Source organism: Cydia fagiglandana, chromosome 1 (assembly GCF_963556715.1).
Source record: "Cydia fagiglandana chromosome 1, ilCydFagi1.1, whole genome shotgun sequence".
NCBI classification, from domain to species: Eukaryota; Metazoa; Arthropoda; class Insecta; order Lepidoptera; family Tortricidae; genus Cydia; species Cydia fagiglandana.
This window is the reverse complement of record NC_085932.1, coordinates 8,145,072-8,289,250: the sequence shown is the minus strand read 5'-3', so window position 1 is coordinate 8,289,250 and position 144,179 is coordinate 8,145,072. Positions and strand designations below refer to the sequence as shown.

The 144,179-nt window shown below is 36.8% G+C and overlaps 8 protein-coding genes across 8 annotated transcripts; 3 read left to right on the top strand and 5 right to left on the bottom strand.

Annotated features, from left to right (window-relative positions):
* The first annotated feature begins 5,052 nt into the window (after positions 1-5,052).
* LOC134680393 (U4/U6.U5 tri-snRNP-associated protein 1) lies at positions 5,053-25,681 on the top strand. Its single transcript, XM_063539519.1, has 16 exons — positions 5,053-5,305; positions 16,171-16,303; positions 16,823-16,995; positions 18,060-18,192; positions 18,382-18,487; positions 19,115-19,249; positions 19,731-19,844; positions 20,406-20,531; positions 20,712-20,789; positions 22,314-22,442; positions 22,726-22,813; positions 23,152-23,285; positions 23,657-23,815; positions 24,016-24,293; positions 24,772-25,003; positions 25,290-25,681. The coding sequence occupies exons 1-16, from the start codon at positions 5,167-5,169 to the stop codon at positions 25,413-25,415; spliced, it is 2,283 nt and encodes a 760-aa protein (XP_063395589.1). The 5' UTR covers positions 5,053-5,166; the 3' UTR covers positions 25,416-25,681.
* Positions 25,682-26,205: 524 nt separating this feature from the next.
* LOC134670524 (ubiquitin-like-conjugating enzyme ATG10) lies at positions 26,206-28,040 on the bottom strand. The gene is made up of 2 exons (XM_063528337.1): positions 27,619-28,040; positions 26,206-26,672 (listed from the first exon to the last, which is right to left on the bottom strand). Exons 1-2 carry the CDS (start codon positions 27,912-27,914, stop codon positions 26,468-26,470), a joined length of 501 nt encoding a protein of 166 aa, XP_063384407.1. The 5' UTR covers positions 27,915-28,040; the 3' UTR covers positions 26,206-26,467.
* A 3,462-nt stretch (positions 28,041-31,502) lies between these two features.
* On the top strand, positions 31,503-36,159 carry LOC134680387 (spermidine synthase). Its single transcript, XM_063539516.1, has 5 exons — positions 31,503-31,669; positions 31,826-32,044; positions 32,653-32,778; positions 33,919-34,217; positions 34,557-36,159. The coding sequence occupies exons 2-5, from the start codon at positions 31,841-31,843 to the stop codon at positions 34,789-34,791; spliced, it is 864 nt and encodes a 287-aa protein (XP_063395586.1). The 5' UTR covers positions 31,503-31,669; positions 31,826-31,840; the 3' UTR covers positions 34,792-36,159.
* Positions 36,160-39,125: 2,966 nt separating this feature from the next.
* LOC134680378 (interleukin-1 receptor-associated kinase 4-like) lies at positions 39,126-43,097 on the bottom strand. Its single transcript, XM_063539505.1, has 4 exons — positions 42,709-43,097; positions 41,861-42,027; positions 40,162-41,120; positions 39,126-39,731 (listed from the first exon to the last, which is right to left on the bottom strand). Exons 1-4 carry the CDS (start codon positions 42,870-42,872, stop codon positions 39,342-39,344), a joined length of 1,680 nt encoding a protein of 559 aa, XP_063395575.1. The 5' UTR covers positions 42,873-43,097; the 3' UTR covers positions 39,126-39,341.
* Positions 43,098-45,825: 2,728 nt separating this feature from the next.
* LOC134663461 (uncharacterized) lies at positions 45,826-52,951 on the bottom strand. Its single transcript, XM_063519836.1, has 2 exons — positions 52,681-52,951; positions 45,826-48,591 (listed from the first exon to the last, which is right to left on the bottom strand). The coding sequence occupies exons 1-2, from the start codon at positions 52,895-52,897 to the stop codon at positions 48,320-48,322; spliced, it is 489 nt and encodes a 162-aa protein (XP_063375906.1). The 5' UTR covers positions 52,898-52,951; the 3' UTR covers positions 45,826-48,319.
* Positions 52,952-65,086: 12,135 nt separating this feature from the next.
* Positions 65,087-70,208, bottom strand: LOC134670512 (protein apnoia). The gene is made up of 3 exons (XM_063528328.1): positions 69,723-70,208; positions 65,588-65,763; positions 65,087-65,251 (listed from the first exon to the last, which is right to left on the bottom strand). Exons 1-3 carry the CDS (start codon positions 69,826-69,828, stop codon positions 65,087-65,089), a joined length of 447 nt encoding a protein of 148 aa, XP_063384398.1. The 5' UTR covers positions 69,829-70,208.
* An 8,326-nt stretch (positions 70,209-78,534) lies between these two features.
* On the top strand, positions 78,535-82,744 carry LOC134663354 (uncharacterized). Its single transcript, XM_063519720.1, has 2 exons — positions 78,535-79,074; positions 82,071-82,744. The coding sequence occupies exons 1-2, from the start codon at positions 78,651-78,653 to the stop codon at positions 82,559-82,561; spliced, it is 915 nt and encodes a 304-aa protein (XP_063375790.1). The 5' UTR covers positions 78,535-78,650; the 3' UTR covers positions 82,562-82,744.
* Positions 82,745-89,144: 6,400 nt separating this feature from the next.
* Positions 89,145-108,414, bottom strand: LOC134680578 (acyl-CoA Delta-9 desaturase-like). Its single transcript, XM_063539688.1, has 7 exons — positions 108,290-108,414; positions 103,020-103,132; positions 100,825-100,987; positions 98,394-98,567; positions 97,143-97,328; positions 96,451-96,611; positions 89,145-89,396 (listed from the first exon to the last, which is right to left on the bottom strand). The coding sequence occupies exons 1-7, from the start codon at positions 108,412-108,414 to the stop codon at positions 89,179-89,181; spliced, it is 1,140 nt and encodes a 379-aa protein (XP_063395758.1). The 3' UTR covers positions 89,145-89,178.
* Positions 108,415-144,179: the final 35,765 nt, after the last annotated feature.

Below are 144,179 nucleotides of genomic sequence, written 5' to 3'. Positions count from 1 at the left end.
ATTTGATATTCCATTATATAATGATACTAACTTAGCATTTTATATACGTACTTAATGTACTTATAAATGTTCAAAAGAATAAGTGAGTCACCACAAGGGTGCTATACTGGTACTTAATTACATGAAAACTGGGTAAAAAAAAAAAAAGATGTGATAGGTCAGTCTACTCTTCAAGGAGCATATAACATCTGTTATAAGGAGTAATGTAATTCAAGTATGAGAAGATAAAAATAATAAAGTACTAGAGTAGTTTTTATTTATAAGTAGCAATTATTATCAAATTTGATAATAATTATCTATAATAGTAAAGTAAGCAGTTGCAGGAATATAACAAGGACAGGACCTTTCTTATTTCCAGAATCCCTCGGGATTAAGTAGACGAATATTTTAATTATTCTTTATATCACTATCACCACATAAGTTAATAAAATTAGGTACTTGTTGAAATGTCATAGAGAATCACTAAATTTCTTTAATGACTGTAAGCCATATACTTTGTTATAGGTTATAGCTATAAAATGCATTTAACCCTTTTAAACGCTTTACCTGGCTTTACTAACGAGAACGCGAGTCAATATAATGTACCTAAATAAACCTTACTTGAAAGTGTGAAGGTTACTTTGAGAGCTTAAGCCACAACATTCATGTGTTTACTGCGCTGTGAGCACTAGTTATGACGCTTTTTGGTGTTCTTAGCGTTCAAATGGTTAATGTAGAATTGCCACAGAACTTTATCAATGATATTTGCAGAGTCATTCTAATTAAACTCATGTTTAGCTATCATAACCTTAATTTTACTCATTAATTTGTATATATGTAGTAAGAGTAATTTCTCAGTGGTTTACTTTATCTGGTGCCTACTGGTAGACATAAGCCTTGAAACTTTATTGGTTCTGACCGCTAAAGAGGCTTAATTTCTGTAAACTATTCATAGACATTGCTTAATTCTGAATATTCAGTGTGTAAATTATAAGGAATAAGATACTTAATTCGAAACCCTAGCTCATCGCATAGGTGCTTTTAACCGATATACAAATTTATGTACTTATTTCGTGATTTTACATTATTTGCAATAACTGTGCGAAACCAGGGGGTCCCCGACCTTTTGCCGGGCGCCCGTGGCCCAAAGCCAACAGCGCAGAGGCCCTTTAAGAGGGACCTATTTCATCCAATGCTAGAATCAGCACTTTGTCGAATCTATTAGATAATTAGGTATACTTATCGTCCTTATGAACTAAGGATAATTGTACCTTGTTTATATTTCAATAATAGCAAGATTGTAAATGTTATTATATATTCTGAAATATAATATTACTGAATTTGGGCCAGTGTACTTTTGTATACTATATCTCTGGCCTACTATATAGGATAGTCTAATAACGTCCCGCCTCCTGGGAGGCAATATACAGAGTTCTTGCATATATATTCCCGATAGCGCTAAGTGGTGGGGACCTAGTTTACCGACACTTGACTACATGAAATTATTGTGTACATTTTTTTTTTACAGGTCTCGAGCGAGAAGGGTACCTATATATAGGTTGAGGTCCTTAACTTGTGGATTTGGTAGGAGCAAGACACAGACGGGGTGTAAATTAATTGATCCACCATGTTTCAAGAGATTCATGTGCATTGATGCCTTGGTTACACTGTATAGACAGACTATATAACTCTTTGGCAGAGTTTTGCCAACATATTATAATAAATGACTGCATTTGTTTGGGTGTACTTGTTCCACGACAAAGACATATTTATATCTATTACAATGTATTTTCGAAAAGTACTCGCGTTTCAAAATAGCTTCGCCTTTTCGCAAGGCCTGTTTCCCATTTTTATTGTGCAAAGCAAACCGTATCACAATGCTATAATTTTGTATAAATTGATAACTAGAGGGTCATGCCCTAGACGTGACCGCCGAAGTTATACTAGTTAGAACCGTTCGTGCAAACCATTAAGTCACTGTTTATTAAAAACCTTATGTCGTGGGTACATTACATTCCACGGTGGGTACATTTGTTAAACGTATAGTATCAAACTATGATGAATAATGATAAGTGAATTAAGTGATAACAATATTTGGTCCGTGCATAGAAGCGCGTGCCCTTGAGATTAGGGCATGGGTAGTTTAAAATAAACTTAATCTGTGCATAGGAGCACTTACGATCAAGGTGGTTCAAATCTTCAAGGGTCACAAGACAGACATAAAGGTGTATAATAAATCATTCATAAACGCCCCGTTAGGTCAGTTTTGTATATTTTTATTTCTAACATGCTTGTGCAGCACATGACAATTTTCCTATACCATGCCAGTCAGGAATATAACAATTAAATAGGTAACCTTGGTTATATCGTGTACCTCATAGGTAGGTACTCTTAAACATGTTAACTGAAAAACTAGTGCTCTCGAGGCAAATATAATTTATATTAATTTCTAGTCTGCCATAGCAGGCATAGACTTCAAAGATTTTTAGATATTCATAGGGCCGCTAAACGGAACCCTTTGTACACCTTGAGCAGACTCTTTGTGCTCTTGTAATTTTATTTTCACACCATGAGTGATATTAAACATAGCTTATTTCAGAATTGAACCGTAAGCTATGTCGTGTCGTGAGCTTAAGTGAGCCTGATTTAATTAGAGTCCACAGAGTAGTTATCTGGACCTTGGACGATTGACCACACCTTATTCTGATTATCAATATTGTGCCTGGGCTTGTGGTAGAATTTAGGTGACTAAATCTCTTAGTATTATCTATGCCACCCACATTATGAGGCTTAGCGTCTCCAGACCACAATTTTAAAAGTATTAGGGTGCAAAGATTTTTTCATCTTTAAAATAAAAATGAGTCGAGATAGGCCTGGAATCTTATGTTATTTTATACCTATTATATTATAATTTTAGAAATGTTCATTAATCCAATTTTGGGTTTAGCCAATAGGGTGTTCGGGACCCTTAAAAAAGATTGGTAAACAAAAATGAAAACTCGAATAACGAAGCCTTGCCTATTTCGACTGATTTTTACCCAGAACATTATTTTGTTAGAACCCTTTTACTTTCTCTAAGAGGAGGTATTTACATATTCATTTTTTTTTTTTTTTTTTTATATATATATATTTATAATTGTGGTCTAGCCTGTGTTATTACCATATCATTTAAATTTCTGACATGCCTTGCGCAGGCTTACATAGGTTGTAATATCATCATCAATAACTTGACATCAGTTTGTAAATGAATCAAAGATTCTTTGGCACACCTTACGCAGGTGGAAACATGGCAGCCTTGCGCAGGCTTAGATAGGTACACAACATATTGGTTTCATCACAAATAACTTGACGTTAGTTTGTGACTGAATAACAGATTCTCTTAGGCACACCTTACGCAGGTGGAACCATAACAGACATAGGCTTAAGAATATCATTCAAATGAAGTTTATGGGTAATATTCCCTTAGTTGCGAGTTCCTCGCTCGACAAGGGGAAAGGATTTACTTTAATAGGCACTTTTAGAAAGTGTCATTCACGGTGACGCGCAGATTTGCCATAACTAAACTTTAACTCTACAGTTAGCGAATATAATTTGACAATATGAATGAAGCAAACCATGCGTCTTCGTCAATGAATCAATCTAAAGATTCCCATATCGTTAATGCCCTTTCAAGTCACAGGCTTCCGATTTTATTTAAAACGTTTACAAGTGTAGGTACTATTTATGTAGGTAGGTAGGTAGGCTTAAAGATTGACCCTCTTGTATGTAGTTACATATAGAATAATGAAGTTATTCAAATCCAAAATAATACAAGCACATATAGCAACTACATGCAAGAGTTCTTTTCTTTAACCTTTTAAACCGTTAGTAAGTACCTGTTATTTATTTAAAAAGATACCTATCTACCTACATTTTAACCATTTTTTTTTTTTTTTTCAAAATCAAAGATCTAGTTGGAGAGATATAAGTTGGTAGATAAGGAGCGAAATACTTAAGGATTTCCATGACATTCTTGCGCAGAGCCATGCTAATCTCTCTCTTTGTCTAGTCAGATTTAAGTTTACGTACTGCCGAAGTACTCACTTTCCACAAAAATAAATGCAATGCTTGCGATGTAGGTTTGTTCGTTACCTTGTGTCCCTCAGAGCGGAAATAGAAGCCCCGCGAAGCGGGGCTTCGTCGACTCCCAAGCGGGTACACGTTATTTATCAGCAAGTTTATTACCAAAAAATTCATTTTGCAATATTATATTTAACCCGGAACGGGATAAAACGACAAGTTGCTGATGGATACTTGGATAGATAAAACCTACACGTCTATAAGCTTCTATCTGAATACTTAGTTCTACGTAACACGTATTAACTATCCGATCCTTTCGTATTCGAAAACACAAATCACTTAAAAACTGAAGGGTATGCCTCCACACATCACCATTTAAGTGTTATAATTTCAACCGTTACTATAGACACACAAAGATTTAAGTAAACTAATAAGACTCAGAAGAGACTTAATGTAGGTATAAAATTAATTAAATTCTAATGGTGACAAGTGCACGCTTTACCAGCTCGATGTGTTTTCTAACATTATGTGTTTTAGTATTTTCATTAGCATAGCCACGATGCGCGCAGGCAGCCTTTGAAAACTTACACATTATTCCGGATCGTTTTTATTTGCTAGATAGTTTAAAGGACACAAAATTTAAATATTTATTTCGAACGGCAAAAGCCGTTAGAAACTGTTTTTCAATATAGTCAGCTAAACTGGGGTACAAATTCAAAAACTCACCAGCAGTTTAGCTTCACGACCTTCCAGATGGAAAAACAGCAAGCCAATGAGTTGGAAATTTGTTTTTGCGACAACCGCCAAAAAGCAAACTGCTGTGTGGTGGGAGTGTGGGAGAGAGAGGGACGTATATGCTAGAAAAGGACAATACGACCGACAACAGGGTTGCCATTCTCTATATTATTATTAGGTTCCGAATAGCGGTACAGTTGTTTAATCTAGACATTAGTCTAGCAGTTTTTCAAAATCCGAGATGGCAACACTGCATTTTTTTAAATCAATATGGCGTCGTGGTATTTGACAAATAAAACGTGTTGTGTTTGAAGCTGTTTAAAGTGTTTAATTTATTTAGTGATATTATTAGAAAACATACATACATTTTGTATTTAAATCAAACACCTCAAAATGGGTTCCAAAAAACATAAGAAGGAGTCAAAAAAGAAGAAGCACAGGAGTCGGTCGCGGTCTCCTCTGGAAGGCGAAGAACGTGAACGGAAAAGGCACAGAAAACACAAGGATCGCAAAAAGGACCGGTCCCCAGACGGTTAGTATCACCTCCACTATTTTATATAATACGTCTTACGCCGTTGATCATCTCTGTTTTGGGAACATTTGTGATTGTGCAACCGTGTGCAACAAATTATTAGTTATCCTTGTAGTGACCCAGTGTAGAGATGATAATCGGCGAGACGGCTTTCCCGTTTGACTTTATAATGGCATTGTCTGCTCGTTATTTCAGACTCGGTGGCATTCGCGTCGGGCCCCTGCGCCCCGAGTGCCGGTGCCGGCAGGTGGGTACTGTAATATAGTTGCCTCTTCTCCAATGTTATTGAACCAGTAGTTTTTTTCTCTTTAAAACCACATACATAGTTCGTACTATATTAAACACTAAGTCAAATAAAACGAACACAATGAAAACGCAGCAGAGATAGTACTGAACAGAACCAGCGGGACAACAAATCAACAAATAAATAATAACAATAAATATTATGTGGCAATCTGAGATGATAAGATAAAGACAGTTTATTATTCAAGTAGGCATATTACAATGCAATTATGATGTATCAACCTAGGCCCACAGAAAGCTACATATGGCTTGGTAATAGATGAAAATACATATAATTGATAGATAAATACTTAAATACATTTAAAAGATCATACAGGTTTGGAGAATTTTTTGTGTTCAACACATAAATACATCCCTTTAATGGGATTGAAACTCAGGGTCTCTTTATACTGACTAGGCTACAACCAGCAGCAAAACAACAAAACCAGCCAATGCATTTTGTTCCTTTTGTGTAAGAACCTGTTCCCACTTGTTGGATGTCCCAGTGGCAGAACATTTTATAAGAAGTTCACACTTGCCTGATACCAATTTTATTTGCCACTGGTACATCTGATAAAAACCCGGACCCAATATCCAACAAGTCGAAACGGGCTCTAAGTTCACTTAACAGAGCCAGATAAAAACCATTTCCAATTAATCCAATTCTAAGTATACATTTATGTTAAGTACAGGAAATAAAATGCAGATATACAGTAATATATGTACATTAGTTTGCATAATTTTAGATAAGTTTGAAACTTCACTTTGTAAATATATTTCATAATATATAAAAAAAAGTGAAACTGACTTCAAGTCTACATCAGCAGTTCCATTTTATCAAATGACCTTTTTAATTGTAAATGCTTAGTTATATTAAATATATTACGTGTGTCTCACGGAAGTTTTGTTATTAAAATGCTTAGTTAGTTGATGAAAATACAAAAGTCACTGTATGTATGCTTACAAGATTTAAGAAGTTCCCTCAATCCAGACTAAACCTTGATAAAAATGTTCTTTATAAATCTTACTTGTCAAACAATGTAAGGCTAAGTAAACAGTAAGATTTATCCCATCAAAAACATAAATGTAAAAAAGGAGAGCCAAGTTCAATACAAAAATTATGCTTGGCTGTGGGGTTCGCCGCAAAAAGAATGGAGATTTAAATGAGTGCCAAGTTCTATGCAAAATCCAAATATGTATTTATAGGAACAAAATAACATTATAAACAAGTATTAAACTCTATTTCTTTGCTTTATTGGATACCTATAACAATTGCTGTTATTTAAAAAAAAATGCGAGATCTTAAAGCAGGTTAGATTTGACTTGGCCAGTTTTCATTACATCAGTCATTTTATAAAGTTATTCAACATATATATTTTGTAATTCTGATAAAAACTGGCCAAGCCAAATCTAACCTACTTTAAGATCTCACATTTTTTTTAAATAACAGCAATTGTTATAGGTATCCAATAAAGCAAAGAAATAGAGTTTAATACTTGTTTATAATGTTATTTTGTTCCTATAAATACATATTTGGATTTTGCATAGAACTTGGCACTCATTTAAATCTCCATTCTTTTTGCGGCGAACCCCACAGCCAAGCATAATTTTTGTATTGAACTTGGCTCTCCTTTTTTACATTTATGTTTTTGATGGGATATCAATACTTTTTGTAAAGAAAACTAGGCAGGTATTGAGATTTAATGTTTTTTCTTGTGTTTCCGCTGCATGTTTTTTACTTCTGTTCTTTGTATTAATTATGTGGTGCCGCGCGCCGCCAACGACACACCGTTGGCCGGTTGTTTAGCGCGTATTACAGGTTTTTTGTATGGGGACCCCCCCTATTTTTTTACTTTTTTTATTTTTAGATTTTTTCCTACGCTTACACACAATTACCGAGCTGGATTCCAAATTTCATCCTTCTAGGTCATCTGGAAGTAGGTTAGGTTTAGGTACTATATGTAAGTCACAATAAAAAAGAAATTTGTATGGGAACCCCCCCTATTTATTAACTTTTTTTTGTTTTTAGATTTTTTCCTACGCTTACACACAATAACCGAGCTGGATTCCAAATTTCATCCTTCTAGGTCATCTGGAAGTAGGTTAGGTTTAGGTACTTATATGTCAGTCACAATAAAAAATGGTTTTTTTGTATGGGGACCCCCCCTATTTTATAACTTTTTTTAATTTTTAGATTTTTTCCTACGCTTTCACACAATAACTGAGCTGGATTCCAAATTTCATCCTTCTAGGTCATCTGGAAGTAGGTTAGGTTTAGGTACTATAGGTATGTCAGTCAGTCTTAAAATTTACGACTTTTTGACCTTCATATCTTTATAACCGTTTGAGCTAGCTTCATGAAATTTGGGCTTCTAGATGTCCTTATGGATATAATTAAACACACGTAGTTTTATGTGTTTACGTTAAAGATGTTTTGAGTTATAGAAGGGTCAAAAGTGGCACCAAGTGGTTCGTGTAATATTACACTTGGCGCTGGCTAGCCAGTTCCTTTGCTTGAACTTGGCTTGACACGCTGCCGCGTGTCTAGATAAACATCTATGCATCGTTAAAGGGTTCCATTTGATCATCATTAGGGGTTGTGCACAAATCACGCGAGGTGTTTTCGGCTACTTTTTGACCCCCCTCCCCCTTGGTGATATTTGGTGAGGTTTTTGGCTACCCCCCCTCCCCCCACACAACCTCACGTGTATTTTTTTGAAATGTTTTCATTCAACCTAATTTTAAGATAAATAGTATTGCATATAGAAAATCTTGTTTATTTTTCTATTTTCGTTAAATAGACTGGCATTTTGAAGTGCAGAGTGAAGATTTATGTTTAACGAAACAGAGAAACAATATATCTACTCATGTGGTAGACTTTTTTTCTCAGTTTCGTTCACTGTAGAAAAATACACGTGAGGTTTCCTTATACCCCCCCTCCCCCAACGTGATCTATCGTGATTTTTTCGTGGCCCCCCCTCCCCCCATCGAGCCTCGCGTGATTTGTGCACAAGCCCTTAGCAGTTCCATTTCATTAAATGTCACTTTTTCTGAACATAAATACTTGCTTTATTGATGAAAACATAAAAATCGCTATATATATGCCTATAAGATTCGAAGAGTTCCCTGGATTCCTCATGGATCCCATCATCAAAAGTGGGATTTGGTAAAAACGGGACCAACTTGGAACAGAGAGGAATGACAGAGTTATGAGGTAACATACATACAAAAAAAGAATACGGTTGAATTGATAACCTCCTCCTTTTTTTTAAGTTGGTTAAAAATACAGACACTCTACCACTAACACTGAAAAGTCGAAATAATATTCCTGCATTTTATAACAGTTTTACAAAGATGTTATCAGTTACAAAGTAGGAAGACATAATTGTAGATATTGAGTACATTTTGATACAAGTTTTAGAAATTTAACATACCTAGCAATATATCATAGAATTCAGTTAATTCTTTATAACATAATTGGTTATATATTATTATATCATGCTGTTTATTAACAGAGAAAAGCAAACAGATTAAAACTCTTTGCTTTTCTCTGTTATTAGATCTAATTGTAAGTTTATTAAATTTTTAAATACAAAAATTTCGTGAGAGATTGACATATTAAATATATTAAAAACCGCCGGTCCGTTAACGCAAGCTCCTGATGGCACTACTCGGTACGGAGTGAAACATGTCATGTGTTTTTCGACTTAAAATACGTGAGTGACCCGTTTTTAATATATTAAATATTTTATCAAAATTATCATAACTAAAAAAGATCGACTTAATGAAACAGTTTGACATGCAATCATTTTTTGGTATTCAACTCTTCATAAGCAGTTCCATCTAAATTAATATAATATTTGATAATTCTTTCAATTTCTCCGGGATCCCATCAATAAACCCTGACTTTATGACGATGGGACCAACTAGAAAGCATGCCCTTTCAAACAAAAAAATAAATAAATACCCCTTTTGTGACTGAATGACAATATACATAGTTAAATAACTGTTACTAAATGATTAATTAATGCTATTAAATTATCTTTCAAAATAAAATAAAATAAAAGTCCTTCCTACTAGCTGAGCTGATGAAACAACTCCAAATTTGCATTAAATTATTGTACCTGCTTTGCATTTTTGATAATATTTTTTCACCACACCCTCTTGGAAAGGCACTACATTTTTTGATTCAGACCTCAAAAGGAAATAACGGAACCAAGCCTATGGAACTGACCGCGAGAGCTCGAATTTATGCCTACCAATCTCGTTTCACCAGGGCCACCGGCGGTACAAAAGCTAGTTGGTTGCCACACGCGCTCATGCACGCACGTCACAGCGCCAAAGAAATGTCTTCGTCACGAATTTGTAGTGTGGATAGATGCAGAAACAACAAAACAAATAAAAAGTATCGTTTTTTTCCTCTTTGGATGGATGAGGAAAAATAAATTAATTATAATTTGGTAATAAATTTGTGTTTTGTACAATAAAGAGTTTAAAATACATACATACATAAGTACACATTCTCAATATAGTCGACATTTCAATACCTACTGTTATTATTTTTACGATAGTTACAAGCTACGTAGGTACTATTAAATTGTTTAAAGATGTTTATCTATCAATGTTCTTTGGAATACCACCCATAATAGGCGTTTAAACATGTATTTGAAAGAAGCGTCGGCAACCCTAGCGTTGTGTCGGCGCGCGAGGTGCCGGGAGCGGCACGTTGAAAGAAACAGTAGGTATTTGCGTTTTCTTAGGCCCACTTGCACCATTCTACTAACCCGAGTTTAACCGGTTAAACCTGGAGTTACCATGGTTACCAGTACAATTTAACACTGAGTTAACGGTTTAACCGCATAACCCCGGGTTAGTGGGATGGTGCAAGTGGGCCTTAGAGAGATAAGTATCTGTTCGTAAGAACTATTATATAATCCGTGAACTTACCAAGATGGTAGACAGCAGTGATCAAAGCGATCGTCAATCTAAAACTATCTAAGTAGCCATACTGCCGTGTCCATGTTTTACCCCGTGTCCCGTGTCACGGTTTTGGACTATTCTCCTACCTACCTCAGAAAATTTATAAAGGCCTACATGCAGTTTAAAGGGGAATTTTTGAAGTAAAAACTTTAGCGGCGCTGTGCACTTTTTGTGATGGGGAAAAAATGTTAACCCTTTATAAGGCAGAGGCGATATATCGACCACATACGCTCAATCAGAAATTCAACCATACTGTTTTAATAATAGGGCTCAAAATCGTTTGCATTAATTGAATATTCAACTTGCTTTTAAAATAGATTTTTGAAATGTAGGCTTCTGATAGCTGCAACAAATTCTGCGATAGCACGTCCCTGTCAACGGGCCTTATAAAGGGTTAAACTCGCGACAGGTAAAAGATTCGTAAGACGTGACGTGACGTGTCCGTCACACGTGACCTGATCGAAAAACTGTTACAATGTCATTGAGTTTTTCTTTATTGATTTAAATGCCATCTAGTGAGTTTCCCTTTAACTGGTACTAATATAACTAGAGTACTAACAGTGATGTGCTTAGGGGTTTCAAGTAATGCGACGAAATAACGCTAGATGGCGTTAACCTCAATTATACATAGTGCTGCAGACATTTTGCACTAGATGGCGCTGTTATTAATAATTTGACGTAAGACGCTTCGTAAGAGACCTGATCGAAAAACTGTTACAATGTCATTGAGTTTTCACTTCTGCCGGCACTCCCGAAGTGCAACCCGTTGTTTTTTTTATGCCTCGTTTTGTTATAGTTATAATGATCTCTAAAGTGGCTCCTATTAAGAACTTTCAGGGTTACCTATGTATATCATGTTTTACAATAAGAACTAATTTTCAATTTCACAATTATTTAAGTACCCGTCCGTACGTCACGCGCGAATTTATCTCTATAAATATATGTATGTATATAATATGCACTGTAAAATAAAATAAAAACCAGCAAAGTGCGAGTCGGACTCGTGTTCCAAGGGTTTCGTACATTAAACAACCAATTTATTGAACTTAGTTCATCAAAATATCCAAGGATTTACCTGTAAGGAACACGAAATTGATTTGTTTATACAGTACTCGAATATTGACATTCTCTGTATAACTGAGCACTGGCTTAAAGATCATGAATTTATGTTTAATTTCAATAATCATAGTATAGTAAGTTCATTTTTTAGGAGATCTTGCAATCGCGGCGGGTCATTGATAATGGTAAAACATAATTTAAAAAGTAAGGAGCGTAAAGACATTGTTGACATGTCAGTGGAACGCCTTATAGAACTTTCTTGTGTTGAATTGGAACAATTTATAATTATATGCGTGTACAGGCCCCCATCGGCAGACTATAACTTATTCGAATCGGTCATAGATGAAGTACTTAGTAGTGTTTTTGGAAGTCATAAAAAAATAATTGTATGTGGTGATTTCAATATTAATTTGCTAGAAAATTCGCCATTATGTGGAAGGTTACTAAATACTTTTAAATCCTTCAATTTAGTCAATTTATTTTGTGAACCCACTCGAGTCACAGCAACCAGTGCTACATGTATAGATAACATCTTTAGTAATAATGACGCGATTAGTAAATCTGTTATTAACAACCTAAGTTCTGACCACTGTGGACTAAAAGCTTCTTTCAGCGGGAAAACTGAAGAAATTCCTCAAGATACTTTGTGCAGGCCGATTTCCGAAAGTCGCCTAGGTTTATTCAATCGTAATATTACTAAACAATTATGTTGTCTTTCATGTACCCAGGAAAACCCTGACTGTTTGAGTTCCGAGTTGTTTAATTGTATTAAAAAGGAATTTGATGCCTGTTTCATTCAGAAAAAGGTGCAAGGCAAGGCTAAGACTAAATTTAGCGACTGGGCTACACCGGATATTCACGAGAAAAGACGCCGGCTCTACGACTTATATGATTTAAAGGCAACTGATAAAAGCCCGGAATTTCTAGAGTACGTCAAAAATTATTCTAAATCTTTTAAAATGTTGTGTGTCGCCGCTAAAGCCGATTATTTGTCGAAAAAGATCCTAAATTCCAGCGATAAAGTCAAAACTGTATGGCAAGTTATCAGTAATGAAACTGGAAAACGTAAACTGAAGGATCCGCACTACAACCTACGAATTGCTGACACTTTAGTAAGTTCCGACCGTGAAGTAGCAGATCATTTTGAGCGGTTTTTCTCGAATATCCCGGTAGAAACAACAAGATCCCTTAATTCATCGCCAGACGTCGCTGAAGAAATTTTGAAGACAAATGTGGCAGAATGTACAGAAATCTTCAAATTTTCGTATGTCTCATCGAATATAGTTCTTAAGACTTTTAGGTCTTTAAATTTAAAGAAAACAGAAGATCTTTGGGGCCTGTCTGTCAAAGTATTAGATTCCATCATTGAGTCAATTACACCATACTTAGCTGAGATTTTCAACAGATGCATTGATGCTGGAATTTTTCCAGATATTATGAAACATAGCAAAATTATCCCTCTGTTTAAATCAGGAACGAGAACAGATCCCACGAACTTTAGACCGATTTCAATACTACCGGCATTAAGCAAAGTGTTCGAGAAACTTATTCTGAATCAACTATTGTCACATTTCAACAGAAACAAACTGCTTGATAGCAATCAATTTGGTTTCACCAAAGGTCGATCAACTACTGACGCCGGTGCGGTACTTCTAAAACACATCTTTGATGCTTGGGAAAAAGCTCAAGATGCTGTTGGAATTTTCTGTGATCTGTCAAAGGCATTTGATTGCGTTGATCACGAAAATTTAAAGAGAAAATTAAGCCGCTATGGGATAAAAGCTAGTGCCCTTGACCTGGTCTCATCGTACCTTTCGGATAGAACTCAGCGAGTAGTTATTAATGGAACTCAATCGGCGGGGTCCCCGGTAGCCCTCGGAGTGCCTCAAGGTTCAATTCTTGGTCCCTTCCTGTTTTTGGTATACATTAATGACTTACCAAAAGTTGTGCAAGATAGACATGATATAGTGTTATTTGCAGATGACACTTCCCTTATATTTAAAGTGGACAGAAAGGAAAATAGCTTCGAGAGCATTAATGACGCGCTATCTACCATTGTAAACTGGTTTACGGCAAACAATTTGCTTTTGAACGCCAAGAAAACCAAATGCATCAAGTTTACGCTACCTAACGTCAAGCAGGTAAATAACGGCAAGATTAAAATAAAAGGTGATACGCTGGAATTTGAGGACCGAACTGTTTTCCTGGGAGTCACTTTAGACTCCAAACTGCAATGGCATGCACATATAGGCACTCTAGCCGGAAAACTTAGTTCAGCAGCCTATGCAGTGAGGAGAATCAAACAGCTGACAAACGTAGAGACGGCCAGGCTGGTATACTATAGTTACTTCCATAGTGTTATGTCTTATGGAATTCTGTTGTGGGGAAAAGCGGCAGATATTCAGACAATATTTGTGCTGCAAAAACGAGCTGTACGTTCCATCTATGGACTGGGCGCTCGAGTATCCCTAAGAGAGAAATTCAAAGAAGTTAACATTCTTACCGTTGCATCTCAATACATACTAGAGAATATTATGTATGTTCGGAAAAACATCCACGAATTCAAGGTTAACAGTGATATCCATAACTATAACACTAGAAACAAACATAAACTTGCCGTGCCCGCCCACCGCCTCCGTAAGGTTAGTACGTCTTTCGTCGGGAACTGTACACGTTTTTATAACAAAGTCCCCACTGATGTAGTGAATTTACCACTTCACAAATTTAAGTCGCACATTAAGCACTCCTTGTTATGTAAGGCGTACTACACTGTAAATGATTTTATAAACGATAGAGATGCTTTTAAGCCGGTAGCTTGATTGGTTTCATTAGTATAATAAGAATTAAATAAATATTGTTTTTTTTTACACTGAATTAAATATGCTAGTGTCCAGTAGAATTGACACATGAGACAATGATGTTCTCGCTTGATTATATTGTTTAATTTAATTTTAGTTTTGGACACTTGGAGACCTTATACATCTCTAAGTACATATTTATTTATTTGATTTTTATTTTTGATTGTACATACTTACCTATATTTTTAATGTTTCTGACACTTAGAGACCTTTACATCTCTAAGTCAACTTAGGCTAGTAATTATGTGAAGCTATATTACTGTCTTTTTATGTAACATATGAGCACAAAATGCCGTGTCTTACAGCTACATGTTATTACTATTTTAATATTAATATAGGCCGGTAGCTTGAACATGTCATGCTCGCTTAAAAGTCTTTGCTTACGGTGGCGTTGTTGATCGGGTCGCCACTTTCCCGAATGAAGGTTGAGGGAGGCGATGGCTGAGATACGCGTCATACTCGTGAACGGGTGCTGTTTGTGGAGACTGGTCTGTTAAGCTAACACGAGCTATTATACTTAGTAACTTTTATTAATTAATTACAGTGAGACGCCTCATTCTGTTCTCGTATGTTTCTTTTCTTTTAATGAATGTATTAATTATACAGGATATTGACTCTTGGAGACCCTATACATCTCTAAGGATAACTTGATAAACTATATAATCTTATAGTTCTGACACCTAGAGACATTTACACCTCTAAATATTATAGATTTTTTGTGTGTGTTTTTTTATCTGTATTTTGTATGTAATTCGACATTAAGAGACCATATACATCTCTTAGTAATTGTAATACGTTAGATTGAATTGTTAGTTTTAATTTATAAAATTGTTGATGTTATTATTTTTGCTTTTATGTAAATTCAATGTTGACGTGTAAAAGTGCCCTTGTGGCCTATTTGCTGAATAAATGTTGATATTTGATATTTGATATTTAAGTACGACTCACGCTTGACTGCATATTTCTAATAAGTTTTCCTGTTATCTATAGGTAAAGAACTATATTGTGTATTTTTTTTCAAAATTTTTGACCCAGTGGTTTCGGAGATAAAGGGGAGGAATGGTCATTTTTGGCTCATTTCTTAAGTAACTTCTAACCTTCTTTTTTTAATTTTCTCATTTAACCCCCCAAGAGTGGCCCCCAGGTTTAAAATTAATTAATTTACGTTACATGTCCGTCATTGGGTCACTAATTTACATATGTGTACCAAATTTCAACTTAATTGGTCCAGTAGTTTCCGAGAAAATAGGCTGTGACAGACAGACAGACAGAAACACGAGTGATCCTATAAGGGTTTCGTTTTTTCCGTTTGAGGTACGGAACTCTAACAAGTAAATGTTACTGTGAAAATTATGTTTTAAACATAGTAAGATTAGAACATGAATAACAATGCTCAATGCAACGAAAACAAATAAATTTAAAATTAAACCAGACACCGATAGCTAAACATTAAATCATCACTACACCTTATAAAACAGAGTCCTCCGCCGCGTCTGTCTGTTTGTGTGTATTTTATGTGAGTGGACGCTCGAAATAGGGCTACCAGCCGGGCGTCCATGGTAAACCAAAATGTAATCTGCACTCAAATTTGTAATCTCGAGGCTACGCTGTATGCCCCGACCGTACACGTATACTTCAATATGTAGGTGAGGTGATTTACCTTAATACTGTGTTTATTTGTTGCAGTTGAGGAGGTGCCAGTGGATTCCCATTTAACAGACCGGTACGAGCCAGGCTTCGAGTCGTCGCCCAGCAGCAACGGCGAGCGCGAGCGTGAGCGCAGCTTGCGGAGGGAGCGCGTGCGTGATGAACCAGTCAGGTAGGCTGTAGTTTTAGGGATTAGATACCCGCCACATTTTTAGGGCCTATCGATCGGACCCGTGGCTCCCATGAGCCGTGGCAAAAGCCGGGACAACGAGAGGAAGAAGATGATCAAATAATTTAATGAAATGCGAGGGATACAGAGTATGTGTGTGCTTGCCCGTGACATGGGATGTTAGCAGACGGCAGCAACCGCCGGCGTAAAGACTATTTTAGAGTTTAGAGTTACTAATATTTGGTGAAATTGATGGACTACTGGGCTATTGGATAAGTAATGATTTAATGAAATATACTCACATGTTCTTCTTTTTATCTTGCTGGATCCACATCCACAGCAGTCGAGCAATCTCCCCGAGTCCATCTTAGCGTCGACATTCATACACATTTACATATTTTGCGTGGATAAAGTACGAGGTTCCTTAAGGCACTTATAAAGGCTAAACTCTTTAGAATTGCCTAAGACGGCACCGGGCCTCGGCCGTACGTTTGCGAGTATTAATATTCTCCTTTTTTGCAGCACGCGCGAAGTCAGTTACCCGCGAGATAGTTACTCGCGCGAGTCGTCACCTCGCGCAGGTGGGAGCGCGGCGGAGGGCGCCGGCGCTGGGGAGAGCCTTTCCATCGAGGACACGAACAGATTGCGAGCCAAGCTCGGGTTAAAGCCTCTAGAGGTTCAGGAGAAACCAGATGGTAAGCAGTAGCAAATCATAATATATTTTTCACCACACCAGCTCGGAAAGGCTTACTTTGCACTTCGAAAACTGATAGCAAAGTTGCATTTTATTCACATGTGAGACAAAGTAATCAAATGCAAATTTTGAGTTAGTTTCTTATGTTTGCTGGTAGAATTGACTTTTAAATGATGATTTTGGATGACGAATATTTAATAACATTGATTTGGATTTGATTTTATTTTGATACTTTACATTTAAAATTTGCTTCGGGTTGGTGTGGTGAAAAATTTTGTGTTTCACTCGGGGGCAAATTTTGTTTAACCCTCGTGCTTTGAAACCCTCGCAACGCTCAAGATTCCATTTTTCGAACCACTCGCTACGCTCGTGGTTCAATTTTCGAATCTTTCGCTTGCTCGGGTATCAATATTAGCACGAGCGGTTAAACAACAACTTTGCCCCCTTGTAAAACAAATAACTATTGTAAGTTGTAGTTTATTATTAAATCGCAAGTGTAGAAAGATGCACCGGCGCGGAAACAGTCTCTCCATTGAGAAATAGACCGAGACCCAAGACAGCTCAAGCTCGTTTTGGTAAATATTACGCCAGACGCCTGACCGAGTACCAGTACTTCTGCGAGTAACCGCTTAGCACTCTTTCGTTTGCACTTTCTTACCCCATTTTTTAGTGTCCCGGACAAAACTTTGTTCACGGAACACCTATGAGATCACTTCGGTCTTGTTAAATAGTATTCTATTTATATACAGTTTTCGATTTTACGAGTGAGTTGACGCCCTACCACATCAGCTAGTTAGTCAGACAAATAATGAATATTAGATACGATCATCGAATAACAAAAATTGTGATCCTTGTTGCTGGCAATTATAAAGTCACCATATACAACGAGAAGATATAGCAGATTTTTATGGAAGATTCTTAGTGCTTGAATGCCGTTTTATTAACACATTCACTGCCCCCGACGCACATGTGCGTCCACCGTTATACAAGTTTGTTCCTAGGCCTCGCCCCCTGGCAGTGAATGCGTTAATAGACCTATTAATTTGTGATGCTTCACTTCCACAGATGACGGCAAGTTCAAAGATGATTTGGGGGAGTTTTACCACAAGCCGGCCGCGAACCTCGCGCAGCAGCGACGCACCGAGAAAATACGCGAGCGGCTGGAGTTGCGCAAAGAAAAGAGACAAATGGAAATGAAGTAAGTGCAGTCAAACTTCACTTGTTTCGAAGGATCACGGTTTACCATCAGAATAATTATGGACTGGTTTTTACCGTTTATATATTTTTTACAACTGAAAGGTAAAAGGATGCTCTGCTTCAAGATATCAATAGTACTTATAATCCGCGGCCTGGGCACGACATACATATAATATTAATAATATTTCAGATTGCAAACAACTCTGCTGGCAGAAGGCTCCGACGAAGAAGACGCGTCGGCCTGGGTGAACAAGTCTCGCGACATTGAGAAACAGAAACAGGAGGCTGCTAAGAGGGTAATTAATGCTTTTGACTGTATAGTTAGATTTTTAAAGATGTCTGAATAGTAGGAAGTTATCAATGTATTATAAAAAAATCGGTATACCAGGGTTTCTCAAACTATTACTAATAGCCTTAAATACCCTTATTAAATCTGCCACACGACTCCAAACCTCATCCTCAAGAAATATATAGTGTAAGAAGCTTCTAAGCAACTGGAAAACATCATCATCATCATCTCAGCCATAAGACGTCCACTGCTGAACATAGGCCTCGCCCTTTTTTGGGGGGTGAATGCCATAATCGCCACGCTTGGCAGGCGGGTTGGCGATCGCAGTGGAGTACAGTCACCTGCAATAATATGTTACACAACAAAGACCGTAAAAATATCTGACACGATCTTATTTGTAGAGCTATAAGAGCGTGTCACATATTTTTGCGGCCTTCAAATAGTAACATATTATTGCAGGTGACTGTACACCGAATTTGAGGGACGCTGCTGCCCGTCCACCGGTGGTCTTGGACGTGGTTTAAGGACATACCCGGGTCCTGGACGTAGTTTAAGGACATACCCGGGTCCACTGGAAAACATATTCACTTGTAAAATCAAAAGATATATTTAAATAATTGTTTGTTGTCATCAGGCGGCCATGTTAGATGAGATGGACGCAGTATTCGGCGTGTCAGCCCTGGTCGAAGAGGAGGAGCGTGCCGACCGCTCCCTAGCCTACAGTGCCTCTGCGCTGACGGGCCTGCGGGTCGCACACGACCTCAACTCTGTAAGTACACATTTCGGTTCCATGGGTTCTGGAAACGGGACTCCTTAAGGCGATAAGGTTTTACTGTGGATAGGCAGTAACCTAGACAATTTGAAGACTGAATAATTCATTTTAACCTTTGAAAGAGGTGCTTCCCAATTTGTCGGGATATTTTACTATGCATGTTCCCCGATAAGTTGAAGACTACTGCCTGGGCCAATTATAAAAATCCTGTATAGGTTTAAAATGTATACTTGATGCTTGCTTGAAAAATGACGGTAAAGTGAAACCGCTGGTGAAGACTATACAATGGCATGTTTTGTGAATTCAGTCCTTTATATATTAGGGGTTGTGCACAACTCACGCGAGGTGTTTTCGGCTACTTTTTGATCGTGATTTTTTCGTGACCCCCCAACCCCTATCGAACCTCGCGCTTGTGCACAAGCCTTTATGAGGTTTTGTCAGTAGAATGAAGTGTAACTAACTTGTATTTATGAATCAGTTGGCAGACGAACGCGACACAGTGCTGACGCTGGCCGACAAGGACGTGCTCGCCGAGGACGCGGAGGACGTGCTCGTCAACGTCAACATCGTGGACGACGAGCGCTACAAGAAGGTATGATACATAACACGCACACTGCTGCTGCGGGCAGGACAGTGGGCGACAAATTGTTGCCGAAATATTTCCGCAACTATAGGTCATTATAGGTGGTATTCCACCGATCCAATTTCTTTGTCCAATGTCAGTGCGTCTCACTCTTATTAAAGCAAAATGAGACGCAACAATACACCTCGGACAAAGAAATTGGATAGGTGGAATACCACCCTATGCTACAGCACAGTGGTACTTAACTGGTGGTTCCTGGTAACATCTGAAGAGGTGCGCACATTTTTGTAAACAGAACAAGCCTTTGTTGATTTTATTCAATATTGTATTCACTTTAAAACAGTATAAGAACCAGTGCCGTATTATGATATTCATGATCATGGAATAGTTTTTAATCTTTACTTAGTATGTTCTGGCTGCTGCCTCAACTATCAACCTTGTTCAGCGTTAAGACGTTTCATGTCCCTGCTCACTGCCCTGCCCTCAACAACAAACTGTAAATAATGTTATATTTATATTTTATACTCACGCAAACATGTATATTTCAACATGATTAATTTCCGTTCTCAGAACATCGAGTCCCGCAAGAAGGCCAAGACCGGCTACCAGGCGTACGACGACGAGGCGGACCTGGAAGCCGCCGCCCTGGGCTATCAGAAACCCGTGCTCTCCAAATACGACGAGGAATTGGATAAGGTAACAAAGAAGAAAATTATGAATTCCCATATGTCCCCGCCGGGCACAAAGATAAGCGCTTCATCTTTTGACGACAATACACTTGCTAACATTGTAACTATTATTTGACAGTTGGCGGACCTTGTTTTTGAAATAAGGGTTATCAGTCGAGACAGTTAAGTGTGGATTATTATTTCATAGGAAGCAGCGGAGAAACGTCGCGGCTTCGTTCTCGGCGACCACGCGGGCATTGAAGCACAGCGCTTCCGAGACATGATGGTGAGTGCCTACTGCTTCTACTAAAGGTTCATTTTCATTAGTCGACTTACGGGGTTGGGGAGATTTCCTTAAAGCATGCCACAGAGCCCGCAATCGGGAAACTGTTTTCATTAATCAATAGGCCCGCAAGCGGGGTGCGGGAGTCCAAAGAGGGAGTTTCACTAGTCGTTTTACAGCCTACGAGGAGTCACCGCACACTATATAAGGACTATCGTTTATTATAAATACAACTTTACTTAGCCGTTTTTTCTGGTATTATGTTTTTATTAAAAAATTACACATATAGTTTAATTAGTGCTTTAATAATAAGTAACATTTCGTCCTGGGAGATCACGTAAAGCATATGGTTTGGAGAATATTTACCCAATCCTCCCGAGTAACTACAACGATTTCGGACAAATACTACAAGAAAATTTACGGTTTGCGAACAAGATAAGTATTACACAAAAAAAATCGTACTATGTAAACAGCAATTACATATGATTCGTAAAGCGAAACATCTGGGCATAGTCTAATCATTTCTTTTAGTTGGAAAAAAAGTTTTGGATCTGTGCTTGGTGGCCTTTTTGAAAATATGGCATGTTACTTACGACAACCCCGACTTTGGTATACAATATAACCATCATGGAGCGTTTCTATCGACCTGTTCTAGCCATGGTTCAACGCCATGAATGTCCGTTAGGCTTTGGATTTCGGTAGATTCTTTTAGCTGTTTCCGTCATTTCCCTGGCGTCAGAAATTGACGGGAATCCAAAATGTTGCATAAAAAGTCGTTTTCATGTAAAGATAAAATACACCACATTTATTCTGTGGATGTTCAATTGAGCAATCATGAAAAGGACACTTAGATGGCATATTTTGGCAGCATATTAACCTTTTGTTTCTTTAAATCGTACTAAGGAATCGGTGAAATAGTCTCAAATTAAGCTCGATAGGCTTGTCCGAATTACATTTGCTAGAAGGTATTAAAATCATCATAAAGTCCCTAAAATAAAATAAATGTAAAACATTCTTATATCAGATATGTCTTAAAAATACCCCCAGATTATACCTTAAGAACATAGTAATACAAAATAATACACACGTCAACAGTTAGACCAGGTTTTATCTGTATTTATAATAAACGATACAGTCCTTATAGACCAATGAAACTGAGCCTTGAGCTTCCATCGACCGTGTGCGAATGGCGCTAGCCCGGTGGCTGTGGAATACGACACATTTGATAGTCGACATATATGAGATACGTCGAATGATCATCGCCGCACCACAAGCATCGCTCATAGCCAATAAAATAGACAATGGCGCATTTACCCTGAATCAACTCTGGGTTGTTTCCTCAATATCGATATCGCTAGCTCTCTCTATTGCATAACTGTATCATTTAGATTGGCCATCATTGACTTAACATGTGTAACGGGCATAAATCATTACGAATTGTGCTGTGGTCGATATTTAAAATCATATTTGAGTTGAAAGTGTGGCTTGTTTACTTTAATTTTAAGTAACGCCTAATTATTATTCTAGCGGCAAGAACGGATGCGTGGGGGGCCAGACAAGAGGCTGGAGACGCTCAAACTGCCTGAACTCAAGCTCGCATCAGACTATCTCAGCGAGGCTGAGTTAAACGCCAAATTCAAGAAGACCAAGCGCAGGGTAAGTGCTTTTAGTAAAGTGGCTGTCGTCATTTTAGAAATACCCGATATTAGTGCAGGTACTCGGCAATAAAACAATAGTCACAAACACACAGTGTAATACTATACAGGCCTTTAGTTCTTATATTGATTGATATTTAATAAACTCCCTGAATTAAATAAGCATCTAATCTCATTAATCTAAGAAATATTTGTGTTAATCATTGAAACGTAAGGCCCGTCCTGAGATATACATCAATGGTATTAATATATTATAATAACTACTTATGTGTGTGTTTTGGCAGGGTAAGATACGCAAGAAGGCGAAGGAGGAGCCAATAGATGTCGATGATTATGACGCTGCCGCTGCACCTCTAGAAACCGACGACACAGGTAGACTCGCAACTTCTTTTAGTCATTGAGATATATTTTTTACTTTAACTAGACCTTCATTTTGAAAGTCAGCTAAACATCGATTGAGTTATTTAATACTGAAATAGGTTGAACGTTATTTTGAAATTATTCATATGTAGAAGACCTTTTAACCCTTTATCTTATCACATCAAGTCAAATGTTATGCAATTGAAACCTATCACTAAAGCTGTCTACTAAAGCTTTGTTTGTAGGTGATCTAGTAATCTTCTGTAAAGTTATTTTAACCGCATAGAATTATTATTAATATATTAACCTGGAGTCCTCGTATTTTTACAAATGTAATGTTATCCTCGCAGATGTAAAGGTGGAGCAGCTGAAGACTTCTCTGGTGATCGACGAGGAGGAGGTGGAAGTGGACTCAGAGTTGCAAACGGCGTTGGCCCGAGCGCGCCGCCTGCGGCAGGCCGAGCACACGCCCATCGTGCCGAAGGTCAGTTACAGCACAGATACTCAGAAATGGTACTCCACACCACTGTCGTGACAAAATGCGAGTGTGAAATTTGACGTTTCTGATGACACCGCTATACTTTGTTATCCCTAAATTTGTGCCGAGTTAGCTAGTCACTATAAAATGGACGGTTTTTTTTGTTATCTACACGAGATCTAGAAATAAATAGTCTAAAACTTAGTCAATCGATACTTACTTTGCCACAGTTAGTCGGATGCTTGCGTTAATCTATTGTATTAATAGTCGCAATTGTGTACAACTTTGTTTATTCTGCTCAGTGGACGTTAGTTCTCTATTATTCACTTTGTCCGTACATTATAAAATTTTATGTATATGGTCGTGTTTGTTCCAAGGTGGAGGAAATCCTGGAAAAAGTGAAAGAGGAGCCCGAAGGCGAGGAGCCGACCGACGGGGTGATGGTTCTGGACGCCTGCGCCGAGTTCTGCCGCACGCTAGGAGACATCCCCACCTACGGCCAGGCCGGCAATCGCGATCACACGCAGGAGATCATGGTAAAAACTATTAGCGAAATACGTTGCCATTTATAGATGAATTTGTAGTAGCTTTTAACAAAAGAGACAGCGTACTTCGATTCGTCCTCTGTCACGACTTTTGCCATTGTAGGTAAACAATAAACAATGGGCTATATCGTTTTATTTGTCATTTCCGAAACTCGTAGTCATTAGTCACGATCGATATTCAACACACACAGGACTTCGAGCGGGAAGAGGCGGACCCGGAGCCCTCGGGGGCGGAGGGGTCGGGCGCGTGGAGCCGCGTGGACCTGGCGGAGGAGGCGCCGGCCGACCTGCTGGCGGGCGGCGCCGCGCTGGCGGCCGAGCCCGCGCTGGGCCACGGCGTGGCGGGCGCGCTGCAGCTGGCGCTCAGCAAGGGCTACCTAGAGCGCGCCGGCCCGCAGCCCGCGCCGCGCGCCGCGCTCACCCACCTGCTGCAGGCCCGACACTACACCATCGAAGACAAGACGCAGGGGTAACTTTCATTCTCTTAGGCCCACTTAGATATAACCAGCAGTTAAACCGTTAACCAAGTGTCAAATTGTACCGGTAACCATGGTAACTCCGGGTTTAACCGGTTAACCCCGGGTTAGTGGAATGGTGCAAGTGGCGCTTAGGGATTCATTTGATAATGACAAAAAAAAAATCATCTGTTACCCCCGCAAACTGCCACGGTTACCGCTAGCAAAAGCATCTGAATAAATAAGTTGCGGGTTGAAACTTGGCTCTCATATTCCACCTATTTAAGCAGTGGTAGAATATGAAAAAAAAATCCAGATGCTAAGAAAGTAGCACTGACCTTATACTTTGAGCTACCGGAAGATAATAAAAAAACCTTAAAAGGCAATTTTTTTTCTGTTGGAGTAAATGTCGTAACATAAATTGCTTAGAACATTTAATTAAGTAACCAAGTGGGTCCTCGAAAGAGTTATTCACCAATAATTTGTCTGCAGCGACGACGATAAGCACGGGCGGCGCGAGCGCGGCGGCGGCGGCGGCGGGCCGCTCACCGAGTTCCGCGAGAAGTCGTCGTTCCGGCCGCGCATCAAGCTGGAGTACGCGGACGACGACGGCCGCCCGCTGGCCCCCAAGGAGGCCTTCCGCTACCTCTCGCACAAGTTCCACGGCAAGGGCCCCGGCAAGAACAAGCAGGAGAAGCGCATCAAGAAACAGCTGCAAGAGGGGGTCAGTATACAGCTTTTTAGGCCCTATTTCATCATTTAAAGTTTAAATGAATTAAATAAGGAATCGGCCAATAAAGACATTTTGTTAAAAGGCGTACCTGAATAAATTTTACATGTAGTTTGCTAACCTTTCTTGCTATTATAGTTGATCAGACCAATTTGTCATCCTTTTCTTTTGGGAACTAGTACTAGTGTAAGACAAATATAGTATGATTCTCTCCGTCTATGGTTGAAATGAGACAGTCCTTTGACAAACTATACATTACATTTTCTTTTTTAATTAACAGCTGATGAAGAAGATGAGCTCAACCGACACGCCGCTAGGCACGCTACAGATGCTTCAGGATAAGCAGAAGGAGACGAAATCGGCCTATGTGGTGCTGTCGGGTGCAAAGCGTGATCCACCACGCTAACTGTAATGTAGCAGCCATCGGTAAAAGTGGATATTAACCCTTTAAACATAGGCATTTAGACTAGGGCCTATCCATACTAATAACATGTCAAAATGTTCTTAATGTTTCTGGCATATCCAAAATAGCTCAAAGAATGGCATGTTGCTTGTAAAAAATAACAGAATAATTAATTCTGCATTCTAAACAGAATTTGTTTAACCACTTGTGCAAAATGATTACTGAAATGACATGAAATTCATTTACTGGAAATAAATTTGTTTAGACCACTTGTGTTTACTCTTAGTTTTAACCCATCCATACACAACTAAATATGGTACCATGTTACATGATATTAACCCGTTTGAAGTTAACCCTTTATAAGGCATAAGGGTGCCAGGAATTATGCAAAATTGAACCCTATTACTTTGAAATAAAGTGCAAAATCAGGTGGGAAATATATTCCCTCTGCCTTATAAAGCCTTAAAAGCGTTTTCCCTAGTTAAAACTAGGTTTACGTAACCACAGAATAAATAATAGTACTACCTTACAGCAAGGACACTTCCTACAAATCATGCTGTCCCTTTCTAATATATGGCACTATCCCTTTCGGCTATTTAGGGTTGTCAAAATTCAAGTGGTTATCTTATCTGTGGCTGTGCACGCAAAAGGAAGTCAAGTGGTGCCAACCCTAATAATTGCTCGGAGCAATGCTGAGCCAAACGGAGCCAAGTTCGACCGAAGTAAGGAGTGTCTCCCCACTGGTGTTGCCTTAGTTACTGTAGTTGGGGGTTTTCAGACAAAACTAGTAAAGTAATAAATAAAGATTATTGTATTGTAAAAATATTGGTTACAGCAGATAATATCTATAACTAAATAGTTTCGGCAAAGTGCCTTGGTGAAAATTATGATGGACAAAAATGGAAAATGTAGAGGAGGCCTATGTGAATGTGTCTAGGTCTACTGGACATGCTGATACATAAACAACCTAATTTAATCTTGCCTATAAATCACCAATCAACAGCATTAATAAAAAATAGCGTAAAATACATAATAAAACAGATTTAAAAAATAATTTAACTCAACCCATATTCTACTGGCAAGTCTAATTTTATCAGTACAGTTATTAATCCAAGAAATGTCACAATAATGTTCTTTGACTTGTTTTTGAACGCCAAAAGCAGTTCTTCAGTGTGACAAGGATGCACCATGAAATATGGACGGAAGAAAATTGGGTGCTCCTGTTGAGTTACAACAGAGTAGAAGTCCTTTTCACTGATACTGAAACAAAATTGAATAATCTTACAACAATGCTATAGGTACAGAAAACTAAACATGGTCATAGCTTCCTAAGGCCCAAGGTCCTACCTATGGTACTTATTCAGTCCAATGAAATTTAAATCATATTCGATTGGAACAGAGTTGCTTTTGCTTTATTTCATTCAGTGTTTGAACAACGCAAAATCAACTCTTTTTCCTACATTGTAGGTTCAAATTTCTGTGGCAAATTTTGCATTTTTCATTTGTATGGCTGGGCCTTAGGGGTCATCCATTAATTACGTCACACGAATTTCTAGGTATTTTGACCCCTCCCCCCTCCTTGTCACACTTGGTCACATTTGGCAAACCCCTCCCCCCTAGTGTGACGTCACATTTTTTCTACGCCAAATCGAATTAAGTACCTAAGTATTATTAATATTTTATCAAAATATTATTGATGATATAAATATTAGTAATTTTATAACCCAAAACAGCTTAGGAAAGAAAATTAAACGAATAAAAACGATTATCGTTTTAAAAACTTGTTATTTAAATGTACAGCGAATAAAATAATTTAAATAAATTTTCGGTTACTGATGAAGTTAAAGTGACGTCACAAAGTTTGTGTCTCCCCCCTCCCCCATGTCACAATATGTCACATTTTCTTGACCGCCTCCCTCCCCCTAAACGTGTGATGTAATCAATGGATGACCCCTTAGGAGGATAGCATTGTGTTTATGTTGCAGTGTATTTATGATTTCATTAACTTTTCTAATTAAAAAAAACTCGTCATACTTTTCTCATTCTGTTGCCATTATCAATAAACCTTGAGTAATGACAATGGCAAAAAGTTAACTTATAAAATAGGAACAATGATGCAAAAAGTATGTTACTTCTGGGGAAAAGTACTATTATAGTGGAGGGCATAGTGAATAAACAACCCAGACAAATCAAATGCAAATTTTACCTGATAAAAGACATTTGTCTAATATTCTCCAAAGTCAGGAGGGCTCCTGTCGAGTTCCACACATTAAAACTGAATGATGGTACGCCATAACTATGGTTGTAAAATATTACATATTCAGTTTTTAGAAGAGTAGAATCGCCTGTTCTTTCACAAAGTTTAAAGCTCTCTTTCTTGAGATATATCTTACTTTTATCTTCTTGTAGTTGCAACAATTGCCATCCGTCGTTTATCTTTTGTGATATCTTTAAAAATTGTTCAGCAGCATTGATAAAGTCTTCGTACGATATAGCGCTCATACTTTACAACTCATAATGAAAGTAATTACAATTAGTTTCTAAAAACTACAGTTATATTTTTGAATAATTATGCTATCGCTGTTGATCAAAACAATAAGTGTACGGACTGTCCTGTCGACGGTGTCCGGTGTCACTGTCACGGTCGGTGTGACTTGACATTGACGTAAAGGCGTATCCAGATTAGTACATTTTTCGCCAATCTGATTGAATTGCCCGATCGAATCAGGAGGTGTGGACGCGAATACCATTTTGGCTCGCCGATAATGACCGATATTAGTGATATTACCAATAAAATGAGGTGCAAACGCAAGAATACCAATTTGTGAGACCAGTATTTTCGTTCTGGGGCACTTTTTCAATTTAGAGGGCTCTAATATCACCATAAACCTGTAATTGGAGATTGACGCCAATTTCATATCTGATCAAATCAACCGATTTGATCAGTCCCGTCTGGATATCACTTAAAGCCCCCCATTCACACTCCTACCTTGTAGTCCGCCTCGCAGGACTACGGTGTAGGATATAGCTCACACACCCTCCTACGTTGTAGTACGCCTTGCAGGACTACGGAGCAAGAACATTTTCAAGAGTAAGTAGACCGACACTTGTGAGAAACGAAGCAGTACTGGGCCCAGTTTTATAAAGTTACAAGTTACAGGTTACAAGAGTACAGGCTACAGGCACCTGTAATGCACTGTGAACGGCTACAGGTGTTTTATAAATACACATAAATAATTACAGTTGTAAAGAACCACGGTCAATCTCGATTACATGTGAAATCTACAGGTGTGAAGAACATCATTATTTTAAAAAAAACGTATTTCATAGATACTCGGTTCTCTACTAAATTATGTGTTTTTGTTTGCTGTAAAATATTAATTACTGGAAAAATGGCCAGAAATGAAGGAAAAATCGAGTGGTTGAGAGCGGCGTTCCATGCCAAGGATATACTTTTTGGGCCGTTTTCAGATTCAGATTAAGTTAGATTTAATGAAATATTTACGTAATAAGTAAATAACATGTAAATAAGTAGGTACTCTTTCACATTCTTACATCAAAATGTATCGTTTCGGTAGCGGCTCAAAGATAAATACGGTGTGTATCGAAAATTATGAATAGTAGTACACTTTACCATAATGTGAATGCACTATACTTATATAAAGAGACGAATGCTAATAAATCAACGACAAATATCGGCAATAATCTCTTTCCATTTCCTAGTATAGTAGATAAAATAAAACGAATCGTCAATAAAATCAATATCAAACATATTGTCACTTTATTTCCTATTTACTATATATTTCAGATACATTAACAAAAACTGATAAGGTCAGTGCATGGAAAAGTATGCATGCCCTGGCACAATCGTTGGCGTTGGAGCTTAACAATAAAGAGTAAAGTTTAAAATCTCTCAGAAAACGAGTCTACAAGTAACTGCTGTTGTGCTGTTACAGGACTCAAGACGTATGTAAGTTTTTGTTACAAGTGTACCAATCTACACTTGTAATTTACAATTTTTTTATAAAACGCCTGTTCGATTATGAGTTTAAAACTATAAAACTCCCGTATTTTCGTCTATGGTTGAGCTACAGGCACTTGTACCTGTAACCTGTAAAATTGTAACACAGTACTTTTATAAAACGCAAATTGTAAAAAACGGAGCAAGTGTTGCCAGTAAACGCCTGTAAACTTGTAACTTGTAACTTTATAAAACTGGGCCCTGGTGATGGACGGCAAAACAGGGCTATAACCGCGAAAATAGAAGTTCGCAAATTGCGAGCATTTTTCTCTGTCACTCTAATTACGCCTTCATTGGAGTAAAAGAGAAAGATCCCCGCAAATTGCGAATTTCGGTTTTCGCGGTAGCCCCTCAGTACCGTCTGTGAGCTATTTCTTGCTCCGTAGTCCTGCAAGGCGTACTATTATACATACATCGTAGGAGGGTGTGTGAGCTATATCCTACGCCGTAGTCCTGCGAGGCGGGCTACAATGTAGGAGTGTGAATAGGGGGCTTAAGACAGCTAATTATAGGTTTGTGTTTAGACCAAGGCCTGTTCACTTCCTAAGAAAGTTATGTCCCCAAATAATTGCGCATGTGTGCGCCTTAAGCTTCTATGTGTGCGTTGGCCTCCGGGAAAAAGTTGCGAGTAATAAAAATAAAAACATTTTTCTACAGCAACATTGCTCCCAACTCTGATTTAAATTATCACGAATTTTATACAATATTAATCATAAAACGGGACTTAAAACGCTTAAAACTTAATTACATGCGATTAAGTTTTATAATGAATATTTGCTTCCAACTGTCTTTATCAATGTTCATTAAAATATATGGAGGGTAGGTACGTCTACCCACCATAATAAAAAATATATTTGTCAATGACTCTGTCCAACTGCTGTGGTTAAAGTTCATAACGAAAATTTTATTTATTAACTCTTTAAATAATACATACAACGTGTACCGCTACGTACCACTTAAGAATGTAAGTCTGTACCTACATGGATTACAGCAATGCACATAGAAAATGTGCTAAATGCGGAGCAACGGCTGTTGAAGCAGCCAGAGTGAAATTTACAACTTTAGTGGGTTCAGAAGGAACCGAGTCATAACGCATCTGGAAAGCGTATTAATTAACCGTGAAGAAATGTATGAATACAAGTTGGAAATCTGTGTAAAATGCCGTGTGTAAAGTGTAGTGTATCTGTGTGTAAAGTGTAATAGGTAGGCACGCCTAATGTTATTTGTATAAAAGGTACTGAAAACTTTGTGAATGCGCTTTATTAATGTCTATTTTTTTATTAAGTTGCCAGTTGCCAGTTTTCAGTGTATATTTTTATATGTAAAACATTTTTTAATAAATAATATATATAATGTTATAAATATAAACATGCCTTTTATTTAAATCAATTGATAATACCACAAACAAGGGGTAATATTTGCATCTTGCATATACATATTTCGTGATATGAAGATAACAAATATGTTTATCAACAGAATTACTACCTACCAATACCCGCCAGGTTAAACCAGTTGTCAACTTTAGTTCCATTGGTACACAAAGACGGCGCCACTAGTATAAACGTATAAACGGTTGGGGACATTTTTTTGTATGGAGTTACCGTTCTTCTCCTAGTGAGTATTATATTCTTTGGTTTAGACATCCCTTGAAAAAATATGATAACTATAGTTGGTCAAGCAGATCTTGTCAGTAGAAAAAGGCGGCAAATTTGAAAAATGTAGGCGCGAAGGGATATCGTCTCATAGAAAATTTGAATTTCGCGCCTTTTTCTACTGACAAGATTTGCTTGACCGTCTTTATATTTATTATGGTCACTTCAGTTGTCTTCATAACATTAATCTCTATTTTATTCTTAGATTCTTTTACAAAATTAAATTTTAATATATACAACGCATCTATATCTCCTAGTGAGTATTATATTCTTTGATCTATATATTTGCCCGCGTTTAAGAGGTTTTATTTGTATCTTAAATACTTTGGTAGGATCAGCTGACACTTGTTTGTCCTGTTTGTCACTTGTCAGTGTCACTTACTGTCAAACTCTAGTGGATGCAGTGGATGCGCACGACCCGATAAAAGTTCACGAAGTTACTCGTAGTTCTAGTTCGTAGTCTGGTAGTCTGATTGAACTTGCGGTGAAGTTACAACGCATTCTGACTCTTCAGGAGTTATTAAACAAATTAATTTTGTTCATATATTCAATTCTGTGCTCTGACTTAGTTCGCGCATCAGAAAGTAAGTCAAATTTTTGAAACTGTAATTAATTACCGTCTTGGTACATTTTGTCTGTAATAACTGAAAAATCTCGAGAAAATAAATATATTCTAATAAGAATTCCGTTTTTGTAATATTTGGGTTTTGAAGTTTTTATGAATTATTTGTTATTTCCAGAGACAATTTCTCGTAATGGACTCTCTTAAAAAGAACTGGTTTACTGAGGCATGCGAATTATGGCCGGGAGGCACGTTTTCGTTCGAAGTGAAGGAGGTTCTTTGTGATGAGAAATCTGAATACCAACATGTTCAAGTTTTTGATACTACTAGTTTAGGTAAAGTTTTGGTACTGGATGGGATAATACAGTGTACTGAGAAAGACGAATTTTCTTATCAGGTAAGTTTAACTGGGTTCACTTCAGTTAACTAAATTAAAAAAACCGAATTAGTGGAACTAAATCACTGCATGACAATGTTACAGTTCACAAACAAGCAGTGTGATTGGAAATTTATTTGCATTAAATAAGTACAAATGTGGTGGATTACAGTGTTCATTGTAACAAAACAAATGAAATAATTAGTAAAAAGCTGAATCACTCAAATTGTAACATACATATGATCACAAGCCCTGCGTACATTTAACCATGTTGCCAATTTATCTGACATAGTTTTATTAATTATGTTATTGTTCCGAAAGTGTATTTACAAAAGTTATATTGTTTAAATTTGTTTGTCACAACATGTTAGACAAAATATTTTTTTAACATTAATAGCCTGCCTACACTATTGCACTAAGAAACTGTGAAGATAGCTGTAAGATTTATTGAATAAATAAAAAAAATGTATGTATGAAAAATTACATTAGGTAAATATTTTTGGAGTATTATGAAAACTGCCTACCAATGACACATTTATAAATTTGTAAAAATGACTTTCTGTTGTAATTAAGCTAAATTGTGTGTAAATAATATTATGTCTGATTTATTTATTTGTTTTTTTTTATAGGAGATGATATCATTCCTGCCTTTATGTTGCCACAAAAATCCTGAAAAAGTACTAATTGTGGGCGGAGGTGATGGTGGAGTAGCTAGAGAAGTTGCCAAGCATCCCAAAGTTAAACAAATTGTTCAGGTAAGCTTTATATGTATATAAACACTTTAAAAAACATGTTCACAGTATTTGGTAAGTACTTGATTTTTGTTATACAGATGTATTATATTATATGTAGGTATATTATTTCGTTTTTCATAATCATGTGGCTAGATTAAAATAAACATAATAGGTTTTATTATGATGTAGTGTTAAAAATATAACAATTAAGATGACAATAATTATTTTATTCATTCATATTTGAGTAATAAAAGCAACATTGTGTAGTAATGACACTTATGCTATTAAACAATAAGTACAACGAGGCTTGTTTACGACATTAGTAATTGCAATAACTGCATATTAACCCTCAACACACATACTAACCAATATTATTTAAATACCAGTAGAATAGTCATTTAGATAAGGATTTGAAATAGTGATAATACCAACATTGTTAGTATAGATAAAGTATTAGTTTACTTAGGCTGATAGACAGTTAAATGTGTTGTTATCTGAACTTGGAATTGGGAAGGTCGGGTGGTTATCTCTCTTATCGTACCCCAGGCTGACCCGGCAACAGGATGTACCTATAAAGACAACTTGTTAAGTATGCTTACTTTGAAATAATAAATTCTCGATTTAGAATTTGAAACTTACCACTATAAGTATAGTGGTGTTTCAAATTTAAAACATTTTTTTAATGCGAAACACGCACTTGTGTATTTGTCTACTCATAAGTCATAATTCAAAGACTCACTATCACCTGAAAGGAAGAAGTAGGTAAAGCCGGATACTCATTAGCGAGCGTGGTTCGCAAACTTGCGAACCACGTACAAACTACGTTTTTTTGGTTACAGTACGTGCATCGGTTACGGTACGGCTCGCTAATGAGTATCCGGCTTAAGTGTAAGTTATCAAATCTTCTCAAGACATGTTTCTTGAATGATTTCAGCGCCATCTGCGTTAAGCTTTGCGCGTTTACCCTCATTTCGAAAATAGTCATGGTTGATGTTTTCTGTTGGTAACGCAATATCATAGTCGACGCAGATACGCAGAATGACCAAACGTGAACCTTATTGCGACTGAATAAAGTCTACCAACTATCAGTTAATTGCGTAGCTGATACTAAAACCTATGCATAGCTAGAAACTATATTGTAAGTAAAACTATTATTTCCAGGTGGAAATCGACGCAAAAGTAATAGAAGTATCAAAGAAACACCTCCCATTCATGGCCGTAGGCTTCGACAGTCCAAAGCTGACGCTGCACGTCGGCGACGGGTTCGAGTTCATGAAGCAGCATAGCGCAGAGTTCGACGTGATCATCACCGACAGCAGCGACCCCGTCGGCCCGGCCGTCAGTCTTTTTCAGGAGAATTACTTCAGCTTGATGAAGAGTGCCTTGAGGGAGGGCGGGATTGTGTGCTCGCAGGCGGGTACTATTTGGAATGATTTGGAACTTGTTAGGAGTACGCTAAGGTAAGGTTACTTCTTTCTACGAGCTTTATATTAAGATCATAGTACTTATTTAATAATAATGGCAACATATTTAAGACCTAAGATAAATAAAGCATGGCAACATCAAATGGGTAAGTACATAAAGTTCGCCAAATCAATTTTGTCAGTACCAGTATGATAAAAAATACTGTCCTCGTCCCTTTTGTGGGCCTAATTTTGTCTGCCTAAACACCATTTAAAAGGGACGTGACTCTTACCAAACTATACTTGGTATTATTTTAAAGCTCACACAAATCGCAAAGGCCTTAGATTAGACTGTTAATTGTAAAAACTATGTTTAACATATACTTTTTTTTACAGCCATTGCAGAAAACAGTTCCCCTCAGCGGCCTACGCCTACGCGTCAGTACCGACCTACCCGTCCGGCCAGATCGGGTTCGTAATCGGCTCTCTCACCCCCAACGCGCGCTTCGAAGTTCCCACCATTACCTTTACTAAAGAAGAGGAAGCCGCCATGAAACTGAGGTACTACAACTCAGAGGTGCACAAGGCTGCGTTCGTGCTGCCGACGTTTGTTAAATATCAGCTCGCGTAGGTACTTAACTCGGAACGGGTCTAGTTAACGGTACATTTAAGCATAGTAAAAGTGTAACTTCATTGTAAACATGTGACACTTCATAGTAAGTTATTTGTAATGATAGTGCTCTTAATGCGAAATACACACTGCATCGCATATATACTCAAAGTTAATGTAAGTCATGTGCATAGCCTTTAGTTTTCAAGCTAAGCCAGTTTGAAATTCTGTTGTGTATTGTATTAGAAACCGCAAACCGGAGGCGCCATAAAAGGTTCAGAAGGCTATTTAAAGTTTCTCTATTATAATCCTTATGGCCTTTTTTTACGTTGGGGAAATGCGTTTACACATGCCGCCTGGTCTGGGGCAACCAAAGGGGATGACGGACTAACCAGTGGAGGACTACCTTCTAAAACCACCAACGAGTGCCGACTCCGCCTTAGATGTATTCGAGCGCGTGATAATCCTTATGGCCCTAGGGAGTAGATACAGAATGAACAGTATAAACCAGCGGTATTTTTTACCTGCTAAATTAGCGCGTGGTGGCCTTTTTGGTCCAGTACCTACAGTTAAATATGTTCTTAATGCTTAGGGCTATAGAGATGATAAATAAATAGCATTCTGAACCTGGTTTTGCGCCGCCGGTTTGCGGTTTCTAATACAATAAATAGACAATGGAATCCCCAACTATATTTCAGCTTGAAACCTAAAGACCATAGTTTCGTAGCGTGTGCCGTGGGAAACAAGAATTTTATAAGTACCCACTCTACTAACTCTTAAGTATGAAATAACAAGTATTTTCTCTCGGGCATGAACAGTTTTATTAGAACAAAATCAAATGTGAAATACCCTAGTTTTTATACCTAACTATTTGGTAATAGTGAATGCAATAAGGAAAGGCATTTCATTCTGTTGTTGTTGTAGATGTTTTCACTGTTGGCTAATTGTTAATTTTTACTTATTTATTAAGACATTCAAATGTAATGTGTCTTCGTGCTCCATGCAAAACTTGGTTCATGGAGCACTTATTTTTATAGTAGGTAAACCTATCTAAAAATATATATATATTTTTATACAACTGTTCGAAATTGTTCCATATCTTTGAAATATATCGGTACGAAGTACCAATATACTTTAATAGGGCTAAGGTTATATTACAATTTAAGACTGAATGTTATAAGACCATACCTAAATATTTGTACGTTTGATATTTGCGAGAACGCTTCTGAAGCTTGTCTCATTTCCGACATTCCATGTTTTTAATGCATTTACACTATTGGGAAACATTTTCTCAAAATCTATAGAATACAATATTTTTATACATAATTTTGTATATTTATAAAACATTTATGTAAAAGTTACATCGATAACAATAAATTATATTTTTTATTGTGTATTTTTTCTCCATCAAACATGCCTAGGCTAGGCCAAAGGTGGTTAGTTCCCGATTCGCTAGGTTCCTGTTTGGCCGGTTTTACTTTAGTACGTTACTATCCGAAATAATCCGGTGAATCAGGAATTAACCCCTAAGGTGAATATGCTAGACTCCTGCCACACTAAATTTGCACAAGCTTGGCAGTATAAGAATGCATTTACAGGGTGATTCATGAGACGTGAGCAGGACTAATCGTGAGCACTCAGTAACTGATAATTGATCGATCACCGTCGTATTTAGGTGAAACAACCACACTTTTTCCTATTTTTTAACTTTTTGGCGAGGGCAAATTTAATTATCTACAATCATGGTCACCCTACAAGACCTAATTAATAAACGTAAAACCTCTTTAACCGTAATGACAGCATTATGATTACGAAGAAAATAAACTGTCAAACTTGAGTGAGATACGAGTTTTCAAAAGTAACCAGACCGTGATGACATTCAATTTGACACAGAATATCGGTAGTTTAGTATTCTAATTGTAGGGTGACCATGCATGTCGTAAATAAATTTATAACTTTTTTTTTCAACACGACTAGAAAATTAACGTTAACCTCGCTAATACTGATACGAAACAGTTGCTTATAATTTACAAAATGCGCAGTGTTAGTCCTGCTCACGTCTCCTGAATCACCCTGTATATCCCTAGGAGCTCCATACCATGACGTAGCATTTAGCATGAAAACTTAGCGTGTTCCGACTCTAGGTGGACTATAATTATAGTCAGTGTATTAAAATCAGTTAGTCTTTATGAACCTGGTGTTAGCGATTGAAAGACAGCCAGTTGAACAGTGTGTAATAAACATAATGAGTAGTAGGTTTAAATGGCTTATTTTAAAAGCAAGTACTTAGCTATATGACGCTGACTAGGTACAGTCTGTAAAAATATGTGTGTAGCCAACTTATTAAAAATATGTCCCATAGTTCTTAATTCGCTGACATAAAAGCTATGGGACATATTTTTGAGACATTTGTGCACCCATATTTTTACAGTTGACTGTACATATATAAAATTCAATACCTACTTGCTCCCAAGTCTCTAAATGACAAACCTATTTCTAGTTTCCACTTTTAATGCTTAAATAAAAAAGAATATTAGATATGTCACGTCAGTCAGTGTATGTCAGTGGAAGATTTTTCCAGTGCGAGCTTTTTTTTTCATATAGTTGTTACTAATATCGCGTTGTGCTGTGCACAGCCCATCGACACCCCATACTTTGATAAATTATGAAAGCCCTTGTTACCAACATTGAGGCATAGAAATAATCTTATCGAATTAAAATGACTGCTGTTGCATTTTGGTGGCACATACCATACTTGTTTTTAACATAGACGTATTATACTTACTTTTCTTTAGGTTGGTATGATTGGTAGTAAAACGTCAAACGTCATTTGAATTGTCGTGAACGTGGAAATACGTGGTTATTTTTTATTGTAATTGGTAAAATAACTTTAGCTGTTATTTAAATGGGGGCCAAATCTTTAAGGAAATGTGAAGTTTGTAGTGGGTGTGTAAGAAGACTAACTACTGACGCATTTTTGGCCAAATTTCCAACTTGATCCGAACAGGTCGGTAAACTGATGTTTGTATGCAATATTTTCATTTTTTACTTTGAGTCGTTAACAGTTACTAATTTAATTAGTTTTAGTCGTGTACAATCCATGATTAAAACGAAAATATTTTGTGAATAAAGTATTTTTAAGTAAAAAACTAAGTAACATATGACACGAATAGTGTACGACCAATTTTATCGATAATCTCTTTATTTCAGATGTCGATTATGGGCAAAGCTGAGGAAAAGGAAATGAGGATTTGGCGTATTTATTTACCTATTCAAAAGCTGAATGGAAACAAGTTCATTTGTGGAAATCATTCTCCATCCAGTGCCTTCAATAAAAAGGGACCAGATTAAAAAAGAATGCGCGCGAATTCAGCATATTGTAATATGCCTACTTGAATAATAAACTATGTTATTTTTATCATGTAAAATAAAATTGTTTATATATATATAATGTTCTTTTATTTTATTAATAGGTAGTACAGTAGGTAAATACAGCAGCACGTATCGCACATTTATCGATATCGATAAACAGTAGGTACTGGAAGTGTCGAGCCCTAGCGTTGTTTTTTTTTTGTGTTGGTAGTATTGTGTGGTTTTTCTTTTTTTAACAATTATGGCCTGGATGCGAGATCTTTAAGCCTGTATTTGGTGTGTTGGGATATGTACGTTCATAATTCGGTTCGAGGATTGTTCGAGAGTGCCGACTCTTAAAACGTAGTGATTATATGCTCTTTGGCTGTGCATACATTTTTAGTGAGTGATTGTAAACATTTTTAGAACTCCGTATGACATCAGAGCTACTATGCGTAAGTTATTTTTTTTTTCCATATAATAGGTAACCTTTTTAAAATTTTTGTTTATTTATTCTAATGTTACCGATAGCTTCGGTAACATTAGAATAAATAAACAAAAAAAACTACTTATACCTATCGTTGTTTGCTGCTGGCCGTTATTCAGTCCTCGCCTGCGCGGTACGGGGGCGACGGAGCGGGACGACTAAGTTAAGCGGTCGGTCTATAATATATTTGCGACGATGTAGGTGTAGGTATTGTATTCGCAGCGCAGGAAGGTCACCAACAAGGTATTCTGTCTGGTCTAGATCGCAAAATCGTTAGAAGAGCAAATCATACGACTGGAAGTTCAGCTGCAGTGGATGCTTCTTAAATTAAAGCCTTTGGGCACCATACTCGTAGTTAAGCAATATAAATAGTGGTAGCTGACAGCTACCTATTGCCTTAAAACATTTGCTGCACAAAGTATGAGTCAGCTCTGAGGTCGTCACTTTTTCTCAAGCACTTTTCAAATTTTTTGTTGAACTATAAGCAAGGGAAACTAAAAAGTAGGTATGAAAACTATTATTTTAACCCATAATTTATTTTATTAATTTAACAAACCTTATTAAAATAAAATAATCTGCAGTACCGTGTAGATTCATCTCTCTCTCATACACGTTACACTTATCTATATTGTAAATATTTTAACACTGACTATCAAGATAAAATTTTGACTTTAAATTCAGGTCTCTAGGTCCTAGGTTCTTAGTCCTTAACTCATCACAGATGTATATCACCTCAGTTGTCATTAAAGGCATTCAATATATTACATATAGCTTCACTTGTCGGCCGGTCATGCCTGTTATTCTCCAAACATTTCTTAACTAACATAAAGATCTCTCCGGCCTTTGTCCATTGAGTAGACTGGTCCAGAAATTCATAAATACTTTTCCCACAAGTCGTACCCTCATAAATGTAAGTCTTAATGTCTATTTTTGTATTGTCTGCTAAGACAAAAGGTTTGAGGCCGGTTAAGAGTTCTAGTAAGACGATCCCGTAGCTGAATATGTCTGATTTCGGAGTGACGGTGCCTTGCATCGCCTCGGGCGCCATGTAAACTTGTGTTCCAAATGTTGTCGGCATGATGAATGTTTCTTCGTATGATTTAGTGAGGCCGAAGTCACAGAGCTGTAACAAAACATTGACTAACATAAAAAAAGCATTTAATTGTTGGAGTATAGTCTTTTACGTCAGTTTCGTAGTGAGAAGGGTTATTTTAATACCTAGTAAAAATATTTTATCTGTAAATGTTAAGGTAAAGTTAGAAGAGTAAGTAAGAAAATATCTGTTACTGACCAATGGTATGATTAATTGATTATGAAATTAAAGAAAATGAAGGCCTTGGTACTTTTGTACGTAGTTGACTGTGCCAAAATTATATTTGTATTATTTTTTGCCTCGATTAGACTTTATTGTACTTACAGCATGAAAACATTTGTTTGGACCGAATTTAAACTGTTGTGACTAGTGAGTCTAAATCGTAAAATTATTCCACATTTGTTTGGAGTTTCGTCTACATATATATAAACGGGAAAAAGTTATGAAGTTTAACACAAACCTTGGGGACAAAGTCTTTTGTAAGCAAAATGTTTGCGCTTTTGACGTCACCGTGGACGAAGTTAATTCTGGAGACATTTTGTGCGCTGGGGTCTGTTGCTGACGGCACAGTGGGATGGTCTGTTCTGTTGCTGTGCAGGTAGCGGAGCCCCTCCGCCGTTCCCTGCATGATAGCTATCCTCTGCCTCTCATTTAACACTTTTTCAGCTATTTTTTCAATCAAAGATCCACCTTCAATGAATTCGCAAACAATACAAGGCACCGGACCATTTTTAGAAAATCCCAATATTGGAACTATATTTGTGTGGCGAAACTGCGATAGATACCGTACTTCGGTATTAAATGTTCTCATCACTTCTGCTTGATTGGGATGGTCGTGAGTTTTCTTGACGGCCAGCATGCCGTGTCTGGGGTGGGGAGCTTTGAATACAACCCCAAACCCACCAGATCCTATTTTACAAATATTAGAAAAATTATTTGTGGCAGTTTGTAATTCCTCATAATCAAAGTGAGTCAAGTCCGGGTCTTGGAGGATTGATGAATCTATTTTACTACTCAGAGTCAGACCTTCAGTTGTTTCATGAAATACAGGAATATTTGGCACAGAAGTCTGATATTGCTGATATTCAGATTGATAATCCAATTGATGACTGGAAGACTGGAAGTTAACTTGTTGAAGATAGGGTTGGTGATCATTTAATTGTTCACTAAACTGTTCATTGCTGGATTCTTGTTTATAGGAGTCATCGCTGCCAACAGACTTTGCTATTAGCTTAAAATTAGGCATGTTACATACTTGTTCAGTACTCTGTCCTTGTATGTCATTATTAGGTTCATTATTTACAGACTTCATTTGTGCAGTTGTGTCCCTGATTTCTGAGCTGCTCTCATTAAATAAAAGTGAGATGTTTTCAGTTACTGGAGCTCCAGGTCCTTGTGTTGGCCGCGGGGGATGAGGCTCTGGAAATGTTATGATCATTTTCGTTAAATCTACAAGGACCCTAAATGTTTGAATGATAAAAGAGCCTGCCGGCCTAGCCAAGGTCACAATCGCTATCGCTTCGACAACGAAAACCATTATGTCTCTCTATCACACTTCCATATTAGTGCGACAGTGACAGTTGCGTTTCGATCGCTACGGAGCGTAAGCGATCGGCATCTTGGCTACGCGGCCTGCACCTTTTTGATTTTTCTGGTTTAGTAATTTGAATTACCTATTATGTATTGTGCAATAAGAATGAAATAAATAAGTTATAGGACACATTTTGAAAATATCAATATTTTTGACTTTTTGAGTGATTATGTCCAAAACTAATCACTTAATAAAAAAATGGGTTATCAATCTCAATGTTATAAATTTTAAAGACCTATATAATGATGTGCCACATTGATTTAATTTAATTTTTTTTTCATTTTTAATACAGGATGCCCTTGAAAATATATTTTTATAAAATTCTAACTAATTTTGACTCCTAGCTAGACAGATGGACTAAAAGGTTCACAAGTTACAACTATAAAGGTTGCGTTTTTGCCATTTTAGTATGGAACCCTAAAAAAACAAAATGAACTTAAAAACACTTATTTTCTCATATGGTTTCTTTTGCCCCAAGCAAAATCAACTTTGTTTCTATTACTCCACCTGACCTTATTTCATTTTCTTGAACAATAAAGAAAAATATTATTTATTACACATTTAATACCTCCCAAAATGTCAGCTATTTCATCCGCAAGTCGCATCATCTCCACTTTCAATGCAATTTGTTGCACTGTCTTCAGTGTTGGCCTAATTTGGCCAGAGGTCCCCCATTCATCAAATAAAATTTTAGCACATTTTTCATTGATAACCCTGGAATGCTCCTCAATCAATCTGTAAAACAAAAAGCCACAGTCAGGAGGGGTAAAAACTGGTAAAAATCACTTTATGTAATAAACGAATGGCGCCTCACTAGTGGTCCACAACTCCACATTGTCCACAATCCACTTCATTGAATAAAAAAATGGTGACAGTGGTTTTAAACAGTTTGGTTAAGCTGATAAATTTTTAGCCTCTTGTTTAAAAACATTTTTATAATAGGACATGATTTTTATGCAGGTATCAAATACTTATTGGTATTTTTATCATACAAATTAACCTATACACAATTTTGGTATCTCAGTTGTATGTATATTTTATTTAGCTAATCTGATAAATCATTGTGCTTACCTAATTGCCATTGTAGAATATCAAAAATATATTGTAAATGCAATGTGATATTTTGACTTTTCGTTACCTATACTGGTAACAATCCTTGTATTTATGTGAGGATTTGATGATAACTCATATATGTTTCTGTATGCAATATGTAGGTACACCTATTGTAGTACCAGTAGATACAAATATTCTTCAGTCCGAAGGCTTAGTTGATTGACGTAAGGTTGTTCTCAAATAGAGATTTTGTTTTGTTACATGCATAAATATAAGCCATATGGCTTAACAAAAAGCTGTGCTATAATTCACTATTTTAGTAACAATTCTATTTTTAAATTCAATTTTCTGTTTGTGACTCACCTTATGTGCTCACTATTGTATTTACGATCGGAGTTTTCCTTCTGAGGGTCCATGGGTATAAAAGCCATGAATTTCTTCCAATCGTCTTCTACAATATGCAAAATTTGTATTATAGTATCGAGGGTGCCCTCTTTTAAGTTGCGAATTTCTGTATTTGACAACATGACCCTTAAAAAAAAACGACTTTATTTTTATTTTCAAATTTATCACACTCCCCTTTTCGAATTGCTAAACACAACTATACAGTAGTTTAACAACAGTAATTAAGAGGTTCGGAATCTAAGAAACGTTTATATTAAAAGATCTCAGGTAAACTGTAAAGATATAAAGGGGAAAAACCCATGTAAAATCTAGAAAAACTATAATCAGAACTCGACTTAAGTTGTGATTGATTTGTCAAATTTACCGAATTTGACGTATGCCATAGAGATCTATTTTTTTTTCATTGGAGCATTGGCAACATAGATAAAAGAATATATACAGATACCTTCCAAGCGAGCTGTCAGTGGGACCACTTTTTGTTTAGTGTACGATTAACAAAGCGACCCACTTTGCTGTAGCCATGTCGATAAAGTCATATCGATAAACTATCGACATTTCTTGCAATTCTAATTTTACTTCAAAGGTTTAACTATACCTAAAATGAACAAAAACGCTTTTTTTCTTTATTGTGGTTATCAGATCACAATTTTATAGTCACGCCCCAGGAGAGAACCAAGGGAAAGTTCAGATATTTAATTGAAATACATAAATACCTACTAAAATAGGTGGTCCGCAATAATCGAATTATTTTATTACATTATAATATATTCATTATCCATTAGCATTTCAATTATGTTTATGTTTGACGAAGATATTGAAGCTTCAATTAATCGCTATTTCGTTCCGCTGTGTAGCGTTTATCGATATATAACATGATTAAAATCGACTTTTCACATCCCTAAAAGAGCACACATATACATTTTTACGCACACATGCACAACCTGGGTCGCCCAAAAAGGGGACACTTGGATTTGAAGTCCATCTTGTCAACAGTATGGTTGTCCTTTTTTGACAAACGGCATTTTTAAAAGAGCAAGGAGAGAGAAATGATACTAGTTGCTGCGCCGTGAAAGAGAACAGACAGAGTAGGGGGCTTGATTGGCAAATTGGCAACATGCCATAGATAGTATATTTTCTATAGACTTGCATAAGCGTATAATCGCGTGCGCTTGTGAGGGAGATAGAACATGTGCAATGTGACATAATTAAGAACACGTTTTAATATTTCTGACAACATACCAAACATAACCTACGTAATTTGGTAGTGTTACTTGTTGCCCACCATCGGCGCACCGTGACCTTGGTGCGCTGCGTACATAGAGGTACAATAACATAGAGATGAAACGGGGGAGGGGGCAAATGACCGAACGAGATACACTTATAGAACTTTCAGTAGGAGTAGCAGAGAAAGCGGTACTGTTGCTTGTCCTTGTCACAGTCTCACTTTTTGTTTGTTCCCCACCATAAATTTAGTATGGGTTATGGTGGGCAACAAATAACCCGACCGAATTATGAAGATTGTTTTTGGTATATTGTCAGGAATGTTAAAACGTGTTTTTAATATTGTCGCATTGCGTATGTTTTGTCCCTCAAGGAGGCACGCGCACACCATGGTATAATAATATACTCCGCCTGGTACTCTTTTCCAGTCTTTTCGTGGTCACGTGACTGACACAAGCCTACGTCATCATGCGACAGCGCTATATATATGATATTATATGCGATAGCGCTATATATAGCGGCCATGTTATTGTGACGTAGGCTTGTGTCACTCTGGGAAGAGAAGACCATGTTTTATAATTAGACTATGGCGCACACCACTTCTAGGAGCTATTGCAGCTAGGATGCTACCTTGGCTGCGTAGTATCTTCAGTAGTTTGTGGCTGCCGATCCACACTCGTGCCTAATTGCAACGCGAAGCCGCGAACGCGAGAGTGGAGTCAATTTCGCAGATCAGCGAATTAAGTATTGCCACTTTTTAATTTCTACTTCTACTCTTTTTTGCAATACTGTACTCCTACGGCTGAAGGCGATGGCTGAGGATCTGCGTCATACCGTGAACCGGTGGTGTTTGTGGAGACACCGGTCTCTATCGTTACAAATTATTACCGGTCTCTATCGCTATAGAAGCTTTAGACTTCTATTTAAACCTAATGTTAGGCTTAATTTAGGATTAATCGAAAAAAAAATACAAGTCAATATTTTATAATTTTTTATAAATAACAATAAATTAAACTTATCTATGTACAATAAGATGTATCAACAAACAATTATAAATTTATAAACATTCATGGATAAGGAGTTTTTCGCCGTCATTGCTCGGAAATGATTGTATCGGATGTAAACTAGTCTGTTTAGTGAATGGTTAATTAGGGTGCCGTACCCAAAGGGTAAAACGGGACCCTATTACTAAGACTTCGCTGTCCGTCCGTCCGTCCGTCCGTCCGTCCGTCCGTCCGTCCGTCCGTCCGTCCGTCCGTCTGTCACCAGGCTGTATCTCACGAACCGTGATAGCTAGACAGTTGAAATTTTCACAGATGATGTATTTCTGTTGCCGCTATAACAACAAATACTAAAAACAGAATAAAATAAAGATTTAAATGGGGCTCCCATACAACAAACGTGATTTTTGACTAAAGTTAAGCAACGTCGGGAGGGGTCAGTACTTGGATGGGTGACCGTTTTTTTTGCTTTTTTTTGTTTTTTTTTTTTTGCATTATGGTACGGAACCCTTCGTGCGCGAGTCCGACTCGCACTTGCCCGGTTTTTTTTGCAATACTTACTCTGCAAAAAACAAGCATTTATGGGACGATACTCAAAACAGTCATATTAACGCCACAGAAGTTCTAGTGGCTGTAAATTTACCAATCTGTTAATGGTTAGGTATACTTAGGGTCGGTTGCACCAAACTGTTCGTATAGTTAAAGAGTTCGCTAAATATTTATGAAAAGCCCGCTCCACACTCGTGCGCGAATCGCGGCGCGAAGCCGCGAACGCGAGTCTGGAGTCGATTTCGCATATCAGCGAACTAGACTCCACACTCGCGTTCGCGGCTTCGCCCGCGATTCACGCGCATAGTCTGGAGGGCGCTTAAGGTTCATGGTAAAGCGCCGAGGCGCGCCGGCTGACGTTGGTCAGTCTGTCAAATGTGGTTGGTGCAACTGGCCCTTGTACTTACAAGGAAGACTCAAGTCTAATTGTATTCAAATTGTACTGTATAACACAATAAACATTTTTTCATTTTCATTTTTCATTAGGGTAGGGTAGGTAGGGTCATTGCGTCAGTTTACCGTCCAGTGCCTGTTTTTTTTTCCTCATCCTCTCACAGTAGACGTGAAAAACGCTATGAAGTCTCGGCCGAAAGCGCAATGGATGGACTTGTATTTTCTTCTGACTTTCCAGAGTCTTCAATAATGTCTTATTATTTAATACCTACTTAACAATAATTTGACATTGCCGATTCGGTAACGCATAGCTAGGTATCTTGTCTCTCTTGTGTAGTGTATTATAATACATATTATTAAGAGAACAGTTAACTTGAGTCTTGAGTATGAGTCGAGTACCTATTTATTTTACTAGAAAACGATTTTTGAATAATTTTTGTGTACCTATAAATTATCAGGATGTTTCGTATATTTACCAGGATTGCTATGCCTTTAAATTCGCTATGCTATGCAAGTCTCACTCTGGTAAAACAACAAAACTATATTTACACAATAGGGACTACTTACTAGTCAAATCAGTTTCTTCTGTCGAAACAATTTTGCTACTATGGAATTTATATGAAACACTAGCATTTGACGTCACAGTAAAATTACCTACTTAATTACTCTTTATATTAGTTTTATACGGGTTTTTAAATATAAAATGTGTCTAAAAATAACTGCTGTCTACGTTTCTCGATTCATCTTCTGGTGCTTTATTTTATGCATTGTGTAAAATAATTTATTTTAAATACAGTCAAATACTCTAGTGATCTCGGATATTTATTGTACTGAGCAAAGTGGAACGAAGACCAACCGCCACGCGATCTAATTTTCCTTTTACACGTAGGTACACCTACGTAAAAAAACTACCTATATATATACCTACTTATTACATTTTCATCTATTGTAGGTACTTACTTTGAATGCTGTTGAATGTTTGTTTGTTTGACAAAGCAAAGTACTGATAATAATTCCAATATTTTTTTGGAATAAATGTAGTAAAATTTAGGTCTTACATATATACCTAAGTAAATGTGATTTTTCCATTCTAGATTTTTTGTCTTGTCGTACTTTATTGCAACGTCTGTAATAAAGTAGTAATGGTCATTACTCAGCCTCATTTCTCGGGTCTAATGTGTTTCTTTATTTTTAGAAAGTTATAGGTTGCTGACGGCTGATACAGTAGGTAGATACATTCTCTGAGAAACAGTCTAGGTATATATAATTATATATATCAAGCTATTATAAATACTTACTTAGAAATAGTTACAAAGAATATATTATGGTATTTACATACCTAATTAATGAGATAATGACATAGTTAATTAAAGCCTTTGCATAATAAAGTGGCGGCGCAGCGGTAGGTTGGCACTTGGCACCCGGAGCGGTTTTCTGTTGAGCACACTAAATAAAGTAAAAAAATGCTAAACTTGCTCACGGGAATTTATGATAACATTCTCTGTTACATCATCGAAAATAGTTATTCTCTTGCACGCCACCACTGCTCCATAAATCGAGTTAAAAATGCCGACCGGTTAATATTGGGTTGATATTAAATACCACAAAAATAGGTGGGGTCATGTAAGATTTTAGTATTTACTTATACTTAGTGCTGGAAAAAGGTCATTATTACAAATAACGAATACCAAACATACTCGTACCCCGGTATTTTTGGAAATAAAAAATTGTCCTGACAATACATGCAATACAAGCCGACCTTGGACTTGCTTCATATCAAACTCTGTCAAACATATCAAACTATTCACATAGGTATCACAACCACTCGTGGATACACTTGAATATTTAAGTGCAGTCGGTTCCCCAACTTAAGGACCCAAGTTGCCATACTAATTATTGTTTAGAAAAGTGGATACTTATGTTAGGGAACCGACGCAGGTACCTACATCATTCACATTAGGCAGTACAAATTTCTCATAGCCCCGATGAGAAAATGAATTACGTACTCATGATACATGCTCATATAGAGATATGTATTCAATGTGTCATTATTTACTACCACATTTGTAGTACTTACTTACTTACTTACTTTGTTGGCGCGGTGACCCAAAATGAGTCTTGGCCTCCAACACAAGAGTACGCCACTTTGATCGGTCCAAAGCGGTATCCCGCCAGCGGTTTGTAGTACTTATATTCCTTTCATTTGCAAACCATTATCATCCAAATGTCTCTATTGGACTAATAAATTGCTTGACAAAAAACAATAACTGAAAGTTCTTGACTGTGGTTGAACTGAATACCTATAAGCCTATAATAAGGACATTATATCCTTGTCGTTCTACGCTTATCGCTTTTTTTCAACCGAAAACTAGCATTTTTAAAGTCACAAATTTGTTGATGGACACTCAATTTATATAAGCTCCGTATTCCTCCATTTGTCCATGGTAGCCGTAGTGGACATCTGCAATCTGCTCCTCCTTTCTTCCCTTGAAGGTGTTGTGGTTTCTAAACGCGTTGAAGAGGATTAGGGCCAAGGCCAGCTTGCCGACCATCATGGCCTTGAAGAGCATGAACTTGAGCATGCTGAGGAACATCGGCACGATGGTGGACTGGATGATAAACGGCATGATGAACATCGGCAAGATGCGCTCCATCAGCTTCTTCTGCTTGCCGCGACCTGGAAACATGCAAATTTAATAAAGAGTAAGGCATGCTATTAATAAATTCAAGCACTTATTGGTCCAGGGTGTATAATGTAGGCTGATTCGAGGTACCTATTTTTTCAAGCAGCATTAGAGTTGTAACAGAAAAGATCTTATTAATCGGGGGTCTAAAATAAAGTTTCCAAAATATTAAGCTTTAAGTACAGATTTATTCTCCAACTTGTTGACATACGTCGAATAACTAACATTTTAATAACGTTTTACATCTAGCAAGAAATTATTAAGATTAAGAGTTTTGTACTATAATAATGCACCGTGTAATAGTGGTCCGACGGCCTTTGACGCGTACCTCCCCTTGTTGAATGACTGTATAGACTGTGCTAATTGTATGAGTGTCATAATTATTAAAAAACAGTTGCAAACAAATGGAATGCACATTGCATTTCACTTTCTTCGCAGATGGTTGATCGATTTAATGAAGGCGGCATGCCCGGGCCGCGCCAGGCGGCTGCTCTGATTATTATACACGTCAACCTCGAAAGGTAATTTCTACTTTCTCGTGGCCAAATTTCGTGGCTGGTTTACAAAGGACGTTACTGTGAAAAAGTTGTACTTTCCACAATTCCAGTTTTAATGTTTACTTACTCTTCGAACATGATCTCCAAATATTTTTTCACCACACCAGCTCGGAAAGGCTTACTTTGCACTTCAAAAACTGATAGGTAGCAAAGTTGCATTTTATTGACATGTGAGGCAAAGTAATCAAATGCAAATTTTGAGGTGTTTTCTTATGTTTGCTGCTAGAATTGACTTGTAAATGATGATTTTGTATGATAAATATTTAATAACATTCATTTGGATTTGATTTGGTTTGATTTTGTTTGATATTTTACATTTAATATTTGCTTCTATTTGGTGTGGTGAAAAATTTTGTGTTTAATTCGGGGGCAAATTTTGTTTAACCCTCGTGCTTTGAAACCCTCGCAACGTTCTAGATTCCATTTTTCGAACCACTCGCTACGCTCGTGGTTCAATTTTGGAATCATTCGCTTGCTCGGGTCTCAATATTAACACGAGCAGTTAAACAACAACTTTGCCTCCTTGTAAAACAAATAATTAAGTATTGCTATCAGATGCGTTTTTTAGAGGAAAGTGTAATTTAGAGGAACTATTGCAGGTAGAAGCGACAAAGTGCATATATATTTGAAGTTATTAGTGTATTTCTGTTCTATGTATTCACATTTTTCACAACTGAGCGACCATCACTTAAGTTTTGTGTCGGTTAATATCATATTATGATATTAAGGGATCATCCATTAATTACGTCACACGAATTTCTAGGTTTTTGACCCCCCCCCCCCCCCTCCTTGTCACACTTGGTCACATTTTGCAAATCACCTGGTGTGACGTCACATTTTAGGCAATTTCTTTTTCAACGAGATCAGCAATACTAACTCGGCATTATTTTTTTAATAAAAAAATATTTTTGGTATAAAAGAAATATTAGTAATTTTATAACACAAAACCAATTAGGAACGACAATTACCTACTTCCAAAACCTCATTATTTAAACGTACAGCGAATAAATAATATAAATTAATTTTCGGTTACTGATGAATAGTGATGAAGTTAAAGTGACGTCACAATGTTTGTGACTTCACCTCCCCCATGTCACAACATGTCATTTTCTTGACCCCCTCCCACCCCCTAAACGTGTGACGTAATTAATGGATGACCCCTAACGGCAAAAATCGCTTAAACGTCTTGCACATAACATAACACTTAAAATTGTGGGTGTTGAAAAAAACGGTTAGCTCAGGTAAACTTTATTGCCGTCCATTGTCTTTGTGACGGCCGACATTTGCAAATTAAAATAAGTAATCCAAAATGCATCCTTACTGGTTATCTTTATAGGGAGGCGAAGCTTAGCCCAAACAAAAACAACTAATAAATTGTCCTTACTACCTATTGTTTGTCTCATGCATATAACGATTTATATAGGAAGATTTATTAGGCAAACAGTTAAAAATACACTACATAATCTAAACATAAAACTAATTAAAAACTAAACTTAAATATAAATATAAGCAAAATAATAAAGACAAAAAAAAGAATTAAACTAATTAACTAAAACTACCTAAAAACTAAACAACCTACAAATAAAAAATTGGCCCAAGGTCTGTGCCCCCGGTAGGGTGGCCATATTTGTCTTATTACCAGTTTTTACCCTTTTCATTATTAAGATAAAGAATCCTAAATGCATCGTAATTGGTTATCAACTTATCACTATGGGAGGCGGAGTTTAGCTCGCAAGGATCGAGGTAATATTATTCTGAAGTGGTTTACCGGGAATGTCGATTGTGCGATGTATTTATAAATCTAAAATAACTATTATAACAAAAAAATATTTTTGATACAAGCTTTTATCGCTCACTGTACTTTTTCAACAGGCAATTAGTAGGTACTCATTAAGACAATTCAAACAAACCCAAATACAATGAGTTGGCTTTGTTTTATCACAGAGTTCCTATGGCCACCTCCTGTCTCCATCATCAGATCAGCTCGATTGTACCGTAATATTGAATTGTCATCCAATTTACATACCCACCTACGCAAATTTATTTTTCAGCTTTATTGGAAACCGGGAAGTGGGTAAAATTTTACTTGCAAGATTTGATTACACACATAAACAGACAGATAACGCGGGACAGGTGAAACTAAATAAAAGCTTATAAATAATAAATGACTGTAGGGTGTAGGTAAGTCAATTATCATATTTAAGTACTTACTAGGTACGTACTTATGTATTTTATTCAAATGTACTTCCACTTCAAAAACTCGATTTTTAGGGTTCCGTAGCCAAATGGCAAAAAACGGAACCCTTATACATTCGTCATGTCTGTCTGTCTGTCCGTCCGTATGTCACAGCCACTTTTTTCCGAAACTATAAGAACTATACTGTTGAAACTTGGTAAGTAGATGTATTTTGTGAACCGCATTAAGATTTTCACACAATTTTTCGTCAAACCCATACGTGTGGGGTATCTATGGATAGGTCTTCAAAAATGATATTGAGGTTTCTAATATCATTTTTTTCTAAACTGAATAGTTTGCGCGAGAGACATTTCCAAAGTGGTAAAATGTGTCCCCCCCCCTGTAACTTCTAAAATAAGAAAATGATAAAACTAAAAAAAATATATGATGTACATTACCATGTAAACTTCCACCGAAAATTGGTTTGAACGAGATCTAGTTAGTAGTTTTTTTTTTAATCGTCATAAATATTAAACCGCAATTTTATTATGTTACTTGCTACTACGGAACCCTTCATGGGCGAGTCAGACTCGCACTTGGCCGCTTTTTAAATTTATTATTTTTACCTATATACCTACTTCTGATAATTATAAATAAATTCCAATATAGAATCAAGAATTCTTGAAACATTGTACCTAATAGAATTCTTGAAACATGGTAGGATACATATTTCTGCTTTCATTTATGTTTTAGAAACGGATTGTAGTTAATAAACTATGTGCAAAAGCTATTTTGGTTGGACTAGGCAGGTGCTCAGTTCACTATCCCTTTTCCTGCATCAATGTTAGTGAGGTGCGGCCTACTAACATTGATGCAGGAAAAGGGATAGTTAAGAATACCTAGCCACACCTAGGATAGCCAGTTGTTTTCCATTGTTGTAGGTAAATGTTGTAAATTTTAATCTAGTTTTATCTTAAATTTGACAAAGGATAACAAATGCATTGTAAAACAAATATTTTAGGTACAATTCAGTTGTATAATGTAATTATACCTATGTACATAAATATGTTAAGCGGGTTTTCTACGTAGGTATCTGGTGTCAAATAAGTTCGCACAATCCTCTCCTTCGCGAGATTTGTACCTATCTGCAGGTTAATAAAATACTTACTCCATGAAGGATTTGTAGACATCAAGTCAATAATTATTTAATAATTAATGACAACAACACTTGATTATCTTGTTTAGTTTTTTACTTTGAGTTTTAATTTTACCTACATGTGCATGTTACATTCAATATCTACACTTTTAATAACAAGAGATGAATTTGAATAATAGTTTTCAACACTCACCTTCCGGCATGCTCCTTTTAGTGTCAATTTTAAAGGAGACTATTGCATTCTCAGTCCTGTTTGTGGTTTCGAGGGTCGGTAAGTGCATGGTGACTCCATCAAAAAGTTCAATTTGTTTTTCGGCACGCACGGGCACATTCTGCGGCGAGGCACCGGCGGCGGCGCAGGCGCAGGCCGCCAGTAGCGCGAGGCAGAGCAGCATGCGCGGTGCGCCCATTCTGCCGGACACTTTGTCAGTGTACTGCCGCGCACACTCCCCCCTAACAGACCAACAGCTGCGAACAGTGCGAACTGGATTCAAACTGCGAGATCTCGATCTTGCCGTGCATGGAAAAATTTTGGAACGAGTTTGCATGACATAACATGCATATAACGGGTGATTTAGAAAATTGCTATCATGTCACGGTGATATAACTTCAATAAAGTCTGATGAATTATGCGCGTATCACACGCGTCTGTTTTTCACGCAAGTTATCAAGTTATCATAAATTAATTGAGTATTCACCTTACTTTTCCAAATACGTTTATGCTGATTTGTGATTTTCTCTCGATAGAAAATATAATCGATTAACTTTCATTTAGCTTTTTCTTTGATCCAAGCGCGTGATGAGTTTGTAGTAGGCAGGTACCTACTTATGTATTTAATCTTAAAATCTTATACTTTTAAACGAGAAATTCTTGTATATATTATTTATTTATTTTAAATATATTATAATTTCGGGAATCTCGGAAACGACTCCAAAGATTTCGATGAAATTTGCTATATTGGGGGTTTTCGGGGGCGAAAACGATCTAGCTCGAGTCTAGCTAGGTCTTATCTCTGGGAAAACGCGCATTTTTTATTTTTAAATGTTTTCCCAACAAAGCTCGGTTTTCCAGCTATTAAGGTATTAAGCATGTAAATGCATGTATATAGTGAAGTATTATACAGCAGTTGTCTAATACATAGGTATTGTTCAAATTATAATTAGGCATATGTAATCTATTTTGATTTGGATAGACAAAACTATTTAATTTTACTTCATCGATACAAATCGTCATTTTACTGATTGTGCCTATCGAACTTTACCAAGCTGAACAGAGATAAAGTTAGGCCAAGAAAAGTCTGCAGCGATTTTGATACCCCATGCAGTGCAAGTGTTATTTATACGTCATATTGTCATATAAGTTTGACGTCATTACGACGCTAAAATATTCAAACAACTTTCTCGATCCCAGGATTATTGCGATTGCAAAAGACCTTTTGCAGGGAATATATATATATATATATACGTACGGAACCTGGGCGGAACGGAACCGCTGGAACCAGTTAGAAATTGCGAATAAGCTTTATATCTCGCTCATCGACCTCAATAGCTTCGCTTACTTGCTTTTCACCTGTTTAGCTAAGTATAAACAATTACAGTTTTATCAGAGGCTAGTAAGTTAAACAGACCGACACTCTATATAGGTACAACACCACGTGCCACATCGGCATTGCATATTGGATTTTGTCCGTATGAAAACTGTCACCTTACCGCTATTGGATTTGCCTGAACGCTGGCATAGGCGCAAAAGTACCATGAAACCGTTTACGTTTCAAAGTTATTCTTAAAGTCAAGGTATACCAAATAACCAAAATGTAAATAAAGGTACCTATTACATATCTATTAAGCACTATCAACAACAATGACGAAACTGATGATTCTCACTATTGACTAGTCTCTGGTTTTATGTAAGGCGCTCGTAAAGGCATTAAAATTTTATGTTATAGAAACTTACCATTGAACACAGTCTCACATGACGGATTGTGACGGTAAGTATACAGATCATGAATGAAGCATACCTTACTATATCATCAGAAACTTAGCAGTCAAAAGTTGAGACATATATGTTATAATAATACCTAGGTTATCGAATGATAAAGCCTAGATTGTAAGTGCTTTATATAAAGTAGCAACCGTACAGAAATCATTACAATGTCATACTGACACAGTACCTACTCATAAATTTAATACTAGTTTTCGTTTTTTCGCTCAAAATATCGCAATATAAATAAGTAGGTATTTTTATTTTGGCTCCATTTTTTAAAAGGCCATCTCCTGTGCTGTACGAGTAGTATTGGATCTAAAAATAAACGAATGACTGACATGAAACAATGATTTACGCTACGTCTTACGTAGGCGAACAACGCGCGAACGCGGCGCGGCGCGGCACGGCGAAATCAATCCTTTGATGCCCATAGAAGTGTCCTACGTAAGCGATCTCGTTGCGAACGCGGTGCGGCGCGATTTGCACGCGAATGTCAGGCGGCGCGGCGCGGCGCGGCGCGGCGGCGGCCGCTTTCGCCGCGCCGCGCCGCGCCGCGTTCGCGCGTTGTTCGCCTACGTAAGACGTAGCGTTATTTTTAGATACCTACTACGAAATCAATTGAGTCTCGACAGACGGCGCAAAATCGTGTCCAGTACGGTTACCATCAGTTTGTCACTAACATAAACGCCGTCGAGAACGTAATTTACTTTCTATGCATCCCGTTTGCACTAATATGCGAGTGCGAGCGAGATGTATAGAAAGTAAATTACGTTCTCGACGGCGTTTATGTCAGTGACAAACTGATGGTAACCGTACTTATCTGACATCTGTATGACATACGCAAGTTATGGTACCGATAGATTGAATTCCTTTCTTTTCACAGAAGTTACTTACATAATTTCCTAAATAGTTTTCGTCAAATTCCTAGTAAGTAGATACCTACATATACTCAGATACAATATAGAGTTTTTGGAATAATTTGCCACGTAAACTAACAATTCCGATGGGATTTCAGGTAATTTGGAGCCTGGCCGATCGTCAAGGACATTGTGGCGAACGAGACAAGGCAGGAGGCCGATTCGAGTATAAATCTTATGATTTTGTTATTGTTATGATATGTACCTTGACACGCTTGTATTACATAACAATTAGCGCGAGCGTTCGTATCATATCAAAAAAAAATCATAACAGATTTTCAGAGCGCCCCACACTACACAAATTCGCCCTGAGTAAGTACGGATGATTATTTCTTAGCGATAAATATGTAATGTGGTGTTTAACAAAATTTAAAGTACCTTATACGTTTAAGTAGGTACAGTACCTACTTATGTGTAACTTCCGCTCGAGATATCGTTTGCGTAAACCCGTTAAACTGCCAAACGTTCGTTCGTGTTCCGCCTTTACCGCATAGTAGGTACTCTCGTAATTTCAGCCCTCAATTCACCTCTTTGGGAAGTGAATTCAGAAATAAAATGTCATTTTCCGGGTTATAAACTAGAGCTAATTTTATCCAAAAGTCGTGCCTATTGAAAATAAAACCAATTTCACGGCACTGACCGGTCGGTGATGGAACAGAGAGTAGGTACATAAATCTATGCGTTACATAATGAAGCTGTGTATCATTATAACAGTCACTACAGACCTTACAATTATACGGCCACCCTGCCGTTACTATGACTGATTTTCGCAACTCACACACATTTACAAAACGAGGGCTGAATCGTGAACGGGTCAAACCCTTGTTAAATCCGATAAGTGAGTATATAATAGAGCTAAATAAGTATCAGGTGAACTTTTCGGCTTGGGCTGGTGGTGTGAAAACAGTACAATCAGATATGAGCTCATTTATGTGTAGCCGCGCGAAGTCAGTGTGATTTGGAATCAAATCTCAGCGACGCGGCGGCCGTGCATTCTTTGGTCCATGACGCTGACGTGTTTTCTGCACCGAAATAAAAAATAAACACGCATTCGCGGCATTCTGGCTGTGAAAGTTACGGCAAGTGGAGTGCTCGAATGCGTTTTGATCTTGATAATGATCTTGTTAATGAAAAGTCTACTATTATGTTCAGACTAAGTCAGAACAAATATGTTTTCGCGTCGCTGACGCTGTATGACGAAAGTGAAAAATTCTTTAATTTCATAAAGTTCCTGTACTAATATTATAAAATGTAGCGATGAAAGTAATTTAGGTACAAGAAATTAATTTTAAAAATAAACTTAACTACCAGAGTGTAGGTACTGAATTGCAACAAAAATTACAAAATGTTATATACCTACCTACTGAAATACCTATTAAAAAAATCTTAATTTGTTAGTAGCTACTCTTAAAGTTTGTGTTTATATCAAATACATACAGTATACATACCTATTTTCTACGTACAAAGTACAAACACGCTGTAAGTACATTCTTTTTGTATAATAGTTTGATATGATGATGATCATTATATATCATTATATAATACAAATCTTGCGTGCTAGGGAGGTTGGTAACAATTTGTATTAGAATGAAGTATCTACCTAGCTTTCACCGTCTTATCAATGAGTTATTAACGAGCAATGCTTATATAAATATAGCGGAAGCAGTTATAAAGTTGACCCAAAATTTTTTTATTAAGCTATGAGCTTCATCACATATGTTCCTTGAGTAATTCTAAGCATTTCAAGCCTGGGAGGCAATAAGAAATGTGTGTCTACTCGGATTTGTAATGGATTCAAACTTTCAACCCCTTTTTAACCCTGTTAGGGGATGAATTTTACAAAACGCTGAAATTACTTTTCCTGTCTTTTAATAATATCCCCAAATACAAAGATTCAAGTCCCGCGTTCGAAAATTTTTTTGATATCCATACAAACTTTCAACTCCTTTTTCACCACCTTAGGGGATGAATTTTCAAAAACGCTGAAATTAGTTTTCTTGTATTTTAATAATATATCGTTTTACGAAGTTTCAAATTCCTAGCTTAAAATAAAACTTGAACCCCATACAAACTTTCATCCCCTTTTTAACCCTTAGGGGTTGAATTTCTCAAAATCGCTTCTTATCTCTTGTACACTTTATAAATGTAATCTAGTGTGCAAATTTCAACTTTCTATCTTTTGTAGTTTCGGCTCCGCGTAGCAAAAATCTCCAACCAAATTTTTCACCTTTTTACGTTTTTCTTGTAAAATTACTATGAAATTGAAAAAACAAATATCAGCAATGAATTCTACGTCTTTGGTTTATACGAAAATGATACCAAACTTGCCCTAGTACCCACCAGGATCAGAGTAGATTTTCTTTAAAGATGACGGATGGCGGCCGTCTTTGTACCCCACCCTCCCCCCCACTTCAGGCTAGAAATGCTTAGAATTACTCAAATATCAGATGTGATGAAGCTCATAGCTTAATAAAAATTTTTTGGGTCATGTATGGCAGCGTTACATAACTGACTCCAGTAATATTATTATATATTTCGGGGAAGTCGGAAACGGCTCTAGAACGATTGCTATGAAATTAGCTATACCTACTGGACGGATTTCAGGGGCGAAAAATCGATCTAGCTAGGTTTTATCTCTGGGAAAGACCGCACTATTTTGATTTTTTATATATTTTCCAAGCAAAGCTCGGTCTCCTAGGTAGGTAGGTACCTGCTATACACTTACTAAACGACTTTAAAGTATAATTCACATTTTTACCTGGTACGTTTGACGTACTGAGCTTGGTCAGGTATTTTCAATGTACAGCGGACTGCACGATTACATAGACACAAATGGATTGGATTTCACTATTAAGACGAAAGTGGAGGACCCATGCGAAACAGCCTTTTCATACAAACGTAGTCGTCATTCTCCTCGCTGGATATTAACATCATTGAAAATATTTTTACACAATTTGTTGTAAGTATAGGTATCAATCGCAGTTATGCCCCTACGTTTTTTTTCATATTTTTAAGAGTTAGGAGCATTTAATTTTGTATGAAATCTGTTTTTTGCTCCATATTTTTACCATAATGAAAAAATCTAAAAAAGTCAAACGTATGGGCATTATATAGTTATGGTTAATATACATCCAATGATGTAAAAATATTTTCCATAATGTCAATATCCAGATAGGAAAATGGGGACTACGTTTGTATGGAGAAACAGCCGTCCCCTTTCTTCTTAATACACTCCTTACGCCTCGGCTAGTCTGTGGCCATGAGTAAGCCCATTCATAATAAAAAAAAAAAATAGATTTCATTCGCAAAGTGTTCATATACTTTTGCAGAAGGGTGGTTGTACAATTGTACATAGTAAAAAGTTTATATCTCGGAGTTTTATAATAGGTAGAACCCCGTATACGGTACATAATACGGGTAACAGCCCGATTCGAACATTATGATGCGTCAAATATTACGTCTAGATACGATATGGGTTAGATATGTCAGTGTCAAAAGTGACATGCTCTGAAAGTGGATTATTGTTTTTTATCTATGAAGCGGGCTGAAAGTGATACGTTTCGGCCCTAGGGAGTTACTTTTCAAGTACGTTTTTTTCATGTTTTTACGATAAGCAACGAACATTTGGGTCTGAATGGATTTGTTGTACCTACAGTTTCAATGTGTAATTTTACTCCCGATTCCACAAATAACGATCCCTTTACCTAAAGGGTTAATTGAAAGTACTTAGGTACATGTTTGTGTAAAATACACATAAATTTTACTTGTCTTGTTTTCGAAAATAAAGTAGGTAGGAGTGTTTAATTCAAGAGAAAGGCACCAATTTTGATTCGAGACTACTTCGTTCGCTTCGTTCCAGCGCCAAAATATCTTGTCGCAATTGGGTGCATAAGATCATCCCTTGGTTAACAATCCACTGCAATCCAATCCACTTTCGATAGGTTAATAGGTAGGTACATAGTTAATAGTTTTATAGGCAAAAAAAAGCATTTGCACATAATTCTTGTATTAAAGCCCTAAACAATGGAGAAACCGATATCTTAAGAACCATTGTTCTTATTGATATCAGATTTCACTATTACTGGATGCTGATGTCTATTTAATTTCACTTGTAAATTACACAAAACATCACTGTATTTATGATGATTTGCATCATCTCTTGCTATCAATTCATGTGTGGGGTAGGTAATTACTTCAGGCCCTCGATTTATTGCGCATCGGCCGCCCTATTTCGTGTATTTCGTGCAATAATATCTCCACTACTAGACATTTAAATTCTACGAATAGAATTGAAAACGAATGGCCAATACCACTAGATTCCCGATTTCTATCGCTAGTAATTAAAATAATTTTTAAGAAAAAAAAACCGACTTCCATGGGGGCCGATGAAAGATTATTGTATAGATGGTACACTATGTAGAAAAGGAGGTAAAACCACCCACTTTTTTACTAGCATTTCGCTTCGGATGGGCCAACGCCGGCCACTCCAAGGGACGCAGCCATGCACTATCACTTGCTCCCTCTAACGCATAAATGCGTCCCTTGGAGTGGCCGGCGTTGGCCCATCGTCAAGAGGAGCCATGAGGGTCGTAGTTTTAGCCTAACCTAACCCACTCCTCAGATAGCAGTTCGGTTCTGTGCGGATCGCAGTTCGAACCTAATCAAACCCACTTTTCAAGTAGCATTTCGTTTCTGTAAGGCTCGCAGTTCTAACCTAACCTAATCCTTGTTCGGTTCTGTGAGGATCGCAGTTCAAACCTAACCTAACCCACTTAATGGCGCATGCCGTGCGGTGTACGGGGGTTTAAGCGGGAGGGGCTAGTAAGATTGGCATCATCGTACTTTATACCTACATTAATTTTATGGTAGGTAATCATAGTTGTTTATTTTGTAAGGTATCATAGTGGTTTTCTGGGTCAAGGTCCGGGTCCGAGTCCGGATCCGAGTCCGTGTCCGAGTCCGGGTCCGAGTCCGGGTCCGAGTCCGGGTCAGAGTCCGGGTCCGTGTCCGGGTCCGGGTCCGAGTCCGGATCCGAGTCCGGGTCCGAGTCCGGTTCCGAGTCCGGGTCCGAATCCGGAGCCCAGTCCAGGTCCGGGTCCGAATCCGGAGCCCAGTCCAGGTCCGGGTCCGAACCGGATCCGGGTCCGAACCGAATCCGGGTATGAGTCCGAGTCCCAGTCCAAGTCAAAATCGAAATTCGTAATCACCAAACGTGTACCATGCGTCATTGAAGAGTTCTGTTCTGGTCATCATCAGCAGTTCCACTTCATCAAATGCGACAGTTTTTAATGTAAATGCTTGATTTTATGATGAAAATACAAAAAAATCTATACGTATGCCTTTAATATTTGAGGAGTCGATTCCTTATGGATCCCATCATCAGAACTCGAGCTTGACAAAAATGTGGCTTAAAAACTTAACTTGCTTAACGAACATAACGAAAAGGAAAAATCGCCAAACGTGAACTATGCGTTGTTTAAGAGTTCTGTTCTGATCATCATCAGCAGTTCCACTTCATCAAATGCAACAGTTTTTAATGAAAATGCTTGATTTTCTGATGTAAATACAAAAATCTCTATACGCATGCCTTTAAGATTTGAGGAGTTCCCTTGATTCCTCATGGATCCCATCATCAGAACTCGAGCTTGACAAAAATGTGGCTTAAAAACTTAACTTGCTTAACAAACATAACGACGAGGACAAATCGCCAACCGTGAACTATGCGTCGTTGAAGAGTTCTGTTCTGATCATCATCAGCAGTTCCACTTCATCAAATGCAACAGTTTTTAATGAAAATGCTTGATTTTCTGACGTAAATACAAAAATCTCTATACGCATGCCTTTAAGATTTGAGGAGTTCCCTTGATTCCTCATGGATCCCATCATCAGAACTCGAGCTTGACAAAAATGTGGCTTAAAAATTTAACTTGCTTAACAAACATAACGAAGAGGACAAATCGCCAACTGTGAACTATGCGTCGTTGAAGAGTTCCGTTCTGATCATCATCAGCAGTTCCACTTCATCAAATGTCACTTTTTTGGATGTATATGCTTGATTCGTTGATAAAAAACCAAAAATCACTATGTGTATGCCTTTAAGATTTCAGGAGTTCCCTCGATTCCTCATGGATCCCATCATCAGAACTGGATTTTGACAAAAACGGGACCAATCTGTATGCATATACATTCAATCAAAAAAAGAATTTTCAAAATCGGTCCAGTAATGACGGAGTTATGGAGTAACAAACATAAAAAAAAATAAAAAAAATAAAAAAAAACATACAACCGAATTGATAACCTCCTTCTTTGAGATTTGGAAGTCGGTTAAAAATAGCATTTCGCGTTTTTTCACCGATTTTCGAGTTTCGAAATCGAGGAATCGAAACTCATAAATCGCCCCGCCGTCTTAAAAAGGAAATTAATGAGATTCGAAAAATTATGGTTGACCGAATCTCGACCTCAAACGAATAGTGAGGGGATATCCTGATGAGGATCTACTTTGATTTGATATTAAGAGTTGCGAGTCAAAATAAACACAATTGATAGATAGGATAGATGTTATCTACGTCCTTCACACCTACGTATCCGGCTAATATCAGAACTATACATATACACGATGATTTTTAATTGGTGATCAGGTGTAGATAAATATTAATATCTACCCCAAATTATACTTATTAGGCTAGGTCTCACGCAATTATCTCATTGTTTAATTAATTAAAAATGCATATGACAATGTTGTCATTGTTGTGGTACTCAATAAGTTTTTCCTTGTTTTAGAGGTATATAACTAAATAATTCAGTAGCGTTGCTACAATGCAGAAAGCCTATGTACATAGGCTTACATACTCGTAGTCTCACCGCATCAAATAGATAAATAAGTACCTTTATAATACCTGCAAAATATTGATTTGATTTCATTTATCTTTATACTTAGAAACGTATTGTTTACTGAATTCACGGTTGGTCTTCCATTATCTATGTACTCTATGTATGGATGACCGCTGTGCGTTCTCTACTAACTAATAACTTCTCGCAATATTTATTGTGATAGGTACATTTTTTATATAAGTAATTTATGAATATACGTAATTTATGGCTCGTGCTATTTTATGTAGAAACCGATTTTCGCGATAACCGTATTTTTCTGACTTATGACTTTGAATAAATCCAGACTCGAGATTTTCAGTATTTTCACTGACTCCTTGACTATTTGGCATGTACGTCTCTACATATATTTAATATTTATAAAAGTTTGTAGCTTATTATCTCTCATTCCGACGTGAAACCGACGAAATGACGAAAACGAGGATAATTAATGTAATATAGTTAGCTCGGGGACATATTGGTAAATGTTTGCCGAGCTGCTTCCTGAATCCTGAACAAAATTAAATGTTATGAAATAATTCCCTTCCGCTTTGGGCCAGAGTAGTGTTGGGACCATCGCAATCCCACGCGCAGGTATTTGAGAGGAGGGTTTTTCGCAGTGAGACGTATGTACGTAGGTGCAGACAGGCTAGATCCTTTCCTTCCTTTCCTTTATTTAATTCGTTACTTAATAAGTTAAGCTTTCATAATCACTACACCTTAAAAAAAAAGTCCCCCCGTCCCCCGCCGTGTCTGTCTGTTTGTGTGTATGTATGTTCGCGACAAACTCAAAAACTACTGAACGGATGCGTTTTTCACCTATCAATAGAGTGATTCTTGAGGAAGGTTTAGGTGTATAATTTCTTAAGGTTTTGTATAACACGTGCGAAGCCGGGACGGGTCGCTAGTGTTTTTTATATAGTTAAAATAAAAAATAAATTAAAAACAATAAAAACATGATAAATAAAACTTAGACGAGTGACTCCGGCAGAGGGAAAGGGCCTAAAGTTAGGCGAGATTATTAGCATACTATTATGAATATTTTTTTATAAATAAACAAACATTTTTGATAAAAAATTTTATTGCGGAGTGAACTTTTCTATAAACAGTTATCCAATACTCATTGAAACTACCTACTCCAAAGAACTTCTCTGAGGTTGTATTGTTCCTATGGAAATATTTGGTCTTCAACATCATATTACATATAAGTCAGTGCTCCAACATCAGATTAGCACCATAATCAGGTTCCTCTACTCCTGGGTTAGGTAACTACCTATTAAAAACTTGAATTGCGCATTAAAAGATTTCTCGAGAATAAACCCAAACTAATAGCACGCGAGATGAAGCTGTTCCGCGCAGTAAAAACTGCTAATGGCACTATCAACCAAGAGTTTTCTCCGCATAACTTCCGACTTGATAAAAAATACTGAGTGCCGGAAAAGCCGGGCAGCTTGAGGATGTTGATGTTAATTTTTGTATTTCTCCGGAACTACGAGTGCAATGTCGCGCTCGAACCATTAAAATGCCATATCAAGTCACTAGCGACCCGCCCCGCCTTTGCACGGGTTAACAAATTATACACCTAAACCTTCCTCAAGAATCACTCTATTGATAGGTGAAAACTGCATGGAAATCCGTTCAGTAGTGTTTGAGTTTATCGTGAACAAATAGACAGAGGCGGCGGGGGACTTTGTTTTATAAGGTGTAGTGATAATTTTCAATTATTACCTTTGATATGTTACGAGCAGAAAGTTTAGGGTCGCTTTGGTCGCAATCTCATTTGCAATAATTTCAATTATTATTACAAGGCCTTGCCGCCACAATGACAATAAATTCCAAACCAAATGTTTCAATAAGACAGGACTGCATGAGACCTATATAGGCAGACGTTACCAAATAAACCAACATGTTTTATTATATGTTTTTATTCATTTATAATAAACTTATTCTAACTAGGTGTAATCAACATTCTTTCGTCGTCTATCTGCCACAAAACGAGTTCGTGAGAGACAGACGAAACTAATATACATATCAGCTGAATATTCTGAATGCAGGTACAAATAAATAAATAAAATAAATTAAATAACTATTCTAACAAATGCAAAGACTGAAAAAGGTAGATAGAACTTATAACTATTGAGGTATGTTTTTATATTTGAATAACATGATTGAGTACCAAATTTTCAATCTGTTTAATTCTACAGATTTTGTTGATAAAAAAGAAGATCGTTTTATCAGTTCTTACTAGGAATTCTAATTTAATTAAAAGATAAATAAATCCTCTTTACAGTCTAAAGAGAATTTCCAGTTACATTAATTATGTCTTCCAGTTAGATTTCTGAGTATTAGTTTTCAAATCAAATTAATATCATTCTCTTTAAGTCGCCTTTTTGTAGATGCTACGGCTAATTGGTACAGATACTTATTAATAAAATATCTACCTAACAATTTAATTTATTTTTAGCCCTGTCTCTAGCTGAAATTTCGGAAATACTCGTTAAGTGTTCGAATATGCGTCAAAAGAAAGTACTCATTGTTTTTCTTTTCATAGGACCTTGCGAAGAATGTCCAGCGAGCTGCATAGTTGCAAAATATAAATTGAATTCTTTCATAAGTGGCAATGCAATTTTAGAGGTTGTGTACCTACCTATGTGTATATTTTTATTAGTGTGGCGGGTTATATTATATTAGGGTCGGTTGCACCAAACTGTTCGTATCGTTAAAGAGTTCGCTAAATTTTTATCTATGGAAAGTTTCATATTAAAGCGCCGGGGCTCGCCGGCTGACGTTGATCAGTCTCAAATGTGGTTGGTGTAACTGGCCCTTAGTATTTAGTCGGAGATGGTAGCGTCGTTGTCGGACCGGGCCCAGGGCGAGAGCAGAGGCCCGGGCGCGGGCCAGGGCGCGGCCACGGGCGCGGGGAGCAGCTCGGCGCGCGGGTGCAGGTGCACCAGCGGGGACGCTGGCGCCGCCGCCAGGAACAAACGCGATACGGCCTGAAGTCAGTAACCATCATTAGTGGCATGGCATAGGTAAATCGAGTTTATATCTCGGGCGTGTGGTTTTTAATATGGAGTTGTGCGTTTGAGCGCTTTTGTGAGTTGAAGTTTGTGCCGAAAACTCCTTTCGACGGGCTGAACTTATGCCGAATAATGGACGAGTAACGAGCGGAGCTATCATAACTATTTGTAGCAATTATGATTACGATCGTGTAACTTTCGGGCTAAATAACGCCTCAGCAGTACGTGACGTGGATATAAGCGTGAAATGTTTAAAATGTGGAACCGGCTTAAGCAGATTATGCATCATCATAATCGAAATTTTGATCATACCTGACTGACGGAGACAATGAGCAGCATAACGCCGATGGCCAAGTTCTTGACGGAGATGACAGCGAGCGCCATCAGCAGCGTGGAGATGACACCCAGCGTGAACATCACCGGCAAGAAGATGAACGAGAGCCGCTTCAGCGCGTTGTGGCCGAATGTACGGCCTACGCTCTCCTCTGCTGTAAACACATGAGTAGGTACAGTCGCCATCAGATATATCGGAGCGGCCGAGTTGTTCACAATATCTGAACACGAACTCTAACGCCTTGACAATAGAGGCGTGTTCAGATATTTGTGAGCGCCTTGACCGCTCCGATATATCTGATGGCGACTGTACCTACATGATCTCTAATTTCTAGTTATAAAAACAAAATAAATAAGCTCAAATAAATTATCCTCGCCATGGCGATGACGTTCTAAGAAAGTCACATTAAAACAACAAAATGCTATTTCTGCGTTTGAAATATTTCGACTTGAATAGGCAATTAGATGCAGAGAGTACGTATAGGTCGTCTACCAGAAAGCGCGCTTCTCCTAAATGTCAGAACGTCATAAAAAGCTATACCTAATCTAAGACCATTATAACCATATTACTGTGATCGTTGTATTTGTATATACATATAGAGGCATCCTCTATATTAAGGCCGGGGGCGAGAAAAGGCAGAATCAAGGACAATAATTGCGACGAACTTAATAAAGGACGCATTTTAATGCATACCTTTTATGGCTCTTCTACACGATGGGCCAGCGCCGGCCACTCCAAGGGACGCAGCCATGCGGTAGAATGAGATAGCAATATCACTTGCTCCCTCTAACGCATAAATGCGTCCCTTGGAGTGGCCGGCGTTGGCCCATCGTGTAGAAGAGCCATTACCCAAAAGCATGTGAGTGGCTATGTCCATCAACATGCGAAAACAAAGATAGACACACCCATTATAATCCTATTAGTTTCCGTAAAAAAATATTTTTGCTGTATTAGGGTTTAAATTTCTGAATGTTTCTTTCGATTTCTAACGAGCTCAGAATCGACATGATTGCATTGTTAGGGTTCCGTACCCAAAGGGTAGGTAAAGACGGGACCCTATTACTAAGACTTCGCTGTCCGTCCGTCTGTCCGTTTTTTGCGTAATGGTACGGAACCCTTCGTGCGCGAGATCGACTCGCACTTGGCCGATATTTTTACAGACTTTTTATAGGTACTTATTTGCTTTCGTTTGTTCGTCATCAGTTTTCATTGTCAATAATATCTTTGGGTATTAGACTTGGCAACCAGTAAATACTAGTAAATAGGTAAATACCTATCAAGTATCAAATATGTATAAAAAAAAGATACACGTGTATTACATAGGTACTTAAACTTGTAATTAAGTGCTGAGTCTTAGCAATTCGTCTTTAAGTATGAAGTATAGGTAGGTACATACATACATATTTACTAATAAAATACCTATAAAACGGGGTCGGCGTGATAATCCGCCGTAATGAACAAGCCGAAAAAGAAAAAGCCGGCTAATTTGAAAATGTTGGCGTGAAGGATAAATATCCCATACTTGAATTCCGCGTCCTTTTCTAGTGCCAGAGTTGGCTTGTGAAAGTATATTTTCCTACATACCCGATCGTGTAATAGTAGTTTATGTGACTGCTACATAATGAGAGGCATTAAAATACGAGTGTGGGTTTAAGAAACGAACGTTAGTGAGTTTCTTAATAGGATCACACGAGTGTTTTAATGCCTAATTATGTACAGTTACATACACTACTTTATCTAAACACATACTTAAAACTAACTAAAAGATAAACTGGCCGCCTAGCCAAGGTTACAATCGCTATCGCTTCGACAACGAAAAGCATTATGTATCTCTATCACTCTTCCCCATTAGTGTGACAGTGACAGTTGCGTTTCGATCGCTACGGAGCGTTAGCGATTGGCATCTTGGCTACGCGGCCAGTACGTCAAATGGTGGTGAATGAAAACTTTTTTCACGCATGTCACACAACCTTAGTTTTTTTAAATTTTAGACAAAAGAATGAAGTCCCTATTCTCATGTCACTCGAGATCAAATGTCGTGCGGTTTATATTTAAAAAACATACTAAATTGACGTTTCGTATCGATAACTGTTTTAATATCTATGGATACTAGAATAGAGACCTACTTGAGTTTTGACTGCTGTTCCAAATTTAAACTCATAACCTACAAAAATCTATAACGTTATGTACATTAAAGTACAAATTTTCCTACTACCACAGATAAGAAAGTTCTCATAGTAAAATTGATTGTAATAAAGCTTGTCATTTCCTACGGTTTCTGAACGTATTATAGAGCACTAATGACATGTGTGTAGATAATTAGTACATTATTGTCGAGGCTCGGAAGTAGCTACTTGCAGGCTGAGGATTCGTTTTAAACGGACGACCTTGGGAGTCCGTTTAATTGAATCCGAAGCCAGCAAGTAGCCTTCCAGCCGAGTCATATATAGTGCTTTTCTCAAAAATGGTGCAACTTGCAAGACATATAAATATTATAGAAATATTTTACAAAAGCAACGTTCTTACGTATATATTTTCACAGAAAAAAGCCCTTGCCGCCTTTTTATTTTTTTAATAAAAAAATAGAAGTGTATTTTTCTGCCGAAAATGCGCCAACCTATTTGAGACACCTAAATAGTCGCGGTACTAATCATCTGTTTGGCTGTTTAATGGGCCTGTGCCTTCATTTGATATGGCCATTTCAACTTTTAAAAAGTTTGGAACTCGACAAATAATGGAATTTGTATGCAACATTGCAGTCCCAAAATCGAGACTGCAATGTTTTTAACTTTTTAATTTTTGACTGACCATAAACTACGCGCTTCGCGACCTATTTTTTAGACGGCAAAGTCGACTTTGCCGTCCATTTTTGAGAAAAGTAATTTATTCAATATAGGTATGTATTTATATCGGAGAATACGTAAATCTATCTTGTAAATTTTTTAATATTTTTACCAGTTGTATTGAAGAATGTTGTTAGCAGTAGCGGGGCAATACTTATTGGAAAACCCGGAGTTAATAATTTCTTAACCACAGTTCCATACGGGACAAATTGTCACAAGGTACTTACCTACTCCATTGTTTGCATTCCTCATTTGACTGTAAAAGTATGAGAATTCTTAAGTTCTCTCACATAATAGTAGTAATAAAGGAACATTAAGACACTCAGTATCTACGTATAAGTCAGGTGGTCATGCGAACATTCATTGCATGTTTCTAACTAACAATTTTCCCATATGCTCAATGTATGACATTGTATAGTATTGTAGCTCATTCAAAGTAAAATTAAGCAGATTACTTGGTTGGTACTCGCAATCAAAGAACGTAACTTATGATTACTGTAAGTTAAAACAAGGCTTTCTGTTAAGAGACAACAGCTATTAAGTGTGTGCTCTATGTATAAATACATATTAATTAGTACGTAATCTTTTTAATTACTGGCCACACTGTGCGAATATCACTTCAGAATACCTCATTTTCACGCTCGTTAAAGTCTTTCTAGCCAAGTGTGATATCTTCGTTACCTTGTAAAATTAATTATCTATGCGACATACGAGTATACCTAGAGTCAAGTTAATATGGTTCCTTGGTTTCCTAAATTAAGAAAAATTACGCTGGATTAAACAGATTATTTTAGATTAGTCTACATTGTCGAAACTAGAGCCGTTAATTAGAGCGCCATTTCAAATTAAATAAATAAGTTTAAATTTTCGACATAGTCACGTAATGTTGCTAATTATCGCACTAGTAAGGACTTTTTGTAGACCTATTTATTTTTGTTCAATATGCTGGCAAACTTAGTAAGGTAGAAGTACTAGTGCTCGACGCTGCACTAGTATTCGACATGGGCACTTTATGTGAAAGTAATATAGGTTAAATTTGAACGGCGTAGATTTTTCTGTATTCAAATTTAATCCTTGTCACTTTGACATAATCATAATGTGCCCATGTCGAATACTAGTGCAGCGTCGAGCACTAGTACTTCTACCTTACCCAATGAATAAGGAAAATCTTATACTTACACACATACAATTATATTAAAAACTGATAAAGTACCTACCTACAAACATTTTAAGAAACGTAGAGTTTGTAAGTAGAATATAATGTATTTACCACTGCTCAAAATTTCCGTCAAGTTTGAAGCATCTTCCTCACATTGCACTAAGCCTACGAATACAGCCACGTAGGCTAGGGACAACACGGTGAATTTGTTACACATATCGGCCACCCACAACACTTCTGCACTGCAATTAAAAGAAAGGACGATCGCCAGTCGGTCGCTAAACTATGACTGATTGTAATTTGACATGCACCCAGGATATAAAGTGTCCTGCGAAGACAATGGTCGGCGAGACCAAAGTCACGATGGGTAAAGAAAGTACAGCGCGTGACTGTTGAAATTGTCCCCGATCCCCGGCCCTGATCGACTAATGTTGAATCATTAACGGGCCCAGTGCTCCCCATGGACATATTGGACATCGACAACGACTTCTGATCCTTATCGGCATAATTGAAAGTGAGAAACACGGACGCGTGAGCCCATGTCATTATCGCCGCGTCTACTTACATATTCATAAACGAGCTCAATAATTAAATTATTCCGTTTGGATTGAGCGGTTGGCTCTTTTTCTTTTGATCTGGCTTTAGGCTTTACAAAGTTGTATAAATGCTAATTTATAAAACCTTGAAACCTTTAATTGTATGATTCCGTTTTACTAATTGGATCGATCGACCTTTTGGTGGAAATCAAATAGATCCAGTTTACTGATCGGTAAAGACCGATTCTTCAACTAATTTCATACACCTGGTTGGGTCGCGTCCATAGCAAGAGCTTTCCTTTCAATGTGAAATTGGCTGTTATTCACGACGAACACTTTGGCTACCAGCGGATCTAAATTAATCTGATTGACGTTCAATTTCCGACTAAGCAGAATTCACAGAATTACTCTAGTACTACTACTACTACTACTAATTTGATAAAAAGTAATTGTTCATTAGGTTGCTTATTAGGATTTAACACTGCGTTTAAGTTAAATAAGGTTTAAATTATCTTAAATTAACACTTCTCTTTGGCAGATAATTGTCACTTGTCAAAGAAAATAGGAATTCCAAACTGTCTCGGCGCCGGCGCATGCCCAAGCTGGAGAGCAGCGGCTGTAGAATGACTGATCTTGAAGAAATCCTAATGTAAACTTGTAAGTGTTCCTACGGATAGGTACCTACTGTTCTTATCGCCATCCGCATATTGTCTTCTTAATTACAAAACTTACGTTAGTAACATCGCATCTCTCTCTCTTTGGTCGGTCCCTCATGTCTGAGGATCGTGGTCAGTATCAGCGTTGCATCTGGAGCGGATGATCTGTCTCCACCGGTTTCTGTCCAACGCGTCTCTGACGACCGTGTAGAAAGCAGAGGATGACGAGTCTTTAACTTGATCGGTCCATCTTATTGGTGAACGACCGCGTGATCTCCTGCCTTCGGTGTGTCCAATCACTATCAGTTTTTCCAAACTTTCGTCACCTCTGCGCACTGTGTGTCCGAAATATGATAGTATACGCTGTTGGCATATGGTGGATAGTAACATCGCATAACGGGTACCTATGTCAGATAGGCTTGATAGGGTAGCCATATTTTGGGAATTTCATTATTTGTTTTATCAAAAATATATATAACGATATTTAACGACAAGGCCCCTTCTATTGACAATGCTAAAAGTTAAAACTCTCAGCGCCACGTGCGCCGCCGGCGGCCCAAACATTTTCAAGTAGTTAGTAGGTACAGTACTACTACAATGCTTTTTGTGTAACTTTACGGGCCAGTATGAGCTTTCATGAGTTTTAACGGAGTTTACCAGCAGGACATATGGGCGGCCGGTCGGACAAAGTGTAAACTTCACTGAAAGGCAATGTGGTACGCAATGATCCTACAAAAATCGAATTATGTGTCATATTTTTCATCTTGCTACTCTTTATATCGTATAGGTGCCTATCGGGGTTTTCGGGGATGAAAAATCGATCTAGCTAGGTCTTATCTCTGGGGAAACGCGCATTTTTGAGTTTTTATATGTTTTCCGAGCAAAGCTCGATCGCCCAGGTACTTTTGATAGTAAGTTTGTTTTGTCCTGGTTGTAGGTAGTAGGTAGTAGGTAGAAATATATTGATTCACAGCCATTTGTCTTCATAAAGCACGTGCCTTGTAAAACCTTGCCGTTGGCGGAAAAATCGACAATATTAATGAGCCATACTTAATATCCGAAGATTGATTGATAAGAATGATAACCATTGTTTGCATCGGGGCGTAAATGGTTTTGCTCCAGTAGTCTCTAATTTGTGGGAGATTTCCACATTTCTTCTTTGGTACACACGGTAAAATACAATGAAATCCGTCAGGAATTTGAATACCCAGTTGCATGTCACGCACGAATGTCATAAAGCACTTTTAGTTAACGACCGCTATTACTGTTCACATAAAATACGTTATTTTATGTTTATAATGAGGCAAGCAAACAGAATTTTCTACTAATTGTCGTTAGTTGGTGCTAGATTTTCTTTAGAAATCAAATCCACGATCTTAGTAAAGTTTTCGGCTTTGTAATTAGCAATTTTCGACTGTAAAAGAAATTAAGTTACGTCATGATCTGTCATAACCAGGATAGAAAGGAAGGATAAAAAAAAAGCTTTAGTTTAGACCGCATTGTGATGGCGTCACCTACTTTGTTTGCACTCATTTGTAAATGATACTTAAACGGTTTAATTCTGACAATACCTACATGAAGATTAGAAAAAGAAATTATTCATCGAGATTACATTTAAATTATTAGTTATGTTACAAGTACAGTCGCAATCAGATATATGGGAACGTCCGAGGTGCTCAAAATTATCTAATCAGGCATCCTATCGCCTTGATAATAGAGGCGTGTAAATTTATGATTAATTTTATAATTATGAAATATCTGATATTTGGGCCCGATATTTGAAACCTTGGCCGCTCCGATTTATCTGATGGCGATTGTACATATGCTCAATTCTTACGGATTATTCTACTGGCAGTCAAATGTTTACAATTTACATAAGTAAGTTTTTATTTAATTTAAAATAAGTGTTTGTATTTGAATAAGGGGTATGGACTAAAATTAACTTGGGGGTAACGGCTCCAAATTAACCGTCTGACTTTCCTACTATTTTAATTTGATCAGGTTCCTCAATACCGCCATCGGAAATAGCTTAGGTATTTCCAATTAATTTTATTTTCTAGTGATCCCAAATAATTAAACAAATAACTACGGACGGAGAGAGCCACTCGTCCAATTCTCAGAGTTGTAATTAGTACCCAAATCTACCAATTGCCATTTCATTTGAATTAAGAGCAGGGCTCGAAATCGGTTGTTTTGTTAAACCCCGATATAAGCCAATATTTTTAATTATTTATGCTTATACGTAAGACTAAATCTTGGGTAGGTAACAACTTCGTATTATTAGAGTGTCCCCTTGAAAAATCAAATAAGGAAAAACCTGTTCCGAGCCTTGATTAAGAGTCAGACGAGCCCGCAGCCAATTTTTTATAAAATAAGTAGCTAGTGATACCATATTTTCAGAATAACTGAAGTTATAACGTTTAAACCTGTGCGATATATTATATCTTCCGTCGCAAGTTACGCACGGCGCGCCAAATCTTTTATTCCTTTCCAATTACCTGGCGCGTAACCCCTTTTAATTATTTAGCACGTTTTGATTTAGGTAGTCAGCAAATTAATATTAATTAAGTACTTTGGATCTTCGTAAAGTAACACTCGGCTCAATAAAATATTAATGGATTTCAATGGTTCCCGCACTTTTCTACTGTAAATAAAATATGCCTAAACAAAATAGTTTTCATTTCTCAAGCTCTGAATGTGATTTATTGTTGATTTAATTTATGAAGCGGGTTAAGAAATAGCAATGATAATTCCGTTCACTTTTTTTTTATCAAAAATATGTATTCAAAAATCAAAATATATTTATTTCCTTAAAAACTTTTCACAATATGACAATAAGGTAGAGACTTCCTATTAGGTAAAGAAATACCTGTATCAGGAAATTCCGCTCCTCTATAACAATTCGTCTAGTAATCTAAGGTCTAATTTCCAGTTGTCATTTAATTTCCAGTCTAAAATTTTAATTCGGACGGACTCTGAATTAATAACGTTCCTTTTGCCTTTTGTTTAGTGACAGTTATCTTAAGAAACAGTAGCCTTGCCACGACTGCCTTATCACTCTTATCAGTGTCTCGCTCGCACTAGTCTACTATGCCACGAACATTTGGAGCCACCCCCGCGTAACTCAAAATCTATTAAACATAAACATAATGATAAAAAAAATTAAACGATAAATATTCGCGCCAAAAAGCAGCCGCCCTTCTTGTGACCTTGTGTCGTCAACGTCATATTATCAGTGCAATAACAGATGAACAACAGTAACAAAGACACGTCAAATGTGAAGTGCAAATTGAACACTTGTTTCTGATATAGTAAACGTCACTCATGAGAACAAAATGGCATTCGGCGTTTTGAAGTATTATGTATGACACTCCACGTAAGCTACAATAAAATTACCATTATAAAAGAGACCCTAACTTAAATAGATCGAAGATCGATATTTGAATATTTAATAGCAACTAAAAACAAGTCTCGATATTCGTGACACCTACGGTCTACTTATGCATTATACTGACCAGTACAGGGATGATCCCCGGTGACATATAGTTATTACGAACCTGGGAAATAGGTTTAACTGGGCCTTAGCTTACTGTCAACTACAAAACGTTTTGTGTACATCATTTCAGGTAAACGGAATGTTAACTGTGTATTGTATGCACCACTAATCACCTTGTTTTGTTTAAGTGTACCGGCAGATTTTATCAAACATCAAACATCAACATTTATTCAGCAAATAGGCCACAAGGGCACTTTTATACGTCAACATTGAATTTACATAAAAGCAAAAATAATAACATCAACTATTTTATAAAATAAAACTAACAATTCAATCTAACGTATTACAATTACTAAGAGATGTATATGGTCTCTTAATGTCGAATTACATACAAAATACAGATAAAAAAACACACGAAAGAAAATCTATAATATTTAGAGGTGTAAATGCCTCTAGGTGTCAGAACTATAAGATTATATAGTTTATCAAGTTATCCTTAGAGATGTATAGGGTCTCCAAGAGTCAATATCCTGTATAATTAATACATTCATTAAGAGAAAAGAAACATACGAGAACAGAATGAGGCGTCTCACTGTAATTAATAAAAATTAAGTTACTAAGTATAATAGCTCGTGTTAGCTTAAACAGACCAGTCTCCACAATTTATTTTACTGTACCTATGTTTAAATACCCTCCATGTTATTAATTCTTTCGCTTATTTCATGCAAAATAAATGTAGTTGTGTAGTTTTAAGTTCTCAAATATAAGTGAATTGTCAAATTTTTAGTGAGAATAAACCTAGGCACATAAAATTACGGTCTAGTGCAAAATTTATCAATCAATCAAATGCCCTAACGTGTAAATAAACAATACACGGTGTAACATGAGTAAACCGAATAATTTTAACAGCGTATTCCTGATCATATTTAGAGACAAAAATGTCCTATAGACTTTTTTGATATTCGCCTAGTTAGAGATATTACTAATGTAAAAAAAAATAAGTTTTTATTGTTACATAGTGGAAAAGGCCTTTTTGATGGTGATGTTGCTGCTATGGGACGTAGTCTAAATATCCTTATTGATAGATGTCAAAAAGTGACAAGTAACACTTTGCAAAAAGTAAGATTAACGAAAAAAAAAATGTAAAAATCAATTTTAAGTGACTAGTTTACCAATAACATTTATTTTTTATGTACAAATACACAGAGATGCGAAAAATACTTTATAAAAAGTATTTAAATACAAAATACAAATACTTTCTTGATAATACTATTTCAAATGCAAAATACAAAATAGTTTTTGAAATTGTATTTAAATACAAAATACGAAATAGGTATTTTCAAAATACTTTTTTAAAATACAAATACTTTTCGATAAAAGGTACTCTGAGTCGTGAATACCTAGTCTGAATTAAAAAGTATTACTCGGAATTTCCGAGTTGAAAAGACTCTCTTTATTCTTTGAAATCAATCCTCTATCTAAAGTGCAAATTTCTAGTTGTTTGCTCATATTAACCGGTAGGATGTAGGTATGGATGATGGTTTTTATCGGCCAACTTTTAAAGCATTAATTTGTAATGTTTCACAGCTAGTATAATGCCTCTCGTTAGTGTGATGAAAACGTCACGTTTGTGTTTCACCAGGGCAGAAAAGTTTGTTCTCATCTCGTGCCTTGAAACTCTCCCAACACTCAAGATTCCACTTTTTTAACCACTCGCTACGCTTGTGGTCATGTGCGACGTTACTAAACAGATTCAACAGTTCCATGTTAAAAAAATGAGAGAGTTGCCAGGATTGTAACATCAGAAGAGATAGTAACTCCTACCTACCTACTATAAAGTATTTTGTATTTTGAAAATAGAAAATAGGTCCCAAAAACTATTTCAAATAAAATACAAAATAGTTTTCTTCAAAAGGTATTTAAATACAAAATACAAAATAGGTATTTTGCATTTTGTATTTGCATTTTAAATACAAGTATTTCAAATAAGTCACATCTCTGCAAATACATTCAAAAAATTGAAAAAAAAAACAAAACAAAACAAAAAATTTTATTGCGAAATTGACTTAAACTCATATTACATTTTTTACTTCTTTTGACCTCAGAAATGCGTGGTTAGAATTATTCGGTTTCCTCATATTACACCGTGTATACCTACTTCAGTGCCATTAGAAGTGATGATTTGATTGAAGCTTGTTTTATCCTTTAATAAAACATATGAAGTGAATTGAAGTGTCGCATCGTCTTGTCGCATAATTAGACCCGAGTAATGAAGTCGCCGCACGTAGCGGTGGCAGAGAAATCCGAGCAGTGCGTAGGCGCCGGCGCGCGACGGCAGTCCGTCCGTGACCGTCGGCCGCCGTATGCTAATGCGCTCGCTTTTGGCAAAATAGGCCATTTCCTGCTATGCCGCAAATGCCGGATCGTGACTTGTCAGACATCAAGACTTGTCAGACTACAGAAGTGTAGTCCCCATTTTCCTCTCTGAATAACATTTGTAAACATTATCTCCTTTGGATTTCACGGGCCTATATCCCGGTCTTTTGAATGCGTGGGGATATAGATCCAACACGTAGACCGTAGAGGCCCCATGGAGAGCTTTAATGTCATGTAGAGCGCCGGTTGGAACCCGTTCAGAGGCGCAACAGTAGACACCCCATAATCCGGCCGCAGCAGGCATTGGGACTGTAGAAAAAGTACAGTAGGTACCTATAACGTAACGGTCTTTGGATTGAAGTTTGGGTGGATAATGAGACTGGGTTATTGCAAAGACATCTGGGCACCTGCCATTAACAATGACACGTGAATGACATGACACATAAACATTATTATTAACATTATAGAAAATATTTTCACATAAGTAATTTGAAGTCTAAGCACAAATATGCACCTCCGCATGATTTTGTTTTTGTTTGTTTAATTATTCGTATTAGGTATAAGAATTAGGAGCTTCCAAATATATGCTCGCAAGTTTTTCTGCTCCTTACACTCACATTTAATAATTAAAAAATCGAATAAAGCTAATAACGAACCGGCGAAGTATATATTTATAATATACATAAAATTGTGGTGTGGTATGTTTTTTTCACCAACACTGACTGATGCAGACAATGTACAAGATTCACAATGACGCAAAATTTTAGTTTTACATTTCTACAACACATGCCACACCACAACAAATGCCATAAAAAACGTGGGTACAGTCTGCAATAAGAGTGTATGTACGGTTTACTAATGTTTCGACGAAAATTATTTAGCAAATTCTTAACTCCCCGAAATACGTATCCCATAATTTTATTTGGTCAAATTATTATGTCCCAACTCAACGTTTCGCATTGATATAATTTCCCAACTAATGATTTGATAAATTATTGATAGACAAATTATTATCTGGGATTTTTTAAGATGTCAATTATGTTTTCGTCAAATTTATTGATTGGTATACCTTGATTTGATTATATATATAACCATAATAACCAACCTATCTCTGGGAGCAGTTTCGTTTTTAGGGTCATCAAAAAAAAATACCCTAACCTACCTATCTTTGGGAGCAGTTTCGTTCTTAGGGTCATAAAAAAATAACCCTAACCTACCTATCTCTGGGAGCAGTTTCGTTTTTAGGGTCATCAAAAAAAATAACCCTAACCTACCTAAGATCTCTGGGACCAGTTTCGTTTTTAGTGTCAAAAAAATATAACCCTAACCCACCTTTCTCTGGGAGCAGTATTGTTTTTAATCATTATTCACCACATAAAATTTGACAATATGTTACCTACTTGCCTTAGCAAACCGACCTTCGGCGCTTCATGCCGCTGCAAACGAACCGAATCAATATTTTTTTATAATATTACTCTCAAAGATAATCGAAGCCCATATGCATATAGATAAACAGTTAAACTACGCTGCCCGAGGTCTTTAGGATGGATGTCTTTGTGTATTTACTAACCGAACTAAAGTAAGTACCAAGTCGGCAATAGGGTAGTTTATCCTGCGTTTGTTGCCTACAACGTCTACAAACACTGTCATTATGACGAGTTAGAGGCTTTCTGTTCACCTTGTTGATGTGTTTTGAGCTCATGACGATAGATTACCATCTAGCCTTATAGTTACATACATAGACGGTAGTAGCCGTCCCTAATACCTACATACAAATAAAATATAAAATAGAGGACACAACAAGGACAGAGTCAAGTTAAAATCTTAAATTAGATATATCTGCGAAAGTGTTTCTGAACAGGTGCATACTGCTCGATACATAACAGAATGTCAGTGGCCCGACGGGCGAAAAGTCCCTTCCAAGTGGTGTGAGTAGTACGAGCGACCGAGTTATCTTGCGGTTCAGTCCACGGCGATGCGCGCTTTCGTTGCCATTCTCACACTCGGCTTGTGGGCGGTGTGCGCTCGCGCGCTCGGCGTGCCGCCCGAAGTGCTCGCCGCGCTGCGTATCGAAGGCACGCCGGTCGGGAAACTAGTGACATGCGGCCAGGCACTCGGCCCCGCGAAATGCTTGAGCGCACTGAGCGCCTGGCGCGCTTCAAACGCCGCCGAACACCTACTCAACAACAAGGAACAAACATTCAACCTAACAGAGGACGTCGAGAGGTTTCCATGGCAGAAATTCGCTAATACCTCTGATGACCAGATTTATTCAGAACTGTGTGATGGCGCGGAAAAGTTGCTTCAATTTAGATCGCTGAAGTTAAACGTAGGTTCTGGGTACTCGTTACAGCTGAACTCTAGGGAAAACGGGGCACTCAATGTGGATGTCTATTCAGGTAAGCATTACCTACTTATATCATACCTATTCATTTTTCAGTTAAGTACCTATAACATACGTGATATATATACAATAGTTAACAGAAAAATACGACTACCTAACAATTATTACCTAATTCAGATGACTAGCTCATTCTAACCTACGTATTCTATAAAACTTAAACGCGTAAAGTGATTATTAGTTGAAATAAAAAACCGTATACCATATTACAACAAACATTTGCAAAAAACATATTTATTCAGATTAGTGTGCTCTCAGACATTTACAACGATTTTAATGGTATGATTAAAAAGCTTATATTAAAGGATAACATTATAACGTTCACTACTACTGTAAACTTGAATTATTGAATTATTCTTTTTAATAATTATTATTTGTAATTCAAATTATTTAGCTGCAATTTCATCCAATCACACTTGACGCGCTTATTAATGCATGCGGCGAGTACTTACCTAAACTACTCGTACGCTCTTTAATAATTCAGTTGCAATTTCGAAATCGGGTTCAAAATCTTTCACTGTAATGGAAAGCGAACCTCGATTCTATTTATACCACATAAGTTTACTTTCCATTTAATCAATGCAGTTTTGACCATGGTTTATAAATAAAATATGTTGTTTATGTTAAATCGTGACTTTCTGTTTTTTATATATTTAATTACCATGTATTTATTCTGTTTGAGCTATAATCGGAAACGATTACTTAAAAATTATCTTAAGCCATGAATAATCACGCCGCTTTCGAAAATGTATTACATAAGGTAAGGTAAGGTGGGTTCAGACTATAATTAGTTTATTTTGCTCGAGGCAAGACAAAATTTTATGAGGATTCCATACAAGTGTCTGTCTTGCCCCGGTGATAGTCTTACCTCACCTTACCTTACTTAGGCCCACTTGCACCATCCCACTAACCCGGGGTTAAGCGGCTTAACCGTCAACCCAGTGTCAAACTGTACTGGTAACCATGGTTTAAACGGCTAACCCCGGGTTAGTGGAATGGTGCAAGTGGGCCTTACAGTACAATGTCACTAATCCGGTACTAATGCTGGCACAACAGACCCGGATTACTGGAGAATTCGTATTACTGGAAGGTAGAGCAAATTTTAATATTATTTTGACGTGTTTTTTAGTATGTCGTTGAAATATATTTAACTAAAATACTAAATTAATATAAAATTCTACTGTTATCTGGAACTTGGCCATTTATAAAGAGATTGAAGTGTGATAATGTAAGCGGCACATAATAAATTAGGACATAGAATGATCATTAGTACCCCAATTTTCGTGCCGTATTACTGGGTAGGTATACCGGACCATAGAAGTGCCGGATTATCGAGATTTCACTGTAATTAAAGTGGTTCATTGACTAACCTATATGCATTTGAATGTCAGTTTATGGTATTCCAATTTGTCACAAGATTAAAGTGACCGTATAATAACTATTAATAATACAATGTGATACGGACAGGATATCTATATGTACGCGATTGTACGTGCTATGATCAACTTTCACTGTAGCAGTAGCTCAGAAATCACAAACAACTCTGGTCTTTATACAATTATCGAGTAGAATTATAATATGGAACACCAGCCTGCGTATTATGGATAGCTCTATCCATCTTTATCCACGTGACAAAATAACTGTCCCTTTTTAACACCGTGGGATAGAAAGCGACGGACACCGTTTTATCACGCTGTCACGTAGACAAGGATGACCATCATATCCGTACTGATCTTTTTTTACGATTTCAGAGTTTCTCTCAAAACGTCATAACAAAAGTTGCTCACAGTAATGAGTAGTCGTGTATTTGTATCTTGTCTCTTGCACCAAATCATTTGTCACTGTTAAAACGTTCTTTAAATTTATTAGCATGGGAAATTTCATATTTTACAGCTGTTTGACGTTAACTAATCAGTCTCTTAAATGGGGTTGGTGCAACTGGGCCTTAGTGCCCCACCACGCATAATAACTGTAATAACATCCGAGAACTCATTCGATAGTTTATATCGTATTCTCGCACAATAAGTAAATTCCAAATGTAATACTTTACAACACAATGAGTGGCGATAAATTTAATTACGACTGAAGAGAGTGTTTTAAATCGACACGAGTTGCGTATTACCTATTCGCACATGTATCGTATAACGTTTTACAGTACATATGGCCCTTAAAATTTGAATATATAATAGTAGGTAGGCATCATATGATGCTACTTTACCGTACTAGTGCGTTAATCGGCACATTACGTGACGAAGTCGAAAATTTTAAGGCCACATGTACTGTAAAACGTTGTATGATAGATAAATGTGCGAATAGAGGTAATTATCCCTTCGATCGTGTCGTGTTTCAAATTTATCGCCACTCGTTGCGAATTTACTATTTTTCGCAGTTGTATCGTAATGTACTATTTTTAATGTCTGTTACGGCTTTAATGCATGACGGCAGTGTAGCCACGTGCTTGTCTTTTTAATCAAATAGAACCATCGGACGGAATCTTCTCATAAAAACATTTTTACTCCTTATTTTAAAATTAAGCTTTCTATTTTATTTCAGACATTTAAGCGCGCAAACTTTAAAAGATATTATTTAGTAATTCAATGAACATTTTGAATATTTATGGAGGTATTTACCTAATGCTAATGCTAACTCTTGTTATACTTACTTAGTTCATATTTTCCTCGTGGATCATGTTTTCAAATTCCACCTTTTGAACATATTTTGTTAGCTAAATTATAAGCACGAGTAACTTATACCCTTAGCTTATACACAAGGAGGATCATATTAATCCTTGCACGGCAGTGTCTCTGCTAAGTTAAATACCTTCCTTTTCTCAAAGATAATCGAAGTATGTATAACTAATTTTAGTATTAGGTACTTATGTTTTTAACTAATGTAATGGTTGCAACGAATAAATATGATTTAATTATTTATTTAATAATACTTAGTTGTAGAAGACATTCGAAAAGGTACATGATATGATATGTTCGTGTTTAGTTTCAGACAATGACGTTGAGTCTGCGCGTAGCTCGATGAAGAAATTGAGAAGCCGGTTCTACTCGATAGTTCCGCTGCTTCTCATACCGGGACTCATCATGTCGGCCATCTTGCCGTTCGTGTTGCCAGCGCTCAAGATGATGGTCATGGGCACGGTCATGCTCAACAACATGGCGCTCAGCAGCGCCATCTTCACGCTGCTCCGGAACAACGCCTTCAACGACAACTATTATCACCACAAGAAAATCATCTACACCAATGACGGCTACAAAAACAAACATTATGAACACGATGAAACGCAAAACTATGAGACTGTAGACAACTTTGAAGAAATAAACAACGGAGAAAACTATAATATTGTCGAAGAGCCGAATCACAAGTGGATGGATGAATTTTTGGGCAATGAAAATAAATTTGTTCACATTCACGGATATAAGAATAGGAGGATTGGCAATAAAAAACGGAAGAGGAATCGTCGTCATAGAAATTAGATATTTAATTGTATTCAGAATACTCAGTGCTTTAATTTAAACTATTTTGTAAGAACATTACAGTCTTGTCTTGTCTAATTGTCTCAGATTGTAAAAATATCGACAGACAAAAAAATGTAACGTTTAAAACAGCTGCTCGAATTTAGTGTAGGTAGGTATATTATATTACATTGTAAATGGATACTATTTATTTTTAGTAATGTAAGAGAAAATAAGATAAGTTTGCCTCGGTTAAATGATCTCTGCTCTGAGAAATAACCCGGTGTAACATAAACACAAAAAATGAAATCTGAAAGAAATAGCCACGAAGGTCTCTGTGCGTCGGATAGGTTTCATCACTTTGGAGGCTTTGACATTTCTAGTAGTTGGGGTTCTGGGAGACTTCCCTATGTGGTAGACGCGTTGGTTCTACATAGGGTAAAAGCACCAGTAGTCAGCCTTATAACGAAATTTCTATGTTCAAGATCGTATAATTTGCACACTTATGGACAAATAGGTATTATCAATGTTTATTCTGTTCAAGAATTTAATAAAGTTTAATTTTTGTAAAGAATAAAACTTAATTGAATTCAACTTTTGGAAATATTTAATTACTTAAATATAATAAAAGGGCATTTTTGCCAGTAATCAGCCACCTGTATACCAGTACACAGCCTTTAGGTACCCAGTGCTCAGCCATCCCATTCTAATGGCTGATTAGTGGGTTCGAATAGAGTGAGCTTATTGTCCAGTGGTCAGCCACAGGCTGACTACTGGGTATTTAATATATGTCAATCAAATAAATTCATAATAACGTATTTTTTTAAAGCAGCTTGATTTAACGATTTACACTTCATTTTAAAATAATAACAAATCCTAAATCCTATGGTCAGCCTCCCCCGGCTGACTTCTGGGTTTACGACCTATTTAAAATTACTGCTTCAAACCCAGTAGTCAGCCAGGGGAGGCTGACTATTGGATTTTGTACAAAAAAGTAGTTTCCAATAGTCAGCCGCCATATAAATTAGGGCTCCTGATATCCGTGATACACGCCGATCCGTAGCTACGGGTTCTTAAGCCCGGCGGTACTAAGATCACGAATTTCACGAACACGGCAAGGTACGTACCTCGTACCTGCGTTCGCGTCCGGATTCACGTGACACGCCGTGACACGCCATGATACGTAGCCCGTACCTGCGTGAGCTTCGGGCTCGGTTCCGTTGAATACTTATCGCACGTCTCGTAGGTTCGACACGCCCGGGAGAAAAATAAATAAGGACTAAGTATGTATTATTGAATTGAGTTACCACTTAGTATATAATATATCTATTTTAAAGTTGAGCAAATTATTTTAATAAACCTTTTGTACCCCATACAGTGTTGTTGTATTATTTTAGCAACCCTTTTATTAAAGTAGCTATTCATTGTAATTAATGCTTGGTTCTTTTAATTTATTACTGATTAATATTTAAAAGGCCGTACTATTGGAAATAAATTTTATTTCAAAAGTAATGAAACGGAATTAGAGCTATGAATAAAAAACTCACGATACATTTTTATTCGTAGCTCTTAGAGACCGCATCGTATCTATCTTCACTCAACGTCGCGGGCGGACCGAACCGGCGTGTTCTTATGATACGTGAAGCCGTGATCACGCCTACACGGATCTACACGGATTCACGTACCCTAATTTCACGTAACCGAATGTCACGTGCGGAACGGACCAGAAAACCGTTGCCGTGATTCACGAAACCGGGCGCACGGCTACGGGTTCACGAATCACGGACACGACCGCGAGCCCTAATATAAATGTTACTTCCACATGGATTAACATAAATATTTTACGTTTTTCAGATAGTTTAGGTATTAATTAGGTGAAGCATTCCATATTCTTTTAAAAATAAATCACAATTCGGCTGCTATCGTCTTATCAAAATACCATGTGACATTCCTAAAAAAATGGTGCATATCTCTTAACCTTTCATGTCAGAAGACACCACCACTTTGAAATTTTTTTGTGGATCATCGTAGAGTATTCGTTTAAACATTAAGGTATTTTTCAATGAATAGCTTATCAATCTATAATATTACCTAGTTTTCACATGAAAATTAGAAAATCTTTATTATTTACAGCCAAAAATAGGCAAGAAAGGCTGACTACTGGTGCATGGCTGAGCACTGGTGCCTTTACCCTACTCGTTTTTTATAAGGGTTTGAGACACGGCGACCGCAAAACTACTTTTTCTCTGGTATTTAGTTTGAAGTTGAAGTAAGCATCGATATGGCAGGCATGCCAAAGGTATCAGTAAACAGTATGTTATGTAGCCATAGGTAGTTGAGCCCCATCAGCGTTGTATACTTTTTTGTGATACGGTTACTTGCCTTCATACTTAATGATACCTAAACTACATCAATGTTTGATTTTAAACCGAATCTTAAGAATTGCCATTTACTTACAAAAAAGAAAATAAAGTCTTCTAAAATCGTCAGTTTTAAAATTATTTCAAATTTCTTCGATTAACCAACATTAATATGGTAGCGCAACCATATTAAGGCGTCTAGTTTAGAACCCTTTAGCGCCACTTGCACTATTCCACTAACCCGGGGTCATGGTTACCAGTACAATTTGACACTGGGTTTACGGTTAAACCGGTTAACCCCGGGTTAGTGGGATGGTGCAAGTGACGCTTAGAGACATCGAAGTGGCTAACAACACTTCGTAAAAGACGATCTAGCAAAAATAGTAGTTTATGTGACTGTACATAATGAAGGGCATTAAACACAAGTGTGGGTTTAAAAAAGCGGCCAAGTGCGAGTCGGACTCGCCCCTGAAGGGTTCCGTAACAGCAAGTAACATAATAAAATTGCGGTTTACGATTTATGACGTATTAAAAAAAACTACTTACTAGATCTCGTTCAAACCAATTTTCGGTGGAAGTTTGCATGGTAATGTAGATCATATATTTTTTTTAGTTTTATCATTCTCTTAGAAGATACAGGGGGGACACACATTTTACCACTTTGGAAATGTCTCTCGCGCAAACTATTCAGTTTAGAAAAAAATGATATTAGAAACCTGAATATCATTTTTGAAGACCTATCCCACACGTATGGGTTTAATGAAAAAAAATTTTTTGAGTTTCAGTTCTAAGTATGGGGGACCCCCAAAATTTATCGTTTTTTTTCTATTTTTGTGTAAAAATCTTAATGCGGTTCGCAAAATACATCTACTTACCAAGTTTCAACAGTATAGTTCTTATAGTTTCGGAAAAAAGTGGCTGTGACATACACGGACAGACAGACAGACGGACAGACATGACGAATCTATAAGGGTTCCGTTTTTTGCCATTTGGCTACGGAACCCTAAAAACGAACGAAGTGAGTTTCTTAAAAGGATCATACGACTGTCCCACGTCCCTTGTGGCACTTGCATGAAACTCAGCCCGGGCGTGAAGGCGTGATGCATAACACGACTCAATAAGGATACAATTTCCCAGAGGATGCTGATTTCAGAGGATAGAACTCATGCTATTATACCTATAAGTATATAACCGTATAGCACAAACTCCATACTTGAATATTTTACAATGTGGGTTATAGTCCCTTAAATGTAGTATGCAGCCTACATAAGCAAACGCTGACAGTTGAATTGGTTTATGACTTCCCTTGACTTCCAATTTTTACTTGGCCAATGTCTCCTAGGTCTCGTACAGAGTCGTACGGCAATAAAACATATCTCGCCAAAATCAACAAACTTCCCGCAACACAATTCGGAAACTATGTACCAACACGTCCTAGCAAACATATACCTACTTATATTGTTCTTGGCAAAGCTGTTTAAAGCTGAAAAGATCCTAAATTAACAAGAACATTTAAAAATGCGTAATCTAGAATAGTTTAATCTCAATGGATAATCCAACATTGCTATTCGAAACCGCTAAGGCGCCAACATTTCCAGATAAAAAGTGGCTATTAAGTAAAAACTAGCCGCGTTCGGGTGCTTTTTAGGTAAATTCCATCGTAAAGGAAATTTCTACGCATTGTCAGAAAGAGTTTAACCTTTTGGATGCCAAAGACCGATATACCCGCACCGTAGGTCCAACGCCAAACACCGATTAATCCGTCACAGGCCACAGAGCAACACAGACCTACGTGCATATGCATAAAGTTCAATTTCAGTTTTGACATTTCTGTGACGTGGTGTCCGAGTGACAGCTTTTGTGTTTGACACGGCGTCGAAAAGGTTAAGTAAGATCCTAATAGAAAAAAAACGATTAGCCTAATTAATATAGTTTTAAAGATCCGAAAAACGTCTAGTGTTGCCCAAGTATGTGTAGCTGATCGCAAATAAATGGACAAGCATATAAGTAAAACATTCGTTAATTAAGGACCAGGTAATTAACCTTTTAACCGCCGTAGACTTACAAAATCGGGCTCATTTCGCCGCGGTCTGATAAATACAGTACTTCGTTCGTGTAACTTCGTACCGCCGACGACACGAGCACGCTCGATGTAAAATTCTATGGCGGTTAAAAGGTTAACAAAAACAAGTTGCTTTTATTTTCTTTAATTCTTTAATTTTTCAACTGGCTAAGAACACTCACTATGAATACGACTAATCGTTTATACTTACCAAATATATTAAATTAATAATGAGCAAGTCTTCTTGTATTTACATTATTAAAAAAAAACTATAACAATGCAAAACACAAAAGAAGTCGTTTCGCCTTAAGTTACGATTAAATTACTAATTATTAGTGAAATGGCCCTGTGAAATAAGTAGGTTACGAATCGCACATCAAGATAATTCCCTCAAATTAAAAAAGAGTTGGGCTACATCCATCTAGGTAAGTACTTGTTATAAATACTACTTACACTTTAAAATTACCTATTATAACTTATCCTTATACATGTAACCATTACACAAATAAAAAATAAATATGAGACTGATTGATAAGTTAATAAAGACTCCTATAAATCAATGTATTGTTCAAAAATGTTTTCATGTAAAAGCTGTATAGTTTTCTTGATGTTTCATATCAATTCAGTAAGTAGGTATTTACAAAATATAATATAAATACATACTAACTCTCGCTCCTCGAAATGTTTCTACTTAAAAACAATTATGTCGCTGGGCGCAACAAAAGTAACAAAACTGAATCGGACTGTAATCTAAATAATTTAAGTAAAAAATAAAAAATAAACATTCCGAATGCACAAAACATGGCGACGGTTTTGACTTATTTTTGGGCCTTCGATTCATAATATTTAAAAAAGGGAGTTTGATCTATTACCTATGATGTCATACGTTGGCGATTTATATTCACACATTTCATGCTGCCCTCAGCCTAACAACAACATTTGCCAACGTCCCATGTCGTTAATATATAAAAATAAGACATATCGAAAAAACTAACTAATTTTACAAGTCAGTCCGATCCCCAATAGAAGTCTGGCTAGCCACATTTTGTTGACATATATTTCATTATTGTATCACCAATTGTCTATGATTTAAAAAAAAGCTAATAGTCAGTTGTCAATTTATGTCATTCATTCAAATTGTTTGCGGTTTATTTTAATTAATATTAATAATGACTATACCGAGTGAGGTCCGCAAACTACTATTTAAGCTCGTAAACAGTTACGACGATGTGCGAAGTCGACGTGAAGCGTGGTATAACAAAAAACTGCAATGTTTACAACTCGTAAACAATTTAGTATGTCATGTGAGTCATGTGAATTTGTTACTACCTGAATCTCATAAACAGGACAAGTGTGTAAAGAAACGGATAAACTAGAAGTCCTGGAAAATATCAATAAAATCAAAACATTGGAACGTAAACATGCGTGTTTGTCGTTGACTGTACTTTACACAGTGGCAGAGATTATGTGCGCTGACATTGAGTGCACGTCAACGTATATTTAATTTATTTCCTTAGGTACCTTACTTGTGCACAGAAAATCAAAAATATTTTCTAGTATCAAAACTATAATTCCTACTACACAAAGTGTGACCAGCCCAAGATTTTTTGAAATTTCCCGCCAAAACTTTGTATAATATCATTCAGTAGCCAGGCTCTACCTATATTTATGTATAAAATATCACATACAACAAATACTTACTTAACTCTAGGTTATTTTACAAGTACACTCCACATTATAAAACTGTCAGTTTGGTATCATTTACCTAGTGGGTAAGTAACAAAATGTTTATTTTTAAATAGTTAAGTAGGCAACCAATTCCCTGTTTTAACATTTTTAACATAATAGGACCCATAATTCTAGTCTTCCCTCTTTCAAGTGGGCGTTTAGTACCCACAAAATAGGTATTTAACACAAAAGAGCAACGCAACGGTATGCTTAACCATTTTCTGGCTGCCCGCCATAAATAAATACGAAAGACTGTGAAATTTAAAAAAGAAAATAGGATTCAAGTTTTGTTGAAACACAAAACAAATCACACAAACGAGATTAGTAGGGACTAGGGAGAGCCCTACCGGTTATACCTACATTATTTAAAGTTCGTTAAAGTTAATAATTTAGTGCCTAATAGTAGGACTGTGGGCCGTATCGGGCCATTAGTGTCATTAGGTACCCTCTGAACTTCCTTCCCAAAAACGTCCGTCCTGTGTAATCCGCTATTCTGATTTCTGATGTGATATTTCCACCAAGAGCCGGTCTTCCTCTGGCATGTCCTTGTCATCCCAGCCCCACACGGGGTTCTCGGGGTGGGCGTGGTCGTGGTCCTCTTCCACCTGCTTGGTCTCTTGCACCGACGGGTGGCTCCCGTCTCCTGTCCGCGCCACTCTGTTCTTGATCATTTGAGCGGAGACGGTCTTCAAATCGTACGCCCAACCTTCGCAAACATAAGTACATAAATATAAGCAATTTTCGTTACGTGAACTGGGAATCCTTCCTTTTTTAGGGTTTCGTACCGAAATGTTATAAAAGGAACCCTCATGGGCCGACTCTGTCCGTCCGTCCGTCCGTCTGTCAGTCAGATTGCTAAATGTTTCGAGTACTACTTAAGCTATCAATTTGAAATTTGGAATAGTTATGAACAACGCTAACCTAGACACATTGGAAGTGTATGTATTTATTTTATTTTTATTAATTATATTTCAATTTAAAGAGGGGACAAAATTATTTCGAGTCAGTGGAAAATTCGGGTTTTAACCGTGGTACCACGGCTTTTGTACCACGGGGGACCACGGGTAATTTTTTTTCCCCGTAGACCCACTGCACCGAAATGGGACTACGGGTAATTGAAAAAAACTGTGTTTTACCCGTTGACCACCGCTGTTATATTTTGCAGATTAGAAGATATATTGTTGTTATATTAGATATACAATCTCTTAGCACTTTATGATTTATGCCCTGCGTTACTACCTATGTCATGTCAAAGTCATTATTCTAGATTTTCTGATTATTGTGTGTTCGTAAAGATTTATGTAATAAGTTAATACATAAATATTACAAAATGAATGAGGAACGCGTTAAAATAATACGAAGAAAAGGAGGAACTGTCTTGTTATACAACGGATACCAATTTTATAAACATAAAGATCACAGAAATACTCCAACATCTTTATGGATTTGCAGTAAAAAACGAAAGGACAAATGCAGTGGTTCTGTTACTGTAAATAATGATGTAAGTTAATAATATAGGCATTTTTTTTAAAAATAAGCTATATATAACACTTCTGCCGATCGGTAGTTATTATTTTTGATGCCTACGTACATATTTACCTACATAGAAAACATGCGGCGTACGCACACTAAACAGATGAGGGTTTGGTGATCTTGATTCACTTGATTGCTAGGTTCTAATTCTAATTTCCTACCACGCAGACCTATAATATTTCTATCTACTATAAGTACTACTAAAGTGCCCCATAACGTCTGCCTGTCTGCCTGTTTGTTCGCGATAAACTCGGACACTACTGAACGGATTTTCATGCGGTTTTCTCCTATCGATAGATTCTTGAGGAAGGTTTGTGTGTATAATTTATCAAGGTTTTGTTTAAATTAATTAAAATATGACGATATTGCCGTCCGAAGCCAGACGGGTCACTAGGGGGACAGGGAGGGGGGTAGGTACTACTATAATGAAACAGCGGTATATGGTAGTAGTCATTTGAGTAGCTAGATCTATTACTACGTATTTAAATGTTACAGAAATTGGATGTCATCAGACAACATGAACACTCATGCGTTCAGAATTTGCTGCAAAATGAAAAGGCTATTGCAATGAATGACATAAAGGAAGCTGCACAAAAAACAGATATACCTATACCCGAGTTATATGATGAGGCCTTAGATACGTGGCAACAGAAAGGTTACGATCTAATTACGCCTTTACCTGCATTCAAAAATGCAAAGCATAGCTTGTATGATTCACGCAATAAATCGGCAGGAGTTAATAAGTTACATTTTAAAATTTTTGAAGAAGTGCAGATACCAGTGCAGCACTTGCAATATTTAGTGGCAGATTATTATGACGGCGACACTAAGATTGTTATCTTTTGTATGGAAAGAGATAGAAATTTCGTTAATGATGTAACAGAAATATTTGGTGATGGAACTTTCAAGTCTGCTCCGTCTCCCTTTGCTCAGTTATTTATTATTCACGGAGAATTTGGAAGTACGATTACTACAACCAAAGTTAAGCCTTTACTGTATGCTTTGCTAAGCGACAAAACCAGCGAAACATATGTGAAGATGTTTCATTTAATTAAGTCGCAGTTTCCAAATTGGGAACCCCGAAAATACCACGGCGATTTCGAGCTTGCTGCATTAAACGCCGTTCAGGATGTTTTTCCTGTAATAACCGTTGTTGGTTGCTATTACCACTGGTCCAAAAATATGTGGCGACAAGCTAGACAAGTGTTTGGCAAAAAAATAACGAAATCCGCAAAGAGATTGGTTGGTTTGTGTTCGGTGTTACCACTGCTGCCCAAAGAAAATCTTCAATGTGGCTGGCATTACATACAGTTAGAATACAATAGCACAGTGAATACGAAAATCAAAAAGTTTTTGCTCTATGTGGGCTCTCAATGGCTGACAAGGGATATCCAAAATGTGCTTAGTGTTTATGCAAACAGACACCGTACAAACAATGTATGCGAATCATGGAACTGCAAAATTAACAAAAAAGTAACCAAAAAAACAGTAAATATACTAAGGTTGTTAAATCATTTGGAAAAATTGACCACTTTTACACTTAATTCACGAGTTAAGTCGAGAGAAAGTCTCCACATTGATAACGACGATTTCATAAGAGAAGTTCAGATGGAGCTTATTGCGGGCGATATAACAGTTGGTTATGCTTTAGAAAAATTACGATGAAAAATTATAACGTAAAGTAATAAATAAATAATTTAGTTAGCTAACAACTTTATAATAACAAGGTTAATAAGAATTAGATTTTTTTTTGTGGTGAGTAACGAGCACCAATATTTTGTTTATTAAAGTTATTATAGTAGTATACTCTATAATGGACGTGGAACCAGTAATGGGACAAGAACACATAATTTCTCTAAAATAAGTATCTAAAAGTAGTTTATAAGCACTGGCTGTATATTATCATAAAATAAGAGTCCTAGAGCTGTTTCAGTTTGAAGTTTCATTAAACTTGGTTGCTTTTGAAGAAATTGGCGTCAACCCAAAAGTTGTCGTGTCACTGAAAAAAAAATACCACTACGAATTCTTAACAACTTCGCTAAGAGAGGTGAGTTAATTTATTAAATTTCTATTAATTAATACTTGATGAAAACTAGAATGTGTTTTGTTAATTGCATTTACCATGAGATAAGGTATACAACACACTATGTTGTGACTCAACAGATGTAAAAAAATAGTGGTATTTGGCCCAATCCCATTATAGGAGCTGTAAAACTGCGTACCTCCTATGATGGGACAATTGACAGAATGATGCTTGCCATGCCATAATTCCATGTTTAAACAATACAGAAGTAAAATGTAGTTACGAAATATGTCAATCAGGAGGTATTCTCGGACTTCGGATAAATTAATATCGTTGTTCCAAACTTTTATTTAACTTGCCCTGTTAGTTAGTGTGGGTCCAATCTTGGTAGCTGAATTTGAGCCACTTTTCGATTTCCGATTCAGTTGAAAATTTGTATTTTGTGTAATTAAGTATGTAAATCGGATGATAATGCAATATTATGATAACATGGACCTAATCTGATGATGGAGACAGGAGGTGGCCATGGTAACTTTATCGCAATAAACCCTAACTAATTGTGTTTGGGTAGAGTCTGTGCGGAAAGAGAAGAGTCGTGGAATGTATGGGGCCCAATACATTTCACGACTCTTCTCTTTCCGAACAAACTCTATATTAGAATTGTCTCGATGGATCTAATACAATAATAATTGGCTGTGGAAAGAAAAATACATTCAGCAATAAAGCTTATACCAAAAATTGTTTTTTTTTCCCTAACTTATTCCCCATTTCAATATTTTATACTGATAGAGCAATGTCCATTATAGGGGGCCCATTACTGGATCCACGTCCATTACCGGGGGCCCATTACTGGAGCTTTGGTGTCCATGACTGGAGAAAAAAAGCATAGTTTTAATTTGTTAAATATGTGGAAACTAATTGCCGTATCTTTGATACAACACGCCTAAAACATGAAAGACGGATAGGACTTTCATCTTTTAACCCTTTACCAGGCCAAGGGAAATATTCCACCCACATCTTATATCGGTTACCGTAGTCAGGTTTTAACTCCAAACCACCTACAAAATATTTTGTCAATCCCTGAAAATATTATTTTATGATCTTCATTCACAACACGCTTCTAAATTGCGTAATATATCTTTGGCAGCCATTTCAATTCACTTGAACGCTAATTTCAGCAAACTACGGAGAAATTCGAACACTTTCCATAATTTCTATGAAACAGAAGTACATAGATCGAACAATTTTTTGATATTTTGTAGATTTTGAGTGTTGAAAGCAAATGTAATCGTAAACATTGCTAAATATTCATGCATTATTGTGTATGACCAGAATTAGGATGTGGGTTGACATTATCCCATGGCCTTATTAGAGTTTAACTGTGTGGGAGCTATTTTTCCCATGGCCCGGTAAATTGTCTTGTCATGTCATAAAAACTCACGTAAGTAATAAAACAGTTTTTGTGTTCAACCTAGAGCGAATTCATGTGGTTCGTAGGAGATTTGGAGTTAAACCTTGACTATTATAACCGATATAAGATGTGGGTGGAATATATCCCTTGGCCTGATCAAGAATATAATAAGACAAAATCTAGTATGACAGTTCATTACTTAGACAGGCGATGGGATAACCGTAACCCACATTTTTATTTCTGGTTTAGAGGAAGATCTCCGACTTTCATAAATACATTTTTTACAAGGCGTTCAATACGGTTGCAACAGCATATAAAGTACGTATTAAGACACGCTGGTTCTTCGGGGCCTGGTAAAGGGTTAACACGCTAAGCGGTAGACCATTTACATGTATACGGGAAATATCATAAATACTCCAAATTTCCTCTTAAATGTCCCATGACTGGTGCTGTTACTATACCTACATATGAGTTTTTTACTATGAATCGATACGTCAGTCACTTTACGGTTTTAGTGTATGAGCTTCTATTTTATGGGTAACTTGGAATTATCCATTATTCAGCATTTCAAGTTGGTAATTACTCACATATACGTTACATCTACGAGCCGGCCTAATAATCCTGATGGACGGTTTATTGGGCGGTACGTTATCGGACTATGCACGTGGCACCCTGTACCAATATTGTTAGAGCATAATATAATGATTTGTTGAAGCCTGAAATGGATGGAATGGACCATACAATTCAGTCACCGATACTCCATTAAATTTAGATATACTTGCCAATTAGTGATTCAGCAAATTGAATGTGGGTGCCTAGATTGTAGAAGTAAAATTTATAGATTTTATATCTATAAATATAATCTATTTATAGATTGCTTGAGAATTGTACCTAACAAATGCCACGCGCGAGCCCGTCTATTATTTGTTATTGAAGTCTATTATTATGGAGCTCTCAATTGTTAGGTTCTGAAATGTAGCAGTATTTTGTACTTCAAGGTCTTTAAGAGTAATATTAATCATTTACGTCTGTTATGTAACACGAGCAAATAATGAAAACATAGATTGTACTCCTCAAACGGTGACACTTTTGTTCAACACCTTTTAAAAATTATGAAGTATTTAGATTCCCTATTTTTCATACAAAATAAATATAAAAATAAATAAACGACGACCAGTCTGGCCTAAAGGGTAGTGACACTGCCTATGAAGCCGATGGTCCCGGGTTATTCGAATCCTGGTAAGGGCATTTATTTGTATGATGATACAGATATTTGTTCCTGAGTCGTGGTTGTTTTCTATATACATATGTAAGTATTTATCTATCTATACATATAATAAAGCTGAAGACGGTCGAAAGTCTGTACATGGAAGATATTTGAAAAAAAGTTGGCTGGGGATACTTAGAATCGATAACAGAACACGTTCCAAAAGTTTTTAGAATTTTTGTCTGTTTGTCTGTTTATCTGTTTATCTGTTTGTCTGTTTATTTGAACGCGCATCACGTGAAAACGGCTGAACGGATTTTGATGAGATCTTTACTAATCTCTCGAGAAAATCCCCGGCCAGGTTTTAGGCTATAAAAATTCAACCCCTAAACGGGGGGGGGGGTAGCCAAAACACTCGATTGACTTAAGTTTGCCCCTGAATCTTATGGCGCTACTTAGGAAGGAGGGGCAAACTTTGATTAAATATGTGCTACCACTATAGAGTACCCTGGTAAACTAACAGATGGCGCTGAATTTACTACGTGTTGACATGAATAAGCCACCGAGGAAGGATTTTGCCAGATTAACTCTAAGTTTAGAAGAGAGGGTACGCGTATATCAACAAATTTAATTGAATAATTATGTTGATTTAATAATACAACAAAATTAAACGAGTAGCGCTTTCGAGTGGAGCCAAAGAGCGAGCAGTAGAAGAGACGTGATTACATGCATAGGTTCGATTTCAAGCCACTCTTTTGCAGTTCGGCGTTAGGTCTTATGCGAGGTTGATCTTCTGCTTTAATTGCACTTGGGCGTGGATCCAAATCCAAGCTTTCCTCTTTCGCAGCTGGGCCTTCTGCCTTGCTCACACTTCGCCAATTCAATTCACTTGGTCAATTCCAAGCTCTGCTTTCTTGCATCTTTTCACCTCTCTTGCATCAAACAACCTCGCTGAGACCCTTAAATATCGAGCCCTATGCGAAGCTAGGCTGATAAAAAACTGTCCCATCCCTTCTCTGTATGAAATCCTGGATTCGCGCCTGGTTGGGACTAAAAGTAAAAATGTACAACTGTCTATCAAATTGCGTTTTATATTGCGATATTTTCGCGCTCGCTTCGCTCGCGTTTTAATAACTTTATAAGGTCTGATAAAGGTGACATTCGGGTGGCGAATGCAGCAGCATTACTCTGTTGCAACGTTACTGCTGCCGCAATGTCAATTTTCGTGATATAATGATGTAACTGATTTCCATACCAAAAGTAAAAATCTACAACTGTCTATCAAATTGCATTTTTTTTATCGAAAAATTTTCGCATTTTCGAATGTACAACTGTCTATCAAAGTGCGTTATTTATATCGAAAAATTTACTACCAACAACAAATGTACCTTCTAAATGTTTTTTGGCCTTCAAGTTGATAGTAAGCACCATGGCAATATTAGTGCGGTTGTAGTTTCCGCCGTGCTCATTATCACTCTGAGGGCCTACTATCAACATCAGAATATCCAAAATAGTGTTTCGAATTTGCGATCTTGGCGACGCCCTCTAGTCCTTTATAAAACAATAAATAGGCATTAAATGGGTACCGTATTTAGCTGCTAAGTCGATAACAGCCGTGGAGATGTTGGTGCGGTAGTTGCCGAGCTCTGCCGCCTTGTAGTCCCACGGGAACACGTGGTGGTAGTTGTGCCAGCCCTCGCCGACCGCGCAGATGGCCACGGTCACGTTGTCAGTGGCGCCTATGTTTCTAGAATAGCAATGGATAGCATAGTAAACGTGCAGTATTTGATTCCCTTTTGAAAATAAAAGTGTAGCATTTTTACAGAATTTCTATCAAGCTCAAGAAATCTATCCTACCCTACCAAGCATGACAAATTGACAACTTTATGCTGCCTGGTTCAATTGTTTACTGTGTAGGTACCTACTTGCGTTATAAAGTATAAGTTTAAAGTGCTTTTGCAGAATCACATAATAATATGGTTGCTATTATGCGTGACGGGGCACAAACCCATATCCCTGCTAATATTTGTGTGTATGTATGTATTACAAATGCGAAAGTAACTCTGTCTGTTACCTTTTCACACTTTGAACCGATTGATGAAGATAGTTGGAGCCCCAGGGAAGGACATAATAATACTTTCCGATGTATACCAACATATAAGATATCAAAATATACCCATATCCGAGACGACTTGTGCGAAAATCGATTTCTAGAAGACTTTTAGACAAAGTACCGACTGACCAGTGGTCCATATACGACTATTCTGTAGTATCTTACTTGTCAAAAGGTTTGTTCCCCCAGATGTGCGCCGCCGAGTTGACCAGCCACGTGAAGTTGAGCGAGAGCGTGTACCGCCAAATGGAGGCCACGTACCACGAGGTCCACGGGTCCTCGCCCCAGCAGTACACCGGTATCCACGACGGCAGCAGGAAGCACAGGATAGGCATCACCACTAGATACGTTCTGTAATCAAATTGTTCACTTTTTTTAAACCTGGACTGAACTACGTTAATCACTAGCAGATAGGTATCCAATAGGTAAGCAGCTTTGAAGTTCATTAAATGGAATTACTTGTTATAATCTTATAATTAATGGGCTGCGGGAATTAGGGGTAGGTTTGTGGTAATTATTAATCATAACAAGTGCTCAAAAATATCTTAACATTCCTTGATGTCTTAAAATTTAATGAGAACTCCATGTTTGTGCTATATCAGATGTTTTCCAATGTTTGGCTTTACTCTGCGAGTTGAATGTAGGTCACACTTTGAACAACTTTTATGTACAACGCTCGTTTTAGTTGCTCTAAAAAATGCTCACTGTTTAAAAAATGAATGTTTGACTGCGTAAAATAAATAAATAATTTAGCCTATATTACTATTATATATTCTGTGCCTATATGTATACGTCCCACTGCTGGGCACAGGCCTCCTCATGCGCGAGAGGGCTTGGACTCTTATAGTCCCCATTCCCCACGCTAGCCCATGCGGATTGGGGACTTCACATACAGCGTGAGGTCTCTCATAATACCCTGATCCCTGATCATGACTCTCTTCCTTGGCCTTATATTTCTAAACCTCTATACTTCCTCAATTACTGATCGGAGCAGTGAACAAACCCTATATATCGATGTAGCGGTATATACTCAATTACTCATTACTAATGAGTCATTAGATTGATTAGATTTTATTATAATTAAGAGATTTTGTTAAAATAAGAGAAGTGCAGTACCTACCTCTAAAGTAAATACTATAATGTTATCTGTAATTTATTCTTCATTGAATAAATAATTAATGATTTTGATTGTGACTCATGCCATATTGCAGCTTTCTAGTACTCACGATTTAGCACTTAGCTAAGCTGCGGACGGACAGACAGATAGACATGGTGACACTATAAGGGGTTCTAGTTGATTACGGCACCCTAAAAACAGAGTTTTCTATGGTCTAAACTTTAGGGGGTAACAAAAGATCCCTATGTATCAGCAAGGGCCCCCGAAAACAATAAGATAAGATAAGGGTCTAAACTTACTTTTTCTGAAACATGACGATGGGGTCCTTCTCAAGGTCGGACATGTCGATCTGGGCGCCCTTCTCGAACACCTCCTTGTGCTTGCGGACCATGAGCCAGCCGATGTGGGAGAAGAAGAACCCTCGCCGCGCGTTGTGCGGGTCCGCGTCTGTCTCCGTGTACTTGTGGTGGACCCTGGATTAACCGTAATGTACCGATAACAAGTATTCAATTTTGAGTTTTTTAACACATTAAGGCTCACTTGCACCATTCTAACTAACCCGGGATTAAGCGGTTAAACCGTTAACCTAGTGTCAAATTGTACTGGTAACTATGGTAACGCCAGGTTTAACCGGTTAATCCCGGATTAGTGGAATGGTGCAAGTGCGCCTAATAAGCTATAAAGAAAACGGAATTCATTTTTTTTCTTAGTACTTTTATAAGCGCTGGTATAGCTTTGCAGTAAGAGCGTGCGGAGTTTGCGGGTTCAAACCTGGGCTTGTGAAACCATCGTGAGGAAACCGGACTAATCCCAATTTTTTCCCCTCTGGGTTGGAGGTCAGATATGGCAGTCTGTTTCGTAAAAAACCTTTATTTGGTCCTAAATAAATACGTGCTCAATCCCAGGAGGGGTGCATACATTTTGGGAGCCTTGGAAGTTAAATTTTTCCTTGGATTGGCAAAAATTTCCTTGGTTTTGTGGATGTGTGTGGATTTCACTGGTGAAAACAGATTTCGGATTTTAACAAAAATCAAAGTAGATTTTTACAAACTTTGACTACGAATTCATAACTATTATTTTCGAATCCTCGGATATTAATTTTCATCACGATGAGAGCAAATTTTTCGTTAGATGTACCGTTTTCGATCTACAAGCAAAAAACTGCAAAAGAGCTTAAATCTTCACACCTCCTGGGATTGGCCAAACTCGGATTACACGCAATTATAGGACCAAATGAAGGTATTAGATTTCTAGCTTGCTGGATATTAAATCTTCGAAAAAATCTAAATTGATTGGCTTCAAAAGTTTTTTCAGCTTGATGTAATTAGGTATAATCATCTCAAAGATAATGTAAATCAAATCTTTTGTTTTTAGGCAAAACAAGTTCTTTATGTTGATACTTTCGCATGAAAAGAAAACGGAATTTTTCAGGCGTAGTGATCCGTGCAATATATATAGATTTCTACAGTTATCTATATATTATTTTATTTTTAAAGGCAATTCACTCGCGTGTGAAACGCGATATGTGAAATATAAAATATACATTGTTAAAAATGGAGTAATATACAGAACCCTTGGAACGCGAGTCCGACTCGCACTTGACCGGTTTTTTTTTCTTTACGTTCTCTTTTATTAGGAGAACGATTTGGTCACTAGTGAATTCGCCACCAAAGGGTCTAACTAAAGGATATTTATGGAGGATGTATTATTTACCTATCAAAAGTCACGAATCCACTTTTACTTTACACGCTTTTTACTTCGTTCGCGAAAACACGAAATTCAAGTTTTTATTACCATAGTGACGCTAACATCCAGCGGCTAACTAAAGCTGTTTGTAATATTGACCCCTATTCGACAAGCGACGTTTGACGTATCGTGTTGATCTCCCGTTGATGTGGGAAAAATCATAAGTTCTCGAATGCGTACAATGTCAAAATTTGACATTAACAATCCACAGTTAGGGTGACAAGCAAACCAAACCGAACCACCCTTAGTTTAGAGTTGAGTTTTGGTTGTACCAAATGATATTATCCACCGTTGATGGAATCAACACTCAGTATGCAATAAAATCAACTGTTGATTTGACGTGGATGCGAAATCTGACAGTTGTACGTGTCGAATTTGGCCCATTGTTATAAGAAAAAAGATCTTATAATTCAAAGTAAATTTTCAAAATCGATTTTGTGTTTCTTTTGGCCCAATGTTATTCTTAGCCTATCCGACTTTATATATATATGAAATACGGATGCGGGAATAGAAATCAGACTCAAATCAAAGAGAATTGAATCATGGCGACACGTGTCCGGTTTTTGAAAAGAGAGCTTATACACGTATTTAAGTAGCTATTTACTTATATGAATGAAAGCGTTCACAGGCTCTTACGCCCTCGGGCGGGCTCGGGTCGCTATAGAAATAATAACGTCCTCGCGATATCTATTAATTTTTAAGGAAAAATGTTTTTGTTGTAATATATTTGCGTTAATGTAGAATGCTTATTACAAGTGGCTTACAATTTGATAAGCTATTTAGGTAGGTGTACCTAGGCTGGTGTGTTTCTAACACATTACAAAAGACTAATTAAAGATAAATTTTCAAGTACTTTGGAGTCCTTGATAAAGTCTAGGTTGTAGCGCCAAATGTCTATCAAAAATCTTATGTAAATCTACCGTCACACCCATGGCAGAAATATGGTTAGATGTCAAGCATATAACTGTGCTACAAATATCTAACCTGTGATCCCGGACCCACTCGTAGATGTGGTTCTGGAAGGCCATGGTCTGGAGCAAGGCGAGCACCAGGCGCATGGGCCAGCGCGCCTTATACGCGCGGTGCGCCCATAGTCGGTGAGCGCCCACGGTCACACCAATGGCGGACAGGAGCGTGAATATTACCGCTGTAACATATTAAACCACTACGTTAGAATCTCATGATATACCGGATTACTTATAAATACGTAATAAATTATACGTAATAAGTATAACAAATTTAAAATACACCCGGACGTTCTGTTGCGTTTAGGCGAGAAAATAGGTATGGGTGATACTTATAGGTACGTGGGTAGATGGTTAGGTAACTGTCACAGTATAGTTATAATCGAAGAGAATCGGCGCGATTCGGGAAATGATTTAGAGATTCACTAGATATGAAATAGTAAAGATATGTGACGTTCCACGGCAAAAGGTATCCTTGGCCCGGCTGAATATTGGAGCGGCGTTAATAATAGCGTAAGCGCCAGCCGCCATAAGGTACCTTTTGCCGTGGAACGTCACATACCTTTACTATTTCATATCTAGTGAATCTCTAAATCATTTCCCGAATCGCGCCGCAAGTGACTGAATGTTACGGGTACGTAAGGATCTTTTAATTCAGAGATCGTCAAACGACTCGCGAGCCACATACCTACAGCTCTTTGAACCTGCAAATGCGGCTCTACAATACACCCAAAAAAATTACACTTATATTAGGACTGATATTAAGGTTTGCTTACTTGTAATGCGGTTGGCTCTCTTCAATTGTTTGCCGACCCGTTATTAATCTAAATCTCTTAGACCTTATGAGAGTTTAACGACTTTTACGCAGGCAAACACGCGGGTCTTTAAAAACCCCGGCCTTAATACATCGGCCAAAAGCTAACGGTATACACATTTTCCCAAATATACTTTTAGGCGAAACAAATACCATGCGAGAAATAATTGGACTGGAAATAATTGGAAATAACCAAAATGGACTTGTTGAATAGGAATATTACTTTCAACTTTATGATTGTCGTAAAGTTATATCATTAAAAGTCTGCAAGTAAACAGCTAGAAAGCTTTCAAATAGCTTAAAGCCACGGCCACTATCAACGGTAGAAATAAGTGATCAAAGATATTTTCATATCTCATGCTCTGAAAGTGGGTCGTTGTTGTTCTAAAAGGTGCGCAGAAAGTGATACGTTTATGCTCTAGTGCAGAAAAGTGGTGTACTCCTCTGCGTCCCCGTCCCACGAACAACTGGGTGGAAACAAAATGGAAAAATAGTGTCTTTATTTCCTCGCCTGGAACAATTTGGTAATTGTTTAATTTTACTAATCCCACGTTGATCCTTTTTTTATAAAAAATGATGTAGTGAATTGCTAAAAACAATTTATTCTTGATTTCTTTCGTTGAATTCTATTAACTCGATTTCATAAGGCGGGAACCAAAAGGAATACACCAAAAATATTTTTTTAAACCTTACTTGCGTAAATGAGCAAAGGCAGAATCTTATACAGCCACAGTTAAACGTTTGTACGATATTAAATTGATTTTTAAAGTTATTTAGCACTATATTCATGAAAATAAAATAAAATACAAGATAAAAATTACTTATATTATTAATTAAATTGTTATTTAATATTTAAAATACTTTTATTATGTTATTACGTGGTGCGGCGAACCAAGGTCGCGGTGCGGTCCGGTAGTCTATTGCGGCTTTTAGAACGAAAAAGTATAAAATTAAAAAGTAAGAGGCAATCCCGCTGATTTTCATACTATAATGAACAAATCATTTTAAAATAACTGCAATTTGTTGTAAAATGTGTGTTTTCGTAAATATTGCAATCTAAATGTTTTCGCTAGGGGCTATTAATCTTCATACATGTAAAGTCTCCGATTGCAAGTAAGTCCTAAGGAAAATAAATCATGGCCATAGATCTATTAGGTACTTCCATTACTGATTTTGCGAAATTGCCTTGTCTTGTTTGGTTTCCTCGCATTCGATATGAAAAGTAGAGTGTTTAACTCGGGTGAAAGGCACCATTTCTGTCTCGGACTATTGGCGCTCTCACTGCGTTCGAGCGCCAAACTACCTCGACAGAAATGGGTGCCTTTCAACCCTTGGTTAACAATCTACTATTAATTGTCTATTGTCTTTATGCCTTTATTAACAACTTATACACATCTTACCAAAGATAGGTGTCCATAGTTTGACATTGCCGGTGAAAATGAGATAGGAACCGTAGATAAGACCGACGTGCAGATATACGAACGCTAGAACATTTCTCCACACAATCTGCCATCTGGAACGAAAACGCTTTCTTAGTTTATGGCCTGTATACAATCGAGTTCATAAAATGGAAATACATTTCTTTATAAATCTTAATTAGCATTGCAATAAGGTGAATAAATTCATACATACGTATGAACTCGGCTGTTAATTAGCTATTATATTCGCTGGACATACACAGGGGTTTAATGGATATCTCTGGTCCTCTACCGTTGGCTTTCGTTTCATCCATTGTAAAAGCAATTCACCGGCTTGATATTTTACATTACAGTATTGCATATTCTAGTTCACAGACGTACTAATTACGCGGAATGTTTGGTTGTAAATGTTGTAATAGCAACTTTATTGTCTGTTCAGTATGGTACTAATTACAACATTTTTTTCTCGCAAATTACAATTAGTACGACTAGAGTAACGATAGGTATATAAATCCTAATCTAATCCTAAGAGAAGGAACGTACACTGAGCTAAATATTATTTGTATTTTACGACATATATATTGCTCAGGGTGTTTATTCTACCCTTACCCGTAGTTTGCGATATGATATTGATCAAACCTTCTGTGCAACTTTTACTTTACAAATATTGGCTATTACCCATACATTTGCAACTTAGATGTGGATGTTTTGTATGGGAGTAAGTACTGATTTTTTTCCTGCGATTTCGGGATTATCTCGATAGTAAAGGTTGCTCAGTATTGGTTAAGGGGGATAAGGGTTTAAAAACACCCCGTAATAAGAATGATGACGCCTTAGATTACCTTATTTAAATTGTGTACATATGTGTGTGACCTTGACGGATCAACATGTTATATAAAAACGCATCTATATCCTGACATCAAATATCGACCTGCCACAATATCAAATCAAAAACATATTTATAATCTGAATGGTACTCCCCTTTGCGCAGGTTGAGGAGTAAATAAACATTGCACAATAGTTACAGCAGCGTGTGCTGAGTAAAACTGCACTTACATTATATCTATTTATTTATGTAATGGCTTTAAATACGCTGCGCAGCCTTTGAACTCTGTGATTAAGTATTTAGATGACTAGGTACCATTTGGCGGTCAGCGTGGCCCTACTATATATTCCGACGAAGGCACAGTCTATGTACCTAATGGCTCCTCTACACGATGGGACAGCGCCGGCCACTCCAAGGGACGCAGCTATGCGGTAGAATGAGATAGCAATATCACTTGCTCCCTCTAACGCATAAATGCGTCCCTTGGAGTGGCCGGCGTTGGCCCATCATGTAGAGGAGCCATAAGCAGTGCCTATTGTTATAACTATGACCATGAAGTATTTCTACGGTTGCCTTTGAAATTCTGAATTATGTAGGCACTTTCATAGGAATGCATAAACACTATGTAGGAATTTATATAGTTACACTCAGTATTTGAAGGTCAACAGTAAATTGAATTTTTGTCATTATCAATTACCTACTTATAAGTGGTATGTGAATAACATTTACTTGTCTACAGGTACTTATCAGAGTAAATTACTTATAAAGAAAACAGAAATGCATTCACTCCTAGACAAGATCGAAATACGATAAAGACGATAGGTAATTTCATAGCTAGATCCTAAAGCCAACCACTAACAGGCCGCCGGACGATTTTGGCCTGTCAGTTAGAACGAAAATTTGACAGCTCCGAACAACTGACCGGCCGATATCGTCCGGCGGATTGTTAGTCAGTGGTCGGTTTTACGGTGTCGTTTAGTCGTCGAAAGAAAAGTCTTATTTGAGAGACTTATATTTAAACGTGAAACAAACGAATCCAGTAAACGTAAACGTTTTAGAGTAAACGTGTAAAGTTCATTAGTGAGCAAAGTATTTTTTTTAAGTAGATTGTCTGTGATCTGTCCACTCTGAACTACTTAAAACTAAGTTTACGCCATTTGACAATAACACTACTAATCACCACAATTAACATTTCCTAATTATTTTGTCTACAAAAAAACCGCAATGTCTTAATGTCGCAACGTGAACCTTAATGATTTATTTATTTATTTTTGCATGGATTGATAGTAATTATGATAACGATTGATGTTTAGCAATAGGGAATACTACTGATGCCTTTCTCAACAAGACTAAGTAAATATGTAATAATATTGACTTTTGGACTGCAAACCTGGCGTTCGCAATCTCGTTGAAGAGGTTTCTATTTCTACAGGTAATTTGAATACTGTTGTAGTTAAATTAATCCTTAGGTATTATTAAAAGTATAAAATGTATTTTGTACCTACTTACACTACTACTTGAACTTTCATACTTATACGCGAGGTTTACAAACATGCCAATAAATATTATTAGCTATTTGCTTATTCATGATTAGAGAAATGCATCACGAATAGTAATTAGCCCATAAATTTAATGTTGTACTACACAAAATATTAATGCTTTTAGCTAATGTGTACAATCAGCATCAAAACAACGTATTGTCAGCCTATGCGTCACAAGTACCTACCATTCTCTAATAGCTTAACAAAAAGTTTAGTTTGTCCGTTTTCAAGAACAAAGTTCGGCATATTTTGTTTTCTAGTAATTGAAAAAATTGTTGCTAGTTATATTTCGCATTGTACAGTCAGCAGCAGATATACCTGAGCGGGCAAGGTGTCCAAGAAAACATATACACATCAATCGTCACAAAAATAAAGACATCTAAGATGTCATTTTCACATAGGCTTTCAGTTCGTCACAAATACCTTAACTTCTGAGTTTTCTTTAACACATACACCCTTATTTAATCACAATGACAATAACGGTTAAAAAGTCAGTGGTAACTAAGCAATCATATTCAAGCTGCTGTCATTAATACCTACACGCACTGCCAATCACGTACGTCAGCAGCCAGGGTGCCACCAGTTGCTAAGCAGTTGTTATTTCGATGGTAACTAAGCATCAACATTTTATCTGTTTAACTTTAAAATAAATACTGTAGCACTACGAATTGACACCTCCTTTCTTAAAGAAGTATTTTATCGTTAAGTGTCAAACTTATACAATAAATAAGTAGGTTCTACTAGAATGATCGGTTTTTTTTATTTTAACTGTCATATGCAGCTGTTCTTCCAAACCGTTGATCATATTATATACCTATGTTAATATATATATTTTACTACAATAAGTAGGCTACCACTTATTGTAGTAAAATATACTATACAGGGTGGCCCATTTAGATCGGCCAGTATGGGAAAATCTGATACTATACGATATACACCGATCCCTTCTTAGGAATCATGTCATCGATTTTAGTAACACGAAAAACTGCATTCATACATTTATAAAAATGTGTACTCAGCTCGGGAATCGAACCCCGAACGTTTTGAAAAATAAAACTAAGATTATTTCTATTTAGATATCGATTGTGTAGGTCTTAAGCAATAAATGTTACTATGAAACATGATGTCTGAAATTAATAAAATGCATTGTTTTCATATCCTTTAATTTAATTTAGTCAGTTTTCGAAGAGACCAGCATTTTTAGGGTTCCGTACCCAAAGGGTAAAACGGGACCCTATTACTAAGACTCTGCTGTCCGTCCGTCTGTCCATCCATCCGTCCGTCTGTCACCAGGCTGTATCTCAGGAACCGTGATAGCTAGACAGTTCAAATTTTCACAAATGATGTATTTCTGTTGACGCTATTATAAGTAACAAGAAATACTAAAAACAGAATAAAATAAAGATTTAAGTGGGGCTCCCATACAACAAACGTGATTTTTGAGTAGTAAATATCAAATGGCATTCCGCACAGGAGTAATCTAAGTAACGCCCACTGCGGGTTCAAATCTACAACGTCCTGATAGAAAGTCGTACATACGCTACATGTGACATTATCTTCAAAAATTATGTAAACTAATGCGAAATTAACATAAAACCAGAAGACACAAATTAATAATAGAAATGAAACCCAAAAAAAAACAAAAAGCTGTAATCTCTAGGTGCGTACGACTGAGATTTGAACCCGCGGTCTCTGCTTTGAAAAGCAAACGCCTGTTACTGAGACCACGACGTGCCTTGACAATTGGCTCTAAATTCGGCTTCAGTTAGCTTTTGCTAGCATTCGTCTTGACGATTCTGTTAAAAGAAATAGTTTGCAGTAAGTTGACCGAGAGGCTCCTGTCAAATGGTTGAAGGGCAAAACGTGAGATAGATGTATGTGATGACAAGACTGTACTGCTTTCGATGATTGTCAAAGCGCTTTACCTGAAATTAGCATGGCTATCTTTTATTCAATATTCGACCATACTTGTATGCTTTAAAGTCTATTTTTCCATATTGTTCAGATATATTTGACACGTTGACCGCTTAGATACCATTGGTTTTTTGACAGCTAAAGTATCAATGACTTGTTGTAAGTGTAGAAATTAATGAATAGCGACTGTTAACATATTTGTGACACGTTGAGCGCTCACAAGTAAATACTACCATGACAGTCAACAACTTTTTGACAGTTTAAACGTTTACCTCTCTTTGAGCACCTGGAGTGTATAGCGACTTCTGCTGCTGACTGTATTCTTACTTTATTTGCGTGTAGTATTCACAACTATATAATACCTTCGGGTAATTTATAATTAAGTAACCTACTACCTTTATTGTAATAGTCAACCTAGTAACATATGAAACTTTAGGCCTATTTTCAATAATTTTTGTAAGACTTATTTGTAAAAGGCTGTTTGTTTTCTAAAAAAAAAAAAAAGATAATACTATGTGTCTCTATATATCAGAACAATTAGACTATAACAAATATCTACTTTAAATCGCGAACTACAGAGGTAAGTATATAATTATGTTTAAGAAAGTAACCCAATAGCACCAGATTCAAAATAAGTTTGTGGCAATCAAACCATTTTTGGCACAAGCTTTTATCGCTGACTCTAATTTATTCCCACAGGCAAGTAAAAAAAAAAAACTCATCGAGACAATTCTAAAAACCTCAAACACAATTAGGTTTCGTTATTATATCACAGCATTCCTATGGCCACCTCTTGTCTCCATCATCAGATCAGTTCGATGGTACTATAATAATGCATTGTCACCCGACTTACACTTATGCAAATTTTCAGGTTCATTGGAAGTTGGGAAGTGGATCAAATTTAACTTGTAAATTTGACCCGTATTGCAAGTTAATAAAAAGCTTGTAATGAATGAATGAAGTTGTCTCACTCGTAATCTCGTCGCTTGCCGGAACTCCTTCCTGTGAGCACGGCGTTCATGTTCTCGTCGTCCACATACTTGTTCTTGGCCGCGAAGAAGCTGCCCGCCAGCGCGAGGGATGTCCCGGTCGTCATTGTATGTACACGATTCTGAAGACAAAAGCGACGTAAAGTTTAGTTTACCCTGCTTTAGGCACAAACCTAACGGCCCGATTCGAACTTTAAGATACGTCAGTTAATAGATCTAGAAACGATATAGATTAGATACGTCAGTGTCAAATGTGACGTTTCTTCAAACAAAAACGACACATCTAATCCATATACCTATCGTTTCTAGATCTATTAAATTTCGAATCGGGCAGTAAGATTGCACAAGCAAATTACCTAATTCACATCTACGGAAACGAATTATATAATAGTTATTTACGATAAAAGTGCGAAAAATAGGAAATTCGCAACGAGTGGCGAACTTTTTCAAGATGACCGAAGGGAGTGTTATAACTCGACACAACTTGCGAATTACCTATTAGCATTAGCACGTGTAGGTACCTATAGTAGATTGTTAACCAAGGGTTGAAAGGCACCCATTTCTGTCGAGGTAGTTTGGCGCTCGAACGCAGTGAGAGCGCCAATAGTCCGAGACAGAAATGGTGCCTTTCACCCGAGTTAAACACTCTACTTTTCATATCGAATGCGAGGAAACCAAACAAGACAAGGCAATTTCGCAAACTCAGTAATGGAAGTACCTAATAGATCTACAGCTATGATTTATTTTCCTTAGGACTTACTTGCAATCGGAGACTTTACATGTGTAAAGATTAATTACCCCTAGCGAAAATCATTTAGATTGCAATATTTACGAAAACACACATTTTTTAACAAACTGCAGTAATTTTAAAATGATTTGTTCATTATAGTATGAAAATCAGCGGGATTGCCTTTTACTTTTTAATTTTATACTTTTTCGTTCTAAAAGTCGCAATAGACTACCGGACCGCACCGCGACCTTGGTGCGCCGCACCACGTAGTAACATAATAAAAGTATTTTAAATATTAAATAACAATTTAATTAATAATATAAGCAATATTTATCTTGTATTTTATTTTATTTTCATGAATATAGTGCTAAATAACTTTAAAAATCAATTTAATATCGTACAAACTTTTAACTGTGGCTGTGTAAGATTCTGCCTTTGCTCATTTGCGCAAGTGTATGGTTTAAAAAAATATTTTTGGTGTATTCCTTTTGGTTCCCGGCTTATGAAATCGAGTAAATAGAATTAAACGAAAGAAATCAAGAATAATTTGTTTTTAACAATTCACTTACATCATTTTTTATAAAAAAAGGATCAACGTGGGATTAGTAAAATTAAACAATTACCAATTGTTCCAGGCGAGGAAATAAAGACACTATTTTTCCATTTTGTTTCCACCTAGTAGTTCGTGGGACGGGGACGCAGAGGAGTACACCACTTTTCTGCACTAGAGCATAAACGTATCACTTTCTGCGCACCTTTTAGAACAACAACGACCCACTTTCAGAGCATGAGATATGAAAAAGTGTATACAACACTTTAGGTAGGTACATATGGCCCTTTAAATTTTCGACGCAGTCATGTAATGTGCTTATTGCAGCTGGTGTCGTAATAATATCAGATGTACTGTAAAATATGTAACATCATTTTTTCAACATTTGCTACATTTTACTATAAACCAGAATCTAGAGCTGCTTAATTTTGACGTTTCGTTAATATCTGTTTGTTTTAAAATAAATGGCTTTATATTGGGCATGACTGGAGAAAAAAGACGTAGTTTTATTTGTTACCTAATTATTTTGAAACCAATTCGAAAACATGATATATAAACATGATATGATACACTCGCGTGCAAAAGTATTGTATCACTTTGCATTTTTTCGTCCGCACCCAATATATTTGTAAACTGGTTAATTTCGCTAAATTATTTTAATGTAATCATGTTCCTTGAAGTTTTAGCTTCATTCCATTCATTCATTCATTCATTTCACTTTTAATGCACAAAGACGAAGATATTTGATGGGTATCAGTGAAATATCAAAAATTTTCCAAATACTCTCTTAAATGTCTCATGATTGGTGCCTTTACTACATTGCTTATTTCAGCCGAATTGAAATAATGCCAGGAATTCATTGTTATTGAAATAAACATGAAATTTACGCTTGTTCAAATGTTCATCGAGGCGAGAGTTAAATAATTATTATCGAACAACTTTGGTCTAGAAAGCAAATAATTTTAACGAAGATATACAAGGGCCACACTGAAAGTTTTGCGTAACTTTTCAATAAAACCATTTATAACCATAATAATACATTTATTGCTTCTCAAAATGTTTCCCTTTACATTCTATGCACATATTCACTCGCTCGGACCATTTTTGGAAGCATGAGGCCCAAAAATGCTTAATTTTGGGAAATAGATAGAAGTCACAGGGTGCAAGGTCTGGAGCCGTATAAGTGACATTTTCCACGTTTTCGTAATTAAGAAATGCTTTTGCCTTTATTGCGGTATCGGTGGACGCATTATTATGACGCAGGAGGATGCGGCTTCTCTGTCGTCTCTCGTGATCTTTTTCAATGACTGCGGGCAGGCAAATGGTAGTGTATCACTCAGTATTTAACGTTCTTTTATTATTTAAAAGTACGGTACAAGGTACAAATATGTCGCGTTTAAAAAAAAACAGCCGATCAAAATGTTTGGCAACGCTTTTGGCTTGTTGAACTTCTATGGGCCTCCTGTCACCTTCTAAAGACCCATTGACTGGATTATTGCTTTTTTCCGGATCATAGCAGTAAATCCAGGTTTCATCTCCTCTAACGATGTTATACAGTATGTGTCTGACCATGGGGCTTTAATTCCAGGGCTTGATTTTACTTGCTAAACTGAGTTACTTTTACTATGGGACCAACCCTAAAATCGGGGATTTTTTTTTAGCTTTTCCATAGATAACGTCGACATCTGATCAGCCAAAATGTATGAAAAAGTAAAAAAAAATTTCGGGCTTTCGGGGTTGGTGCCATAATAAAAGTAGCTCAGTTTAGCGAATAGAATCGAGCCCTGAATTTAAAGCCCCGTGGTCAGTAACACCATGTATACAGCATTTGAACGTCCTTGCCACAGGGCGGACACGCCATACATCGAAAATCATTTGCGTTTATATGTGTGCACGGCACGTCTGTACACGCGTCATTGTGTGAGTAAGTGGCTTAGGGCTGACTCGTGCGGCGCGCGGGGAAGACGAAGCCGAGGTTTGCCGAGGCCGGCCGAAGGACACGACGAGCGGCCCGCTGCGTTGCATAATTCGACCGAAATACGTAAAAAAACAAAATATAGGCTTATGTTTTATTTCGCTCCAATTGTTGAATTGGCTTTGTCAGTTTATAGTCCTGCACGTACTTGGACTTTTAACACGCCATTATTAAATGTACCTTATTGTTGATGCCTATTGATTATTTTATATAACATTTTAAGAAATAATTTTGTAAATTATTTCTTAAATTCTTAAAATTAAATTAAAAATCAAACGCGAATGTCCCGCGACCAACAAGATCTTTTTTGTAAAAAGAGTGTTAAACTAAAAATAAAACATTTAAGAGAAATATCTGTGTAGAAGGTCTAGTTACCTTAGGTACTTTAAATATTAAATGTTGGCTTAACATTCACAAATTCAACGAACGGGTTTTAATTCATATGATATTATTATTTTTACGCAAAAGTATAGCCTTATTTACTGATACATATTTCGTCTCTTTGGAAAACTATATTATTATTCATTTCTACAATAAGTAGGTATCCGTACTACCCATACATCGCACAATACACCGGCATTTTGAACGTTGCGTCATCGCGTCGCGGCGTCGCTAGCCGAACTGAGCGTACGTCAGGAGTCCGTCAGAACTCAGTCGCGGGGCGAGGTAATCCGAGTCGGGGCGGGGCGGTGCGTGTCCGTTCTGTATGATAATACTATTACTTATTCTGTGTCCTTGCTTATACTTACGCAGCATTTTTCGGCACCAGTCAAAAAGTACGTGTTTTTGGACTGAAGTTAATTCGTGAGGAATCCAAAGACAACAAGGCTTCCCGACTTTTAAATATTCTTGTAAAATCTTTTGTATTTGTCTCATCATCATCATCATCATCATCATTTCAGCCTATATACGTCCCACTGCTGAGCACAGGCCTCCTCTCATGCGCGAGAGGGCTTGGGCTATAGTCCCCAATGCGGATTGGGGACTTCACATACACCTTTGAATTTCTTCGCAGATGTATGCAGGTTTCCTCGCGATGTTGTTTGTCTCATGCCTATCCCTAATTGTCCTCAAATTTCGTCATAGGTGATTCGTGGGTTTTCTTCAATGAGTCGTCTCACCGTAGCCACGTTTCCTTGAGTGATCGCCGTCGACCTTCACGAAAATCATTATCTAGAATAATACGGTCTCTACTAAATTCACCATACCAACGCCTCACGTTGCTCAGATGTGGTGCTTCAATCCCAAAAGCATTTTGAAGGCGAGCACTACACTCTTGCGGAGTAAGCGAACTTTTAAAATCATACAAAATCATAGCTCTAAAAATCTTTTCGCGTTAAAGCCACGTTCAACGAACTGACTTACTTTGACAAGCCATTAAAAACAAAAGACGATCAATTTGTCGCCAACATTTATCACATTCCATAATCAAAAGCCTGGATTTTTTTAAAATATACAATTCATAATTTAAATGTTTACCAGTGGCCAGTAGTGCAAAACATTCAATGTGGCCTATGTAAGTACAGAATAAGTAATATTTTATCGATGCTGCAACAAGAAAGTCATATTAATTACCGAATAGATATTTAATAAGGTTTACCGACTGACCCACAACTTTACCTGAGTATTCGTCGTACTTGTCCACGATGAATCTTTTTATTATAATAGCTCAGTACTTAGTCCATCGTTTTAGCCAATTACCTAGTTAATTTTAGATTCCATCAACTCTCAATAGCCGTTGCACCCTGGCGGGTGCTGCCTCTGCATGCGTCCCATGATGGAAAAGACATACAAATAATAATAATATTCTTTAATTGCAACCATGGCGCTTACGCTATTATTAACGCCGCTCCATCAATATTATTGCGGCCATAAGGTACCCTTTGCAGGGGAACGTCACATATCGTTACTATTTCGTATCTAGTGAATGTCTAATTCATTTCCCGAATAGCGCCGCAAGCTTCGTAACTTTATCTCAACTACAAAGGGGTGCTCAACCACTTTAAAATATTGTATGTTGTATGAGACCCAAAATAAAGTATTTATTATTCAGAATTTTATTTTAGTATCTGTTTTCACACTAGTTGCACATATGCCATTTATAAGTTTTAAACTAGAAAAACATTTTTATTTCTATTTTTTATAATTATTCAAAAGTAATATTTTTTTGAATTTCACCTAAAAAAAATCATAAAAAATAGTAATAAAAATGTTTATTTACATAATAACTATTAAATAACACTTTCTAATAATGTCAAAACTACTACTTACATAAAAATTAAAAATCTAAAAAATAATACCGAATTAATTTTTAATCGATTTCATACAACTTTGAAAAATTTCAAAGTGTTTGAGCACCCCCTTGTAGCCCTTCGAGTGGCATTGTCCTCCTCGAGGTCTCTACGGTAAGTGGCGGTGGCCGCGAGGAGGACAGACATAACAAGCCCGTTGAGTGGCGCAGCCATTTTGGAAAAATATACGTCAAGTGGCGGGGCCTCAATGGGTGATCATCGCGAATTTGGCGCGTGACTTTGTTTTACGCGGGAATTCGACCGTTAGGGAATACTATCCTTGTTTATTGACGAATGCATCTTGCAAGAGTGAGCAAGCAAGGCATAGTTTTAACGGTTTTATTTTAGGCGCGAAATGCAGCGTCGCACAGATGCCGCGAGACGGTCTCTGCCAATTACGGGCTTGTTATGACCGAACCTTCTCGCGGCCTCTGCCACGCAAAGGCATATTTAAAAAATGGCCGCGCCATTTCTCCTGCCGTTCAACCGGAGGTGCTGCCACCCGAAGGGGTAGTTGAGATAAGATTATAAAACTTGGCGTATTATGTCAATATAATAAGTGTAACAAAATGAGGGGGTGCCGCTTCTTCTAGCTAGAGTTTGAATTTTTCTCATACAAACGTGAACCACTGAACCACCCTAAACTACATCTTAGGTATTTAGTGAGAAACAAAAGTTCGAAATATTAATACTTAATTTCTTATTATACTATATAATAAGGCATATGTAATACATTTATTATGTAATAGGTAAGAACACCTGATTTTACTCGACGCTATAGGTAGATGTCGTGGCCGATGACGATGAAGAACGTTTAGGACTATCATACACCTATATCTATTTTTAATACATATCTATTAGGTACATACTTCTACATCTAACTTAAAACCATAAAGCGAAATTGCAATGGTAATGAAGTAATAAAAGCGCGTATATTAGAAAGCCTAGTATATAGCTGGCTATTATATGGGGAAAAGAGATAGCACTTTACTTTCACATGCTGATATCATCACTTGAGCTCCCGTAGCGAGTACCATCTAGTCCAACTTAGATAAAAAGTGGTCAAGCAAGTAAGTACCTGAAGTTACATCGTATTGAATGACGGCCTACATTTTGTGTTAAGTTTTTGTCTGTTTGACCTAGTCGGAACAATAAATATAAAGTCGATTCATCATCATTGTACTATTTGAAAAGTGACTCTTAACGGATCGTCTCATAGGTGCTAGTTATTATAAATTCTTTGATCCCCATTTTAAGACCTAGATAGGTACCTAACTATCTAACAGTTCGGGGTCCGCTAAGAAATGCCGTTACGAACAGATGTAGTATCTAGGCACGGCTGATAAACAATGAATAAAAGTTAAAATGTACATACAATGTACAGATTCCTATTGTCTGTTGTACTTATCTAGGTAGTTATACAGTATGAATAAATTAAAAAGTAATGTTTAAGAATAAGTGGAACGAGACACGAGAGTTGTAAATCTCGATGTTATGGTAAGCGCACCAATCATAAAACGTTTAAGAAAAAAGTTGGAGTATGTATGATACTCGTAGGTACGTTTAAAGTTTCTACCGCTTTGTGTTATAGGTATGATAGGACAGTTACCTTTAAAGTTGAATATCCTAAACGTATTTTATGTTTTTCGACGTATTTAGTGAAATAGGTATACTGCAATTAGTTTTAACATAGTTAACAAATTAAAAATTATGTCTTTTTCAATCACGGACAACAAGGCGCCATTTCTTCCAATTTAAGCGGCGATGGAGGGGACTGGTAGGTATTAACATACCTAGTAAAATTTTGCCAGTGCTTAAAAACTGATGATTGATAAATGATAACAGATCGTAAAGAAGAAAATAAAATCGATAAATTTCAATACGTATACAGTTTGATAATGTTTATGTAGGTAATATTTACATTTCTATAAATTCATCAGTGGATGAAAGCGTAGGTAGGTAAATCATCTCCACGTTTTCGCGACTTTTACTTCCGTCAGGAAAGTAAAGTCTTCAAAAATGGAACCTGTTATGCGCTTGACCTCTACTTCGACTTTTGTCAATGCCTATACACTTTCACTGCGAGACGCGCCGGCGGCTCTGCGATCTGTGCCAAGTGCACAACGGAAATGATACATCGCAGTTCATTCACTCTACGCCGCTACACTGCCGTATTCGAACTTCAAGATATTCACAAGAGACGACACGTACTAGATCCATTCTAGATACGTTATAGTTTAGATATCAACTAGTTCTCTTTTGCAGCGCAATTCGGGCAACCAACGTCACTTTTATGTTAGATAGAGTAAGATATCTATTAGATGTGAATTAGATCTCTAAGTCATATCCTGTGGAAATCGTTCAAGAGTATCTCCAGAATCGCGCAAATGTCAAATTTGACAGGTTAGATCTTAAACATATCGTTATCGTATCTTGGTGATGTCTAGAAGATATCTATTTTAAAATCCGAATCGGGCCCACAGTCAAGTGCTACAACATAGCCTCAACTCTTTACTACAAACTTTTTGTAACGGTGAGAGAAAATGTCTATGAGTCAAATATTTGTTTGCAGACATTACATTACAAGTCACGTATGTACGCAGTTTGCATTAATAAATGCAAATATTCTCGCTGGATTGGTTAAACTAAAATAAATGTTTTGTTTCGAATTACCTGAATTTTATGTTTTTTATTGGTTGACTTAGGTTAAGTAACCTATAAAAGATAGCTATTTATAAATCCCAACAAGGTAACATTAACTAACTTTACAAGTTTAGTCTGACAGTTTAAATTCTACATATTATTCTCAATGTGCAGAAAAAATTGTTCAGTAACTAATACCTTACTTAGGTTATTCTGCTTTCTATCTTATATAACAGTTTTATAACATAACTACCTACTAATTTATTCATTAATGAACTAATAAATAACCGATGTTATACACTCTAACCAGTCTGACTACCGGAAGTGGGCCAAAATCGTTAGTTACGAATGAAGATTTAAATGAATACCAGTGTAAGTATAGTAAAAAGAGCACAACCAAGTCGTATTATTCCGTAGTATGTTACCTACATATTTCGTAGCTTAATGCGTGATATGCGGTTCCGTTAAACACGGTTACGGTTAGGTTATCGCTGAAATTGCTGTCGTATCTGCATTTGAAATCCATACAATCTTACCGCTTGTTCTTACACAATAAAATACACAATTTAAGCGTTTTTAAAGGGAGTTACTGGGGATAAAGTTAGCGCAGCAGCACAAAACAGATAGGTAATCTGTTTTGTGGCAGCAGAGTACTCGGCCCTGGCCGAGGCTCCGAGAGCAATCAACGCTCAACTCAGCTGATGTTCATTTCACAAATTTTGTTCGTTCGTCACGCATCAAACCGACTTAACTGTACTTGTGCTTAGTTATACCTCAATTTGCATAACAACCGCAAGTGACAATGCAAAATCAGTGCGAATTTAGAATTTATTGCGCTATTATATGGAAAACGAATGTAGGTACCTAACTTACGCGAGCTATGCTTGGTAAGGCAGATTTGGCGTTCGTAAAGTTTTAATAAAAGTATTCTTGTGTAACATGCAAAAAAACGTAAGCTATCTATGCGAACGTATTAATAGTTATGCTGTTGTTTATTTATAAGCATTAGTGTAAGTATGATATTACCCATGTCAAAGTTATAAACACTGAGTAGTTAAAAAGTTTATAATTAACGCCTATAGCTCATTATACTGTATTAATTTATTGATATTACTGTCTACGATGCAAATGTACACTAGATTAAGTAATTACCTTGTAATACCTACATTATGTTAAATAAAAAACTTAAAAAAAAGTATTCTTAGTTCGGAATAACATGACATTAGTAAAACCGGGCAAGTGCGAGTCGGACTCGCGCACGAAGGGTTCCGTAACATAATGCAAAAAAAAAACAAAAAAAGCAAAAAAAAAAACGGTCACCCATCCAAGTACTGACCCCTCCCGACGTTGCTTAACTTTGGTCAAAATCACGTTTATTGTATGGGAGCCCCATTTAAATCTTTATTTTATTCTGTTTTTAGTATTTGTTGTTATAGCGGCAACAGAAATACATCATCTGTGAAAATTTCAACTGTCTAGCTATTACGGTTCGTGAGATACAGCCTGGTGACAGACGGACGGACGGACGGACGGACAGCGAAGTCTTAGTAATAGGGTCCCGTTTTACCCTTTGGGTACGGAACCCTAAAAACCTGTAAGTATGTCATATTAAGAAATCTTACATGTTTTATACCTGTGTAACGTATTGTAAGTAATTCTCTTATATATTTTTTATTACCGGTTGAATACCAGTGGTTGGATTTCTACAACCCTACTTATACATTGATATTTATTTTATTAATTTACTCGCTCTATGTAAATATTATGTTTTTCTGCTATAAAATAATTATCTATTTCATAGGTAGTAACACTAGTAACTACACTCGTGTAAGAATGATATGGATTGCAAAACAGGTTGATTTTAAAATTTTCTTCTTTTGAAGGAGTATTTGTAACGCTGACGTGCATTCTAGTAACAAAAGAAGATATTTAAATTATTACTTCTGTACAAAATTACATTAAATGTGCTCCAATATTATCTTGCTCCCATTTTGTTATCCGTGAATGTAGTTTTATAAATAGTAGTATGAGCCTTTAATTTTTCCCTTTATCACAATATTTATGTAATTGTCATATCGTGCCACCAACGTGAAAGAAGAGGAAATTCTCTTTTGTTCTCAATCATCGTCATAATAAATAATATCGTTTTATTTTATCTCACTAAATTTCACCTTTTTATCCGTTCTTTGTTCTGTCAACTTCATACCTTCCATCCGTTGCCTTTAACTCGTCTAAAACGCACAGTGCGTTGTTTGCTATTTACTTGTTTTTACTCTAAAAGTTCCCACAAAACTTAAACAAACCGTGATTTTCCTTAACAATCTTAATATTGTTTTCACATAATGTTATGATTAGGATAAAATAAAAAATATATGAAGTGAAAAAAAAAGCATGGACCATAATTATACATGCGGATACTGTTTAGTTTCTAATCTCTGTTTGCTAATTATTTTGTTGTGTAGAGCGCGAATCTTCACGTTGGTGCTAAAAGTTTCGAAATTCACTTTTCGAAGATGCTGTTTTGGGAAAGTACAAAGTTCATAATTAAACAACTTTCATATAGGTATGCAAACAGTTGTGTGAAGAGTTTTTTTCTCTAAATTCAACTCGTTTTTGGTAATTTATTTGCGTTTAAGAAATATTGAAATGAACTTATTTCTACTGTTAAGGATTATTCATTGGGCCAACACCACAATATCATAAAAAATCAGAACTACCGGATTTGACGCAAACGCTAAATGTATTACAGACCGAATCTCTGGATTAAGTGCTCTCGTTATACTTAGTGTATACTGAAAATTCTCATATATCAGAATCCAGAAACTATCAGTATAGCCCACGTATATATGACATAAGCGACTGGGATGCTGGCACGGCCTGTGTGATAGGCATTAATATCCGCACAGCAATGAACATTAAATAAATTCAAACATACTATTTTTATATTTCTGCAGCACCAGCTATGTTTCATGTTAGCTAGTTGTTATACTAATATTTTACTTGTTAAGAATAGCTTGCAGTTAAGTGTACAAGCTCGTAAAGGCCTAAAGGTGGCCACTGACGAGCCAACAGTCTAAATAGCGTGGCTGCAATCCAAAATCGGTCCGTGAATGTCAAAAACGTACAATGTTTAATATTAGGATGCCGTCCATTTGGATGAATCCATTGTAACGGCATCCATTTGGGAGGCTCGTCAGTGGCCTGCTTTAGTGGTAAAATATTAAATATCAACAAAGAAGTGTATGTGTAGTGAATCAAGTAGGTACAATGTATTTTTAGCCAAAATAAAATTGAAAATATGAACCCTCGGACTACAACTCTCATTTGACCGTGTTTTTTTCACGTTATCACTATTGTATGCTCCAGGGCTTTTTCTGAAAAGCCAGTTAGCGGGAGTAAATAACTAGCACTCGTACGTGAGCACAAATTGCCCATTATTCTATCGACATTGTGTAGAATCTGACAGAACTATGTTTTCAAATATTTTACGACACGTTTGTGTGGTCGTAAAATGTTTTCAACTTAAACTAAAGAGGTCAGTATCGTTTGGCTTAGCACGGTTTAGAAACGTCTATAGGACTCCTCCTATTATAATTTATAATAAATCTAAAAGATGTTTTCAAACAACAACGAATTGGTTTTTTAAAAAAATATTGACGTTTTTTCCGTAGACGGAACAATGGTGTGAGAAATGCAAATGCGGTAAATGTGTGAAGGGCTACGCCGAGCGTATGTAGCTAGGACCGCTACCTATGTTACTGAACGCACGCAGAGGTAGAATCCGCCAGGACGGAAGAAATATTGGGAGTAAATCAGACAATTGGCTCTTGAATAAATAACTAGTTTTATAAAACTTTAAATCCTATTTCACTTCGTCCAAAAACCATTCTTAGAGCAGCTCTACCTACATCATTTGAAGAATATATGCATTAAGTAACTATACAAGCGTATTTTTTGTAATTTGTTAATCATACTTTTAATGCCTGTGCGTTGTAAAGCAAATATTAAAGGTATTTATTAGGCAAATATTAAAGGTATCTTACATGTAAGATTCATTAAAAAGCGGCTAGTTTATAAATAATTTTCCAAACATAGCGACCCATTTTCGTTGCACTTAAGTGTATTGTATATTTATTATCGGTGGGAGTAGGACATTATTTACCCTTACCAGTATTTATACGTTTTGGAAAAGTTAACATAATACATTTGTGTTCCGTAATTTATTGAAGCGTCAATTGCTGTTCCCACCCTCTCCTAACAAAAATAAATACTTACGCAAATAAACATAATAAAAGTACAAAACAAAACGTTTTTCCTTTCTACGAGGCATCATCAATCATTTTTAAACTGTAATATTTAAATAGTATTAAATTAACTTATACATATACACGGTGGCTAAAAATAAATGAATTTCGATTGCCAGGGCGGTTTTGGGACTACATTGAGCAACTTTTACTATTGGACTAACCCCGAAATCGCGAAAATTAATTTTACCCTCCCATAGGAAATAGACCATGCAAAATGTGTTGAACAGCCAAATTTTTTTTGCGATTTCGGGGTTGGATCCATAGTAAAAGTTGCTCAGTATAATCCCGAAACAAAACCTCCCTGGCAACGGGAATGCTGTTATTTTTTAGCCACCCTGTATAGGTACCAACCAAAATAAATATGTTCCATGTGTATGTATGTGTAATTGTGTAAGTAATTTAGTTCACTTGTAACCAGAGTTCGAGGTTTTCAAGAAGTTTGCGGTTAGAGTTATCTGTAAAAATGTGTCGGCTTGACTAAACTTGGTCACGGCGCAAACGAATGAAGTTGACTAACACGACTTGATACTTTTGGTGTTTGCGTTAGAATACATTGTTGGTATTGGTACCTACGTCCTGTGTGTTGTTGTGTTCTGTTTCAATTACATGGATTCAAAATTATTGTGAACATTTTAATCTTTCGTATCTTTTTAGGTACAATGGGTGTTGCTTGAATGTTTTTTTTACTAGAAAATAAAACTGATGGAAAAGCTTTTTATCACAAATTATTTCAGCAACCTATCCATTTTAAAGAAAAGGTGTTCTATTGTTGACTCTCAAGTAGTTCGACTTTAGGACTATAATTTCAAATATTTTTTTATTTGTAATAGAACTCTCAAAAATTATTTTACCGAAATTGCCAGATATAAGCGAAGATGCCAAATACTTGCTTCGCATACCTACTTACATAACCTAATTTGACTTGTGTTTTTAAGTAGTCACATTACTGTATTATGTATATGTAGAAAAAGCAGGACAAAATAAGGAGAAACGAAGGAACTAGGTCAAAATATACAGTAGGTACTCTATGTACTTGATTATTATTAAAGAGCTACATTCTGAGAAAACGTAATATTTTTTTAATTTCAACCTCATCTCATTATAAATGAAGATACTTAAAGGAGACTAGTACCTACGTTTTTAGGGTTCCGTACCTCAAAAGGAAAAAAACTGAACCCTTATAGGATCACTCGTGCGTCTGTCTGTCCGTCTGTCACAGCCTATTTTCTCGAAAACTACTGGACCAACTAAGTTGACATTTGGATACACATATGTAAATTAGTAACCCAAAGATAGTCATGTTTTTTATATAATGTTCAAATGTACCATTAATGTAATGATGTTAAATAAAGTTTTTCCAGAAAAAAATTTTTAAAATACATAGGTCGAAGATATTTAAGAAAATAGCCAAAAAATGACCGTTCCCCCCCTTTATCTCCGGAACTACTGGGTCTAAGATTTTGAAAAAAAAAAATACACAAAAATAGTTCTTTACCTATAGATGACAGGAAAACCCATTAGAAATGTGCAGTCAAGCGTGAGTAGGACTTATGTACGGAACCCTAGAAACGTGAGTCCGACTCGCACTTTGCCGGTTTTTTTTCTAGTGTCTGTCCGACAATCTTGGTGTACCTAAATTCTTATAATTTTAGCTAAGACAATTTGTACTGTAATTTCAAGTATATTGCAAATAATCAACCGCGCTAGATCGCCCTAGACGCATCGCGCGCAATAAGCCGCACGACTGCGGTCCAGCCCGCAATGAACATCGGCGTCACTAGCTCTTCACAAGACAGTTCTAATTTTTCTACTTTTTGGTTATGTTCTGCTACCACTAATAGCTTAACAATAGTACATTAATTAGGAAATTTCGATTTTCGAACGAGTGGCGATGGCGTGGAGTGGAGTGGTGGATATTGAAACATGACCGAAGGGAGTGTTTTAAATCGACACGAGTTACGAATTTCCTTTTCGCACGTGTATTGTATTAACGTTTTACAGTACATATGGCTCATACATTTTATAACATAGATACGTATTGTCCTTAATTCCGCCCTAGGGCGGTAAAGTAGCACCACATGTACTGTAAAAATATATGTCACTTAATGTATTAAATATATTAGACTGTAAAGATGACAGATACATAAGAACCAGAACTGTAAAGATATATCTCTAGATAATAATTCCAGGATGGTAGATACTTTTGGAGTGTTGTTCCATCCGCTACTATTTATTGATGCTGAGTCCTGACTGTGCAATCAAGAATATTGTTAATTAAGAAGCCTCGTCTTTTTAGCATTACCTACATAAATACTCCAAAAAAGGTTATTTCGAACTAATAAACTTTTTTAAATCGTTTACTAAACTGTTTAAACGTTCATATACTTAAGGCAATATTAATGCCAAATAAAATTAACATAGTCTTAACCTACACCCTATTATTATATTCAAATACAAAATTTACTATTTAACTGTCACTCACATCTAAATATACCTATTTTAATGTACGTACCAACTTTCAAAAATGACGTCGCGCTAAATCCGAGAGAGAAGAACACACACTAACATAACATGCACTGACGTGAAAGTAATTAATGCAATAAGTATTAGACGAGCGCCCGTGACATTGGTCTGAGAGAGCGGCGAGCTTTAGCCGGCGCTCGCGCCGCGCCTCGTACTTATAGCTTCAGGCTTCGAGCACTTTCCCCACCAGCGGAGTTTTCTCAAAACATGGTCCGTGCAATGTCAAGATGATAGTGAAAATTTTGGATTCTCATTTTGACAGCTTTTAAAATTAAAGGCTGCGACATACAGGGTCGACTTTAGCATGCTGAGTGATGTCTGATTACCATGACTTAAGTAGGTACTAGACAATCATATTTTTTAGGCTTTTTCACTCGCCAAGCCAAATTCAGCTAATTACGTTTGAGGGTTTTTCCTACATACATTATGTATGACCGAGGTAACACGCTATTATCTACAAAAATTTTGAAATATGTAACATGTCTAGGTACCTTTACGGTGCAGCGTAAAAATTAACTTTTGATTCTCTTGACTTTGCGATATCTAGGTGCATGATTTTATACTCGTAGTAGGATGAAAGATGAGACGCGGAACGAGTTAAGGATGACTCACGCTAGATCGGGCCGGGCCCGGACCGAGGCGGCCGACACGTCATTTTCTATGACGGCTGATCGGTGATCACTTGGTGCTTTCCATAGAAAACGAAGCGCCGGAAGCTCCGGCCCGGCACCGGCCCGGTGTAGCGTGAGTCATCCTTTAAACATACAATGGAATATGTTTTGACCCTGATATCCCAATGTTTTCTATACACATACTATTCGTTTTAGCACATTTTGTTTCGTTCTACAGGTACACATATCAGCATATTTTTGGTTTGCGATATTGGGGTTGGCCATGCAAAAGTTAGTCAGGTAAAGCAGACCACTGACGAGCCTTCCAAATAGATGCCGTTACAATGGATTCATCCAAATAGACGGCATCCAAATATTAAACATGGTACTTTTTTGACATTCACGGACCGATTTTGGATTGCAGCCACGCTATTTGGACTGTTGGAAGGCTCGTCAGTGGCCACCTTTAAAGTAATGGTAAAACCTTACAAACTAATTATAGTAGTAAAAATAATTAAATACCGACGAATAACATGACATGACATTTGCTACGGGTAAGGCCTAATTTTTTCTCTGGGTTGGAAGGTCACATGGCAGTCGCTTTCGTAAAAACTAGGGATGTACCGACTAGTCGCCGACTAGTCGGGAAAGCCGACTATCCGGCCTCATCTGTAGTCGGCGATTAGTCGGCGACTAGTCGGCAAAAATGGCCGATTAGTCGGCACTTTATAAGTGACAGAAAAACAGGGCAAAAAGAAATAAATAGCAAATATTTTTATAAGCTTTTCACCTATTTTAGCGAAATTCCTATTTAGCGTGCTTACGAAAACTTTTATTTGAAATTATTGACTGTGTGGTCGCTTTCTTATGTCCGAGTGTCCAGTCGTCGTATGCGATATAGCCTTAGGATTTTTAGTGTTCCGTGCAAAACTTTGTTCACACATTTGTTGTATGTGATGTTATCTATGATAATTGTCGATGGCGCTTACGCCATTGTAAACGATGTATTGAACACAACGCTGCGCGACGCAGTGCAGCGTAAGCGCCATCTCCAATAAGGTCCCTTCTCATGACTCCTCTACACGATGGGCCAACGCCGGCCACTCCACGGGACGCAGCCATGTGGTAGAATGAGATAGCAATATCACTTGCTCCCTCTAACGCATAAATAAGTCCCTTAGAGTGGCCGGTGTTGGCCCATCGTGTAGAGGAGCCATCATAGAATAATGCCAGGTACAAAAGGCCGGAATGTCACACGGTAGTCTCTACCAATCAACTTTAATGATGTTTTTATGGTAGGAGATAGTTTATTAACGATGAAAAAAATAGAATAAAAGACAATTCAAATCACTAACACCTTATAAAAGAAAGCCCCCGCCGCGTCTGTCTGTATGTGTCTTTCTGCCGTATTCGAACTTCAAGATATTCACAAGAGACGACACGTACTAGATACGTTATAGTTTAGATATCAACTATGTAGATCTCTTTTGCAGCGCAATTCGGGCAACCAATGTCACTTTTACGTTAAACAGAGTAAGATATCTATTAGATGTGAATTGGATATCTAAGTCATCTCATGTGGAAATCGTTCAAGAGTATCTCCAGAATCGCGCAAATGTCAAATTTGACAGGTTAGATCTTAAACATATCGTTATCGTATCTTAGTGATGTCTAAAAGATATCTAATAGATGTCTATTTCAAAATCCGAATCGGGCCCTTTGTTTGTAGTATGTTCGCGATAAACTCAAAAACTGCTTTACCTACGGATTTTCATGCGGTGTACCTATAACTTGTTAATCCGTGCGAAGCCGGCCGGATCTCTAGTTACTTATAAAAGGACAACTCCTTTTGCAGTTCTTAAGTAATTTAAATGTAGATACGTCGTATGAAATGGGATGTGTAGTAATCAAAAACGTAATTATTGTGAAATTTAAATTGAGGTGTCAAAAGTGATCTTTGTTGGAAAATCTAGTTTGGAAATAACAATCTAATTAATTAGGTAAGTAATTATTGTGTAATGTTGTCAAATAAATATCCGTATTTGTTACTTAAACATGTGTATTAATGATTAATGAAATTGCTTTTTAATCCACAGTAAACTGGAAACCCTTAATATTTACGTTTCATTCCCAGGTCTAAATTAATTTGAACTTGTTGATATATTTTAGAAAATAGGTAGTCCGGCAGACTTACCCAGCTCAGATGGGAGACATGCACCATTTTATAATAACGTAAACAGATTCAAATGTCCGTTAAATATATTATAAACTCGAAGAGTTTAATAAAAATAGGTACCTAACACAGAAGTTTTTTATTACAACAGCTCGTTAAGGCTCTCTGGATTATTCAAAATCGAATGAAAAATTTTGTGTTGTTTCCTAATTTGATTTAAGTATTTTCATCGGGTTAACGTGGTGAAAAAAATGTATTTCACTCGGTGGCAAAATTTGTTTAACCCTCGTGCCTTGAAACTATCACAACGCTCAAGATTCCACTTTTCGAACCACTCGCTACGAAAGTTGCGTTCGGCGGTCGAGGTCACAAATTTGGATTATTCATTAGGCCTACGTCATAAACAAGTCTGTAAAAAATCAGAACCAATGAATTTGACGCATACGCTAAATGTATAACGTTACTGGATTAACAGAGCGAGTTAAATAAAATCTTGTACCTCAAACAAAAGAACGCATAATTGTTCCCTTGCCTTCGCTTCGCTTAGCAATAAATTGATAAAAGTATTTTGGAAATAACACGTACTGGTAAAAATATGTTTGTTTACAAAGGAAACAAAATGTGTTAAACCTTGAACGCAGTTATGTACTTAAAAAAGTGTGTTCGGAACAAACGGACCAAACCCATTAAAGGACTCATGTGTAAATGTAGGAAAAACTTATTTTTGTGTCAAGTGTCGCTACCACCAGTTTGGAACTTGGCACTGACATAAACGCTATCGAGAACGTATCTTATTTTCTATGCATCTCGCTCGTACAGTGGGCCAAGAAAGTGGTCTACCATTTTTGACAAAAGTTTCTGCGAAATCTAACGATCGCTAAGGTTGGCTTCAAACTTGACACATGGTATAACGTAAATGTCTTAAAAGATAAAGAGAGTAATTGTCACTGACATAATATTATTGCAAGGGGAAATCGATCTTGTCTCATAACGTTCGAACGAACCTCAACCGTAGGGTGGTAGACCACATTTTTGCCCGACTGTATTAGTGAGATGTAGGTATAGAAAGTACGAGTAAGTACTTACGTAGACGTTAGCGTTTCGTCAGTTTTGACACTGTCATTGTCAGTGACTTATGGTATGGGCTCTGATCTTGAAATGCATAAATCTTATATTTATGAACATTTTCCTTAGGGCTCTTCTACATGCGTGTGCTCGTGTTCGAGGTAAATAATATTAATAATATGTAAATAATATTGTGGGACAGGGACAACATAATATAACACTATCAGTACTAATTGAATTTAAACTGTTGTGAGACATACTAACATTGAATAATTTACGGTTTAGACTCACTTGTTTTTAGTCACTTGCGCGACATGTTTCGGAGAGCCAAGGTCTCCTTTCTCAAGCACTAAGAGTGCGAGCAGCGTTCACGACGGCCGGCGACGGACGGCGACAAGTGAGTCTAAACCGTAAAATTATTCAAAACTATCAGTACTATCTCTTCTATTATGCGTTGTTCTTAACACACGGCGTACCCAACTGCCAGTGTACGAGCACCATTAGGTTGTTTAATATTGTAGAGGATAAAACCATTTAGGGACCAGAAGGTACTTAGCGTACATAAGTTGTTATCTACAGCTTGGCAAAAAAGAGTAGAAATTAAAAAGTGGCAACACTGTAGTGTCGTCCCTTTCAAACCAATATATATAAGAAAACGGGACGACGCTACAGTGCTGCCACTTTTTAATTTCTACTCTTTTTTGCCAAGCTGTAAAATACCTTTTTGCCGGGAATTTTGGGTTTACTTTGCGGGATTAGGTAATCGAAGGAAAAAGGAGACCTTCGATTTTGTTTAACACTGGGGCCCAAACAAACTGAAGCGATCCTATTTGATTGCACCTCTATTTAATTGTCATAAATATCATAATCTCTAGGTTACAATGGTAAAAACAGAATAACGAAATAAAACCGGAATGTTAAGAAATCCTGCAGAAAAAACATGAATCTAGCAAGAACGGTTTAAAAAAAATGCACATACCTACTAATCAATAATCATACTATTCCGTAAAATAAGTTTCAATTTTTTTTCTGAAATTAGACAAAACTCGTCATCGAATTGTTTTCATAATATATATATAATATAAAGTAATATTTTGAACTTGTTCTTAGTTCATTAGCAATAATTTCTTACACCCAATCTATCTATATATATAAATGCAAGTGTCCTGACTGACTGACTGACTGACTGACTGACTGACTGACTGATTCATCAACGCAGAGCCGAAACTACAAAAGCCAGAAAGTTGAAATTTGCACACCAGATTGCATTTATAAAGTGTACAAGAGATAAGAAGCGATTTTGAGAAATTCAACCCCTAAGGGGGTTAAAAAGGGGATGAAAGTTTGTATGGGGTTAAAGTTTTCTTTGAAGCTAGGAATTTTAAACTTCGTAAAAAGATATACTAATAAAATACATGAAAAGTAATTTCAGCGTTTTTGAAAATTCATCCCCTAAGGTGGTGAAAAAGGGGTTGAAAGTTTGTATGGATATCAAAAAAATTTTCAAGTGGTGGACTTGAATCTTTGTATTTAGGGATATTATTAGAAGACAGGAAAAGTGATTTCAGCGTTTTGTAAAATTCATCCCCTAACAGGGTTAAAAAGGGGTTGAAAATATTAATCCATTACAAATGCTTTGAAACTTCGTAGAAAGGCATAATAGCCGATTACAAAAAAAATGATTGTAACGTTTTTAAAAATTCAACCCCTAAGGGGGTTAAAAAGGGGATGAAATTTCGTCTTCGCGTACAAATTTTATTTTAAGTTAGGAACTTGAAACTTTGTAAAAAAGTATCAAATTCAAAGACAAGAAAACTAATTTCAGCGTTTTAGAAAATTCATCTCCCAAGGTGGTGAAAAAGGGGTTGAAAGTTTGTATGGATATCAAAAAATTTTTCGAGCGCGGGACTTGAATCTTTGTATTTGGGGATATTATTAGAAAACAATAAAAGTAATTTCAGCGTTTTGTAAAATTCATCCCCTAACTGGGTTAAAAAGGGGATGAAAGTTTGTATGGGGTTAAAGTTTTCTTTTGAGCTACGAATTTGAAACTTCGTTAAAAGATATATTATTAAAATACAAGAAAACTAATTTCAGCGTTATTGAAAATTCAACCCCTAAGGTGGTGAAAAAGGGGTTGAAAGTTTGTATGGATATCAAACATTTTTCGAGTGTGGGACTTGAATCTTTGTATTTAGGGATATTATTAGAAGACACGAAAAGTAATTTCAGCGTTTTGTAAAATTCATCCCCTAACAGGGTTAAAAAGGGGTTGAAAGTTTGAATCCATTACAAATGGTTTTGAAACTTCTTAGAAAGGCATAATAGCCGATTACAAAAAAAAAGTGATTGCAACGTTTTTGGAATTTCAACCCCTAAGGGGGTTAAAAAGGGGATGGAAGTTCGTCTGCGGGTGCAAATTTTATTTTAAGCAAGGAACTTGAAACTTTGTAAAAAGGTATTATATTAAAATACAAGAAAACTCATTTCAGCGTTTTTGAAAATTCATCCCCTAAGGTGGTGAAAAAGGAGTTGAAAGTTTGTATGGATATCAAACATTTTTTCGAGCGCGGGACTTGAATCTTTGTATTTGGGAATACTATTAGAAGACAATAAAAGTAATTTCAGCGTTTTGTAAAATTCATCCCCTAACAGGGTTAAAATGGGTTTCAAAGTTTAAATCCATTACAAATGCTTTGAAAATTCTTAGAAAGGCATAATAGCCGATTACAAAACAATGAAATTGCAACGTTCTTGGAAATTTAACCCCTAAGGGGGTTAAAAAGGGGATGAAAGTTCGTCTTCAGGTGCAAATTTTATTTGAAGCTAGGAACTTTAACTTTTTGGAAAAAAAGCTTATAAATTAAAAAACATGAAAACTAATTCAAGCATTTTTGAAAATCATCCCCCAAGGTGGTGAGAAAGGGGTTGAAAGTTTGTATGGAGATCAGATATTTTGTGAGTGCGGATTTGCGGAATGCGGAACTTGAATCTTTGTATAAGGGCATACGTTACCTACCTATTATGAGAATACAAGAAAAGTAATTTCAGCAACCAACATCAAAATCCACTTGACTTAAAACTTCATACAACTTGCTAAAAAAGAAAAGTACTTAATTTCAACATTGCTTGGATATGAAAATTATAGGTACTAAAGATGTAAAATGTTGAAGATAAGATTCCACGCGGACGAAGTCGCGGGCAACAGCTAGTTCTACATACTTCCGTAATTAAATTCGTACCTGTTTTACATAATAATAGTCTGTATGATAAATGCGACAGCCCCAAAATCGACGATTTTCCCTATATTTGCATTTTGTGATAAACAGCGGGATTCACTTGCGCATTCTTTGACGTTTTTTCTCCGGCTTTTTCAATTATATATATTAATACATCGTGCCGTGTTTTATACATAGTCAATATCAAATAAATAAATACTGACGGCCAAAGTGGCTATATATAATATAAACCGGGTGGGCTAAGGCCAGTATCCAGGGCCAGGGGTGATACAGGTAACAGGAACAATACATTAAACTAAACTGTAGGCTGTACTTCTCAAACTGACCAACATCTGAAGCGGTATTCGACAAGAGGCGTTTGACGTAACGTGTTGACCTCCCGTTGATGTGGAAAAAAATCACAAGTTCTTGAATACGTACAGTGTCAAAATTAAACAATTAATTAGCAATCCACAGTTAGGTGACAACTAAACCAAACCGAACCACCAAATGATATCAACAGTTGATCGAATCAACATGCAAATGATTTGACGTGGATGCGAAATCTGACAGTTGGTACGTATCGAATAGGGTATTATACTGTATTTAAAATAAATTATTTTACGCCGTGCAAGAAATAAAGCACCAGATAATTATTCAAAAAATACAGATAGGAGTTATTTTAAACAAAAGTTCTATTTAATAAATCGGATAGAAATATAAAAAGTAGGTGAGTTGACCGTGACGTCGCGATGTAATGTTTCATGTAAATTCCATATTAGCAAATGGTTTTGACAGCTCTAAATAAGTAACTGGCCGCGTAGCCAAGACGCCAATCGCTTACGCTTCGTAGCGATCGAAACGCAACTGTCACTTTCACACTAATATGGAAGAGTGATAGAGAGACATAATGCTTTTCGTTGTCGAAGCGATAGCGATTGTAACCTTGGCTAGGCCGGCTGATTAGACTATTAGGAAAATACCCTATTGGGACCCTGTTCAGCGTCTCTTAAAAATAATTTGTTTTGATTTTTAGTGAGTCACTTTAACGTTTTTGCTATACGTAATAGGATAGGATGCAACTCGGTAGTGCTGCTCATGCACGTGCGTGCAGCATTTTACAAATGTAAAATTGCACCGGAATGGTGTCGTCGCGCACTCCATAATCGCTTCATAATGCACTGTGATCCGAACACTTATTAACAATTAACTACTTCATACATAGCTTTCGATCTACATATATCTATGTTTTTAAGAGCCCTTCAACGTGCACACGAGCGCCACTACTAAATTATCGTGATTATTTAAATTTCACGAAAGATATTTAAAAAAGGAGGTCGCTACGGACTTTATTGTGTATTTAAGTACCTTTTGAATACATCAAACTAGTTTTTATGTTACTGGATTTGTCAATCTATGCGTCCAAAGTAAAAACGGCCGTTTTTGTTTTGAGTTCCTAGATCGACGAAACCAGCATCATAAAAACTAGTTTGATGTATTCAAAAGATACTTAAATACACAATACAGTCCGTAGCGGCCCCCATTTTTAAATACCTGTCTTTAAATTTAAATAATCACGATTATTTGACCGTAGTTCTGTAGAAAGCGACCAACTTTTTATTTTTGTCAAAGTGACTTACACCCTAACTCAGTGGCTTTGGTCGCTTTCTGCATTGACAAAAAAATTGAGTTGGTCGTTTTTTGCATAACTACGGTCATTTAGCAGTGGCGCTAGTGTGCACGTTGAAGGGCTCTTAATAATATAGCTACGGGCGCCTGTAAATACATTCCCAGCAATACTTCTAATCTTAATGTTTGCCAAAAGTGGCAACGATTGCTTTGTAAGTTTTTTTTCTGGTGAGTTTGACCTCCGTAACGTATATTAGAGTTATAGTAGGTAATTAATTAATTATCGTATAAATACTTCCAAAGCCCATATAGCTATTTTGACCTGTGATATGATATGATAATATTTCAACATGATCATTTCAATGTAAGTCATCACTCGAACAAATGCTTTAAAACTGTAAAACAGGCCAACAAGGAAATTATCATGTTTTTCGAGCAAATCTCAGTCTCCCAGATCTTCATAGTATAAATTATAGCATTTGCCAAAAACTATTTCCGGTCAAACTTAATAAGTATATATTATGTACTAGTATACTTTATCTTGCAAATTATTTAAAAATCGTCAATTTAAATACAATATAATACTTAAATGTTTAAACCGACCACTTTTGTTTGATACCATACTCGGACATACTTTCTTGCTAACAAGATGACCAGAATAGCAAGAACCCTCACAAATAGATTTTTGGCCTAAGTACTAGGTTTTTGTAGCCCCAGAACCCCTTGGTCGAGCCTGCTCGTAATTTAATTAATAAAATATAATGTCGTATACCAGCGGTTCTCAAACTTTTTTGGTGACGGAACCCTTTCGGCAAGCGAAATATTTGACGGAACCCCAAATTAAAAATTTTCGTTCATCACTGTGGACCAGATATACCTATAGAAGAGCTGGTTTTTTCTTATTATTACAAGTATATTTTCGCGGAACCCCAACAGAGGCTTTGCGGAACCCTAGGGTTCCGCGGAACACACTTTGAGAATGGCTGTCGTAAACAATACGTTTACCTTCCTAATTTCATTTAAATTAGAACAAATTTACTAGAGTTATTGCGTAACAACCTATGCTCTGATAGCTCAGTTAAAAAACATCGAAATACCGGGACGTGCCTTATTACTCCTATTAGCCAGCTGTGTTTTCCAAATTTAATGTACCTAAGAACTTCGCTTCGCTTTCGCTCCCTCGTTAGACTACATACAAATTACAAACAAAGTTATCGACCTTCCTGTATGTTCCATAGAATTTACTTTACATACTGGGTGTGGCCTGTAACATGAGCAAATAATTAAAACATACTCGTAGATTGTACTCCTCAAACGGTGACACTTTTGTTCAACAACTTTTAAAAATTATGAAGTATGTAGGCTACCTATTTTTCATACAAAATAAATATTATCTTCAATGGATGCCATCGCCACGCCATATCAATGTGATTGACGTGCGTCTTTGAATAACCTTTAAAGTGTATTAAAAATCAAAGTACAAGTTATTTTCAAGTCGCTGAACAAATGTTGATCAGTATGAGGAGTACAGCCTACAGTTACATTTTTTGCTCATATTACAGGCCACACCCGGTATATTTACTTGTCCCAGTAGCTCTACTATGAGTTCCGTGAATGACAGTGAGAAGTGAAGATAGTGAGAAAGTTAAGGAAAATGTATGGAGTAATTGTACAGTGCCTCTACCGGTCACGTAAAGAACTAAAAATTTCAATTTGTACCATGAGTTACAAACGTTTTTACGCGAGTTTCCCATACTTGCCTAACTTCACACCTAAAACGCTCTCTTTCTAATTATATAATGAAAACTGAGCCAGAATTATTCTGCGTAAATACTTTACGCGAGTAAACGTGACAGATGTTATCGAAAAATACGTGCGTTTCCAACGTGACATTTCTGTCAACTTGTAAACACAACAAATACGCAGATTTTTCACGAGTATTAATGCAATTTTCAACGTAATATGTATAAATTTATAACAGTACGTGAACTTCAAGCAAAACTTTAAGGGGTAAATCAATTAATAGCTCGATAAAAGGCTGATTTAGTACAAAGGTAATGAGATATACTTGACATCATATCTTCCTGTTTCTACTGCTACATTTGCGAAGATCACATTGCTTACGAGCAGTTTTTGGTTTTAGGCAAGAACCAACATTTCCATGAAAATCCGGATGGCATCATGTATGCATGCGTATGCATGTATGCAATAAGAATTAAGGCTCATTACAAGGAGCGGTACGATATGCTGCTGCTTTTGTTGCTGGGTGCACACTGCACATAACACATATAAGAATACCGCAAGACCTATTATAATATGTACGCAAGAATTCCTACGTATTTTATTAAGTATTATCATCTTACATAAAATAAAACATACAAATGTTCTGTGAGTTTATTTATTTTTCTTTAATAAGTAAGTATAGTTTATTTTCCGATGTTCAAATTCTTGTGTTTGATACCTAAGTAATCGTTTTTCATGTCAATTTCGTAACAGGAAATATAAAACTTTCTTCAAAAACTTTTCGTGGTGGTTTAGAATCTGAAAATTTAAATAAGGTTTAAACACATTTATTGCCAAAAACCCGCTGCGTGGGTTCATTTTGTATTGGAAATGGGGCGCTTGGCACTGAAATATACTCGAGATCATTTACTATAAAATTAAGATCGCTATTAAGGTCAGGGTCTGTGCGGAAAGAGAAGAGTCGTAGGTATAATGTATGGGCTCCCCTACATTTCACAACTCTTCTCTTTCCGCACACTCTATATGATAATAGTACTTAGCAGTAGGAGACGGCCGTTGTTATGATGCGGACTGAAGCGGACCATAATATAATATATACCTATTTTAGTATTTTAAGATTTCTTCTCATGTGTGTACTATTTTCATCATAGGTAATAAATATGTAGCCAAAAGTAGCCTGTATAATCGCGCCATATACTTTGCTTCCTATTTTTTAACACGCAAAGTTATAATTTTAACTCGTTAATTAATGATGTTTACGTAATTATCATTTTTTGCAATTTTTTTCTTGAATACAATATATTTTATTTTATACATTGTTTACTAATATTGATGTGTTTATTATTTTCGTAACTATGGCAACGTCAAATCTTAAAAAAAATTAGAATGAAGGTTGAGTCAGTAACAAAGTGACAAAATTGGTCTTAGAGCATTTAATAACTGGAGTGGTCATTGAGTGCTTACTGTTAGGATTAGGGTTCCAAGCAGGAAAAAAAAGCTTGTTTTAACACCAAATAATGTTTCTTAATCTCAAGCAAGACTACATAGTAATGGCGTCTCATACAAGAAGAAAGAACAACTACATTTGTTTTATATTGACAACCGAATAAATCAAATATCATAGGGCCCGATTCGGATTTTGAAATAGATATCTATTAGATATCTTTTAGACATCACCATCAAGATACTCGTAGGATAACGATATGTTTAAGATCTAACCTGTCAAATTTGACATTGGCGTGATTCTGGAGATACTCTTGAACGACTTCCTCGGGATTTGACTTAGAGATCCAATTCACATCTATACTTCGTTTTTTTTAGCATTAGAAAGAACTTCGCAGAAGTAAGCTTGTGGTTCCAAATCCGGCACTTTTAGTGGTAATAATTTGAAGTAAATTATATGTATTGACCATGCTACATTAGATAATTCAATAATTATTAACAATTAAAGAGCCTGATAAAAACTGCACGCTTACTTCTGCGGAGTTCTTTCTAATGCTAAAAAAAACGAACTATAATAGATATCTTACGCTATCTAACGTAAAAGTAACGTAATTGGTTGCCCGAATTGCGCTGCAAAAGAGAACTAGTTGATATCTAAACTATAACGTATCTAGAATGGATCTAGTACGTGTCGTCTCTTGTGAATATCTTGAAGTTCGAATACGGCAGATACCTAGTCTATATTCTTTATTTTTTTTTGTTGACAATATTACTCACCCCTGTGCCGAAAAACTTGCACAATTGTGCAAACTTTTGTATGGACTGACATGGCTATTTGTACGTTACGTACAAATCATGTAGAAATAGCAATACATTTGACGTCCCCGCGTTTTGTAAAGAAAATGACAGCGATGACATCTCCTTTCTAAATGCTCTAAGTGGCGGGTAGAGGTAAAGGAATACAATCTCCATGTAATTAATTAATGAAAAAGTCTCCGTCAAAAACCTTAAGAGGAAAGTATACTATAGTAGTACCAATAAAAGTCTGCAGCGGATTTGATAGCCCACGCAGCTTAAGTCTTATTAATTTCATAGAAAAATGACACTTGCACTGCGTGGGCTATCAAAATCGCTGCAGACTTTTTACGGTCTGACTATACGTCGTAATCGTCCATACAAAAAGAGAAAACGTTTTTCCACTTCTAAATACGAGAAACTTCCATTCTCCATGATTTTTAGTATGGTATTGATACAATGAAAAACTAGGTTTATGGGTTTTCTTTTTTCGCTACTCTGGAGAGATTTAGAAAAATTATAATAGCTGACAGCGTGCCCAGTTTTTGCAAATATTCTCGCATAAAGGAGTTTTCTCATAAAGTCATAAAGGATTCTCCTTACCTCTACCCTCCATATTTTCACGGCTACCATCAGTATATGTAACATTACTTTCTGTGCATCTCACTTGCACTAATATGCGAGAGCGAGATGCATAGATAGTAAATTACGTAGACGTGAGAAAATGTGTCAATTTTCTTATTTAGTTCTTTAAGTGAGTCCTAGAGGCGCTGTATAAAACTCCGATATAACTCTTGCTCTGTTTTTTAGTATACTTAGAAAGGGACAGCATCGTTTGGAGTGGAGTGAAGTTAGGTACATAAGACCGTAAAGAAACGTAAAACGTGACACACGGCACGTTTATTCACCGAGTGTAAGTGAAAAATACTCTGCCAACTGATAGTAGAGCTACAGGCGTTTTGAATGGTTTCCGACAGTGACAAATTAGATATTAGGGTGCTGTCAGTGACCTTGAGGTCTACGAAATCAATAAGCACACCATTAGTACTAATTTAAGCGTTTGTATTGGTAAAGTTGGTATTTAGGTTTTGTATTATTCATAATCAAGTATGTACTTACCTTTATTTGTTTTGTATGCATGTATAAGTCACCATAGTCGGTTTCTAAAAGTCATTGCATAGGTACTTAACTTACCTCAGTTACGAACATGCCATGTAGGTCAAAAATTAAAAACATAATTTTGAAGAAAAAAAAACCGACTTCTATGGGGGCCGGTGAAAGATTATTTTAGATGGTGCACTATGTAGAAAAGGAAGTAAAACCACCCACTTTTCTACTAGCATTTAGCTTCTGTAAGGGTCGTATTTCTAGCCTAACCTAACCCAATCCACTCCTCTGATAGCAGTTCAGTTCTGTCAGGATCGCAGTTCGAACCTAATCAAACCCACTTTTCAAGTAGCATTTCGTTTCTGTAAGGTTCGCAGTTCAAACCTAACCTAACCCACTTAACGGCGCATGCGGTGCGGTGTACGGGGGTTTGAGCGGGAGGGGCTAGTGAGATTGGCATCATCATACTTTATACCGACATTTTATGGTAAGTAATCATAGTGGTTTATTTAGTTAAGGTATCATAGTGGTTTTCCGGGTCAAGATCCGGGTCCGAGTCCGGTTCCGAGTCCGAGTCCGGGTCCGAGTCCGGTTCGGAGTCCGGGTCCGAGTACGCGTCCGGATTCGAGTCCGGGTCCGAGTCCGGGTTCAAGTCCGGGTCCGAGTCCAGGTCCGGATCCGAGTCCGGGTCCAAGTCCGGGTCCGACTCCGGGTCCGAGTCCGGGTCCAAGTCCGGGTCCGACTCCGGGTCCGAGTCCGGGCCCGAATCCGGGTCAGAGTCCAGGTCCGGGTCCGGGTCCGAACCGGATCCGGGTATGAGTCCGGTTCTGGGTCCGACTCCGGGTCGTAGTCCAAGTCAAAATCGAAATTCGAAATCACCAAACGTGTACTATGCGTCGTTGAAGAGTTCTGTTCTGGTCATCATCAGCAATTCCACTTCATCAAATGCGACAGTTTTTAATGAAAATGCTTGATTTTCTGATGTAAATACAAAAATCTCTATACGCATGCCTTTGATATTTGAGGAGTTCCCTCGATTCCTTATGGATGCCACCATCAGAACTCGAGCTTGACAAAAATGTGGCTTAAAAACTTAACTTGCTTAACAAACATAACGAAAAGGAAAAATCGCCAAACGTGAACTATGCGTCGTTGAAGAGTTCTGTTCTGGTCATCATCAGCAGTTCCACTTCATCAAATGCGACAGTTTTTAATGAAAATGCTTGATTTTCTGATGTAAATACAAAAATCTCTATACGCATGCCTTTAAGATTTGAGGAGTTCCCTCGATTCCTCATGGACCCCATCATCAGAACTGGGTTTTGACAAAAACGGGACCAATCTGTATACATATACATACAATAAAAAATATAATTTTCAAAATCGGTCCAGTAATGACGGAGATATGGAGTAACAAACATAAAAATTTTTTAAAAAGAAACATACAACCGAATTGATAACCTTCTTCTTTGAGATTTGGAAGTTGGTTAAAAATGGTGTCTGTGGCATCAATACGGTTGATGCATTTATCTCAATTATTTACGGGATAAGGATAGGTGGGGTAAGAGAAACACTTGTAGGGAATAAGTAAACAGAGACATTTAACGATCTCTACTTCTTCTTCGCGTTATCCCGGCATTTTGCCATGGCTCATGGGAGCCTGGGGTCCGCTTGGCAACTAATCCCAAAATTTGACTTAGGCACTAGTTTTTATGAAAGTGACTGCCATCTGACCTTCCAACCCAGAAACTAGGCGCTATTGGGATTTAGTCCGGTTTCCTCACGATGTTTTTCTCCACCGAAAAGCAACTGGTAAATATCAAATGATATTTCGTACATAAGTTCCGAAAAACACATTGGTACAAGCCGGGGTTTGAACCCGCTATCTCCGTATTGAAAGCCGCACATTCTTACCGCTACGCTAGGCCACCAGGGCTTATAATAAAAACCGGCCAAGTGGGAGTAAACTCGCGCCCACCGAGGGTTCCGTACAAATTATTTAACTGTTTTTTTATTTATTTTTTACAAATTTTCGCTGTATTTGTAGTGTAAAACAATATTGCTCATTACTCAGGTACTTGCCAAATTTCATAGTTCTAGGTCAACGGAAAGTTTTTCGTTTTTCTGCGGCATAAACGGCCTTATCTTTTTTTAAGTTAACTTAGAAATTTGATGATTCACAGCTTCAAGGGACTGTAGACTTGAGTATTAATTGGTTTTAATTTCAACACGATACCTCCACGCGCTCCCGGCGAGAAGGGTCTTGACAGACAGACTGACGGAATACCGGAATATCATTCGGTTACTCTTGAACCGAGTAAAATACACTGATTCTCTTACCCCACCCGACCTCAATTGTTTTTTTCTGTAAGTAATGTTTTCTTTTGCATGTTATCATGATGCAAAAAAGTTTTCGTACAATTCGCATCTTACGCTCGTAAATATCTTTCGTCGTTGGTCCTTTGTAGCTTTAGGTACGATAAGGTTTTACATCCTTTTGCCGGACACTTTCAGCTATCTTGCTACTAAGAACTATAGTTACTTGCAGTAAGTGTCCTGAAAAAAGATAGATGTAACTACCTTTGTGCTTAAACGGGCACTACAATATTGCCTAATTCAGAAAACAGTGACGTCCCACGCGTAAAGGTACCTTATGGCAGTTGGCGCTTACGCTATTATACCCAGCGCCAGCCGCCATAAGGTACGTTTTGCCGGGCCGTACTTTGTTAATATTTATGACTTGAGACCAGTGAACGCATATATTTAGTATGGAAACCGCCTTTAGGAACATTACCGTTCAAATTATCGGGTCAAATTAGCACACATACAAAATTACGCCTACATTTAAATAAGACGACGAGTTTACAGAGCCTGTAATCAAAGCTGGTAAACAAAATAATATTCATCTTTATTACACTAATGGTACATAGCTAAATGTAGATGAAATGCATATAATGTCAATAACTACCAATCAGCGACATTAATCCGCTAATAACCTTCTTGCTGTACGTACTGGCCGCTGAGAGTTTGCGGTTCATATTTGATTAGAATATGACTTGGACAGGGATAGGTTTATGCCATACATTGAAGAACCAGTCAAATAATTCACGTATAATAATTTAATGCAGATTAAAAGATAACTAGTTAAAATGTTGTTATGAAATGACAGACTAACTCAATATAAGTAAATATATCATTGTTGTATAAATGTATTCCGCTATAATAAGTATTTTGTATATTTTATTATCAATTTGTATGGCAGTGCGAAGTCACGTTCGGGTATAGTCTGTCCGTTTTTCTAAGATCAAGTACGCCATTGTAAATGTATGGTAAACTTGATCTTAGAATTCGGACTGGCTATACACGAATCGGGTCAAAAATATTTGAATAGGCGGAGTCACAATAAATCCCCACTTTCAGTTCCAATGGAATTATTTTATATGTATATAGCCGGTTAAGCAAGTTTGTCAGTAAAAAAAGGTGCAAAATTAAAATTTTGTATGGGACCACACCCGTTCGCCCGCTTACATTTTCTAAATTTGCTGCTCTTTTCTACTGACGGAAATGGCTTGAGAGAGAACCTACATATATGTGACGGTAGAGGGTGGATTCGAATGATCAACATTTTCAGATAATGTCTGTATTTGTTAAATTAATTCCATATAGGAGACCGGGTATATGATTATCTCACGAGTTATATCTCATGAATAGAACATATTCTAGATATCTTTCCAGGCATCCAATTAATTTCATGTCTCTCTAATTGGACAGCTTTTTGCCATAGTTCTCTGGGAATAGCATCTTGTGGGAATCTGAATGGAAAGTAATGTAAAATGATAATATCAAATTTGATTATTAATTTGAAATAATTAGGTAGTTTTTTTACAGCTCCATCTCATGAAATAAAAAAGGAAAATACAAATCTGTAAGAAAGAATTCATTACTACATTTATAATTATATAGAAAATACCTAAACCAAGTACAAGTTAATAAAATAGTCTACTTCATTTGGCATAACACCATCCCTATTATCCTCGCAATTTAAAAAGTCGTATGTTGTTATGAAAGTCGTATGCAGTTGTTACGTTTTAGCTTAGCACGGTAGTATTGAAAACAAATCGTCATGTTTATTCCAAATTTTACTGAAGTTATCTGTTTACTACAAGTGAAAAGTGATTCCACTATCCTTGGTATGAACTAAAATAACTTCTGCACCACTTCACGACACATGAAGACATTTTTAATTACAAAAAAACGTTGTTTTTATAAATCAATTTAGCCATCCGTCACTGACTGTCATCTCGGACGAACTGAAGTTGCGAATCGAATAGTTTGTAAGCACCGCCTACAATCGAATAGTTTACGTTGGGTCATAACTGAGCGGACAGAATACTTCCATGTATAACAGTTCGCTGCTTGAGACATTGTCGTTTGTCACTATTACATACAAAATAGCCAAGGCGGCTCTCGGGCCGCAAGTGACAGTTTCACGAGCCGCATGCGGCCCGCGGGCCGCAGGTTGCCGACCGCTGATCTACATAATTACTACAAACATTTCGCATCATTATCATGAAAAGTGTGTATAGTCCAGAAATTAACATACGATCAATTCGAACGTACACTGCATCAGATTGCTATACTCATTTAGTTATCGTGCTCTTCGCTCGTATTGCCCGTACATGTATTGGCGCGAGCGAGATGCACAATAATCGAATGACATCATTTAGCATCAGTCTAATGTCAGTGTACGCCCGAATTGGCCTGGTATTCATACGTAAACTTACAGTAGAAAATCGAGAACGTAAATTTCGTAATAGTTTTACTATGCAACAACATTATGCATTTCTTAAGGCTTGAGCGGAGTCGAAGATAAAAAAACTATGTTAATTATAATGTGTAGTGTGAAGTGTGTCAAACACGTGCGGTGCCGCCGTTACGTGGTCAGGCAGTGATCCTATAGTAGAGCTCGCGTGGGCCGGCCGCGCCTCGCCGCCGCCTGGTGACGATGACGCATCGCCATACATGGAACCGTTTTCCCTGGATATGTCTCGAGACACGGCCAAGGTCACGGGGCTGCCTGTTTGCATGCAAACAAGCACTTTGTTATTTGGGATCACTTTTATTTGCAGACTAATAGTTTGTTCGTACTGTTAGTACAAAATAAAAAACTGTAGGAAAGGTGTTAGGAAATAATAATAGTATATTATAGCGCCCACAGATCTATGGACGGGGGCTCTTAAATGTCCGATTTTTTGTTTCCGCCTCCATTATTTTATAGTATGGTATGGAGTTACGAATAGGAAAGTAATGTAGTCCGAATAAAACCTTCCTTCGAATAAAATGGTAAAATTTCAAGTCAAATTAAATTAATAATTAGCCGTATTTCTAAGACGTGCGCGTATGATAACGTGTTTAGAGGTAGTGTTGCTCAGCAGTAGGGGATTAAAGATGTGTCGCGTCGCGTGGGCCGCGCCTCGCTGCCGCCTTGGTGACGCAAGCTCTCCGACTTGAGACAGTTTTCTCAGGATATGTCCTGAGATATGATCAAGTTTGTATGTGTCTGTCGGCTCGATTCGGGAAATGAATTAGATCTCTACTAGACCTCAACAAGTTACGATATGGATAATTTAAAGATATTTGTAAGATAGATATGTCAAATTTGACGTTTCCGCGATTCTGGAGGTCCTCTTGAACGATTTCGACAAGTTATGACTTAGATATCCAAGTCACATCTAGTCGATATCTAATGTAAATCTAGTTGATCTCTATATCGTCTCTAGATCTTGTGATTATCTCGTTTCCCGAATACGCGTGTGTGTAGTCTGTGGTATGTTCTCAGGTATGTAATGACACAGGTGTATTTTAAATATTGTCGTGAATTACAAAGGGTAATTTTCAATAATGCGAAATTGCAGGAATTTTATTAACATATTTTGTATAAAAATACTTAATTAATAAATTTTGGTGACTATTTTTTTATAATTTGCTAATCGATGGTGTTTTTGTAAGTACAAAATGTAGATGATATGTAAAATAAGATTAAAGTATTCGTACACATAACATACGTAACTATTTGGTGCTCGAACCGGCTATTTGAGAGAAAGAAGGTGATTGACATATGTATTTATCATAAAATATTCCTTTTTAAAATATCAAACAGAATCGAGTATCATATTTAGATCACTGGTAATATTTTTTAGACGTAACGAGGAGGGACATTCATATTTTGATTCATATTGTAACATCAATATAATATTGATACATATTCGGGTTCCATGCAGGCATCAATAAATACCCAACTAGCAAATCTATGTGCTATAAAAGTTGAGAGCACGTTTTTGTTTTCGCTTATTGGTGCTATAAACGGTGTAAAAACAGTCGAATAAAAGTCCTGTAAGCGTTTACTCAACGCGAAAAGGCGCACTTATACAGACTAAAAGTGTTATAAAAATAGAGTAAGCGCTGTATAAGAAGCAAATCGATGCTGTAAGAGTTGAGTAAAAGTTGATATAAAGCGCTTCTAGTGTTTTAATAGCAACGATAGTGCTTTTATTCGATTATTTGTTCTATAAACATTATCAATTTGCTATTACTCAGTGAAAGTGTTCTATAAAAGCAACCGCACTGCTTTTTCTCAGCAAAAATGTTTCGTAAAAGTAGCCGAATTGCTTTTACTCGGCATTTTGAATGTGTAAGAGTGCAGTAAATGCTTTTATACAACAAATATGTGCTAAAAACGATCTCAGGTAAGCGATTATATTTCAATTATTTGATTAAGTTTGAGGCCTAATCGTCTTCACGTATCTAATAAAACAAAAAGGTACTTAAGTATTTTTTTACTGCTGTCATCCATGACATTTATTTTTACCGTGATTGTGTACATAAGTTTTTACTGTCTGTAAGTACACATAATACAGTAAAACCTAGCGCGAAAAATACTTTATTGATAAAACCAAAGGCACTGGTTCATATATATTCATGGGCCGCCTATTTTCTTAAATTTCAATAAAAAAATATTAATTAAAATAAGTAAAAATTTGCTTACACGATCTAGTTTCTGTTATATCTC

Coding starts and splice junctions, on each gene's coding strand:
- LOC134680578 (XM_063539688.1), bottom strand. CDS start 108,414: ATGACGACCGGGACATCCCTCGCGCTGGCGGGCAGCTTCTTCGCGGCC. Junction 103,133..108,289: donor GGCAAGCGACGAGATTACGA/GTGAGACAACTT, acceptor TTTTCGTTCCAG/ATGGCAGATTGTGTGGAGAA. Junction 96,612..97,142: donor GGGAACAAACCTTTTGACAA/GTAAGATACTAC, acceptor TTGCTATTCTAG/AAACATAGGCGCCACTGACA.
- LOC134680393 (XM_063539519.1), top strand. CDS start 5,167: ATGGGTTCCAAAAAACATAAGAAGGAGTCAAAAAAGAAGAAGCACAGG. Junction 5,306..16,170: donor AAAGGACCGGTCCCCAGACG/GTTAGTATCACC, acceptor TATTTGTTGCAG/TTGAGGAGGTGCCAGTGGAT. Junction 25,004..25,289: donor AGAAACAGCTGCAAGAGGGG/GTCAGTATACAG, acceptor TTTAATTAACAG/CTGATGAAGAAGATGAGCTC.
- LOC134663461 (XM_063519836.1), bottom strand. CDS start 52,897: ATGGGCGCACCGCGCATGCTGCTCTGCCTCGCGCTACTGGCGGCCTGC. Junction 48,592..52,680: donor TAAAAGGAGCATGCCGGAAG/GTGAGTGTTGAA, acceptor GCATGTTTCCAG/GTCGCGGCAAGCAGAAGAAG.
- LOC134663354 (XM_063519720.1), top strand. CDS start 78,651: ATGCGCGCTTTCGTTGCCATTCTCACACTCGGCTTGTGGGCGGTGTGC. Junction 79,075..82,070: donor CAATGTGGATGTCTATTCAG/GTAAGCATTACC, acceptor GTTCGTGTTTAG/TTTCAGACAATGACGTTGAG.
- LOC134670524 (XM_063528337.1), bottom strand. CDS start 27,914: ATGAGCGCTATATCGTACGAAGACTTTATCAATGCTGCTGAACAATTT. Junction 26,673..27,618: donor AGACAAATGTCTTTTATCAG/GTAAAATTTGCA, acceptor ATTTTGTTTCAG/TATCAGTGAAAAGGACTTCT.
- LOC134680387 (XM_063539516.1), top strand. CDS start 31,841: ATGGACTCTCTTAAAAAGAACTGGTTTACTGAGGCATGCGAATTATGG. Junction 32,045..32,652: donor AAGACGAATTTTCTTATCAG/GTAAGTTTAACT, acceptor TTTTTTTTATAG/GAGATGATATCATTCCTGCC. Junction 32,779..33,918: donor AAGTTAAACAAATTGTTCAG/GTAAGCTTTATA, acceptor TATTATTTCCAG/GTGGAAATCGACGCAAAAGT.
- LOC134670512 (XM_063528328.1), bottom strand. CDS start 69,828: ATGTGTAACAAATTCACCGTGTTGTCCCTAGCCTACGTGGCTGTATTC. Junction 65,764..69,722: donor GACGGAAATTTTGAGCAGTG/GTAAATACATTA, acceptor ATGTGTTTACAG/CAGAGGAGAGCGTAGGCCGT. Junction 65,252..65,587: donor TCATTGTCTCCGTCAGTCAG/GTATGATCAAAA, acceptor TACTGACTTCAG/GCCGTATCGCGTTTGTTCCT.
- LOC134680378 (XM_063539505.1), bottom strand. CDS start 42,872: ATGTTGTCAAATACAGAAATTCGCAACTTAAAAGAGGGCACCCTCGAT. Junction 42,028..42,708: donor TACAATAGTGAGCACATAAG/GTGAGTCACAAA, acceptor TTTGTTTTACAG/ATTGATTGAGGAGCATTCCA. Junction 39,732..40,161: donor CAAAAGACTTTGTCCCCAAG/GTTTGTGTTAAA, acceptor GTTTTGTTACAG/CTCTGTGACTTCGGCCTCAC.